We start from the raw sequence: 114,211 nt of genomic DNA on the forward strand, positions 1-114,211 counted from the left end.
CGGGCCGGGGTGAGACCTGGCGTCTGGTGGGGCAGTCACATGCCTTCCCCCTCCTGCAGGTCCCTCCTGAGGACCTTGGCCCAGTGGTCAGGTGCCTCCACCCCCTGCAGCCGCTTCTTTTCCTGGCTGTGTCCCCAAGCTGGCCTCCAATTCCAGCCTCAGGCCCTACTCCTGCCTCAGCCTCCCGAAGTGCGGGGATTCCAGGCATAAGCCACCACGCCAGAGCTGGAAGCCAGTATTTTAATCTGTGAATTAGTCTAGCACTCTGGGAGAGTCTCCTCATCCTGTCTCCCAGTGTCCTTAACGACCCAAGACTGAGTCCTGTCTATCCTTCCTCCAGTAGGAATTCCCAAAGGCTTCTCTCCATTTCCATGACCCCCAACCCACTGGGCCCTGAGGGGGTGCACTACAGGCAGAGGAGGGGCAGCCAGAGGCCAGCTCACACTTCTGTGACGTGATCCCAGAGAGTCACACAAGCTCCCCTCCTGCTGCCAAATTGCAGAAAACCCAGAAGCCTCCCCAGCTCATCCCTGGCTAGGGTCAGCCTGGTCCTCTCCTGTTGGGTGAGGACAAATGAGGTCATGGAGACATCAAGAGGCCACACATGGGATCAAGGCCACAGAAGGACCAAGTCAGTCTTCTGCCTAGGAATCAGGGGCTCCCTGGTGGAGTCTGTTGGTCTGGAGAGATAGTTTCTAGTCCAGTGGGAGGTGACGAAGGTCAGAGCTAACAGGGGTCACTCACTGCAGCTCGTTAGGCTCCTTTTATGCCAGCAGGTCCCTGTGACACCAGGAACAAGAAAGAGATGGTCACAGCAGGGAAAGGACAGGGCTCGGAGGAGTGCAGAGGCTGGGTCCTGAGGCCACAGCAGCCCTGGTTCCTAGAGGAGAGGGAGGCCTGAGGAAACCCCTGGACATTGGAGCCCTGGAAGTGTGGGGAGGAAGCACTAGAGGCGTGAGGACAAACGGGGACCCTGTGGACTCAGTGTGTTACACTGGAGGTCAAATGAGGGAACAGTGGAGTTCCGCATTTAGTGGAGGAACAGAGGCCCTGCTCACGGGGAGGCCAGAGGGCCTCAAGGACCAGTGGAGCTGGATGCTCCTGGGGTACCCTAGGGAAGGTCCCTAGAGAGAGACCTGGCTCAGCTGGGCCCTCCTCCCCCTCCACTCCAGACCATCTGCTTCCTCATCCATAGCTGAGTTTTAACCCCACCCCCACCACCATCTGAATGCCCACCCCTCCCCCTCCCCTCCAGGACCAGGCCCTCCACTTACCTCTCCCTTTCTGTCCAGGGGAGCCCTGAGGGCCAGGAAGGCCTGGATCCCCATTCTCTTCCTGCTCCCCCAGGGGGCCCAATCAGTCCAGTGAGACCTGTGTGGCCCCTAGAGTTGGGAGCAGGTGGTCAGGGGGACATCATCACATGGACAGCGGAGAAGGACCAAGACACAGAAAATGCCCCAGGCACAGGGTCTGCGGGTGTCCCTGAGCAGGGACCCTGAGGCCTGGGGCCTGGAGCGGAGCAGGACCCTCCAGGTCTCACAGGCCTCAGGGCTGAGGGGGATGGGAGGCACACCAGCCTGTGTGGCTGTCACTTTCCCCTTCTCTCCCTCAGCTCAGCATTGCCCCCAAGGCCAGGAAGCCATGGGGTCCCTCTGGGGAGACGGGAAGTCCCTCTCTTCAGGGAAAGGTGGAAACCGTTCTCCCATAGTCTCCCACTTCCGGCAGGGCATTGGCTCACCCCTCACCACCCCATCCCGGTCGCTCATCACAGGACCGGAAGGCCCAGCCCGGCCTGTGACTGCAGGTCGGCCTTACTGACTCTGCAGATTCCAGGGGACCTTAGGGCTGGGGAGGAGCACCCACACACTGCAATCCTCCCGGGCTGTTTACCCCCCTCCCCAGCCACAGCCCTCCCTGCAGTGACTCACACTGAGTCCCAGAGTCCCTCAGACCATCAGCACCAGGCCTTCCTGCTGGGCCTGTCTTCCCCAGGGCACCCACGGCACCCGGAGGCCCTGAAACACACACAGGGAATGTCTGGAGGGCAGCAGAGGGGGTGTGAACTGAGGCAGGGGTTCAAGGTGGAAGGGGTGAGCCAGGGAGGAGGGGCTGAACCCTGGAGCCCTGGGGTCACCAACAGCTATAGGAAACCCTGTGCCCAAAGGGGCTCAGCATGGGGCAGGTGGGTGGGGATGGGTGGACATCTGGAGACAGAGGTGCCTGAGGGGCAGGAAGGCAGAGGGGAGGCTCCAGCACCCAGGGGCGGCCTCTCCCTCACCTGGGCTTCACTCCTCATCACCTCTGGGATCCAAGCATGCCGGCGGGCCCCCACAGGTGGGATGGGAAGGGAGAGAGCATGAGGTCCTGGGGAGCCAGGCTCCACACTTCCCCTTCCTGTGGTACACACACACGCATACACACACAGGCACACACACTGCACAGATACACACACTGTAGACACATTACGCACACACACAGATGCAGAGGCCCCACTGTGAAATGGGCAGGCATCTCCCTACCCATCTCACCTGCCATTGCCTGTTCTTCACCACAGGGGCCGGGGACGGCCTCCCAAGGTCCCAGAGTCCACCTCACTCACCCACCTGCCAAGTGGTCCAGGGGGTCCATTTCTCCCCAGCAGGACCAGGGGATCCCTAGGGAAAGTGGAATTGCAGTGGGTGAGTGGCCTCTAGCCAAGGGACCCTTCAGGAGTGAGGCACAGAAGAGGAGTAAGGGGCTGAAGGCTGGGGCTCAGTGGGGATGGCGGGGTCACTGGTCATTCACAGGCTGCCCTGGTTCACTGTCCTGGCTATAATCACCCTTAGCACTGTCCTGGCACTGCAGGGGTGAAACAAGGCCAGAGGTGGCCCCAACCTGGCTGGCATCACCCCTAAAACTGCCAATCCTCCCATCACCCTGCTGGTCCTGTCATATCCCCAGCTTCCCAGCACCCCAGCCCTTTAGCCACACGGAGCCTCCTCACAGAAACCCCACCCTCCTTAACCCTTCCCCTTCCTTGGAGGTAAGAGAGGAAGAGGTAAGAGGGGAAGGTCTGGAACAGCAACTCCTGGCTGCAGAGGAGTTCCAGCTCAAGGAGGTCACAGGAAGAAAAGTGGGGTGCAGTGAGAGGGTGAAGGAGATTGGGAAGATGTAGAGCCCTGGAGCTGTCACTCACCTTGAAACCTGGCTCACCCTGGAGATCCTGACTCTCCTGGCTCCCCCATGCAGAGATTGAGGTCAAAAACCTCTTTCCCCCTCTCAAAAAATTTTGGTATTTCACACATCTTATTCTTTTCTTGTCTCCCCAACCAAAGTTGGCAGAAATCCAACTTTCATCCCTCACCCAAAATACTTGTCCATTCACCCCTTCCCAGTGACCATCTCTCCAGGGGGACCCAGGTTCTCAATGCCTCCCAGGGCACCTTGTGGCCCTGGAGGAGACACAGAAATAGAAGTCATTGCTTAGGGGCCATTCCTGGGACAGAGGCTGGGATGAGAACTCCAGGGTCACCGCTGTGAGACAGCGGAGGCCTTCCCAGGGAAAGGGCTTCTCTTGACCCCTGAGAAAAGACTAGAGTGTATGACCTGGGGAAAGGGAGGCAGAGGGCCATGCACATCAATCAGGAGGACCCTAGGGACAGAGGTGGGCTGAGTCAGGAGCCTGGGGCAGGGTCTGGGGTTCCCGCTGGGGTGAGGAGGGAGCTGGCTCACCCAGAATTCCTGAGAGCGCGGAGAGAGAGGACACTCACAACCACACCCCTATGGGGGAAACAGAGAGGAGGAGGAGCTTCTCCCCAGCTGTCCCCCAGGTCAGGGGCTTAAGGGAGAGCTGGGGCTCTGTGGGCAGGGGGCAGAAGGCCCACTCATCTTAGCTCCAGACTTCCCAGTGGCACCTTGGGGACCCCGCTGACCCTGTGGACCCTAGAGTGGGGAGTGGGGTTGTCAGAAAAACACAAACAAACCCCTTTGGATGTTGAGCCCCTGTTTCTCTCCCTTGCACTTACCATGAGGCCCCGTTCTTGCCAAGGCCCTGGTGGGAAGGGAGTAGACATCCCCTGGGGTATGACTGCCCACAGAGCCTTTCCAGCCTCTCCCACCCTTCCCCCCACACCCTCTCCCTGCCCCCCAGCTTCCCCAGGCTCCCTTCTCCCCGCTGACTCCAGGTAAGCTAGGAAATCCCAGGAGCCCCTGTGAGGATGGAGAAGTGGGGAAATTGAGAAGTTATGAGAAGTCTGACTCAGGTAGGGGCAGAGGACGCCAGCAGAGGCCACAGAGGCAGCGGCATGGAGGCCCAGGTGCTGCCCATAACGAGGCGGCCAGGGACAAACCCCTGCTGCTCTTGGGGCCTCTGTCTTTGTAGATTGGGGCTGGCTAAAGGCTCTTGAGGGCCTCCTGCTGCTCTGCTAGTCCTGGAATCTGAAGTCAGGGAAGTAAAAAGGAGGAGGGGCACACACCTGGTGTCACCCTGGGTCCTGGCATCTGTGGTAGCCAGGCAGACCAGGAGCACCCAGCTTGCCCTGTGGAGGGACAGGGAGCAATTAGGAGACAGAGGAGGCCCAGGTGCCACTCCACTGTGGAGACCCCAACCCTCACATGTGAGGGCCATGCCCCATTCCTCGATGCACCCCCCACACCCCAGCTCCTAGCCCCTATCTCCTGCCCCACAGCTGCCTTTTACAGTCTCTCCTTCCAGAGAGGAAATTTTCCCCTATTCTAGTACCAGGATCCCGCTTCCCTGTGCCTGCAGCTCCATCAAGTCCTTCAGGGTCACTGCAGCCCATCTGCTGACCTCAGCACAACCTGTCCCAGCACCCACTCCTGCTCCACCAAGACGGTTCCCATGCAGGCCCTGCCCTGTGTCCACGTGGCACATCACCCCAAGTCCCCACCTGTCTTCCTCCTCCTGATGCTGCAAGGCTTCTCCTGCCCAGGCAGCTGTGGGGCGCCCGGGGGTGGGAGCAGCGATTCTGCAGGCAGACTTCCCTGGCTCAGCCCCCTGCCTGCCTGTCACTGGCCATGTGATGACCAAACCTCCCTGGGCCTCTGAAAAGTCTCACGTGCAAAACAGGACCATCTACACCCACCTCACAGGATGGAAAAGGCATGTCAGCACAGCACCTGCACACGGCGACGACTGCAGGGAGCCAGCCCTGGAGCCCACAGGTCTCACTGCTGTTGGAGGCTCCCTTCTCGAAGCTGCTGCTGCTCTGAGTCTGGGCACATTCACTTTGCCTGCAGCCACCCTGTGCCTCATCTCCAGTCAACTCTCCACATCCGTGGCTTTTCCTTGACTACTTCTATACCCACCTCAACCCATCAGCATCCAGAAGGTGAGCTCTCTGTACCCTTCACCACTTACAGACCATTACTAACCCATCCTCTTATAGAAAGCAGTCTTCCTGTGAAGAACAAACCATTCAACCAAAGTTCTAGCACCCTTTGTTGTGCCATCTAACACATACCCTAATTACATTCTTCATTGACTAGGGACTTTGGCACTTAGCTCAGCATTCCTCTTCATTCCAAGACCTCCCTTGAAAGAATCAGTAATGGCTGGGTGCGGTAGCTCCCAGCAATCCCAGCACTTTGGGAGGCCTAGGTGGGTGGATCCCCTGAGTTCAGGAGTTTGAGACCAGCCTGGCTGACATGGAAAAACCCCATCTCTACTGAATATACAAAAATTAGCAGGGTGTGCTGGCACACAACTGTAATCCCAGCTACTCAGGAGGCTGAAGGAGAATCGCTTGGACCCAGCAGGTGGTTGCAGTGAGTCAAGATTGCGCCACCACACTCCAGCCTGCACGATGAGAGCAAGATTCCATCTCAAAAAAAAAAAAAGGATCAGTAACTTCAACATCCAGATGGAACACATAACCAACCTCTCCACTGACCTACAGACCCACATAACCATTTCTACCTTGAATTCCTTAACCAAGATGGCTCAAATTCAACATCTATAACACTAAACTCATGGAACTGGGTACAGTGTCACACACACACCTGCAGTCCCAGCTACTCAGGAGGCTGAGGTGGGAGGATGGTTTGAGTCTAGGAATTGAAGTCCAGCATGGAAAGCATAGCAAGACCTCTTTGTGGCAATTGTGAATGGCAGTTCATTCATAATTTGGCTCTCTTTAAGTCTTGAAGCCTACTTGATCATGGTGGATAAGCTTTTTGGTGTGCTGTTGTATTCGGTTTGCCAGTATTTTATTGAAGCTTTGAAAATATCTAGGAATACAACTAACAAAGAATATGAAGGACCTCTTCAAGGAGAACTACAAACCACTGCTCAAGGAAATAAGAGAGGACACAAACAGATGGAAAAACATTTCATGCTTATGGATAGCCAGAATCAATATTGTGAAAATGGCCATACTGCCCAAAATAATTTATAGATTCAACGCTATCCCCATCAAGCTACCATTGACCTTCTTCACAGAACTGGAAAAAACCACCTTAAACTTCATATGGGAACCACAAAAGAGTGCCCCATTGCCAAGACAATCCTAAGCAAAAAGAACAAAGCTGGAGGCATCATGCTACCTGACTTCAAACGATACTACAAGCCAACAGTAATCAAAACAGCATTGTACTGGTACCAAAACAGAGATACAGACCAATGGAACAGAACAGAGGCCTCGGAGGCAACACCAGACATCTACAACCATCTGATCTTTGACAAACCTGACAATAAGCAATGGAGAAAGGATTCCCTGTTTAATAAGTGGTGTTGGGAAAATTGACTAGCCATGGGCAGAAAGCAGAAACTAGACTTCTTCCTTTCACCTTACACAAAAATTAACTCCAGATGGATTAAATATTTAAACATAAGACCTAACACCATAAAAACCCTAGAAGAAAACCTAGGCAATACCATCCAAGTCATAGGCATGGGCAAGGACTTCATGGCTAAAACACCAAAAGCAATGGCAACAAAAGCCAAATAGACAAATGGGATCTAATTAAACTTCAGAGCTTCTGTACAGCAAAAGAAACTATCATTAGAGTGAACCAGCAACCAACAGGATGGGAAAAAATTTTTGCAAGCTACCCATCTGACAAAGGGCTAATATCCAGAATCTACAAAGAACTAATGTGGATTTACAAGAAAAATCAACCCCATCCAAAAGTGGGCAAAGGATATGAACAGACACTTTTCAAAAGAAGACATATGTGAGGCCAACAAACATATGAAAAAATGCTCATCATCACTGGCCATTAGAGAAATGCAAATCAAAACCACATTGAGATACCATCTCATGCCAGTTAGAATGGTGATCATTAAAAATCTGGCAACAGATGCTGGAGAGGATGCGGAGAAATAGGAACATTTTTACACTGTTGGTGGGAGTGTATATTAGTTCAACCATTGTGGAAGACTGTGGCGATTCCTCAAGGATCTAGAAATAGAAATTCCATTTGACCCAGCAATCCCATTACTGGGTATATACCCAAAGGATTATAAATTGTTCTATTATAAAGGTACAAGCACATGTATGTTCATTGCTGCACAGTTTACAATAGCAAAGACCTCGAACCAACACAAATGCCCATCAATGATAGACTAGACAAAGAAAATGTGGCACATATACACCATGGAATAGTATGCAGTCATAAAAAAGATTAGTTCATGTCCTTTGTAGGGACATGGATGAATCTGGAAACTGTCATTCTCAGAAAACCAAACACCACATGTTCTCACTCATAGGTGGGTGTTGAACAATGAGAACACATGGACACAAGGAAGGGAACATCACACACTGGGGTTTTTTGGGGAGTGGGGGGCTAGGGGAGGGACAGAGGTGGAAGGGGAGATTGGGGAGGGATAACATTGGAAGAAATGCCTGATATAGGTGACAGGGGATGGAGGCAGCAAACCACCATGGCATGTGTGCACCTATGCAACAATCCTGCAAGATCTGCACATGTATTCAAGAACTTAAAGTACAATAAAAAGAAAAGACCCTATCTCAAAAAAGAAAAGACCCTATCACTGCTCTGCAAGGCTAGTGTCCAGGGATTCCCATTTCTGAATCAACTGCATGACCTCCTTGGGGATCTCGGGCAGGGCAGGAAGAAAGTGTTCCCTCCCCCTTCATTTTTTATTAATCACTGTGCCATGGGTCTCCATGGGTGTGAGTCCTTGTGCTCCACAGGCTCCAGGGGACAAACTGTGACAGCCTCAAGGCAGACAACACCATAGCAGTCTACAAATGCAAGCAAGGACTCGCTGGGTGCCTCCCAGAAGAGGCTGTGGGTGCACCGACCCCATGAGCGACCAACCCCAGGACCGTCCTGGCAGTGCGGTCTCCTGCCATACCGTGGAATGGGCTGCAGAAAGTGACTGCGTTGCCAGCCACGTGTCCGAGTTGCCTTATTGGCCACTCAGAGGACTCCATGGCACCTGGAGGGGAGCCATACTCCCTCCTCACCCCTTGCCTGCTTCAATGAGTCTTTGACAACCAGAAGTAGCCAATTAATTTGAGCTGCCAGCATCACTTGATATCTTGGTTTAGGAGAAACTCTAGAGGACTCAAAGTTTCCCAATTTGTGGATAAGATTCACCAGACAACCTGTAGACAGCAAAAAGCAGCCGCCGCCCCAGGCGGCCCCTGGTGGGGCCAGTTGGTAAGCAAGGGTGGCCTAGTGGCTGTCATTGCAGCTGGCCAAACCACCCTGCTTGCTGGCCCACTGCTTCAATAGGATTTGTTATTATTTAGGTAACATTATTCGGATTAGGAAATGGATGATACTGAAAAGATAGGACATGAGTGACGTTGAAACATTTTACTCACAGATCTCGAGAGAGGCAACGTGTGATGGGTTAGGGAAGGATTGATTGGGTCAGGTGTGTAGAGTCCAGAGTGAGGCAGCCCAGTGGTTGCCATATGAACTTAATTGGCTGCTCAGGAAGGGAAACTGGCCCCTAGTCAGGTCCTCAAAACTGGCTCAAGGCAGCTTTTTTGAAATTTTAAGAATCCATGGTTTTGCAGTTTGTCCCTCCAAGCGCTCTGTCTTGGGTTGAACAGTGTCTTCCCATCAAAAAGAAAAAAAAAAATCATGTCTACCCACAACCTCAGAATATGATGTTATTTGGAAATAGAATCTTGCAGATGTAATTAAGTTGTGCTGATTTGTACTGGATTAGAGTAGGTTCTGTATCCAGTGACTGCTGTTCTTGCAGGAGGAGGAGAGGACACATGGATACATATGAAGAAGAAAGCCACATGAAGGATGGAAGGATGGGGCCAGAGATCAGAGCGATGTTACCTACCACTCAAGGAATGTGAAGGACTGTCAGAGCCACCAGAAGCTGGGATGAGCAGAGAAGCGTTCTTTCTTCCCTGGAGCCCTCACAGGAAACAGGTCTGCCAGCACCTAGATTCCAGACTTCTTTCAGAACTGTGAGAGGGTAAATTACTAAGTTTGTGTTAAATTACTGTGGCAGCCTAGGAAACTAATACAGTCATTGGTGCCAGGAAGTAGGATGTTTTTGTAACAAATACTTAAAATGTATTTTTACATTTTAAGAAGGAGCTTTGGAATATTTTTGGAATTTTTACATTCCAAAGAAGGAGCTTTGGAATCAGGAAGAGGCTGGAAGAAGTTTGAGGCACGTGATAGAAAAAGCCTAGAATCCATTGAGGAAACAATTGGTGGAAATGTGGACAGTAATTCTAATAAAAGCTCAGAAGGAAGTGAAAAGAGCTGTAGAGGCTTCTATCCTCTTAGCAGGGATTCCCAACCCCCAGGCCAAGGACTGGTACAGGTCCATGGCCTGTTAGGAACCAGGCCACACAGCAGGAGTGAGTGACCAGTGATCCAGCATTACTGCCTGAGCTCCACCTCCTGTCAGATCAGCAGGGGCATCAGATTCTCATAGGAGTACAAACCCTATTGTGAACTGCTCATACCAGGGATCTAGGCTGTGCACTCCTTATAAGAATTTAACTAATGCCTGATGATCTGAGGTGAACCAGTCATCCTGAAGCCATCCCACCATTCCTTCAATCCCCCTACCCCTGGTTCCTGGTGCCAAAAAGGTTGAGGACTGCTGCCCTTAGAGAATACCTATATTGTTATGAGCAGAATGTTAAGTAGAAACATAATGTTAATGGTACTTCTGGTGAGGGCTTAAAAACAAATGAGGAGCATGTTCTTTGACATTTGAGTGAAAGATCTTTATCATAAAGTGGTAAAGAACTGGACTAAATTGTGTTCTGTTGTCATATGGAAAGTAGACATGATAAGTAATGAGCTTGGATATTTAGTTGAGGAGATTTCTAAGTGAAGTGTTGAAGGTACAGCCTGCTTGCTGCTAATAGGAAATGTGAGAGTAAAGAGGTACATTGAGTGAAGAAGAGTCAAGCAGAAAGGAGCTGACACTTGATGATTTAGGGGCTCTTGGTATGTCCAGATTACAAAGGATACAAAAATTAGGAAACTCACTGTTAAAAGTGTACCCTGGAAAGAGGACCAAGGGTGTGGCCGGATAACATTTTTCTAAAGAAATTGACATGTGACTCGTGGAACCATTCCATCATCTCTGGCAGAAACCAGAAATAGAGATGGGGTTACCCAGGAAAGATCTGTGGAGGACCCCTTCATTTGTTGGCTGAAACCTCATCAACTATGCAGGAGACAAAGGTTTTGAGACTCTTACAGCAGTAGAAACATGGCAACCTGGACTCTAAGGGACAGAGATGGAATGGAATAAAGGAAGGCCATGGGGCTTCCAAAATTCCACAGGCAGAAAACTGGCTGACGGAGGCACTCTGCTGTAGAAATGTTTTATCTTTCATCTTGTAATTTTTTGTTGAAAGCCAAACATAATGCATAAGGTGAGAGGAACTGAGGCAAATAGACTCAGTTCTAAGGAGCAAGGCTGTGTTTCTTGTTTGATGTAGCTGTAAATGTCAGAGGCTAAAATTTCCTCTAGTGTTCTTATTTTTGCATCCCCTGTTGCCTTTGGGTTTCCCTAGAGGTTGCTTCTTAGATAAATTCTGGGCCTTGGAGTTCTTTCAGCTGTAATCCCCTGTTAATATATAGGAGCCCAAAGTGATTATGGCCGTAAGATGGGGGAACAACAGGTAGGGGTCTATAAACCCATGATCAGTCTTTTCATGAACCAGTGATACCTAGGCTGTGCCCCTCACAAGTGCTTCTCAACTTTTTTAAATGTGAGATTGGAAGATTAGAGTGGGCTGGAGAGGGATATTTTCCTTCCCTTGGGTTGAGTATGCTCTGGTAGGTGCTCTGACTGTAAGCCTTTGCTAAGGAGAACAGAACACTCTGTGTGCATTTCAAAGTGGTTACTCTTCCCTCCCCTTGCCAGAAGCTCCAGCAGATTCTTCTCTGCTTTTCACCCAAGAACCTGATAGAGTTCCTGGAGATAAAACCCATCAGAGTGTGGGGGCCCCCTAAGGCTAGGTCCCTAGCAGTTTTTCTCTCTTATGCTCACATGCTCAGGGTCCAGCAGTTAGTCAATTACCTTGTAAGTTTCCCTAGCTGTTGCTGGCTGCAGAAGCAGCAGCTTCTGTGCCAGGTAAGCTGTGACTCTGTATTTGCTTTTCCTTCTAATTTTTTTTTTTTTTTTTTTTTTTTGAGACGGAGTTTCGCTCTTGTTACCCAGGCTGGAGTGCAATGGCGCGATCTCGGCTCACCGCAACCTCTGGCCCCTGGGTTCAGGCAATTCTCCTGCCTCAGCCTCCTGAGTAGCTGGGATTACAGGCACGCGCCACCGTGCCCAGCTAATTTTTTGTAATTTTTAGTAGAGGAGGGGTTTCACCATGTTGACCAGGATGGTCTCGATCAGTTGACCTCGTGATCCACCCGCCTCGGCCTCCCAAAGTGCTGGGATTACAGGCTTGAGCCACCGCGCCCGGCCCTCCTTCTAATTTTTAGGGGAGTGGTTTGCCCCATGACCTCAGTTTTCTGAAGGATCTAAGAGTTGTTGATTTTCCAGTTCGTTTAGTTTTTTTCTTGTTTTAAGAAAGGAAGTAATGATTTTGAAGTTCTTTATGTGCCAGAACAAAAATTTTCATTGGTATGCTTAATAGCAATAATTATATAAATAATTTATTTAAACAGCAAAGATATGAATGAATGAATGAGTGTGGCAGTAATTCCTGAAGACAGGACCTCGGCCCTGCGTATAATGTCTCTGGATTAATCAAGCAAGTAAGCCAAAAAACAATGTCTTTTATAGATAAGAGTTCTGAGTCTGTGGCCCGGCTGGAGGGTACTGGCGCAGTCTCAGCTCACTGCAGCCTAAACCTCCCAGATTCAGGCAATCCTCCCACCTCAGCAGCCTCAACCTCCCAGGCTCAGGTGATCCTCTGGCCTCAACCTCCCGAGCAGTTGGGAACCTGTCTCACCCAGCTGGGTTCTCCTTTCCATGGTGTGTGTGTGTGTGTGTGTACTGGCACAGAGCCATCGTTGGAGTTTGGCTTTCTGCTGGGGGAGTGGAGGCATGCAGAAAACCTCCACTTTCCCAGTGAGAAAACAGGAACCCTGCAACTGGACCAAAGCAACAGCTAGAGAGAAAGGTAAAATCTTCCAGAGTGTTTGCTCTCTGTAGACTTCCTAGGACTTCCTATTTCCACCTCTCAGAGTTGGCTTTCGTACTCAAGGCAGCCCCTGCCAACTGGGCGGGTGCTCTGAGGCGACGAGGGCCAGTGGGGCCTGCTTTCTGCAGGGTTCCACAGCAATACATTTTGAATAATTTCAAAGTTATTGGGCATTTCACTATTTCTAATATTCACACTTGTGATGCATATGGCATCTAATATACTCAGTAAGCTGTTAAAGGTCAAAACAGCTAGCTAATGCCGTGATGAAAATGGTCACTGCCATCAAAACACAGTGCGTTGGGATCCTGATCTCTCTGGGGCTGTTTCTCCAAGTTCAGATGAAGAGGAAATATCCAGTCTGGCCTGGCGCGTTCTAGTGGTGAGAAGCCAAAATTCTGGCGAACACTTTCAAGTTGAAAGAAAACGTATACACCTGCAAAAAGTCTCACGTGTTCCCATACCGGGAGTCGAACCCGGGCCGCCTGGGTGAAAACCAGGAATCCTAACCGCTAGACCATATGGGAACTACAGAAAGGTGGCGCCACAATCTCTATATATGTAACATGCATCAGCTTCACACCAGCAGCAACAACACGGCACTGGCCTCCTGCTGTCCCTGTGGAAACTCGTGTGACTGCAGCCTCACCAGACCCGCTGCCTGGACCCCTCCCGACTTAGCCTTGGTGGGACAAGCCGCCTCCCCTTCGCAGGCAGAACCCACTTTCCTGACGGTCTCCCTGAGAGCTGGACTCAGAGCAGAAGGTCAGGGCAGGGAGTCAAGGATGCTTTGCTCAAGATTTGCTGTCTTCATCAACCCTATTTACAGAGCCAGTGGCCTCGCCCTGACAGGAGCACGGCCACCTGAGAACACACCCCCCAAGCCAGGGATGGGAGGTGCATGCCCACCCGCCACCAGCAGCGAAGGGTGTGCTCCACGGGGTCGCACCTCCTTGGAGAAGAATTTGTGGCCCCAGCAAAATTGGCTTATTTTTTTCCTTACTTCGGCTTCAGAATCTCACTTACTGACACCTCGTGGAGAGCATCTTATGAAAGGCAACCTTTGGTGAGGGTTGGAGGCAGATACGTTTTTCCTGCAGTCACGCGGGTTCCATTTGAGCTCCCCATTAGTCTTTTCCCTGGCAACTCAAGGTCAACAGGGCCAATAATCGACCCCTCAACCCAATGACAAATGTGTCCTATGGAGATTATCTTAAAGGTTCACGATAAGAAACAGTGCACTGGTGTATTGACAGTAAGGTCTACGAAACAGAATGAAAACCCCTAAATTACATTGGGTTTACACTGGGAGTAAGCAAAACTAAGATTAACCGACACACAGCATGTGGGTGGATGGTGGAAAAGCTGGACAGGACTCACGGGACATTTCAACTGAAACCAGAGGTTCTTGAAATGCTGGATGTGGGAAGTAGAAAAGTTCCTTTTTGAAGTTTCCTTTCTTGTTAAAAAATGTGTGCCAATAACTTTCCCACTCCAGCCAGCAAGATTTAAAAAAGGGTTAAGGTATGTCAGAAAATTGTAAGAGAATGTATGAAAGAGAGCGAGACAGGAAGTAAAACTAAAGAAATAATGTAAAGAGAAAAGAGAGAGAAACTTTTTTTTTCTTTTTCTTTTTTTTTTGAGACAGAGTCTCACTCTGTCGCCAGGCGCCAGGCTGGAGTGCAATGGCACAATCTCGGCTCACTGCAACCTCCGCCTCCTGGGTTCAAGCAATTCTCCTGCCTCAGCCTCCCCAATAGCTGGGATTACAGGCACACACCACCACACCCAGCTAATTTTTGTATTTAGTAGAGTTGGGGTTTCACCATGTTGGCCAGGATGGTCTCGATCTCTTGACCTGGTGATCTGCCCGCCTCGGCCTCCCAAAGTGCTGGGATTACAGGCTTGAGCCACTGCACCCGGCAAGAAACTTTTTCTAGAAACTTGTGCAGAATAACTAAGCCAAGACATGTTAAAAAAAAAAAAAGGATTTAAAAAGGAAAATTATAAAGTAAAAGAGGAGGGAATTGTGGGAAGTAGAAAAGTTCCTTTTTAAAATTTCCTGTTAAGCCCTATCCTATGTAGGTGTTTAACATGCCATGCTTACAGGCATGTAGTATATTCTATGTCTTTGTACTTTAACCAAGATATCTGTGCTGGACGTGCTCCCAGGCATGTCCCAGCTCCCCATTGCTTTTACCTGTTTAGAAAAGTTTTATGTTGTTCGCCAATTGGGTTTTAGTTTAGACTGTGAGGTCTGGCCTCAGCCAACAGAGATCAGACACAGCCGTAAGGACACCCCAAATGTATAAAAAATAAAGCTGTGTGTTCTCCTTTGTTCTTCTTATTCTCGTGGTACAATGGCTATCGGGAGTACCTTTCCCACAGTCCAGGAAGCAAAAATCGCGTTACTGAAAGATCCCTTGTCTCAGTGCTAATTTTTCTTTGCGGCACTGAGCATCTATTTCCAACACTGGAGAATTCCCTTTTTGCCTTATCAAACAACCCCAAATTCAGAAGTCATGTGACAGCTGGATACATTCAACTTTACATACATATACTGATCAAAACACACAAGAGTTGGGTAGTGGTTAGCATGCTTTTACCATAGTTACTCATTAAGCTATTCAACTGTTTTGTGCAGTTTGATGTAGCACATTTTATTTCACAATAAAAAGTCAAAACAGTATAAGCAAAAACATAAACTGGAAAAAAAAGATTTACATCTCATATATATGAACAAAAGACTAATTCCCCACCAAACATAAACAGCTCCTAGAAATTATTGCAAAGATCAACAACCCAGTAGAAAAATGAATGAAGTTCCCACAATAGAAAACACAAATGGCCCTTCAAAAAAATGAAGAGAGGCTCAGCCTCTTATGGTAAGACAAAAAGGCAGGATTTTAAAAACTTAGGTCTCTTCCTCTAGTTTCCTTAAAAATCTAGGCCAGGTCATTTTCACTTTCTGGCTTAGACCCTGCCAAGGGCTGCCCATCTACTCAGGCGTTTGTATCTTTGTTGATTCAAGTCATACTGCCCTCATCTCTCCGCCGAGTATGGTTTTCTCCTCCAGGAAAGTCAATTTGGAGGGTGTAGTAAACAGGAAGTGCTACATCCTGTCCTCCCCCACCTCTCTTCTCAGTGTCCTATCATCCAGCCATGAATGCACAGCTGAGTGATCCAACAGGCAGTTCCAATTGTTGACTAATGTGTACCTGCCCATGTGAGTGTGTCGTATGGGAACCCAGGCCTCAGAATGGTTTCAAAGTGTAGTGGCTTTCAAAATTAGTTTGCCTCTTCAAACTCCACACCTAAGGAAGATGGAAACATGCAAAGCAGGGGGACGGAGGGGGCATTAACTGGCATGGGGTAGGGGCAAGAGTTATTTGTGAAGGAAGAAGGCCAGAGATGAAGCAGTGACAGCTGAGAAGAGCTGTGCTCGCTGCCCTGCCTCTGTACACGCATGTCAGGCAGTACCAGGCTCAAGCTTCTTGAGTTTCTCTTGGAGTCCCCGGAGCTGGTTTCGACCCCAGTCGATGCGGTTCTGGAGGCTGGCTATGTCTGCAGCCAGCTGCAGGCCTGGAGGAAAGGAAGGAAGGTCACCATGGCATCTGTGGTGTAAGACACAACCCAGGAGGATCTGGACATCCCAGGAAACTAGAAAGCCTCCAGGCCTCTCTGACCCCCACACTTGTCCAAAACATTTCAGGTACAGCCCTGCACTGGCTGCTCCAGAACCTCCGCAGCCTTACACCCCCTCTTCAGGTCTTTGCTAAAATGTCACCTCAGACTTCCTGGACCCATTATATCACCCACCAGGAACGAAAAATTCAGCGAGTAATAGCATCTCATGCCCTCATTTCCTCCCTCCCCCCCATTATTACAGCCCCTCGCTGCCCTCACCTGCTCTCCCTCCACTTCTTTTCTTTGCCCCAAGAGTGATCCACACTCTGGGTCCACCTCTGGTTGGCTTATGCCTGATGTCTCTACTGGAACAGCTGCTGCCCCGGCCTCTGGGCAGCCCTCAGTCTTCAGCCTCCTGTTCAGCAGCAGGGCTGACCACTGCTCCAGGAAACACTTTCACTTCTTGGCCTCCAGGACACCTGTCCCCCGGGTGTTGCTCCTTAGTTTCCTTGACTGGCTTCTCCCCTCCTCTCCCTCACCTCCCATCCATACTCCCCAGGCCCTCTTCTGATCTCATCCTATCTCAGCTTTAAATCAGTGTTGTGTCAACATCTTTGAAATTTAAACAACAGTGCTATGCAGTGGACTCCCAATCTCTCTCCAGCCCAGGCCTCTCCAAGACTCCAGATTTACGTGTGCAAGTGCCCACTCAGACTCTCCAGCAGGGCGTTGGTGGACCCCACACAGACCACATTGACTCCTGCCTTCCACCACGTCTTCAGCTGCCCACAGCAGGTGAGGGTCGCTTCATTCTCCCAGGGGTTCTGGGGTGGAGACCGCTGGCTCTCCTTTCCTTCCCTTACTTCCATCTTAGCTGTCAGTAAATTCTGGGGCTTCTACTCTTAAAACCTGTGCAGGTTCCCTCCACTTACCCCCTCCTCCAGTGACTCTACCTGCTTCTCACACTGGCTGCTTCCTGACCCCTGCTTCCTCCCTCTGCTCTGTGTTCCCACTCAGCACCCAAGGATACCTGTGACCCTGTGCATCCAGCTGCACCATCCTCTGCTCAGGGCCTCCTGTGGCTCCCAAAGTCTTCATCAGGGCCTACATCACCTGACTCCACTCTAGCCCACTGGATGCAGCACATACCAGATCTATCTGGCTTCAAGGCTTTCATTCTGGTCCCTCCATCTAGAGCGCTGTTGCCCAAAATCACCCACAAAGCTTTCCCTTCACCTCCTCAGAGAGACCTCCCCTGTCCCACTCCATTCTGTGTTTTTTCGTAACAATTTTCACAGCCTGACTTACGTTAAGGGCCTACTTACTTATTTGCACATTGCCTTTCTCTGCTCCTAAACATTACATGGAGGGTGTTTGTCTCTTTTTGTTCCCTGCTGTGTAACCCCTTAAGCTAGCATGAACCTGAATGCGGCCAACAGCCAGTAAATGCTTTTTGGTAAAAAACAATAGATATACAACAGAAGTTTGCAATGGAAAAAAAAAAAAAAAACCTGCAAAGACTTTCAGAGACTAACCGCAGCCATGGCAGCAGTGCGCAAGTGCTTCCTGTGGATAGAGGGTCTGCATTTAGCCCAGGGCCACATAGCCAAATGGCAGGGTGCACTCACCATCCCGGAAACTTGCTTGAGCCTGGCGCAGACTGTGAGGAACCAGGATTCCAAACCAGTTCAGGGGGTCCTGAGGGGCCTCAGAAGACTGTGGCTCTGGGGTCTTAGCAGGGCCCTTGCGCCTGCGCAGAGCTGAGGAAAGAAAGGCTGGAAAAGGCTGGGATCTTACTCCCTGCCTTTATCATCTTGGTGACAATGCTGAGCTTGATCTGAGCTCACGGTTCTAGATTCCGGGAATCAGCTTACCACAAAGCACAGCCCTTCCCTTTGTGATTCAGATGAGACTGTCCACTCTTTCCTGTGAGACTCCTGTGAGACACACGGGTGACCCTGTTTGCCCGTGACAAGGCCACACACTGACCTTACCCACTGTACCTGAACATGCTGATAGGCCAGTCACAGACCCTCCAACTCCCCTCTTCTTTGTCTCACGAATGATTAACTGGGATTAGAAGTTTGTCCCTCTGAAACTAGCTAGGCACACAGATGAATATTTTCTGTTCAGCTGAGATTTCCGTGATTGTAAAACTATACCCAGTGTAAAGCAACTCAACTTCTCTAATCCTCCCTATAAAAGTCTAACGCAAAACCACCCTACAGAAACATTCTGTTCTTCATCTCTGAGGCGCTCTCTTCTTCGCAAAAACCTAACTAAAATCATCACCTCAATTATTTGCATTTTGCCTTTGACACTGGGAAGGGGTGCTGCTGAAGGAGGTTGGGGCTCACCTGCTTCGCCAGGCCCCACCTCCTCTGGGGTGTGGATGCCAGCTCTCACCACCTCAAACTTCTGGAGTCCCTCCTGGGTCTCACTGAAGGACGAGAAGGGAGGATGGAACTCTGGCATCCCAGGCCTGGAGCGAGCCCGCCTACCCGCCCAGCGTGTAAACTTCCTCACCTGGTGTGGAGGCAGACCTGGGGTTCCATGTGGGAAGCATACTGTAGGGGCCCCACCGACTTGGCGCCCATCGCGTAGCGAGCCTTGGCCAGCGAGAGCCAGCCCTGCAGGGAGAGGAGAGCAGTGAGACTCAGTTTACGGCCGTGTGCCCTCCCGTCCGCCCCAGCCACCTACCTCCTCCACCCGGGCGTTCAACACCGCTCGCTTCCCCTCCAGCTCCTCGAGGTCCCGAAGAAGCTGCAGGAGCAGTGAGTCTAGCTCCACTCGCAGGTCAGGCGCCTCCATGGCGACACATCGGATCTGGAGCCACCTTCTTCCTAGTCGCCCAATCACCGCCCCCAGTTTGTCAGGACAGCCAATTGGCACACGAGATCTTCTCTCAAGGGGCGTTCCCAGCCGGGGACCCGGACGCCTGCCGCACCGAGGCGTCTGGGTCTGCTCGTTTAAGGGCAAGCGGCCTTAGAGAAGCATTACGGGAGCAACCGATCAACGGGTTTCTCCAAGTAGCCCCCAAGTGGATCAGCCAGCTGGACTGTCGCGTAGGGTGAGAGGTGGTTCTGAGTCGCTTCCGGAAGCTGCGGAATCGCAGAAGTCGGGCTACTGCTGTGGTGGTGGAAGATAGGCGAAGCTGTACAGCAACCATTTTGGTTAAGGGAAGAGTAGTTTTAAAGTTAACGTGGGAAGGAGCCGGCAAGCAACCTCCAGATCAGTCGGTGTGCCGTTTTTACAGTTAATGAACTGTTTCGAGCTGCTAATTATGATTGTTTTAGCAGTTCAGCATCTCAGAACTGCATTCTGCACAGGGGTGGTAGTGAAGCTGCAGGCGGACATCTTTATTAGCTGCAGTCGTAAGCCACGTGACAACATTCTGTAGCCAGTCTATTGGTTGTCAAGGAGCACGCGCTGCCGGAATGGCCAATCACCTTGCGACGCCTCCCCCCACCCCGCCCTGCGCTGTCGCCATCTTAACATAGGGCATTCGCGACGGCTGCAGGCCCCAGTGAAGTGTCTAAGGGACTTTCTTGGTTGAGGGCGGAAGTGAGGACTCTTCGCACAGGTGGAACCCACAGATTTTCCTGGACCCACGTGGAAGCGGCGCTCAAGATGGTAAGAGGATGCTTGAGCTCCTGTTTCGGAGGTCCAAGGCGCGCGAAGTGCTGGTGGTGTGGCCCTGGGGACGCGGGGCTCGGGGCTTCCAGGGGATCCGGGGCTCGGGAGCGAGTGGTGACCTGGCCCGCTGTTCTCACAGCTGCGCCGCGAGGCCCGCCTGCGCCGCGAGTACCTGTACCGCAAGGCCCGCGAGGAGGCGCAGCGCTCGGCCCAGGAGAGGAAGGAGCGGCTGCGGCGCGCACTCGAAGGTAGGGCGGTCGCCCCGCGGGCGTCTGCGCGGTAAGACGCCTGCAAGCATTTGTGTTCGGATAGCCGAGCGTCTTTCCAAATGCTTGCCGGCCATTTTCCTTGCCCGTTGGGTTCTCTTGTTGGTTTTGAGAGTGTTTCTTCCGTGTGATGGTGTTAATTACTTGTCATTGACGCTGCAGTACCCGGGTTCTGCAGCTTGCCCTCTGCGTACGGTGTGTCAAGTTTTTCCCAAGTTTTAAAGACTTTACCTTGTGTTATAGAAATTCTAGAGACTATCTGGATAGCGCTGGTGCTGCAGACTGTGCTGCCCATCCTCCCTGCAGGAGTTCGTTCAGGCGCCTTAGGCAACAGTGCTGGCCCAGAGTGCACGCCTGGAGCGCCGTCCTTTGCGGTGGGCAGCCTGCGGCTCAGGGCCGGCTGAAGCCGTGCCCTCGAAGCAGTATGGGCATCGTGACCATACGTTTTGCTGTCTGAGAGCTTAAAGGCCTCTGGTCCACCTTCATACATACAGAACAGTCTATTTCTTTTAAAAAGTAATTTTTAAGGCTGGGCGCGGTGGCTCACGCCTGTAATCCCAACACTTAGGATCACTTGAGTCGAGGAGTTCGAGACCAGCCTGGCCAACATGGCAAAACCCTGTCTCTACAAAAATACAAAAATTAGCCGGTATAGTGGCACATGCCTGTAATCCCATCTACTTGGGAGGCTGAGGCAGGGTAATCGCTTGAACCTGGCAGGCGGAGGTTGCAGTGAACTTAGATTACGCCACTGCACTCCAGCCTGGGCTCTTCCTCAAAAAAAAAAAAAGAAAAGCAATTTTTAGATTTTAGTCTGGTAATTAAAACAATATAATATGTTAACAAAGTCATCAAGTCGTGAGACTCAAGAAGATGAAGTCCCAGTAACCACTGTTAATGGGTTGGCCAGTAGACAGAAAATTTTGTCACCTCTATCCCTGCTGTATCCGAGCCCAGAAAGGACTGAGGTATTTTTACTTGAAGTGTGTACAGGCTTGTAAGCCGCAGTGTATTGCATGAGCTGAGGGCTCCATGCTTATGACCCACTCAACCCTTCTGTCTTCCCCCTGCAGAAAACCGCCTGATTCCCACTGAGTTACGCCGGGAAGCTCTGGCCTTACAGGGGTCCCTGGAGTTTGATGATGCTGGCGGTGAAGGTAACTATACAGGGTAGCCCTCTCCAACACTGAGCAAGCTGGTCTCCACTCCTTCCTCAGACACTCTGGGCACTGTCCCATTGGAGGAAACTGCTCCTGGAACTGTCCCCCATGCCCTGTGACTGCACAGATGGCATCGCAGGGCTCTCCCTGAGTGTGCCCTGCCCCACTTACATGGCACACATGGGAGTGCCCCACTGACTCCCCGCCTTGTTTGTTAATTACCTCCCTCACTGGAATGTCTACAGGGCGAGACAGTGTCCCTCACACATCATTGGTGCCCATACGTTTAATTCACTGCATTATTCAGGAAATAAGAAAGGAGTCCCAAACATTATAGATACTTGTTATGAGGGAAAGGAGTTTGTCACCATTGGCCTTAGTGGTGTGTGAACTTCGATATCTCATACAGTAGCTGCTAGCCCCATGTGACTAACATAGCTTAAGTGAACTACAGTTAAACAAATGATTCCGTTCCTCAGCTGTACTTGTGCTTGGCAGCCAGAGTAGTTGGAGGCTGCCCTCTTGCCCATCGTGGGTGTGGAACATTCCTATTGTTGAAGGCTTCATCAGACAGCACCATCCAGGAGGTCTTGGCTGCCCCCAAGTTAGCATTTCACTCCCAAGCCTGTCATTCTTGCCCCTCCCCCGCGGTCCTGACAGGCGTGATCAGCCACATGGATGATGAATACCGATGGGCAGGAGTTGAGGATCCCAAGGTCATGATCACTACCTCCCGAGACCCCAGTTCCCGCCTCAAGATGTTTGCAAAGGTACTGTTGGGCAGGGAGTGAGGGGGACATGCCCAGGACACACAGTCCCAGTCCTGAGTGCCCACTGCCATCCACGTCCAGGAGCTGAAGTTGGTGTTCCCGGGAGCCCAGCGAATGAACCGAGGTCGACATGAAGTGGGGGCGCTGGTGCGAGCCTGCAAAGCCAATGGCGTGACCGACCTGCTGGTCGTCCATGAGCATCGAGGCACACCTGGTGAGGCCGGAGGGAAGGAGTGGGGATGGGAGAGGGAGTGGTCTGAGGGTAGATGGGGACTCTGACAGCCACCTTTCCCCGCCAGTGGGGCTCATTGTCAGCCACCTGCCCTTTGGCCCTACTGCCTACTTCACGCTGTGCAACGTGGTCATGCGGCATGACATCCCAGACCTGGGCACCATGTCGGAGGCCAAGCCCCACCTCATCACACACGGCTTCTCCTCCCGCCTGGGCAAGCGGGTAAGTCTGGGGGCCTTTGGGCCAGGGCTGCGGGCCAGGCCAGGCATTTGCCACTCCCTTTCTCTCTCTTTCCTTGTGGTCCAGGTCTCTGACATCCTCCGATACCTATTTCCTGTGCCCAAAGATGACAGCCACCGGGTCATCACCTTCGCAAACCAGGACGACTACATATCATTCCGGTGGGTCCATCGGCCATGCCCCAGGTGTTCCCACCCTGTGTACCCTGTGCTGCTTGCCATTGACCCACAGCTGTTCCCTCCCAGGCACCATGTGTACAAGAAGACAGACCACCGCAACGTGGAGCTCACTGAGGTCGGACCCCGCTTTGAGCTGAAGTGTGAGTTTGAGGCTGAATCCCATGTTTGGGGCTGGGAGGCAAGGCTGGTTTTGCTGGGGCTGATGGCCATCCCTGCCTGCAGTGTACATGATCCGCCTGGGCACACTGGAGCAGGAGGCCACCGCAGACGTGGAGTGGCGCTGGCACCCTTACACCAATACCGCACACAAGAGGGTCTTCCTGAGCACCGACTGAGCCCATTCACCACTTAGTCAGGACATGGACTTGGAACTCAGGACGGGGACTCTCGTAGACAGACCCGCCAGGAGGGTCTCACTGACAGGCCCACTGAGCTGGGATGTGGAACTGTGGCGGATGAGGAGGTGTGAATAAACCGTCTGTGTCATGTGGCCCCGCCTCCCTCTGAGTGGTTGTGCCAAGTCTGCAGGGTAAAGCCCATGGGGTCCCTTTGAGTGGGGACCTGATGGCTGTGGGACGTTCTCCGGCCTGGAGTCGATGTTGGGGTTAACCTAGTCAGAGATTTGATGCTAATGTCCCCTCAAAAGTCAGGGTCATATGAGCGCCTCAGCAGGCAGGTGCAGGTAGCAGGGCCAGCCTGCGTCACCAGCAGCACACCAAGTTAACTCACTGAGCGGGAGCCACCAGTTTGCCAGCACGGGGGGACAGGCCACACACGGTACTCAGCAGGATGGCTCCCCTGCCCCTGAAGGGGACATGGTGATGCTAAGGGACTGACTGCCCACTGCACCTCCAGCAACCCTGCGAGGGATGGATATTCAAAGTCACACAGGAGGGCTAGCACAACCCAGAGTCTCCCGCTGGCCTCACCACACTCACTCTTCCGTGGCCCCCGTTCCCTGCATGTACTTATGGGCCCTGGTCTTCTACAGAGTGGGTGTTGAGGCCCTGCAGGATTCACTGGGGTTTCCAGGGAGGGAGTGATGACAACCAGAAAGGGATCCGCCGCACCAAGCAGGGAGAGGCCTGTGAAGAAGAAAGGTGGTGCAGGGACAGGGCGGTGGCCTCTGCACACATGTCCTGGGCTGAGCGGAAGTGTGTGGCAGCAGAGGCCACCTGCATGACCCATGCAGAGGGCTCTAAGGTGGTCAGTGTTCATTAGGTCCATAACAGGAGCAGCCCAGTGGGAGAAGCAGGCAGGGAACCTCTAGGGCACAGTGTTCCATGAGGGCTGCAATTGGGACTTCAAAGAGCCTTCGTGTGACTTCTGTCCCCACTCCCATGAATCCACTTCCTTCTGCAGGGTCTCCCACCTTGTCATCTCACTCCACCTGTAACAAATGTGTCATTAGGTTTTCTGTGAATTTTGAACATTTCAAGATACATACGAAAGTAGAATCATATGCCGTGTGTGTGTTTCTTGTGGCTGCAGTCAGTTACCCCGGACTGTGTGGCTTAAACAACAGAAAATGATTCTCACAGTTCCAGAGGCCAAAGTCCGTGATCTAGTTGTGGGTTCGATCCCACATCTTGGACTTTTGCCTTCCTGTGCTGCCTCTTCTTTCATCCGCCAGATCACCTGTGTGTCTCCTAACAGACTTCTCACTGGATGTAGGGCCGTGGGATAATCCAGGATGAACTCTATTTCAAGATTCTGAACTTGGTTACCTCTGCAAAGACCCTTTTTTCAAATGTCACCTTCACAGGCTCCAAGAGTTAGTGTGGATGACATATCTCTTGAGCGGGCCATTTGCCTCACCACCTATCCGCATAACCACCTTCAGTGGCCATATGTGCTGTATACCTGTAAGTGACTCAGCCGCCAACTCAGTCATCACGTCGATAGATCACAAAAAGAGAAAGGGTGAGTACCATCATACAACAGGATACTTGGAGAAAGAGACCCTATTTACATTACTTATTACAGCATATTGTTAGAGTCGTTCTACTCCATTACTGTTAATCTCTTCCTGTGCCTCATTTATAATCCACAGTGTCAGGCATCCACAGAGGGTCTTGGAACTTATCCCCCATGAATGAGTAGGGACTATAAAAGATGTGAGGAAGGACTGTGAATATTGTTGTGTGGTATTATGGCTTTACTGTGGTTTACTTTAGAAAATCTTACTTTTTAGAGACATATGCTGAAGTATTTGGGTGTGAAATATCAGCTGGGTACTTGCTTGAAAATGCTTCAGCAGATGGGGGGAAAGTAGCCAAAGCAAAATACTGTCAGACTCAGGTAACTCATATAGGGAGTTTGTTCCTATCCCTATGTGTATTTTAGAGTTTTCATAATAGGGAATTAAAAGGAGATAATTAAATAATTTTTAATTTGATATTTAATATTTTTGTTTCAAACTATTTAAAATACTCAAGAAGTTCCCAGTGGAGCCCTGCCAACCATAATGGTGGTTGGAAGCCACCAAGTGGTGAGCCAAGGGAGGATGGAGTGTGTTCCACCTCTGAGTATTTCAGAGTTTTGGGAGTGAGAATATATTGTTACTTAAACCTGAAAAAAGTAAAAATGAAAGCACAGCATGAAGTGCGTTTTAGACATATCCGTGGACCACTGAATTGGCTCCAGTCAGCTGTCCAGTGTTCTTCCCTAGGGTACACTCCTAGAAGCAGAATTTCTGACCCAAAGAGATGCATACATCTAAGCCTTTTGAACTACCAGAGTTTTTAGCATGAGATTGTTCCCTCTCTCTAATTGGCAGGCATGAAAAAGTCTGAATAAGGTTGGTAAAGGTACGGAGATGGCCAGGCACGGTGGCTCACGCCTATAATCCCAGCACTTTGGGAGGCTGAGACGGGTGGATCACAAGGTCAAGAGATCGAGACCATCCTGGTCAACATGGTGAAACCCCGTCTCTACTAAAAATACAAAAATTAGCTGGGCATGGTGGCACGTGCCTGTAGTCCCAGCTACTTGGGAGGCTGAGGCAGGAGAATTGCTTGAACCCAGGAGACGGAGGTTGCGGTGAGCCGAGATCGTGCCACTGCACTCCAGCAACGGGTAAAAAGAGCAAAACTCCGTCTCAAAAAAAAAAAAAAAAAAACGGAGATGAGGTTGTAATAGGTCCAGAACTCCAGAGGGAATTTTCAAGTAGCCCTAAAAGTAATCCCGTACACTAGTCTTTGATTCAGGAGACAGACTTCTAGGAATGCCCAATGGGCACACTCTCTCAGGGGTACAGGGGTGACCTTTGTTTGTAGCAGCAAAAAAGAAACATCCTGTCGACAGGGCTGCAGCTGCAAAAATTTGGGTGCACCACAGAGCCAGGCACTGCAGCTGCTGACATAGCCTTTTCTGAAACATGGAAAAAGCTGTTCATATTGTACGCCACTTGACAAGTTTGGAATATAATACACTCCTGAAACTACCACAATCTGCCATAAACATCCATCACCTCCACAGTTTCCTCCCACCTATTACGATGATGAGGACGATCATTCTGTGTTATTTTGTGATAAGAACACCGCACATAAAATCTATCCTCAGCAAAGCTTAAGTACAGCTAACAATATTAGTTACTATAGTAGGCACTGTGTCGTACAGCAGGACGGACTTACTTCATATGACAAACTATGTGCCCTTTCACCAGTATCTCCCCATTTTCCTCTCCCTAGCCTCTGGCAACCACCATTCTCCTCAGCTTCTAGGAGTTTGACTATTTTCGATTCCTCATGTAAGTGGCATCATGTGGTATTTGTCCTGCATCTGGCTTATTTCTGCTAACATGATGTCTTCAGGTTCCTCCACGATATTACAAATTACAGGATTTCTTTCTTTGTGAAAAATGTATATACCACATTTTCTTACCTATCCATCCATCAACAGACACTGAGATCGTTTTCATAGTTTGGCCGTTGTGGAAAATGCTGTGACAAACATGGGAGTATAGCTATCTCTTCAGGATAATGAGTTCATCATTTTTTTTTTTTGAGACAGAGTCTCTATTGCCAGGTGCCAGGCTGCAGTGCAGTGGCACAGTCTCTGCTCACTGCCACCTCCCCCTCCTGGGTTCAAGCAATTCTTCTGCCTCAGCCTCCCACATAGCTGGGACTACAGGCACATACCACCATTCCCAGCTAATATTTTTTTGTATTTTTAGTAGAGATGGGGTTTCACCATGTTGGCCAGGATGGTCTCAATCTCTTGACCTCGTGATCCGCCCGCCTCGGCCTCCCAAAGTGCTGGGATTACAGGCTTGAGCCACCGCGCCCAGCCTCATCTCCTTTTTTTGTGTATTCCCAGAGTGGGATTGCTGCATCAAATGGTAGTTCTATTGTTAGTTTTCTGAGGAACCTCCATACTGTTTTCCATGAAGGCTGTACTAATTTCCATTCCCACCAACAGTTCGCTGGGCTTCCCTTTTCTCCATAGCCTTGCCAACATTTGTTACCTTTTGTTTTTTAGTAATAGCCTTCCTGCCAGGTAGGAGGTGATCTCTCAGTGCGGTTTTGATTTGCATTTCCCTAACAGCGATATTGAGCATGTTTGCATACAACCGGGTCATTTGTTCTTTGTTGTTGACTTGAGTCCCTTATATATTTTGGTTACTGCTGTGGCCTGAATGTTTGTGTTCCCCGAAAATTCATGTATTGAAATCTCATTCCTAAGGTCGACAGTTGAGGGAGATGATTGTCATGAGAACTCTGCCCTTGTGCATAGAATTAGTGCCCTTATAAAAGAGGCCCGGGGGAGCTCCTTTGCCCCTCCTGCCATGTGAGGATACAGCCAGAGGCTGCCATCTGTGAACCAGGAAGCCCCCCTCACCAGACACGGAATCTGCTGGGGCCGCCATTTTGGTCTTCCCAGCCTCCACAGCTGTGAGAAATAAATGGCTGTTGTTTAAGCTACCCAGTCTGGTATTTTGTTACAGCAGCCCAAACTGAGACAGATAGTAACCCTTTATCAGATATACGGTTTGCGAAGTTTTTCCCATTCTGTAGATGCAGCCATTGAGAAGCTCCTTAAGATAGACGTTAAATAAAAAGTAGCAGGCCGAGGCAGGCGGATCACGAGGTCAAGAGGTTGAGACTATCCTGGCCAACATGGTGAAACCCCATCTATACTAAAAATACAAAAAAAAAATAGCTGGGTGCGGTGGTGCGTGCCTGTAGTCCCAGCTACTCAGGAGGCTGAGGTTGAACCCAGGAGGGGGAGGTTGCAGTGAGCCGAGATTGCGCCACTGCACTCCAGCCTGGTGACAGAGCAAGACTCCATCTCAAAAAAAAAAAAAAAAGAAAAAAGTAGCGTGGTGTGAAACGCCATGTGTAATGCGCTGCCAGTGTGCAGAAGAGGCAGGGAGGGCCCTGCACTTGTGTGTATGTGCCTCATCGTTTCCGGAAGACTGGATACCTTGCTGGTGCACTGGGTATCCAGGGAGGAGGGAGGTGCTTTATCATAATATTAGTGGGTGACCATGACATTCTCGACCATGGAGAGCGGCCCTCTGAGATCTATGCCCATTTTTCTTTGGGGTGCAGGTGGACACTTGCAAGGCATTCTCATGTTTAAAAAGCATACAGAAGGCCTGGTGCAGTGGCTCACACCTGTAATAATCCCAGCACTTTGGGAGGTCAAGGCAGGAAGATCACTTGAGGCCAGGAATTTGAGACCAGCCTGGGCAATATAGGGAGATCTCATCTCTACAAAAAATAAAACACATGCATAAGTGCACGTGGTGAAAAGTAAACCGTCATCCTCCTTCCCAAACAATGCATCCCTGCTCTTACTCTACAGAGGTCATTAGCACTGACTTTATAAAGAAGCTGGCCTGATATGTTTTATTCGTGGTATCCATAAATTTGTTGACCGTTAGTTATATTTTAACCTGAAAGAGATCATGTCGTGTACACCACTCTGAACCTTGCATCTTACCTTTTTTTTTTTTTTTTGAGACAAAGTCTTGCTTTGTCACCAGGCACCAGGCTGGATTGCAGTGGCATGATCTCGGCTCACCGGGTTCAAGCAATTCTCCTGTCTCAGCCTCCCAAGTAGCTGGGACTACAGGCGCCTGCCACCACACCGAGCTAATTTTTGTATTTTTTTAGTAGAGACGGGGTTTCACCATGTTGGCCAAGATGGTCTCTGTCTCTTGACCTCGTGATCCGCCCGCCTCAGCCTACCAAACTGCTGGGATTACAGGCGTGAGCCACCACGCCCGGCTGCATCTTACCTTTTAATGACAACTGGATACCACAGGTCACCAAGGCTATATAGTACACATGGATATGCTTCCTTCCTTGTGGCTGCATTGTTGGGTGGCTTCCTGTTTTTACTCCCACAAATACTGCTTCGAGGGCATCATTGAACATACTTCGGTGCATATTGATGCAAGTGTATCTAATGGATAGATTCCTGCAAGTGGCATTCTGCCTTTAAAATGATCGTAGAGGCTGAGCACAGCAGCTCACGCCTGTAATCCCAGCATTTTGGGAGGCTGAGGCAGGCAGATCACCTGAGGCCAGGAGTTCAAGACCAGCCTGGCCAACATGGTGAAACCCCGTCTCTACTAAAAGTACAAACAAATTGGCTGGGCATGTTGGTAGGTGCCTTTAATCCCAGCTACTCCGGAGGCTGAGGCAGGAGAATCGCTTGAACCCCGGGAGGTGGTGGTTGCAGTGAGCTGCGATTGCACTACTGCACTCCAGCATGGGCAATAAGAGCAAGACTCCGTCTCAAAAAAAAAAAGAAAATGATAGTAGAGGTTGTATCTCTCCATAGGCACCATCACAAGATGTGAGCACCTGCCCCCAGGTCAGCCCTGGGCATCATCAGAGGTTTTAACCTCTGCCAAACGCTAGGTGCAAAATGTTTCCCCAGTTGCATTTGCATTTCTTTAGTTACTGTAGAGTTTGTGCCTCCTTTCAAATACTTACGGGCCATGTGTGTATGTATTTTCTATGACTGGTCTACTCTCTTTACAGATGCAATAGTTCACCTCTAGATTGATTGTTTTAAATCTTGTTAGTTGTGGAAAATTTGAAACACAAGAGCAGAGAAGATGGTATAGTGAGTCCCTGAGCTGGTTTTGATGTGGGCCAGTCTTCATAGCCCATCCACTCCCTGTGTCCACTCCACCAGTTTATTTTGAAGTAGACCTCAGATATCACAGCATTTCATCCATAAGTAATTCCATGTACATCTGTAAAAGATAAGGACTCAACAAAGAAATACCATTATTGCACTTAAAATTGTCAATCTTCAGATATCCAATTAATGTTCAGCTTGCCTTGATTAGAGTGTGTGTTTCAACTAAGATTGACATTAGGTCCATTCACTGCAAATGATTGACAGGTCTCTTAAGTCTTTTCTAAACAGCTTTATGAGATAGTCCCATATCAAAAAATTCACCAACTTAAAAAGTATAGGTTTCAATCATTTTTTTTCATTTGTTTTCTTTCCTGGCAACTTTCATTTAAGATTCAATGATTTTTAAAAAATCATAGTCACAGTGCTATGTAACCATCACCACAATCTAATTTTAGAACTTTTTTTGTCCCCCCCGGAAAGAAACCCCGTACCCATTAGCTGTCACTCCAGTCCCCTTCCTCCTCCCAGGCCCCCAGCCCCTGTCAACCACTAACCTACTTTAGTATTTTAGGTCTGATTCTGCTGAGACATTAAAACAGAATTAAAAAGAAAAAAGTTAATACTTTTGGTTTCTATAGATTTACTGTGTCTGAACATTTTGTGTAAGTGGAATAATATGTCTTTTCTAACTGGCTTCTTCCACTCAGCGTAATGTTTTCTAAGCTTATTCATGGTGTCGCTTATGTCAGTACTTCATTTATTTTTATTGCCAAATATTTCGTGTATGTCCCTATACATGTTCCTATACATGGGATATTATTATATACCACATTATATCCATTGGTTGATGAAATTTAGGTTGTTTGCCACATTCGGGCCTTTGGAAACAATGCTGCTATGTGCATTTGTGTATTAAGTCTTGAGTCTCTTTATAAGATTGCCTGTTTCTTTGCAGTTTACTCAGTTAGGAAACTGGTGTGTCTTAATAGACCTTTCACAGTCTGGATGTTGCTGAGAGCTGTAAGGCCTCTAGGACACCTTTGTTCCTGTCTCATTTAACTCTCCTCAGGTGTGCCAGGTTTCAGTGTTCTGAATCAAAGACTCAGAATCAAAGACACTGTGGTGTCATTTAACATTTTTGTGTGCTGTTGTGTTTCCTCTGAATTAATATTGAGATCTAGAACTGGCTGAGTGCAGTTCCCAGGACACCCAATCAGATATACGTTCAAAATTTTTTAGCAGGAATACTTGATGGCGGTGTTATATTCTTTCATTAGGAGTCTTGGTGCCTGTCTGGGAGTTGTTTTTATGATGTCAGTAGGCAGTATTATTGCTTAGCTCCATTCATTTATTAGGGGTGCAAACTAGGTGCCTGTTTTTCAAGAAATTAATATGGAAGTTTTTCACATTATAGTTTCAAATTCATTAAAATGGTGTGTGTAAGTACTTAGGTTTTTTTTTTTTTTTTTTTGAGATGGAGTCTCCCTCTGTCGCCCAGGCTAGAGTGCAGTAGCGCGATCTCAGCTCACTGCAACCTCTGCCTCCCAGGTTCAAGCCATTCTCCTGCCTCAGCCTCCCAAATAGCTGGGCGTGCACCACTATGGCCAGCTAATTTTTGTATTTTTAATAGAGACAGGGTTTCACTATGTTGTCCAGGATGGTCTTGATTTCTTGACCGCATGATCCTCCCACCTTAGCCTCCCAAAGTGCTGGGATTACTGCTGTGAGTCACCACAATCAGCCTACTTAGTGTATTTTAACTAGCTACCTTATTAAATTTTCTTGTAATTCCTTACAGGTTTTAATAAAAGTTTCTAGAACTTTGTGGCTGGTTATGGCATAAGCCAATCAGCATTTCTGATGGGCTCCTCCCTCCTCCTTTCTCCCTGCCACCTTGCATTGCCTAGGACTTGCAAACACCCTGGTCAGCAGCAGCAGTGAGGGTGCCCCTTGTTATAGGACTCCTTCCAGAGGTGTTTACGCACACTCATTTCTCTCTGGTGTTATAATTGAGGGGCAGAAGCTGATGCAGATGGATCCATGCATTCCTTTGGGTGTCCTGGGAATTGCACTCAGCCATGATCCATGGGCTGTGCGATCAGGGCCTGCAGACAGCTCTCATCCGTGCAGGGCCCCAGCCAGCATCTGTTGACAATAACATGGCCAGTTGGCCTTTTCTAAACAAAGCACCTCATACAGAGGAAGTGTGCTGAGTCTGGGCTGGCATCAGGTGTAGAAACTGCCAGCTGCGGAGGCAGCAGCCTGACGAGGCCTGTCAGTCACAGAAGTCCCTGAATGCTGTTGCTGTTGGAGCACTTGTCTGCCTGAGTTTATTTCCTCCAGGGGCACATCAGGGGCCTGCTCTGGGTAATGAATGTACCCAGGCTGTGCCCTGGAGAGGTGGGGGAAAAGTTGGTATGAGCATTTTAAAAATGGGGAAGAGGGCTTTCCCCTCTATTCCCAGTGGTTTTCCCCGCTTTCTGAAGCAGAACTGCAGGACAGTCCCGAGGGCAGCAGGTCAGCCTCCACAGAGAGCTGGAGATTGTGGGGTTTGGTGGGAGGGCTGAGAAGGGGAAGGGTGGCTTTCTCCTTGGCCTGTGTTTCCCCAGCTCTGAGCTGCTGACCCTTTCCCAGGGAGGGACCAGGAGGAGTCTTTGATTCAGAACACTGAAACCTGGCACACCTGAGGAGAGTTAAATGAGACAGGAACAAAGGTGTCCTAGAGGCCTTACAGCTCTCAGGGACGGGAGGGGGATGCTGCCACAAGCTTCCTCTTGCACTGCAGAGGGTGCCTTTTTCCTGTTTGCTAAATGCCAGACTTGTGGATAGGCCAACAGTACAGCTCGCCCAGCTTGAAGGTTTTTAACAGAATGAAGCAATGGGAAAATGTTTTCAAATTTCTGGCCCCCACCCCAACTTTTGTTTTAACATAGAGGAGGGAGTAGGGAGGTGGGCGTGGCAGTCTCACAAAAGGAAACTAGCAGTGTAATAATAATAATGGCACCAAGTGTTTACTGCAAGTCAAAGGCTGTTCTATCTACATGCTTTATGTACAATGATTTCCTTAAATTCTCACAAGAAAGCAACAAGAAGAGAAACTATTATTGTTCCCATCCTACAGAGAAGGGAATTGAGACACAGAGAAATTAAGTGACTTGCCCAAGGTCACACTGAGTCATGGTGCCAGAATTCTAACTTAAACATTTTGGTTCCAGTCTTCTGCCCTTTTTTAACTAAGCAAAAAAGGAAGCTGGAGAAGAACCGTACCCTGGCAATGCCAGCAGTCTCCACAGAGTTCCCCAGGATCCTCCAGGAGGAAGGGTTATCTGCCAGATGTCTCCACTGTAGTTTCTTTTCCCCTATGCAGCCTTGGTGCAGGCTGAACTCACAGCCTTGTTCATGTGTCCCTGTGCATCTTCTGGCACCCCATCCCATTGGCTCTGTGGAGTGGCCTGTGTGGCCACACTGACTGGTGGGCAGGTGACAGACTGGCATGTGGTGTGTGAGCTTTGTCATGCTTGGGGTCTCTGCAGCAGTGCCAGCTGCTCCGGCTGTGTGAGACTGCTGCTGGCAGGGTGAACAGGAGGGCCACCAGCAGCAGCGACTCTCGTTGCAAGAACACAGCTGGCAGTCCTCTGGGAAAGGAGAGCTGGTGTGGGCCAGGGCCTCTGGAGGTTGTGGGGTCCTCCCATCCCCCACACCCAGCCTGAGCTGAACAGAGGGCAATCTAAGAATCTGGATGTTTGGAGAGACATGAGGGACAGTCAGATGTCAGGAGGGCAGGGGGTTAAACAACAAGGAGGGGTGCCGGGCATGGTGGCTCATGCCCGTAATCCCAGCACTTTGGGAGGCTGAGGCTGGTGGATCACCTGAGGTCAGAAGTTCAAGACCAGCCTAGCCAACACGGTGAAACCCCGTCTCTACTAAAAATATAAAAATTAGCCGGTGTGGTGGCAGGCGCCTGTAATCCCAGCTACTTGGAAGGCTGAGGCAGGAGAATGGCTTGAACTTGGAAGGCGGAGGTTGCAGTGATCCAAGATGCCCATTTACCCCTCACTGCTGCCAAAGGCCAGGTACCATCCAGTCTTCAGTGGCCATTGACCTCCAGTGATATCCATGACCACCACCATTGCCCTCCAGCCTGGGGGACAAGAGCGAGACTTCATCTCAAAAGAAAACAAGGGGGGTGCTTGGAGTGAAGGTGAACACGAGAGTAGAAAGACACTTAAGGCAGCTGGAAGTAAAAATGACAGACCACATCCTCAGCCACTTAATGTTCACAGGTCACAGGGCAGCATCTGGCTAGTCACTCAGATCCTGTAATATACAAACCACCCCCCCCCCCACACACACACACACACCTGCCCAGACAGATTGCAGATGGACAGATGCCCAGGGAAACACTCCCACCTGAACAGACAAACACAGATTATTGACATATGGGAAGACCCCCAGTGAAACACACCTGTAGCCAGAGAGAAAACTGGCTCCCTGCCCGAGCCAGACAAAGGTCAGAATCCCTAAAGGACAGGCTCCTTCTCCCAAATGGATAAAGAGATATTACTCCAGAGGAGAGAACACCCTGCCCACCCAGTCAATCACAACTTCAGCTAGAGAGAGACTTCAGCCTATGAGAACAGGTCCTCAGCAGGATCCCTGCTGCTGGACAGAGATTCTGCCAGCCAGCTGATAGATAAACCCTCAAGCCAGCTGGACAGATAGACGCCCTCCTGCCCCAAGGTCAGATGGAAGGACTTTCCGCCCCCTAGTTGGACAGAAGACGCTCGGCTAGCCAGGCAGAGACCCTAGTCACTGGGTCAGCCTCCTTGTCCCTTACTTAGAACCATGGATGGTCCATTTACCCCTCACTGCTGCCAAAAGCCAGGTACCAACCAGTCTTCAGTGGCCATTGACCTCCAGTGACATCCATGACCACCACCATCCCAGAGATACCTTTCACGACCCCTTAGTGCTCTGGTATCCGCTAGCCCATAATGACCATCCTTAACAACCATGAGTGCTCAGGGGCTCAGCCTTCATAACTTACCCAGAAAAGTCCTTCCTTTCTGAAAGCTCACTGAGACTTCTGTATTCTACCTCCCTGGAACTCCCTGGCCACGCACGAAACCTCAGTGATTACACGGAGTCACGATCGTGAACTGAGCAGAAGCTCTCCATGACTTCCCTAACTCTTCTGACCCTTCAGTTACACGCAAATCCCAATGGCCCAATTACTGTCACTTCTCATTCCAAGTATTCACTGGGCCTCCCAATGACTGACAGCCCCCATGAACCTCCAAGAGACCCTGACTGACTTCTAATGAATTCCCTATCACTACCATCCTAAACGATCACTACTCACCTTCCTTTTAATGCTCAAAGATGAAACTGATAAATGATGAACATGGATTTCACAGTGACCCCTTCTGACCCCACAATAAATGAAACCGCCCTAGCTACTGATCTCCAACTTTGATTTCTCCATCACTTAAGCCAAGGTCAGCAAACAACAGCCTGTAGGGGACACACACACACTAGAATAAGTCATGACACATGAAAATTACATGAAATTCTCATTTCTTTGTACATAAAGTTTCATTAGGACACAGCCACACTGCTTTCATGCTGCCACAGCCAAGTTAAGCAGCTGGGGCAGAGATGGTAAAGCCAAAGTCACTTCCTACCTGGCCCTTTAAGATAGTATGCCCTTAACGCACGCGAGTAGTCCCAGCTACTCCGGAGGCTGAGGCAGGAGAATTGCTTGAACCCAGGAAGCGGAGGTTGCGGTGGGCCGAGATCGCGCCTTTGCACTCCAGCTTAGGTAACAAGAGCGAAACTCTATCTCAAAAAAAAAAAAAAAAAAAAAAAAAGTGTGCCCTTAAATAATACTCTGATGACCCCTAGTGAATTAAACTGACCACCTGACATTATTCCCCTGTTGACCCTTCAGTGATTCAGGCACACATCCAGGCCCCAGTCCTACCTTTCCACCCCTCAACGACCTCAAACCTACCTTTCCACCCCTCACTGACGCCCCTTCCAGTGACACCCGTCTTAATTCTTCCAACCTCGGTGAGAAGGGGGCTAATCCAGGCCTGTCCTTGAAGGACCCCAGGTGCCGGTCCATTCTCTCCAGCCTCCCCTCGGTGACCCCGGAAACTGGCTCAGCATTCTCCTCTGACCTCTGCACAAATGGGAGTGCCAGGGCAGGCAAAAAAGAGAAGCTATTCGTTCCCCCAAACCAACTCCCATTGCCTCAGTTCTGTTTCCCAGCAGGCTTATGCAGGTCGAGATGCTCACACAGGACTGACCCGGGTGCCCCGGCGCCGCCCAGCCCATACGGGAAAAGGAGCAACCACAGATTCTTCGGGAAGTACTCAGAGAAGACCCGGCTGCCACTTGGCCTTTCCCACGGCGCGGCCTTTCCCACGGCCTCAGCCCTGGCCTCCCTTGGGCGGGGCTGGAGCGCACAGCGCCAGACGCCCCCGACCCGGGGTCCCCTAGCAGGAAGAGTAGTCTGATTTCGGCGACCATCTCCACCCACGGCTGCCGCCCGCCCCAGCTCGGACCTCGCGCGGCCTGGCTCCCAGGAGACTGACGGGAGGACCCGGCGAGACCGCGCGCCCGTCCACCCAGAGCCCGCACCCGGACATCGGCCTCGGGCGCGGATCCCGGACTGGGGGCGGGTCCAAGCGGGAGGGAGTGTCCCCGGGACTGTGCGGCCCCACCTGTGGGCGCGGCAGACACACAAAAAAAAGGAAGCGCAGGCGCTGGGCTCTGCTCCGGCAGCCCGCGAGGACCGAGGGCTCCCGCCACAGCGGCCCGAGCGCCCGGGGCGGGGCTGCGCGGGCTCAGAACACCCTGGCCGGGTCGCCCTCCTTGCCGCTGCGCGCTTCCATTGGCTGCTGAGGCCGGGGCGGAGGCTCAGCCGCCGGCCTGCCCCTCCCGCGGCGTCCACACTCGCTGTGGGCGCGGAGCGCAGCGGCTGGGTAGGACTTTGCTGGCCCGCGGCGCCATGAACCGCAGCCTGGACTCGGCGCAGAGCTTCCTGGAGCGTCTGGAAGCGCGCGGCGACCGGGAGGCAGCGGTTCTCGCCGGCGAGTTCAGCGTGAGTGGCGCGCGGGGTCCGGGAGCGGCGCACCCCGGCCCTGGCCCCGCGGACGCCTGTCCTCCGCGCCCTGCGGGCTCTGACTCTCTGTCTCGGTGTCCCGGGTGTCTCCCCTCCTAGGGGAGTGTCTCCCTGTTTCTCCCCCCAACACTTCTCTGTCGCTCTCGCTGTCTCCGTCTTCACTCTCTGCCCACTGGCCCCGGAGCGCGACGTCCATAGTCGGGTCGGGAAGGACCGTGCACACCCCCGCTCCCAGTGTCCTGGTCGCACTCCCGGAACAACTCGGCTGCGGGCGGGACAGGCGGGGCGGGCTCCGCAGGGGAGGGCCGGCGGCCCCCGGTACTCTGGACATGCTGGGCAGCCCCGGCCCGGCCGCTCTCGGCTACCTGACTGTCCCCTGTGACCACAGAGGAAGGGGCCGCAGCAGGGCCAAGAGGAGGAATCCGGAGGCCCTGGCGCGGTGAGGGTGTGAACGCCGGGCTCGAATCCGCGTCCGGGGCCATTCGGCTGTGGTCCGGGCGGTTTACCTGGCCCCTCCGACCTCGGCTTCTCCCTTGGTGAAATGGGAACAGGAATGACCAAACTGGCTTAAGGATTAAATGGGGAGGATGAAAAGCGCTTAGCACATATTGTGTGCGCACTTCCTAGGGGCGTTTGTCACTGCCTATAAAGATTCTAAACGTGGGCCCGGCGTGGTGGCTCACGCCTGTAATCCCAGCACTTTGGGAGGCCGAGGCGGAAGAATCGCTTGAGCTCAGAAGTTCGAGACCAACCTGGACAACACAGCAAAACCCTGTCTCTACTAAAACTAGAAAAATTAGCTGGCTGTGGTAGCGGACGCCTGTAATCCCAGCTACTAGGGAGACAGAGGCAGAGGAATCACTTGAGCCAGGGAGACGGAGGTTGCAGTGAGCTGAGCTGGGTGGGCCATTGCACCCCAGCCTGGGTGACAGAGCAAAACCCCATCTCAAACAAAAAATCTAAATGTTACAATACGGACAGTGCGAGCCCAGCGTCAGGAAGGCTCACGCAAGCGTCCTAGGCACTGTACGCTACCATCAATGACATGCTTAAAGTGTAATAGCTTATGTACCAGACATAGAAACATACCATCCAAACTGTAAACTGATATATGGTGACGCATATCAAATTTAGAAATAATATGTTTTCTCATAGAACTAAAAAAGAAAAAAATATATAAAAATATTGCAAATGACCATGTATACAATAAACATTGTATAACTGCATAAAGCAATACAACAAATATAACAAATAAAGATTATAATTTATAAAATAACCAGTTATTTGATAATTCATAAGCAAATATAAAATATGTAATAGATAATTACAAACAAGTAATTTGCACACATGTAGAAATGTCATATCTAAGGAATGCATAATAAATGTAAAACATATAATTATACAATATAAAAATATAGACCGGGCACAGTGGCTCACGCCTGTAATCCCAACACTTTGGGAGGCCGAGGTGGGCAGATTACAAGGCCAGGAGTTTGAGACAAGCCTGGACAATATGGTAGAACCTGTCTCTACTAAAAATACAAAAAAATTAGCTGGGCATGGTGGCTCACGCCTCTAATCCCAGCTACTAGTGAGGCTGAGGCAGGAGAATTGCTTGAACCTGGGAGGTGGAGGTTGCAGTGAGCTGAGACCATGCCACTGCACTCTAGCTTGGGCAGGAGAGCAAGACTCTGTCTCAAAAAAAAAAAGTATGTGACAACCATAAACATAATACCCATTTGATATATGATATCATGTGACTGGTTGGGTTCTGAACTGTGCACAGCACCAAGGGCCTCACATGCAGAAGGCTGGGTGGTGAAGGTACCCCTGCTTCCCGAACCTGCCTCCCACATGTGCAGGAATCCCTGGGCTTTTCTAGGTGTACCCACTACACAAGGGCATCATGAGGGCTTAAATGACCCAATGGACATAAGTAAAGCACTTAGAATGGTGGCTGGCACACAGTGGTGGCATAGTAGGTGTTACTTATTATTGAGATTATGAATACCTGACGGTGATGGTAATACACTATTCACTGATTATTATTATAATCTCCCAGTAACACAGTACCTATAGTATCTAGTACTGTACAAGATACTAACACGAGATGTAACACAAGATGTAACACAGTACATACAGTACATGTTATCCATTATAATGCCAATGCATTGTACATTGTCTTATATGTTTAGTTATATAACACATTTTATCACAGGACAGTTGCTTACAGGACAATGTCACAGAGTGAGTGTGCAAGGGGTGGGTGCCGAGAGGTCTGAGTTCCACCCTCACCATGAGACTTCCTAGTTGGGACCTTCCACAAGTCACTCAACCACGTAGTGCAGAAACTTTCCCACCTGCACAATGGGGAAGTCCAGTACCCATGTCATAGGAACTTGTGATGATTACATGCCCTTAGCGCAGAGACTGGCACAGAGAAGGTGCTCTGGGTCGCCATTACTGTATCATTTTTATTAGGCAGGCCCGGTGCCTTTGGGGTCTGCACTCACCTCCCCAGGCCACTGGCCTTGTATCCTGCATGCGCCTAGGTGGGCCGGTACTCTGACCTGGCTCCTCTCCTGTCTTTTCCCCTCCCCGGCCCACTCATGATGCTCCACCAGGACATTCAGGCCCGCTCGGCCGCCTGGAAGGCTGACGGCGTGTGCTCCACCGAGGCCGGCAGTCAGCCGGGGAACGTGAGGAAGAACCGCTACAAAGATGTGCTGCCTTGTAAGTCCGGTCTTCCGTGGGGAGTGGGTGCAGAGGTGCAGACCCCGCCGCAGTCCAGGCGTCAGTGTGCACTGGAGTTACCCGCTGCACTTCCCTCTCAAACCTTCACCTTCTGCACTGCTCAGCAGCCCACGAGGGCACCTCGGTGGGGTCTCTGCAGGTGTGTGGTCCCTGCTGGCTTTCGGCCAGGGGGCTGTCGAGCCTTGGCCACCCTATCCTCCCCAAACTCCACGTTTCTTACCTTATCTGCCGACAGATGATCAGACGCGAGTGATCCTCTCCCTGCTCCAGGAAGAGGGACACAGTGACTACATTAATGGCAACTTCATCCGGGTGAGGGTTGGGGTCTTGGAAGGAGGTGGAGGAGGTAGATTAGGGGTGGCCAGCAGAATCTCAGTAGTGAATGCGGGCTTCACCAGGGTGCGGATGGAAGCCGGGCCTACATCGCCACACAAGGACCCTTGCCTCACACCCTGCTAGACTTCTGGCGACTGATCTGGGAGTTTGGGGTCAAGGTCAGCACTTGCGGGCGGGGCGGGACGGTGGAGTCAACATCTAAGTACCCCCTTGGTGGTTTCCCTGGCCCCCTAACCCAAATCACCTTCCTCTCCCCTAACCTCCTTGTCTAGGTCATCCTGATGGCCTGTCGAGAGATAGAGAACGGTCGGGTAGGTATCCTCTGCCCCAGGTTGCACGTCCTTGTGCAAGGAGGAGGGAGGAGGCATCTGGCTAGCTCCTCCTTGACCCCAGGACCCGAGGGTCCAGCTCTTAGAGTGACTTTACTGTGGGGATTTGGGAAGGCCCATTGTTCCTCTAAGTTTTTGTTGATCTTTTTCCATTTATTCATCCCCTCAGTGTTGGCAACCCCACTCCTGCTAGGCTTCCCACCCATTTCACACCTTAGACCATAAGGCCCTTTTCTGACTGCTTCCCCTTAGGTTATGATCTCTCCTTCCACTTCTCTCCCCTGTATTCTCTCCCCTAACAACTTTGGCCTCTGCTGTTCCCCAGATGTTCCAGGGATGGCTCTGCCTCAGGCACTGTGCCTTTCCGGTGGGTGGCTTGCTCTATCACCTCCTTCACATCTTGGCTCAAATGTTAATTCCTCAATAAGACCTTCCTGGGTGGGTCTTCAAACCATTTTAAACTCTCAGCACTTCCACTCTCCCTCCCTTGTCCTGCCTTTCCTTTTTTCTTCACGGTTCTTATGAACTACTAACATGCTGGATAACCTACAAATGTATTATGTACATTGTTTATTCTTAATCTCTCTGATTCAGAAGGTAAGCTCCACAAGGCCCGGGATCTTTGTTTTGCCTGTTCCCATAAATTAGTCACTAAATAAATAAATGCTTGACAGCACTGAAGGCTGAAGGCACAAACCTTCATGTGGTTTTATTTTACATTCCTGCTGCTCCATGGATGGGGTGGGGGTTCCCTGGGGTGACTAGCTGATCCCTGGGCTGTATGATCTGTAGTCATGTCCCTTTCTCATTCCTGATTTTGGTAATTTGTGTTCTCTCTCTTTCTGTCTCTGCCTCATCTCTCTATCGCTCTGTCTCCATCTCCATACTCCTGCTTGCTTTTTTTTTTCTTTTAAAGATGGGGTTTCACCATGATGGCCAGGCTGGTCTTGAACTCCTGACCTCAGGTGATCCACCCACCTCGGCCTCCCAAAGTGCTAGGATTACAGGCTTGAGCCACCGCACCCGGCCCCTGCTTGCTTTTTAAAAACAATGTATTAGAACACAGCCATACTCATTGATTTACATGTTGTCTTTGCCTGCTTTTATGCTACAGTGGCAGAGTTGAGTAGTTGCAAGTTGAATAAATTATGTGGCCTGTAAATTCTAAAATATTTATCTGACCCTTTATAGAAAATGTCAGCCAATCCTTGGACTAGAGTTTTATCATTCTATTATTATTTCAAAGAACCTGCTTTGGGTTGTATTCGTTTTCTCTATTGATTTTTTCATTTTCCACTCTTTTTTCTTTGAGACTGAGTCTTGCTCTGTTGCCAACACTGGAGTGCAGTGGTGCGATCTCGGCTCACTGCAACTTCTGCCTCCCAAGTTCAAGCGATTCTCCTGCCTCAGCCTCCTGAGTAGCTAGGAGTACAGGCACATGCCACCATGCCTGGCTAATATACTACTTTAATTTCAAGTGTACTTGAAAAGAATGTGTATACTGTTTGGTTGGCTGGAGTGTTCTGTAAATATCAGTTAGATCAAACTGATAGTCTTTTTTAAAAGACACTTTTATATCTTTACTGATCTATTTTCTCTAAATGTATGAATTGCTGAGAGAAGAGTGTGGAAATTGCCAACTGTTCAATAAATAACAATTAGGTCAAGTTTGTCAACAGTGTTACCCAAGTCTTATTTCTGTCAGTATTTTTTTTCTGCTTGCCCTATTATTTGCTGAAAGAGGAATGCTGAATCTGCACCTCTAATTGTAGCTTTAGCTATTCTTTCAGTTGTATTTTCATGTTTTAAAACTTTGTAATTGAGTACATATACATTTAGGGTTGTATCTTCCTAATGATTCAATTCCTTTTCTAATATGTAATGACTCTATTTCTCTTAATATTTTTTTCTGAAGTATACTTTGATATTAATATAGCCATTTAAATTTCTTTCTTTCTTTCTTTCTTTTTTTTTTTTTTGAGATGGATTTTCACTCTTATCACCCAGGCTGGAATAAAATGGCACGATATTGGCTCACTGCAACCTCCGCCTCCCGGGTTCAAGTGATTCTCCTGCCTCAGCCTCCCAAGTAGCTGGGATTACAGGTGCCCACCACCAGGCCCAGCTAATTTTTGCATTTTTGGTAGAGAAGGGGTTTCATCATGTTGGCCAGGCTGGTCTGGAACTCCTGACCTCAGGTGATCCACCCGCCTCAGCCTCCCAAAGTGCTGGGATTACAGGCATGAGCCACCATACTCAGCCTTAAATTTCTTGAGTTTGCGTATGTCTTTTCCCATTCTTTTACTTTATATCTATGTTGTTTTTTTTTTTTTTTTTTTAATTGAGACAGAGTCTCACTCTGTCACCAGGCTGTTGTACAGTGCTGCAATCTCAGCTCACTGCAACCTCTGCCTCCCAGTTTCAAACAATTCTCCTGCCTCAGCCTCCCAAGTAGCTGGGACTATAGGTGCCCACCACCATGGCCAGCTAATTTTTGTAGTTTTAATAGAGAAGGGGTTTTACCACATTGTCCAGGATGCTCTTGATTTCTTGACCTTATGATCCTCCCACCTCAGCCTCCCAAAGTGCTGGGATTACAGGTGTGAGCTACCGTGCCCAGCCCCATCTTTATTTTTTAGTGTGTTTCTTGTATGTAGTGCATTGTAGGGACTTACTTTTTTTTTTTTTTTTTTTTTTTTTAAGAGAGAGAGAGTGAAGCGTTGCAATCATAGCTCATTGTAACCTCAAACTCCTGGTCTCAAGTGATCATCCTAGCTCAGCCTCCCAAAGGAGTTGGGAATACAGGCATGTACCACACCTGATTGTTTTTATTTCTTATAGAGATGAGGTCTCACTGTATAATCCAGGCTGGTTTCAAACTCCTGGCCTCAAGCTATGCTTCTACCTCAGCCTCCCAAAGTGCCAAGATTATAGGCATGAGCCACTGCATCTAGCCAGGATTTACTTTTTAAATCTAATCTGACAGTCTCTGCCATTAATTGGAATAGTTAGTCTTTAATGTAATTGTCAATAATGTTGGTTTAAATATACCATCTTGCTGTTTGTTTTCTATTTTCTGTTTGTTCTTTTCTTTTTTTTTCTGTCTTCTTTCAGAGTGAGAATTTTTAATGAATCTATTGAATAGTAATTATTCCCTTATTAGCTATACCTCTTTATTTTAAATATTTAGTGGTGACTTTAGAGTTTACACTATATATATCTTTAACTTATAGTCTATAGTAAAATAATATTACACATTTCATGCAAAATGTCAGATCTTTCATAGTGTTTCCATTTCCCCTTTCCATGCTTTGTGCTATTGTTACTGCATATTTTAATTTCAAATATATAAAACATACTCCACAATACACTGCTATTATTTTTGCTTTAGAATGTCTTTTTTAAACAGCTTTATTGATGTACAATCAGTCATTTAAAGTGTACAATTCCATCACTTTTCATATAGTCCTGAGTTGTGCAACTATTACCACAATAAGTTTTTGAACATTTTCATCATTCCATAAAGAAGTCCTATATCCATTAGCAGTCATCCCCATTTCCCACCAACCTCTACAGCCTGAGACAATCTCTAACCTACCCTTTGTCTTTATAGAGTTGCTGACTCTGGATATTTCATATAAATGGAATCATATAATATGTAGCCTTTTTTTGCTAAGCATGTTTTTTTCTGAATAATATTCCATTGAATGGCTCTACCACATTTTACTTATCAGTTGATAGAATTTAAGTTATTTCTGCTTTCTGGTAATTATGAACAATGCTACTATCAACACTGATATACAAGGATCTACGTAGATGTATGTTTTCATATCTATTGAGTATTACTGGGAATTGCTGGGCCATATGGAAACTGTTTTTAACAGTTTGAGGAACTGCCAAACTGTTTCCACAGTGGCAGCACCTCTTTACATTACATTACAATGTATGAGGGTCCCCATTTCTTCTCACTGATGCTTGGTACTGTCTTTTTTTTTTTTTTTTTTTTTTTTTTTGAGACAGAATTTCGCTCTTGTTACCCAGGCTGGAGTGCAATGCCGCGATCTTGGCTCACTGCAACCTTCCCCTCCTGGGTTCAGGCAATTCTCCTGCCTCAGCCTCCTGAGTAGCTGGCATTACAGGCACACGCCACCATGCCAAGCTAATTTTTTGTATTTTTAGTAGAGACAGAGTTTCACCATGTTGACCAGGATGTTCTCAATCTCTTGACCTCATGATCCACCCGCCTCAGCCTCCCAAAGTGCTGGGATTACAGGCGTGATCCACTGTGCCCGGCCAGGTACTGTGTTTTTTTGCTTAGTAGTATAGCCGTCCTTGAGGCTATACCTTGTGTCTTTTTTAACTGGTGTGGCAAAATATACACAAACATACATGAATTGTGGGGTAAAATATTCATAACTGTTTGATCCCTGTTTTCAGTGCCTTGGGTATACCCCTCGAGTGGAATTGCTGGATCATATGGTAACTCTGTTTTCCACAGTGGCTGTACCATTTTACATTTTCCATCAGCAGAGAGACAGAGATAGAGGAAGGGATATGTGTAGTTTAATGACAGGTATATGGTCTGCTTTGTTAGACTATTTTGTCATGTGTAAACATCATAGAGTATACTTAAACAGATGGTATATACATTTTTATTAATATATATTTCTCATATGGAAAAGTAAATGTCTCAGTACCATTACCGAGTATAAATAATTTCCCTGACTTAATTACAATGTCAGTATCAAGTGCCATGTATCAGATTTCTTCTACATATGCTCCATTATAAACTGTGGCACTACCCTCGTATATGTGGTCTGTTGTTGATTAAAACATCATTATGTGGCATATGAGAAGCATATATATGCCATCCTAATGAATGGGAAGTGGTATCTCATTGTGGTTTTTGTTTTCTTTTTCTTTTTTTTTGAGATGGAGTCTTGCTCTGTTGCCAGGCCAGAGTGCAGTGGCATGATCTCAGCTCACTGCAATCTCTGTCTCCCAGGTTCAAGCGATTCCCCTGCCTCAGCCTCCCAAGTAGCTGGGATTACAGGCACGTGCCACCATGCCCAGCTAATTTTTTGTAATTAGTAGAGATGGGGTTTCACCGTGGCCAAGATGGCCTCCATCTCCTGACCTCGTGATCTGCCCGCCTCAGCCTCCCAAAGTGCTGGGATTACAGGCGTGATGGTTTTGCTTTTCATGTGCTTATTTGTCCATTTGTATATCTTCTCTGGACAAATGTCCATTCAGGTCATTTATTCATTTTAAAATTGGGTTATTTGAGGTTCTTTGTCTTTTTATTATTGAGTTGTAAGAGTTATGCTGCATATAAGTCCCTTATCAGTACATGATTACAGTAAATCATGATTATATTACAGTCATCTAATCAGAGGTCATAAAGACTTACTCCTGTTCTGTCTTCTAAGTGTTTGCAGTTTTCTTGCTTACATTTAGGTCTCTGATTTACTTTGAGTAAAATCTTGTGTGATATGAGATAGGGGTCCACAATCACTCTTTTGCATGTGGCTATCCAATTTTTCCAGCAGCATTTGTTGAAAAGACTATGCTTTGCCAATTGAACGGTCTTGGCCCCTTTGTTGAAAATTAATTGGCCATAAATATAAGAGTTTATTTCTGAACTCTCAGTGTTATTAAGGTGATTGATATGTTTATCTTTGTAACCAGTGTAACATAGTTTTGATCATTATACCCTTGTAGAAGTTCTGAAATCAGAAGTATGAGTCTTCCAAATTTGTTCTTTTTTCAAGATAGTTTTGACTAGTTTGGGTGGGTCCCTTGCTGTGCAGAAAACAGTTAAAAATAGCAAGTATATCTGTTTATGCTTAGAAAGGCCCTCCTGTAAGATTGATTCTTGGGTGGCCTCTAGAAGCCTAGGTTTCTGCGTAGGTGGCTTACTATGCCTAAACTGTTAATACAAACAACATGGTTTACGCAGAACACCTGCTCTTCTGCTGGGAATCTGGCATTTTGGTAGAGACTACGCAGAGTGTGCCTACATGCTGTGCAGAAGGTGCCCAATAAAAATCCTGGGCCCTGAGTTTTTAATGAACTTTATTGTGAGACTGTTGGTTTTGTCAAATTTTGTTCCTTGCATCTATTCAGATGATCATGTTTTATTTTGTATTCTACTAATATGGTGTATGACACTGACTTTCATATGCTGAACCGATCCTGCATTCCTGGGATTAATCCCACTTAGTCATGGTATATAATACTTTGCTAGTATTTTGTTCAGACTTTTTGTGTCTATGTTTGTGATCTTATTGGTTAGTAGTTTTCTTTTCTTGTGAGGTCTTTGGTTTCGGTGGCAGGGTAATACTTGCCTCATACAATATGTTGAGAAATGGTTCCTCTTCGGTGTTTTGTAAGAGTTTGTGAAGGGTTGGTATTAATTCCTCCTTGTTTGATAAAATTCACTAGACTATCTTTTAAAGATATTTAAAATGAAAGAAATATCTTTTACATTTAGTCTCTTTTCTCCTTATTCTATTATTTTGTGTAGACCTGTATTTCTATTTGTATCATGTTCATTTTGTATGCAGAGCTTACTTACTCTATTTATTTAAGAGATAGGGTCTCACTCTGTCACACAGGCTGGTGTGCAGAGGGCAGTCATCACTCACTGCAGCATCAAACTCCTGGGCTTAAGCAATCCTCCTACCTCAGCCTCCCAAATAGTTGGGAGTACAGTGTGCCACCACACTCAGCTCATTTATTATTTAGTTATTTGAAGACGGGTTTCACCGTGTTGGTCAGGCTGGTCTTGAACTCCCGACCTCAGGTGGTCCGTCTGCCTCGGCCTCCAAAGTGCTTGGATTGCAGGCGTGAGCCACCACACCCGGCCTGCACTCAGATAATTAAATATATATATATTTTTGGCTGGGCGCGGTGGCTCAAGCCTGTAATCCCAGCACTTTGGGAGGCCGAGGCGGGTGGATCACGAAGTCAAGAGATCAAGACCATCCTGGTCAACATGGTGAAACCCCATCTCTACTAAAAATACAAAAAAAAAATTAGCTGGGCGTTGTGGCGCGCGCCTGTAATCCCAGCTACTCGGGAGGCTGAGGCAGGAGAATTGCCTGAACCCAGGAGGCGGAGGTAGCGGTGAGCTGAGATTGCGCCATTGCACTCCAGCCTGGGTAATGAGAGCGAAACTCCGTCTCAAAAAAAAAAAAAATATATATATATATATATATATATATATATATATATATATACTTTAGATAAGGCTAGCTATATTGCCAACACACCTTGCTAATTTTAAAACTTTTTTTTTTTTTTTAGATACAGGCTAGCTATGTTCCTCAGGTTGGTGTTGAAGTGGCCTTAAGCAATCCTTCTGCTTTAGCCTCTCAAAGAGCTGGGATTACAGGCAGCTGCCACTGACTGTAAGCATCTGAAGAGCTTATTCTAATATTTCTTATAGTGCAGATTTGTTTGTGATGAATTCCCTCAGCTTTTATTTGTCTGAAAAGGTTTTCACATTTTTAGGATACCATTGACTGGCAGTTTCTGACAAAATTTTGCTATAATTCTTAACTTTGTTCCTCAGCATGTGATGTGTCTTTTTGTGTGAGATGCTTTTAAGGTTTTCTCTTCTGGGGCCAGGCACAGTGGCTCACGCCTGTAATTCCAGCACTTTGGGAGGCTGATCAGTTATGGTCAGGAGTTCAAGATCAGCCTGGCCAACCTGGTGAAACCCCAGCTCTACTAAAAATACAAAAATTAGCCAGGTGTTGTGGCGTGTGTCTGTAATCTCAGCTACTCAGGAAGCTGTCTCAAAAAAACTTTTTTTTCTATTTCTCTTTCTTTTTCAGTCATTTGATCGTGATCTGCCTTGGTGTGACTTTCTTTAGGTCTGTTCTCCCTGTGGTTCATAGACTTTCTTGGATTTACAGGTTCATAGTTTCATCAAAGCTGGGAATTTTTTCACCTATTATTTCTTCACATATACTCACTGTTATCCCCATTTCTCCTTTCCTTCTGGACTCCAGATGCACGTAAACTAGACCGTTTGGTATATTTCTACAGAGAACTGATTCTCTTCATTTTTTTCATTTCATTGTGAATTGTTTCTATTATTATGTTTTCATGTTTATTGATCTTCTAGTGTCTACTCTGCTATTAGTGGATTTTTCATTTCACAAGTTTTTCCTTTTTAGAAATCCAATTTTTTTTTTTTTTTTGAGACAGAGTTTTGCTCTTGTTACCCAGGCTAGAGTGCAATGGCGCGATCTCAGCTAACCGCAACCTCTGCCTCCTGGGTTCAAGCAATTCTCCTGCCTCAGCCTCCTGAGTAGCTGGGACTACAGGCGTGCACCACCATGCCCAGCTAATTTTTTGTATTTTTAGTAGAGACGGGGTTTCACCTTGTTGACCAGGATGGTCTCGATCTCTTGACCTCGTGATCCACCTGCCTCGGCCTCCCAAAGTGCTGGGATTATAGGCGTGAGCCACCGCGCCCAGCCCTAGAAATCCTATTTAGGTATTTTTTGTGTCTTTCATTCCACTCTTCATCATGTTCATGTTTCCTTTTCGAGTATATGTATAATAACTAGCTACTTTAAGGCGTTTCCTTCTTTTTTTCTGAACTGTTATTTCTGGGCCCTTTCCTAATGACTAATTTTTCTCCTGATTATGGGTCACAATTTCCTGCTTCTTTGTATGTCTAGTAAAATTTTATTGGATGCTTGATATTTTGAATTTTGCACAGGTAAGTGTTGGAATCTGTTTTCTTTAGTGTTTTGCCTTTTCAGGAACTTTTGGATGGTTGATCAAGTAGCCTTTGTTCTAGAATTAATCTGGCCATGCTTCTAATGTGTGGTCATACTAGGTTCCCTACTAAATGCCCCATATAGTTGATAAGGCCTCTACATTCTAGCTAGAGGGGATGTGAATTCTTTCTCATTGTGAGCTTAAGGAAATATTCATCCCACAGATCCCTACTATTTTTTCATGGGAAGTTATTCTTATCTGGCTTCATGAGGTTTCATGCTGTATATATTCAGATCACTGTTCAACCAAAAAATCGAGGAGGGGACTTCTATGCGGGGTTTTTGTTTTGTTTTTTGTTTATTTGCATAGCTCTGTTCCTTCCAGGACTCTGCCCTGCAAATTCTACCTGCCTTGGCCTCCTTAAGCCATGATCTCTGGCTCAGCTCAGTGGGATCATTAGACTCATGTCTTACCTGGTGACACTTCCACACAATAAGCTGGAGTGGTCTCTTTGGTGACCACAGTACTGCAATGCCTGCCATCCAGTCTCTGAAAATACCGGCTCATGGATTTTGTCGAGTTTCTGGTAGCTTACAGTGCAAGGGTATCCTGGACTGTCTTTCCTCTGCATGGTCCACAGCGCACCTCCACTGAGTCTGCATGTGTTTAATCTGTCGGCTCTGCTGGCTGGCCTCTATTATAGGCTGCCGGTGGGTGTCTTGTAGCAGGATTGAGCTAGCTCTGAAGCTCACTCCCTCTCCTCACTCCCTGCCTTTTCTCCCTTACCTTTTGCAGAAAAGGTGTGAGCGGTACTGGGCCCAAGAGCAGGAGCCACTGCAGACTGGGCTTTTCTGCATCACCCTGGTAAGCTGTGGGAGGTTTTTAAGGAAGATTCCCAGGATGGAAAGCCTTTGGATTGGGCCTGAAAGGATGAATAATTTCTCCCACAGTCCATTCACACTGTAGGAAACTCCTTGGTGTTAGCCTGCAAATAGTTCTATATATGCATAGCCTTTGCATTTTTCTTTTGGCTGCAATCAGTTATCTCTCTCACATAAATGTGCCTGATTGGGTTCTTGAAATACTTCTCTTACCATTTCCAAAGAGCTTGGGGAAATCTCTCAAGTCATACATATAGTTAGTACTTAATACAATAAAAGTTTCATTTTAGAACAAAAGAAATCTCTTTTCACTGCAAAAGGGCTTGTGTTTTTATCATAGTTCCTCTTTTTCTCTTGTGTCAAATGTTTCCTTAATGAAAGCTTTGGGAAAAGTCTGGGCTATATGAATTTTTTTAAATGTTTTCTGCATTTGATTTTTTAATCAGGAATGCTTTGCTTCGTATAAATGACTTTTGATATCTGTGATCTTTTTCTCCTCCCTTTTGTTACCTGCCCCACCCCCCCACTCCCCCTTACTTAGGTTAAGGAGAAGCCGCTGAATGAGGACATCGTGCTCAGGACCCTCAAGGTCACATTCCAGAAGGTACTGACAGGGGAGGAGGAGGTAAAGGGGCTCCTGCAAGGGGATAGGTTTTCTCCCCTGTAAAAATAGGCCCCATACTAGTACCCACCTCCTCAGTTATTATCTGGTAGATATAAATGGAAGATGCCTAGAGTGGGCCTGGTGTATAGTTAGTGCTCAATTAATGGTGTTTTATTTTTTTCCTAAGTCTTTTGCTAGTCTTTTTCTGTGTTTCAGGAGTCCCGTTCTGTGTACCAGCTACAGTATATGTCCTGGCCAGACCGCGGGGTCCCCAGCAGTCCTGACCACATGCTCGCCATGGTGGAGGAAGCCCGTCACCTCCAGGGATCTGGCTCTGAACCCCTCTGTGTCCACTGCAGGTTTTGGAATGAGCTTCATGAGGGTCTGGTGAGGGAGGGGACAGGGCAGGGAGGGGAGTGCAGGGCCTGGGGCTGGTCTTGCAGTCTCAGTGCCTATTCTGAGAAACCTTGCTCACTGGCATAGACTATAATTGTGAGCACTTGTTCAGCACAGACTCAGCTGGGGAGTAAGCACACAGCTGCTGCTCAACAAGATGTAAGTGATTAAAAAGGTTTCCCTTGTTCAAATATAATCTGGAGATTCTGGGAATCAAGAGGTTCAGCAGGGCTCTCACCCCTATCCCCAAATGTGGTCAGGCCGACTAGGCACGCTCTGATTCCCTTGTCAGCGCGGGCTGCGGGCGAACAGGCGTCCTGTGCACCGTGGATTACGTGAGGCAGCTGCTCCTGACCCAGGTACAACGTGGGCATCCTGTGTGTGCACTGTGCCACCCATGACCACGTGTCCTGCTCAAGTGCCTTGTGTGTCTGTCCCAGATGATCCCACCTGACTTCAGCCTCTTCGATGTGGTCCTTGAGATGCGGAAGCAGCGGCCTGCAGCCGTGCAGACAGAGGTGAGCCCTGGGTCTCCTAATCTTCAAGGACAGTGGCTCACTGCTGTCATTCCGCCCCTGCCTTCCCTTCCTGATGGCCTCTCATCCTAACAGGAGCAGTACAGGTTCCTGTACCACACGGTGGCTCAGATGTTCCGCTCCACGCTCCAGAATGCCAGCCCCCTCTACCAGAACCTCAAAGAGGTACAGAGGCCCCTTTCCCACTCTCCTGTCCACCATCAGCACCCTCAGAGACCAGGACCCCGAGCAAGGTCCAGCACCCAGGACTCCTGGGAGCAGTCACTGACTATGACATCCACCTGTGCCCTCCTCCAGGCACCCTTATCGGGCTGTCCTCTCTTAAGCTTTCTCCCTGAGTCCTGCGAGAGGCCTGGCCAGTTTCCTCCCTCAGGAGCCTCCCTCCTGTTTTCCCCCAGAATTGTGCCCCAGTGTACGACGATGCCCTCTTCCTCCGGACTCCCCCAGCACTTCTCGCCATACCCCACCCACCAGGAGGCATCCTCAGGTACCCGGCTCTATCCCTGCATTCTTCCCTGCCCAATTTCTCAAACTAACCCCTTCCTCATCCTTGGAACACCAGTCCGTTCCTTGTTCACTTCGCCAAGTGTTCGCTGGCCCTTTCTTCGAATTCAGCTCTGGGAACCCTCTCCAGGATGGTTCATTTATCCCAGTGGTCACCTTGCCTCTGCCTCTAAGGCTGACCCTGCCTTCTGAGGTTAGGCCTTTCCTGGATCCTCCAATCAAAACTTAATTCAGGTGGCTCATGCCTATAATCCCAGCACTTCGGGAGGCCAAGGAGGGCGGATCACTTGAGGCCAGTTGGAGACCAGCGTGGTTAACATGGTGAAACCCCATCTCTACTACAAATACAAAAAGTAGCCAAACGTGGTGGTGGTGGGAGCCTGTAGTCCCGGCTACTCTGGAGGCTGAGGCAGGAGAGTCGCTTGAGCCCGGGAGGTGGGAGGTTGCAATGAACGGAGATCGCGCCACTGCACTCCAGCCGGGGCGACAGAGCGAGACCCTGTCTCAAAAAACAACAAACAATTCAGCAAATATTTCTAGATGCTGCCCACTTGTCAGGCCCCACGTTGGGTGCTGCGGACAAGGGACTGAGCCGCCTTCGCAGTGGAGACGTCAGGCCTGCGTCTTGCGGCCATCCCTTCCGGCATCTGTGCCACTTCCGCATTCTTTTATTCAACAGACATAGACACAGAAATGCCCACCCCTCAAATCAACACCCTGCCCCATTTACCTGACAGGCTGACCCCGTTCCTCCTTCATCCGCCTAACTTGCGGGGCGCTAGGGACACAGGAGCGAGGCCCCCGCCCAGGGCACCCTCCCTCCATCAAGCGCGCCGCCTCTGCGGGAAGGAAGCCCGTGGTTTGCGCGCTAGCAGGCTCCCCACTCCCGCCCTGCCCAGCGCCGCCGTTTCACTTCCTCCCGGCCCTCCCTGCCTGCAGGAGCATCTCGGTGCCCGGGTCCCCGGGCCACGCCATGGCTGACACCTACGCTGTGGTGCAGAAGCGCGGGGCTCCAGCGGGTGCCGGGAGCGGGACCGGGACCGGGACCGGGACGCGCAGCGCGGAGGAAGCGCCGCTCTACAGCCAGGTGACGCCGCGCGCCCAGCGGTCCGGGACGCAGGCGGAGAACGCGCGGGGGACGCTGCCTGGCAACTGTGAGTTGACGCCAGCGCGGGGTGGGGGGCGCCGGCGCCCACTTGTTCCTTCTCGGGGCACCGTCCCGCTGTGGTTCACAGCGCCCTGGCCGGCGCAGGGGACCCCCGCCGCTAGCCCAGCCACGCCCCGATGCTGACGTCCTGGCTCCCTGGCCACGCCCCGGAACCCCCCCAGGCGGTCGTGGCCTGGGGCTGGGTTCCGGGAGATAAGAGCGGGCGGGTCACAGCCGCGCCCCAAAGGCTCGAGGCCACGCCTCGGGGGAAGCGGCCGCGCCCGGGGTGGGGTCTTGGGATTCCCTGGGGCTTCTGGAGCTGACCCGTGGGGGTCTCCTGCCCTCAGTTCCTGCAGACCAAAGCCCTGCCGGATCTGGCGCCTACGAGGACGTGGCTGGTGGAGCTCAGACCGGTGGGCTGGGTAAGTCACGTAGAGCCTGGGTTGCTAGGACTTTGCTGCTTTGAGTGAACCCCAGGAGTTTGGGGCTGACGGATGGGGGCCTGGAGCTCAGTCCTGTGGATGTGGCTGCAGTGAACCGCGAGGACCTGGAGGTGGGGGGTTGCCCTTCTTCACGTTTGCCTGCCTCCGCACACTTCAGCTTCTCCATGAGACCCACAGCACCCTTCCTCTCCCAGGCTTCAACCTGCGCATTGGGAAGCCGAAGGGGCCCCGGGACCCGCCTGCTGAGTGGACCCGGGTGTGAGTCTGCGCCAGCTCCCGCCTATTGCCTCGTGTGAGCTCGGACTACTGATACCTCAGCACTGCTGAGTGCCGTGTGCCGAAAGGAAACAGTGGGCCTGGATCAAAATAAAAGTTTCTCAGGGTGGGAAATGTGGGGGCTTTGCCTCAACGACTGTAGCATTCAAGGCTTGAGGCTGGAGGAGATAGGCAGGGTATAATGGCTGGTGAGAGCAGATTCAAGAAAGAACATCGGGAAGGGGCATGGCCCCTGCGTTGTGAGGGAGAGAATGGACAGATGGGCTTCCAGAGACTGCTGCCCTCACCACATAGCATTAGTCCATCATCAGCACCTGAGCCTCCCTCACTCGGACACTCAGGTGACCACACAGAGAAATGGATGAACCCATAGCCATCCAGGCATATCCAAGCCAGGTGTAACCACAGCCAAGCAGACTAATCCCAGGCAGACCAATAAAAAGACCTCCAGATAGCCTGGCACGGTGGCTCATGCCTGTAATCCTAGCACTTTGGGAGGCAGAAGTGGATGGATCACCTGAGGTCAGGAGTTCAAGACCAGCTTGGCCATCATGGTGAAACCCCATCTTAAAAAAAAAAAAAAAAAAAAAAAAAAAGACCTTCAGATAGGCAGACAGACAGATGGACCACCAATCTGGACAGATAGCCAAACCTTCAGAGATACAGTCCACAGGTGGACAGAGGGACCCCAGCCAGAGAGACAGACCAGCCAACAGCTTGACAGACCAGTCCAGCCAGAGAGACCACCAAATAGAGCCTCCAAAAGAGACATCTCTGCCAGCTGGACAGCCAGGTGGACCCCTAAGTTAGACAGATAAACAGATCCTCAGCTGAACAGACACACAGACTTCTCAGACCCCAACCCTACTCCCAGGTGGGCTGGCTAGTTGACAGACCTTCTGGCCAGACAAACTCCTGACTGGGCAGATGGACTGCCAGACAGACAGACATCAGTCACAGAATCCTGACATCCCAGCCAGCTGGCCAGACTCCCATCTTGATAGATGGACCCCAGTTGGTCAGATATGATTCTTCAGGTTGACAGACAAGTCCCCCAAATAAGTACACATCTCTAGCTATTCAGACAGATGGACCCCCAGCAAATCAGGCCCTATCTAGACAGACCCCAGCCAGAAAGGCCCCCAACCAGACTGACCCTTTACAGTTTACACAGCCTCCCAAGTAGCTGGAACTACAGATCTAATTTTTTTTTTTAAGAGATGGTTTTTTACCATGTTGCCCAGGCTGTTCTTGAACCCCTGAGCTCAAGCAATCCTCCTGCCTCAGCCACCCAAAGTGCTGAGATTACAGTCGTGAGCCACCAGGCCTAGCCCCCTAAGATTTGAAACACTTTAAATGGTCCATGGTAGGGTTCCTGCTAGGATGAAACATTATGCAGTTGTTTAAAAAAAAAAAAAGGAAGGAGGACACACCTCTGTGGACAAATCTCCAAGTCACTGCAAAATGGAAAAAGTTTAAGATGCTCTCTCCTGGAACCTGGAGGGACCAGTGCCTCACCTTCAGGTCTCTAGACCTCTGACTGACACTGTTTGTGCCTGCCCAGGTCCCTGTCTGCACCGCTGCAGTGCCCTGGGCCCCATGTCCACCCCTGTCCTGCCCTTCTCTCGGTGAGGACTGGCCGCCTCCTGCCTCCACCTGGATGCATCCTTGGTTGATCTCAAGTGCCTTGGCATGAACTCTACTCCTGAGCCTTCAATCAGGGAATGATGGGGGATGTGTACATGCCCCACCCCACCCCTCAGCAGGGTAATGCCGAGGAGGTGTGAGTTTTTAGCAGTTCCCTGACTTTCCCAGGAGGCTTGGGTTTGGATGCCCACAGTGGGAGCTGGTGTGATATCATACGTTCATGGGCTGCCTTTCCTTCCTGGTCTCACTAGAGCTGCCCCGTTTCTCTGTTTTCTTAAAAGAGCTGACCCTGTGCTGTCTCCTACTCTCCCAGGCCCCTGCCACTCCTGTGAACCGGTTGCTGGTGAGGTTGGCACTGACCTCAGTGTCTCTGACCTCAGGCCTCATACCATCAGCCGGCAGCATCTGACCTCCCTCTAGGATACAGGGTTTCTTTGGATGTTTGGACCCCGTACTCACCTCCCTCCTCACCTCCCAGCCACTCTTCTTGTCTCTTGCTGTTTGCTCTCCACTTTATGACCCAGTGCTTGGCCCTCAGCCCTCTCCTCTCGTCACTCCTTTAGCGACTGGTCCAGTCTCAAGGCTGTGGATTCCTTCTAAATACTGACAACTCCAAATTCTCTATCTGTACGCAAACACAGACCACTGAACTCCAAATCTCAGCATCTTTGCTTGAACATCTCAGACATAACATTTCCAAAACTGAAGTCGTGATGTTCCCTCCCAGACTGACTCCCCTGAGCTGGGAAAGAAGGCAATGGCAGGTCCCTCTTTCCAGCCGCTCCAACAGAAACCTTGTGGTCACCCACCTCCTCTGACTCTTTTTCTCTCCAGTAATCTGTTGGCAAATCCTATCAGTTCTGCCTTCAAAACAGTCCCAGGATCTGACTGCCTCCTCTGCCCCACCACTCTCATGCCCCACCAGGATTAGGCTTTCTCATGGCCTCCTCGCTCCCACCCTTGCTTCCCTGAAGTCTCTTCTAACTGCAGGCAAGTTCTGATGCTCTTCTGCTCAGAACCCTCCTCTGGTTCCCCTGCTCAGAATCGACTCTGCTGTGGTCCCGATGGCCCCCTGTCTAGCCTCACCTCCTGGGATGCTCTTGCCGCCTGATGTCCCACTGCCCACTTTTGAAAGATAACTCTTCCTAGACCTCTTGTGTTCCTGCATGACTGGGCCTTCTCAGCAAGGGACACAGACCAGTTTTGCAAGGACGATGGAACAGCAAAGAGAAGACAGAGTGCCCAGGACAGAAACCTTCATCCCAGGATGTTTTACCCCTGGGGATCTCTGGAGGAGATATCACAGCCCTGATAAAATCTTCAAGTCTCCCAGTTTCAGGTCAGGTCTCTCTGCTGGGATGCAAACCCACTGCCTGCCCAGGTGGCATGGTCCCCATCTCCTCTTCTTGGGAATAGAGGCATGGGAAACTGAAACTGACTAAAGATACTGTTCTGGCTGCAGTGTTTGCTGTGAGTAATAAACTGTCTATTTCTCCGATTCAGAGGTCTGTTTGTTTCCCCCTCCCCTCCAGGATGGAGTCTTGCTCTGTCGCCCAGACTGGAGTGCAGTGGCACCATGTCAGCTCACTGTAATCTCTACCTCCCAGGTTCAAGCGATTCTTTTGCCTCAGCCTCCCGAGTAGCTGGGACTACAGGTGCACGCCACCACGCCCAGCTGATTTTTCTGTTTTTTAGTAGAGACGGGGTTTCACCATGTTGGCCATGCTGGTCTCTAACTACTGACCTCATGATCCACCTGCTTCTGCCTCCCAAAGTGCTGGGATTACGGGGGTGAGCCACCACTCCAAGTCTCGGTCTGATGTTTTATACACATGCATGTGACATGCAGCTATGCAGGCCCCCTTCTCAGCGTGCATGGAGGGGCCAATCTCAGCCTTCTTGATTTTTGACTTCACACCTAGTATCCTCCCTGCTGGCCTAGCATGGCAAGCACAGTTTCCACTCAGCCATTTGCCCTGGTTATTCTCTCTGCCTTGGATACTTTTCTCCTAGATTCTGCCTGTAATGTATTTGAACATTTACCTCTTAATATTGTTTCCTGTCTCTCCTGACCAGAAGGTGAGCTGCATGAGGGCAGGAGATTTTGTTTGATTTATAGCTGCTGTCCTAGATCCTAGAACAGAGCTGGCACTTAGGAAGTATGCAGGCTGATTCACCTCACAGCATTTACTCCCGGCTTCCTCACTTCTAGTAAAATATGATACTTGTCTTAAATGTTCTCTTCTCTTTTCCAGACCCATGTCTTTGATCATGTAAATCATTGCTTTAGGCTGACATAAAAACCGTTTTCTTGTTAAGAAAGAGCTCAGCGTTGGGAGAGGCAGTCCTCCACCAGTCTCTTGTTCTCCTATAGGTCCTTCCTGGAGGGAGTGGGTTGAATGGTGGCCCCCAAAAAGATAGGTCCAAGTCTTAACTCCTAGAACCTGTGAAGCTGACCTTACTTGGAAAAAGGGTCTTTGCAAATGTAATTAAAATAACTGGGCCATGCGTGGTGGCTCACACCTGTAATCCCAGCACTTTGGGAGGCCAAGGTGGGTGGATCACCTGAGGTCAAGTTTGAGACCAGCCTGGCCAACATGGCAAGACACCGTCTGTACTAAAAAATACAAAAATTAGCTGGGTGCAGTGGCAGGTGCCTGTAATCCCAGCTACTCAGGAGGCTGAGGTAGAAGAACTGCTTGAACCTGGGAGGTGGAGGTTGCAGTGAGCCAAGATTGCACCACTGCACTGCAGCCTGGACAACAGAGCAAGACTATCTTAAAAAAAAAAAAAAAAAAAAAAAAAAAGAAGACCACCTGGAGATGAGAGCACCTGGGATTTAGGATGGGCCCTAAACCCAATGACTGATGTCTTTATTAGAGAAAGGAGAGGGAGACACAGAGATGGAGAGAAGAAGGTCACTGGAGATGGAGGCAGAGATGGGGTGAAGCATCTTCAAACCAAGGAATGCCAAAGGTTGCCAGCAAACCTCCAGGGGCCAGGAGCAAGGCATGGCCGATTCTTCCTCATAGCCACTGGAGGGAAACACCCTGCTGACACCTCAGTTTCAGGCTTTGGGACCTCAGAACTGTAAGAGAATAAACGTCTGCTGTTTTGAACCACACGGTTTATAGTAACTTCTTGTGGTGGCCACAGGAAACTCACACACTGGGTATCCGAGAATGCAAGGCCTGGCCGCTCCTGAACTGGGCATCCCAGAGCTGAGTTTGCAACAGGACACTGTTGCAGAGGGTGATGTTTCCCTCTGGATATGCCCGGAGCTCAGGGCTCCTCTCCCGCAGTGCAGCCCACTGGGTATGCGGCATCTATCTGGGCTCTCACAAATCCCATGGGACGTGGGGGGTCAGCCAGGCCATTGCAGGCACCATGCTCGTGGTGCTTTGTTTCTGACCCAGTAGGAGCAGTGAAGGCTCAGCTGTTAGTTTCCAAGGAGGATCGTATCTGATGACTCCCTTTTCGCAGGAGTTACTCCTTCCTTTCTGCTTTCAACACCCCCGGCTTGACCTCTCTCCTTTGCATGGCATTTGTTTGTCTCAGACCATGAAGCCCTGAGAGGAAACTAGGCTCTGTTTGTGTCTAGGTTTGTTTATGATCCCAGGGGCAGAGAGCTGCTTTACACAACTGATGAAACCTTCGCTTCTGTTTTCTAGCTATCAATTCACTGCTCTTTTCATGGACTCCCAAGCTTACATGTCCCTGTTACCTTCAGAAACAAAACACAGTATTAAAAGGTACTGCTAGATGTTGGGAAGCTAATACGTGACCTCATGCAGCAGAAGGGAAGGGAGAGGAATTTCCACTTAACATAGGGATTCCTTGAGTGTCTCTGATATTAACATAGTTGGGGGGCTTTATAAAAAACAATGCGCAGGCTCAAGAGCTCAGTGCTGCTGCTGAGAGTCTGTCTTCTCAGCCTCTGATAACCTCACCCTGCTGGCCCCCCCTCCCACCTTCTCTCCTGGCTCCCACCCACAGCCAGTGCTCCACCAAAGTTCACTGCCTTCCTGGAGTGCTCCTCCCTACCCTCTTCCTCGGCCCAGTCTCCTTCATCCCAGGAGACCCAGCTCACATCTCACCTGCCTGGGGATGTGGGACCTTCTCTCTCTCCAGAACTTCTGCTCCCCAGAGCACTAGGTGTCCACCTTGTCACACTCCTGCCACGGGCCTGCAGGATCCAGGGGCTACAGGCAGGTTCTGTGGGTCAGGGACGGGTCTTGCTCCTCTTTGCCACCTCGTGTTTGGAGCATTCCCTGAACAGAGCAGTGCTCCGCAAATGCCTGTGGATTTCAACTCAGTCAGTGTAATGGCTCTGTTTTGTGCCAGAGAAATGGTCTTGTTGGAAAGAACCTGCAGAATTCCAGCTGCAGCCTCGGTGAAGACCATAGAAGAAATCACTAAGCATCCGTGGCTTATCAGTCGGTTCAGTAATAGCTAAGTTTAACACAAACATAAGGTCAATATCTGAATAGTAAGTGGGAATTGTTTTACTTATTTTATGCACATTTCTTTTAGAGTATACAAAGTAGTTGAGGAGACATGAATCCTTAAGGAAATATGAGAAGAAGACAAGCGTTTGTGATGCTGTATCAGCATCTAATCAATGTCAGAAGCTTTAAGAGCTGAGAAGTGTCCAAACATAAAATGCACTTGGGAAGTGATTTCCATCAGATTCCATTGCTCTCAAGCAGACCCTGGCCCTGCAGCCTTCCTTTTAAGGATGACTTCTCTAAGAGGTCTGTCTGCCTATCTGTCTGTTTGGGACAGATGACTGATGAGGTCAGCAAGCTGAACAATGTGACTTGTCCAGCTCTAAGCCTTTTTCAGGTACCACAAATGGGAATTTTTACATTATCTCATTTAACTTGTCGTGGAGAGCAGGACCCCAGGTTTTTAAGTCTTTGGGTTCCCCCTAAGTTTCACACTGAGCTGTTGATCAATACGTATTTTTTTTAATTTAATAAGAAAAGAAAGAGCTCTAAAGTTGAACTTTCTCTACGTGACCTTCAAACTGGTCAACGAGCCCCACCAGTTTGGATCAGTAGCTCTGCCGCTACCAGGCAATGTTTCAAACTCACATTGCCATGTGTACAGGGGATGCTTTTAAGTAAAGCAGTCAGCAACCAGAATATCAACAATTACTTGGAATATTTTGGTGAGATAGCCGGCTTCTGAAATGCACCAAATGTAGACACACCATCCCCCGTGTTGGCGTTTGGAAAATGGGGGAATCTCATGCTCTCCCAGAGCCTGCAACAAAAGCGTTTGGTCCCCTTCTCACTGAGGCTGAACAAAGTCCATTCCAACCCTGCAAAACAGAAATGTGGCCCCAGGTGCTGAGTGAGTGGGGAGGAAGTACTCACTGCATAGGCTGCTGGCAATGATTCGTTCAGAGGCTTTTGTTCGTTCATTTTTGCAAAGACGAACCTGACCCCATAGGCACACTCATTTCATCAGCTCACCTGCCCCTCATGCCAAGCAACAGAATAATGTGCCTAAGAAGTGTTCTCCAAGTGATTGAACTTCCCTGCTTTTCAGTCAGTCTAGTGATGGGTCAAGAGACCCTAACAGGCACTTGAATTGGGTGGGGGTGGGGGTTGATTACACCTAGAATAATCAGACTTCAAGAAATTTACCATTAATACCAACTATGTGCACAGCTCTCACCATTAGTGTCTGTCTTCCCACACAAGTTTATTGTTAAATTACATTTGTCTTTTTTCTGGAAAGGCAAGTTAGATGTTGAGGGGATTTTATGTCTGATAGTTGGAGATGCATGGCCATCTCTTACCAATTTTTGGCTCCTTCCTTCTCCCCAACACCCCACCCCTACTCTTTCCGACATCAGCTATCTTTATGTTTTTTTCCCCAAGTCTGAAGCTTCTTGATAATGCACAGTTTTGCGAAGAGACCACAACACTGTTTTCTTCTAAACAGCTGAGTTCTGTGGTTCTAAGATGAATAGCTAGTTCTAGGTTCAATGTGGAATTGAGGACGTGGTGTTTTGGGTAGGTGAGAGAGACAGAAAATCATGACATGTTAGAACTAGAAAGCACTGTGTTTCCTAGATGAGGGAAAGGGGAGAGGATGCGGGTAGTGGTGGTGCGGAAATCAATCAGGAGACAGTTACCAGTGGAGGTGAAGACGGAGAAGGACAACAGAAGTGAGGTGCCTACAAAGGGGTAAGTTGACCACCTGCTCAGGGTCAGTGACCTGCAGGCAAGCAGGGCAAAGCAGGGAGTTCTTGGCAGGTGAAATTTATAACAAAATAGAGTGCTTGGTGCAGTATCTGTTCTTTTTTTTTTGAGACGGAGTTTCATTCTTGTTACCCAGGCTGGAGTGCAATGGCATGATCTCGGCTCACTGCAACCTCCACCTCCTGGGTTCAGGCAATTCTCCTGCCTCAGCCTCCTGAGTAGCTGGGATTACAGGCACATGCCACCATGCCCAGCTAATTTTTGTATTTTTAGTAGAGATGGGGTTTCACCATGTTGACCAAGATGGTCTCGATCTCTTGACCTCATGATCCACCTGCCTTGGCCTCCCAAAGTGCTGGGATTATAGGCTTGAGCCACTGCGCCCGGCCACTGTCTGTTCTTTTTTAGAGACAGGGTCTCATTCTGTCACCCAGTCTGGAGTGCAGTGGCTGGATCATGGCTGACTGCAGCCTCGGCCTCCTGGGCTCAAGCAGTCCTCGCCCCTCAGCCTCCTCAGTTGATGAGACTAAAGGCAGGTGCCACCATGCCCAGCCTACTGTCTGTTCTTTAGGTTAGCAAGAGCAGGGTGGGTCTAGGGCTCTGAGCAGGACGGCTGATTAAATGTCTTATTCACACTGGGGAAGCTGTTCTCCCGCATGAGAGCAAGAGATAAGCCCACATCCTGTATGGCCTCTGGATGTCCTTTGAAGCTGTATCTAGGTTCCAGCCCAGGGAGCTGGAGCCAGTGGGAGGGCAGAGCAGGCACTGGAGGGTCAGAATTGCTAGCCTTTCTTTGGTTCCACAGGTTTAAGGGACAGAATTTGCTTCAGTGGCTTTCTCCCCACTGGGTCTCATTCCCACATTCGTACCCACAGGGGTGACACTCAGAATGTGTGGAAAGAGGAGCCAGGGTGTTGGGACAGGGCAGGCTGGGGGCAAGGCCAGTTTTCAGCCCAATGGATCTGCAAGGGGGCAGCATGCATTCAGCCCCTGCCTGTGTCTCTGGTCTGGAAGGAACTGTTGGTATTAAAGGCTGTGCCAAGCACTGGGCACACTCAGGGAGCAGGGTGCAACTGGGAGGTGAGGAAGGAGGGGATACTGTGCAGGGTGCTGGGGGCATATGCAGCCACTCACCTGACCTGCTGGATAGGCCTCAGCTCAGGCACTAGCCTGCGACCAGCACAGGTGGACCAGATTGGTCTCCCAGTCAGCAATTAGGAAGGTGAGGGCCGGGAGTTACTTGATTGCCTAGAATACTCAGACTTTAAAAGCAAGCAGAGAAACTTGCTGTGCTTAGATGTGGACATGGTAAGGCCTTGCTGGAAAAACAGAGCAGAATGTAAAGCATATGTTGCAAGAAATGCGTAGACCCAGACTTGGGGTTGCACTGTGCATGAGATGCCCTGAGACACCCGACTGCGGAGGACACCGAGTAGCCATACCCAGATTCCTGACACAGGGAAGCTGTGAGATAAGAAGTATTGTTGTTCAAGCTTCTAAGTTTGGGGATAATTTGTTTTACACAATAGATATGAAATGTAAAACATGTTACTTGAAAGGAATTAGCCTATTTGGGGACTCCCCCAAAATCAATCCTTTAGATCAGGAGCCTGCCCAGGGTTTGCTGTCAGCCTCCGGGGCCTGGTGACTCTCCTCCAAGATGCTCCTTCTCACCTGGCTTTAATTCTAGGGCCAGACTGACCCCTGCCAAGGCCAAATCAGGTGTTGCTGCCACCAGAAAGCTCCTGAGCATGACTGAGCTGTCCTCACGCCGGAGGAGTCATTCCCAGTTAGCTGTCAACAGAGTGGATTTACAGCTGTGCCCACGCCCTCTTGGCAGTCACCAAAACATGAATTTGGTGTCATTGTTTGGTCCTCAGAAGCATCATCAGTTTGGAGTATATATGGAAAACGTCCTTTCTGGAGCTCAGCAGCTGGTAGTTATGCCTCATGAAACCAGATCCAGGAGCTTAGCCAGCCTCCCTCTAGGACATTCTGTGTCGTCTCCCTTTACCATCACCATGAGTCACAGAGAAAAGATAGACAAGGAGCGGGGTCTCTCCCCTAGGGAGTCAGTCCTCAGGAAGTACTTGTTGAATGAATAAAGATTTTCCCTTACACGACTGATAGTACGCTGTATTTATAGTCGTATATCACACTTCTCTATTTAACACTGTCCTTCCGTGTCTCTGGGCCAGTGAGCTGTAGGGCTGCATCGCACACCTGCTGATGGTGGCTGCTCATAGACATGCTGTCCTCAGCCTTGTCTGAGCTCTGCCCTGCCCAGCATGGCCTGTGGCACATATTTGCTTTGCAGAACTTCTTTACTGCACCTATATTTGGAGGGTATTTTCTCTGTTAATAATAATGGTGAGATGTACACACAGTCTTCATTTGCATGTGCATCTGTTTGCTTATGATTGAGCCCCTAAAGTGGACTGCTTGGACTAAAAGGCAGTGAGAAAGAACAGCAGCCCCTGACATGCAGGAGCTGGGCCTTGGTATTCTGCTGAATGTAAACCATGTCTTGGAACATAACATGTCAGGCAAGGCCACTATGATCATGAACGATCGAGACAGGAACAAGCCCCTCCAGACTCACATCCAAGCACAAACGCACCATCCCCGCCACAGAAGCCCCGATGCCCCGCACTGGCTACCTGAGCACCACAGATGCCTTGCTGTGCAGCTCTTGCCTGGCTTCCTTTATCCTGCTTGTAAAGAAAGACCCCCAACCCTAGAGCTGGCCCCACTTCCTGGCAACATCCATCCAAGCAGAGCCTGGCTTCCTCAAACCCCCTTGCAGGTCACCCAACCCAAGCCCTACTCCTATCATTGTTTCTTTCTAACACGGTTAGTGAGTGGGAGGCACGAGGCTCCTCAGGGTATGCATTCTTCCTTGCTGCAACGAGGAACAAGCCCAGTTTATTAGCCTGCAGTGTGTTCTGGTGGTCTCTGATTGACAGGTGGAGGAGAACATGGTTAAGACCCGTAATCCCAGCTACTAAGGAGGCTGAGGCAGGAGAATTGCCTGAAACCAGGAGGCGGAGGTTACGGTGAGCCGAGATCGCACCATTGCACTCCAGCCTGGGTAACAAGAGTGAAACTCCGTCTCAAAAAAAAAAAGAAAAGAAAAGAAAAAAAGGCCTGTGAAGCCAAACTCTATTTCTATAAGGTAGTACCAATCTACATTCCCACCTGCAGTTGGATCTGCATTGTCTTCCTCTCAGAACTGTTGAGAGGATCGAATTAAATGAAATGATGTAGTGTTGAACAAACAGGCCTTTCTCTGTGGGGCAGCTGCTCCTTCTCTATAGAGAGCACCTTCCCAGATCTTACACCTGCAGGGGAGTTAGCCCTAAAGACCAACATTGGTGTTCAAATGAGATGGCAAATTTCACATCTCAAACACCATCACTCCAAATTCACTCATTCATTCTACGGATATTAAGTGCCTATGATATGCGTTGGGGATAGATCAGTGAACAAATCAATGAAAGCCCTGCCCTTTTTAACTAAGTTTTCATCTATAGCAAGAGGAGATGGACAGTAAGTCTAAAATATACATAAATAATGTTGACATACTAATTTGGTGCTGACAAATGCCATAAATAGAAGTAGAGAGTGAGGGAGAGGAAGGCCCCTGGGATGGGTAGATGGATTGCTCTCGGCCAATGACCAGGGCGGCACGTCAGAGGGAGGCCATGTGGAAATGGGAGCTGTTTGGGGAGTGAGGGGGGAGGAGCCACTGAGTCACCTCCACCTTCCGACTATATTGTGTTCTTTGTCAACTTAGAAAATACTGTGTATTTAATCAAATTATGGAAATAATTTTAAAATGAAATTTGAAAAATGGATTCTAATATTCTTCTGTAAGATAAAGTGTCCAGGAACAGCTTTAAATTTTAAGAGCTATAGCCATTAAAATGGTAACAATGGAGCAATGCAATAAAATTTAGGTCTGAAAAAAGCCCATGTATATTGGGGATTCTGGGATGTTTTGAATGGGTGGGAAAAGGGAATAGGTTGGTGTTTAGAGAACTGATTACACAGGTGGGCAAAATAACCTGGCAGCTGTGTTTTTCACCAGTAAAAAATATAAATTTCACAAGGTTTTCTTTCTTTCTTTTTTTTTTTTTTTTTTTTTTTTGAGATGGAGTCTGACTCTGTTGCCCAGGCTGCAGTGCAGTGGCACAATCTTGGCTTACTGCAACTTCCACCTCCTGGGTTCAAGCGATTCTTCTGCCTCAGCCTCCCGAGTAGCTGGGACTACATGCACGCACCATCACACCCGGCTAATTTTTGTATTTTTAGTAGAAATGGAGTTTCAACATGTTGGCCAGGCTGGTCTTTATCTCTCGACCTCATGATCTGCCCGCTTGGGCCTCCCAAAGTGCTGGGATTACAGGTTTGAGCCACTGCATCCGGCCATATTTCACAAGGATTTTTTTTAAAGCTAAACATTTTAAAAATTATAAAGGTACATTTGAAAATATGGAATATCCCGTACCCTTGGAGTAGAAAATGCCTATCCATGTATCTAGCATCTGTCTCTCTTACGACTAGACTATATTTGGAAGTCATATATGTGATCAAAACAAATGAAAAGAATGAAAGAATTTTTTAAAGGTTAAAATATATATATATGTCAACTAAAATTGGCTTAAAATTCTAACTCTCTTTAATGATTATAAAACACTTAACTAGGGTCCCTAGATGAATCATCAGGCATTGTCAAGACTATTTGCCTTGAAAAGGGTTCAATTCATTGCGTCCTTTGGGAAACACTGGTGCTCACCACAGATGGTGCAGGAATCCAAGGGCGGAGTAGCCACTCTCTCTCCCACCCTGTCATTGGTATGACGAATGTCATCCCCACTTTTTACACTAGACCAGATGGTGAAGAAACTAAGCTATGCTCCTTTCCGTGCAAATCCATTGCTTCCAGATTTATAAAGGCATCATGTAGGAGGTAATGATTTGTTTTTACCAAACTATATGATAACATTTTCGCTTGCACATCTAGGAGCCAAGAACAGCCAGAGAGTGTCGGGTTAGCTGATCCAGCCATAAGGCACAGACTCCTGCTCTGGTTCTGACAAGTACTGATGGCCACACCTGGGACCCGAGGCAGCAAAAACCCTTCCCAGTGTCCACTCAGCCAGACTTCAGGCGGGCCTGGGTGCTGCTCACGGCCATTCAGATACAGCTGGAAGGCCTGGAGGCCACACTTCAAAACAGGCAATGGGTAATTCTCATGCCTCTCCTCTTTCTCTTCCCACTATTTCTCTGCTTTCAATTCCTCTTGTTTTGCATGCAAAGTTACCTGAGATATGCTTACCTCAGCTGGCTTAGCCACAGTCCCCCACAGGGCACTCAGCTGTGCCCTGTTCTCAAAGCAGCCCCATCACAGGCTGCTGGGCTTCCTAGAGCCAGTGTCCTTATGCAGGTGTCACTTATCTAAAACAGGCGCCACTAACCACGTGTGGCTATTTCAATTTGTTTTTTTAAAGCAAATAAAATTTTTAAAAATCCAGTCCCTCCATTGCACTAGTTACACTTCAAATGCTCAGTAAGCACACGTGGCTTCTGGCAGCCACACTGGATGCAGGTCCAGAACATTCCACAGTGGCAGGAAGTACAACTGGACTGTGCTGCTGTCCCCAGCATTGAGGACGGTTTCCAAGTTATCCTCCCCTACAGCTCTGTTGATTGACACGTTTGCAGAGCACAATGACAGGGACTGTTCCCCAGACTTTACCATCGGGGTTATTAACAAACTTTTCAGTCCCTGCTTACAAGATTTTTTCTTTTTTGCTTGAATTTGCAAGTTTTTAATTATCAGTGAGTTTGAGCATGTCTCATAAGCTTGTGGCCAAGTGTATTCTTTTTTTTCTGAGATAATATTCATATCATTCATCATTTTTTCCACTTTTTTTTTCATCTCATTCTTTGAAAAGTTTCTTTGATAAGGTGCTTTGCATATTGAGAACAAGGGTCACCATTGTTTCTGTGAGCTAAGCAACCTCAAGCTTAGTGGGGTGAGCAGTTAAAAAGTGTGAACATTTGGCCGGGCACGGTGGCTCAAGCCTGTAATCCCAGCACCTTCGGAGGCCGAGGCGGGTGGATCACCAGGTCAAGAGATCGATACCATCCTGGTCAACATGGTGAAACCCCGTCTCTACTAAAAATACAAAAAATTAGCTGGGCATAGTGGCGCATGCCTGTAATCCCAGTTACTCAGGAGGCTGAGGCAGGAGAATTGCCTGAACCCAGGAGGAGGAGGTTGCTGTGAGCCAAGATCGCGCCATTGCACTCCAGCCTGGGTAACAAGAGCGAAACGCTGTCTCAAAAAAAAAAAAAAGAAATATGAACATTCATGTGCTTTGACCCACTAGTGATAATTTATTCTCCAAAAATAACTAAAAGTTCAATAGAAGGCAAGAGCTGTGTGTCCAGTGGTAGTCATTAAAAAAAAGGACACAGGCCGGGTGGGGTGGCTCATACCTTTGCCAGGCTGAGGCATGAGGCTGGTTGAAACCCAGCAGTTTGCGACTAGGCTGGGAGGCACACTGAGACCTTATCTCTACCAAAAATTTAAAACCTTTTAAAAATCAGGAACCAACTGACCTCTACAGATGAAAATTATTTTCGGATGATATGCACCATGGAAAACGCTTCCGATAGAATACTGAGTGAAATAAGCCAAATGCAAACTTGCTACATGAGATTAACAGCCATAGAGAAATGTGCAAATTTCCTCATGCAAATAGCCTCTTCCTGGAAAAGAATATGGAAAAATAGAGACAAGGATGTGTTTCAGGAAACCCTTCTACCGATAAACGAAATTAATCAGGAGATACAGTGCCCAGAGGTGGAGGCAAGTAGGCAGAGGTGCACGTGTCCTCCGAGAGAAGGTGTTCTCTGGGCATCCTCCCACGTACTGCAAAGGAGCCCTCCAGCCCATCTGGGTGCCCCAGTGTCAGTCACAGTGTTTTGTCGTGACTGTCTCTGATCTTTTTCCATTTTTCTTTGGAATGACTTTACATCAGATCCTTCTTTTTACTTTTCACATTATGAATACCAGTACAATTAGTAAAATAAAACTTTCCATGAGAGTACTCTGCAATGATTACATCAACCCCAGGAGCACACAGGCCATGGTCTGGGGAACACGAGACTAAAGGAACTACACGTTGACTTGACACTTTTGTCCTGTTGATGAGCTCAGTTTAGATGGTGCTCAAGCCAACAGAGGAGCTTCCTGGACACAGCCTGTTTGTGGCTTTGCTCTGAGTCTCCTGCCAGGTCAGCAAGGCTGCAAATGCTTGGAGCAACACTGGAGCAGGTACTGCACCTCCAGCTTGGCAACGCTCTTGGCAATGGACTCTGGGTGGTGAGCCTGGTGCTAGAGGCCACTGACTACGGATGATCATTTAGCAAAGTACAAGAAGGAGTCTCTTACCCAAAATCACGTAGTGGGTAAGATAAATATTCTTAGGAACGAACCTTCTGGATCAAAGCACCAGCTCTGGGAGAACTCCTACAAGCAAGTGCCACAGATGCTGGGTAACGACTATGGCCCACAAGCCTGGTTGCAGCTCCCCAGCATTCAGAGTAAACCTACTTTCTAGCTGGAAAAAAACGTAAGAAATCGTTACTACCAGAAGTGGGGTACGAGTCTCCACCTTCCATTTCCATGTTCCTGTGTTATCTGCTTGGCTGCTCTCTGGAGGGTGAGTGGACATGGAGAAACAGGAGCACAGCATTCAAAAGGGATTGGCTCGAATCCAAGGTTATTCCATGGACTTGACTTACCTTTTCTTTGGTTAGTACACCCTGTTTCATTGCCAGAGATATTCAAAATAGGATATGGGGAAGAAGGCCCTGGTTTGCTAGTTTGCATGCCAGCAACAGTGAGTGCAAGCTCGTGACTCTCTGCCCACAGCGGTTGCAGTGGTTGGTTCCATGACAACTCGGATGATGGCTGTGTGCTCACACCGTGGGCACCTCGCACACAGATGTGAGCATCTCAGGGCAGGCAAGCACTGTCCTGTTGTTCCTATGTTCCCTGTTGGTCTCAGACCATATCTTCACGCCTGCTCTCACTCCCTTCCTGGCTCTAGGTCAAATGTCATTGCCTAGGCCCTGAATTCACTCCCAAATGTGCGGATGCAATAGTAGACATTTGACCTGGAGATCAGAAGTCCTGCATGCATCTCACTGGGCTAACTCAATGAATAAGCAGGGCTATGTTCCTTCTGGGGGCTGTAGAGGAGAATCTGTATCCTACATCTTCCAGCTTCCAGCATCTCCAGCAGTCCTTGGCCTGTGGCCTCTTCCTCCATCTTCAAAGCTAGCTGCATTGCATCTTTAAATCTCTCTCTGACCTTGCTTCTGTGATCACCTCTCCTCTGACTGACCTTCTTCCTACCTCTTCCACATTTGAAGACCCTTGTGATTCCACTGGGCCAACCCAAGTCATCCAGGATACCCTCCTTATCTGGGGTCAGCTGGCTGGCAGCCTTAATCTTACCTGCAACCTTGATTTCCCCTTTTCTATATATATACCACTGTAGTCACAGATTCCGGCGATTCTGACAGGACACTTTTAAAGGGCCATTATTTTGCCTACCACAGATGTTGATATTACATGAATAAAAGGAATGGAGTTTTCTGTTAAAGAGTTTTATTTTCAAAAGGACATGCAGCTGTTGATACATTAAGGTATACTATATCTTTCCAAAAGAGGAATCTCATATTTGGAGTTCTCCAAAGAGATGTCACCACAGAACCTCCTCCCACAGAGTTGCACCTAGGCCCAACTATTGGGAGGAACATACTTTGGGAAACACTGTGACAAAGCCAGAGTGCCCCAGGTTTTCAACAGGGCACTTACAAGGTCCCTCATGATACCTCTGTGTGTGACAAGGAGAAACGCGGTGGGTGACCTTATACGTGGACTTTCAACTATTCAAGAGGCAATAAAGAGAACAATGCAACCTGGGAGCAGGGTCCACAGTGGGGTGCCATGGGGCTCCCTCCTTGTCCAAGGGATGAATGAGGACTTTCTCTTTCACTCAGGTATTTTCAATTAGTGTAAACAGTAGGCCGTGAATGCTTTGGGTAACCAGGATATTGACAAGCTTGGAAGACCATGGCAGTGCTCCAGGCCAACAGCACCACTGACCATAGGGTAACTCACCCACCCCTAAAGCCTCTGCCCTTAGATGGTGTCCTGCCAAGTGGCTCTTGTGGGAAGAGTTTAACACGTGCTCAGCTCGTGCAGGGTGGTTAGCTGGGTGGATTGCTTCCACCTCTGGAAGATCAAGCACTGCTAAGGAGCCTAAATCTTTCATGCTTTTAAAGCTTTTTTCTTAGGAGGAAAAATTGCTAGAAGATGAGCTAAGCTGGTACTTTAGAATCACTTCAGTTGTCACTGGGATCTCCAAGAGCAAAATGTGAGCGTTCCCATTTCTAAGTCCCAGAAGCCCCAGTAGTGGACTGTGTACTTTCTGCCCAAATGACAAGCTCCCACAGACTGAGCATCATCACTGTTTAACCTGTGTTTAAAAGCAGATTATTTGCCAGGCATTCTATAGGGCACTGAAAGACTGTGACAAGCACTGCACACTTCCTACCTGGAGTCACAGTCTCTGGGGTCACTGGTGGCCCAAGCCCACACAGTGTCCTCCCTCCCACGCACCCCTACTTGCTGACATACCTCCCACCCACCCAGAAGGAACCCTGCCAGCCTCAGCCGGGAATCAAGGGTGTGCCTATCAGGGCTGCCCACTCTTCTTGTAGCTGAGAGGAGTCAAGTGACTTAGTTCTGGTCTCCCAGGGAAGTGGTTTCTGGCAAGGAAGGTCTTGCTTCCACACAAGACAGTCTTGCAAGACAGCAGGGCTCCTCTTCCTTCCTGGTAGGGTGCAGCCATCTGTGGCCATGAAACAGCCAGTCTCAGGACAGGATGGATTCCAGCTGCTTCCTGCCAGGCAGGAAGAGGGAAACACGGAAGATGCTGGTGGCCTTGGGGAGCTCAACACACCCGGGGATGTCTGCTTTCAGCTTCCTTGTTTAGGGAGGCTGAGTGGCTTGGGGCTCTATACACATGCCTGCTGGGGTTTCCTGTGGCTGCAGCCCGTGCGTGCTGTGGGGTCACCCTTCAGACCCACACCCACCCTGGCCACCTGCCTGAAACCCAGGAGGTTGGCAGGGGAGCCGGTGAGAAGCCACTCCAGGGTAGGGGGCAGGGGGTCACTTAAACTCTGTCCCCAGGGTCCCCGTGCAATCTCTGCCCCTCCAGCCTGTGGGGGGCGGGGGGAGTGTGCTGCAGCCTTCGGCGCTGACCTGCAGCCTGTCAGCTGCGCCAACACCCCTTAACGCCCTCCTCCTCGTCCCCATTTTCCGGGGCCCACCAGTCCCCTTGTGCTGACAGGCGACTCGGTGTGGCTCCTCAGAGCTGCTCTCTGGGAACTGCACCGGTGGAGGAGCCCATTCTTCCCCAACAGCCGCTGTGATCTACTGAATACTTAAGCATTGCCGTGTTTTCATAGGTATGGCCGGCTGTGTCACAGGACATATGTCCTGTGTCATAGGACAGCGGTTACAGCAGCAGGCGGCGTTGGAGCTGGACCGGGCCGGCGGGACGGGCGGCCCCGCGCTTGCCCCCCACCTGGCAACCCCGCCGGCCCCTGGTCGCCTCCCCGCAGCCCCGGAGCCTCGTGCGGCGCCGTCGAAGCCCTTCGCGGCCTCCCAGCTGGCTGGCAGCCCTGCATCGGTTTCCACGTGGCTCCTCTCCCAGCCCCTTACGTGGCTTATTTCGTGTCAATTCCAGGTGCTTTAACGTTTACGTTCGCCGCGAGTCTGGAGCGCGCATCGGCCCAGTGCGAGCCTTCGAAGCGCCGCCAGGTCCGCCCGCGCCTGCCTTCCACCCCTCCATCGCGCTGTGCGGGGCGCTTCTCTGCACGGAGAGCTCCTCGCCTGTTCTTCAGATTTGGGAACGGACTCTCAGGCACCTGGAGCGCCTGCTCAGGATCAGGCCGGCACTTGGAAATGAAAGACCAGACTGAAAGCCCGAGCCCTGGCGCCCTCGCTGCTCCTGGCGCTGCCGCACAGAAACGTCCCTGGACCGAGCGCGGGGAGGGGCAGGCTTCGAGCAGCGCGGTCCACTGGGAAGAGGGCACAACCCATATTTTTAGGCTTTCCAGTTTCCACGTTGAAAAGCAACAAGACATGAGATTGATGTGTGACCCAGTGTATCAAAAATACTATGATTTAACCGATTAATCAAGATGAACAATTGTTCATTAGGTATTTTGCTTGTTTTTAGCACTGCGTTTACAAAATCCGGTGAAAATTTTATACTCACAGCATATCTCAGCGCTGCAGCTCACGCAGCGGCGCCTCCCGCTTCAGGCTTTCTGGGCGCCCTCCTGGCTGCGTGCTACTGGGCACGTTACTTAACATGGCATAGTCTCCATTTTTCTCATCTAGAAAACGGAGATCAAAATACAGGTGCCAATTTCATAGGGCTGCACTGAAGATCCAATGAGAGAGCTCAGCCAAGGACGTAAGACCCATGCCTGGTCTGTGGAAGTTTGTGGTCTTTAAGTCAGTTTGCTGATTTTTGGATTCTGAAAGATTTTGGAGTCAAGATAGACTGAGATTCAAGCAGCACTCGGCCACTCACCACTTACTTGGGAATCCGGGTGGCCTTTTGTTTTAGTCTCTTGCCTTTACCCATAGAATAATAAAACTTCAATTACTGTCTCTGCTAGCAGATGGTTCCAGCTGCAACCATCAGGGTCTTAGGTTAAAGCCCACAGGTATAGGGAGTGTGTGATGCTACCTTCTCAGATGCTTGTATTTCAAAAAGGGATGCATCCCTGACACTTGCATAACATTTTTGGGTTGTAAAATTAGAATGGTCACCTCCTTTAGCTTGGTCCCACCGCACAGCTTTTGCCTCTGGGCAGTGAGCAGTGGGTCTCCTTCCCTCATCTGGCCCCTCCAGCCTCCTCCCTGGCCCAAGTGTACCCTCTGAGACTATTAGGGTCAGTCTGCACCAAAGAGCGCCCTGACTCAGAATCGAATCTGAGATTAGAAGGGAGTTTGGTCTGTACTGTCTCACAGAGGAGTGCTGTCTGATGGAAGCTGTCTGCAGGGAAGGCCCAGCAGACTTAGCTTAGCAACTGCGTATCTGCCCTGGCTGCAGATTAGAATCATCTAGAAGGTGGGCTGGGCACAGTGGCTCACACCTGTAATCCCAACACTTTGGGAGGCCGAGGCAAGTGGATCACCTGAAGTCAGGAGTTCAAGAGCAGCCTGACCAATATGATGAAAACCCGTCTCTACTAAAAATACAAAAATTATCCGAGCATGGTGGCATGTGCCTATAGTCCCAGCTACTTGGGAGGCTGAGGCAGGAGAATTGCTTGAACCCAGAAGGTGGAGACTGCAGTGAGCCGAGACCACACCACTGCCCTCCAGCTTGAGTAACAGAGCGAGACTTCATCTCAAAAAAAAAAAAAAAAAAAGAGAGAGAATCATGTAGAAGGTTTTTAAAACACAGGACCCACCAACTAATCAGAATCTCTGGAGTTGGGGCCAGTGCCATATGGATGACGTTAACATGATCCAGGGCTGAGAAGCAGGATATCAGCCATCTTCAGAAAGGCATGGGTTTATTTTTACTTAGAAATTGCTGGATGATGAGGAAGAAACACTGTTAACCAAAAACAAATAAGTTTTCCAAAAAGATGTATTTAATAGGCTTTTTTTTCTTTTGAGACAGAGTCTCACTCTGTTGCCCAGGCTGGAGTGTAGTGGCACCATCTCGCTGAAACCTCTGCCTGCTGGGCTCAAGCAATCCTTCCACCACAGCCTCCAAAGTAGCTGGGACTACAGGCACACACAACCATGCCCAGATAATTTTTAAATTTTTTTTGTAGAGACAGGGTTTCACTATATTTCCCAGGCTGGTCTTGAAATCCTGGGCTCAAGTGATTCACTGGCCTCGGCCTCCCAAAGTGCTGAGATTACAGGCATTAGCCACTGCGCCTGGCCATGCTTTGTGGCTTCTCGAAATCAGGTTGTGGCTGAAAACCAGTTTTAAAATTAAAGAGTTTGGAGTTTCCTTGGTTATCTCCAATCTCATCTCACTTCTAACTGATGGCAGGAAGAGGGGTCTGCTCTGACCCAGGATCCTCCCATTCAGGACCCTCTTGGATCCATCTCCTAAAGTCTTAGCCTAGCCTTCTCCTTAAGATTGTGATGACACAATCATTGGTTTCCCCACAGCAGTCAGATATGGCTTCCCTTTGACAGGACAGTCAGGTAGGGTGCCCACCTGGTATCCTGGCCTCTATGGGCAGGCAGCAGGGAGGGCTTCCAGGTGGCCCTGAGCTTATCACAGCTTCACTAGTCAGACCATCAATAAATGCCTGAGACAACGCATTTCATTGGCATTTATTCTCTCTTAAATCTTCCGTAGCACTTCACAATTTACAAAGCACCTCCTCTGCAGGCTTTCTACAACTTCAATATTTTGGATCAAGTCATAGGAACTTGAAGGACACCACAGATACTGCCAGCAAGAACATCTGGAAGGCCTGGGGTGCACAGTGGCTCAGGAAGGCAACTGCGTTCTAACACCCACTAGCCTGCTCACCTTGGCCTCCCTCGCCCAGGCTCCTCACCTGTGAACAAAGACAGTGAGAGCAGTGCCTTCACAGGACTCTAATGAGAGTTGTTGCGGAGATAAATCTCTGGCAAGGCAGAGTCCTCTCCACAAAACAGAAAAGGAAGAAGGCAGTTTTGTTAATGACTAAGCATATCTAACTACAGTGTGTTACAGGTCACCTGTGAAGAGAGCTCACACAGACAGAAATCCCAGCAACTTATATGACCAGCTGCCACCCTTCTACTAGTCCCCCCATTTCTGATGACAGCATTTATAAGCTGTCAAGATTCATAGCCCCTTGTCTTCCCATAAGAAGCTCAATGATGCCCTTTGCTGCATGTTGTTTCATAAAGTTCATCCTAAACTCACTTGGGAATCCACGTGGTCTTTTGTTTTAGTCTATTGCCTTTACCCATGGAATAATAAATCTTCATTTACCATGCCTGCTAGCAGATGGTTTCAGCTGCAACCATCAGGTTCTTAAGTTAAAGCCCACAGGTATAGGGAGTGTGCGGTGCTACCTTCTCAGATGCCTATATTTTAAAAAGGATGCATCCCTGACACTTTTGTAACATTTTTGGGTTGTAAAATTAGTAGGTGGCTTATCTTTACAAAGATTATATACATATGGAAAGACGACAGGAGCAAGGTTCAACGGGTACCTGTCACCGAGAGGACGCTCTCCAGGGTGCTGATCCAAACAGCACTGCGCTTTCTACCATAACCTGTTTCACAAAGTGGGAGCCCCTCTCTCCATTTCTTTTTGTAGCATCTTGTTCCTGCAACAGTGTGGCTGTTCCCCTTTATTGTGAATTTGGTAATTAGAAAAATAATTTTGTGTCTCCCTTAAGGGCGTCAAGTAGCAAAAGATGCAGGTGCATCAGTGCAGTCTGGGAATTTCATGTCAAGGCTTTTTCACAAATGGAGTACAGATCTGTGCTGGAGAAGGGTTTTGGAAGTTCAGCATTTCAAGGCAATACACTTGTTATTTATTTTATGTTTTTCCTTTAATTGTTTTCTTTTTTACTGTCTATGTTGCTTAAATCAGAAGGCAAATACAATTTTTATTGTTGTGACAATACAGTTTTATTTTCTGAAGCTGAATGTTAAAAATGTTAAAAGCCAGGTTCCTCAGGTTTTGTAGACATTAGAGATAACTTAGAAAATATCAACTGGAAGATGAATAGGAACGCATAATATGCAAACAATCTAAGAATAAGCTGGAGCCGCCAGGCTGTAGTTTACACCTGTAATCCCAGCACTTTGGGAGACTGAGGTGGGCAGATCACCTGAGGTCAGGAGTTCGAGATCAGCCTGACCAACATGATGACCTCATCTCTACTAAAAATACAAAAAATAGCAGGGCATAGTGGTGGACACTTGTAATCCCAGCACTTTGGGAGGCTGAGGCAGGAGAATCACTTGAACCCAGGAGGCAGAGGTTGCAGTGAGCCAAGATAGGGCCATTGCACTACTCCATCCTGGGCAACAAGAGCAAAATTCCAAAAAAAGAAGCTGGGCGCCATGGTTCAAGCCTGTAATCCCAGCACTTTGAAAGGTTGATGTGGATGGATCACGAGGTCAAGAAACTGAGACCAGCCTGGCCACCATGGTGAAATCTCGTCTCTACTAAAAATACAAAAATTAGCTGGAAGAGGTGGTACTTGCCTGTAGTCCCAGCTACTTGGGAGGCTGAGGCAGGAGAATTGTTTGAACCTGGGAGGCAGAGGTTGCAGTGAGTCGAGACTGTGCCTCTGTACTCTCTCCTGGCAACAGAGTGAGACCCTGTCTCAAAAAAAAAAAAAAAAAAAAAAAGAAGAAGAAAAAAGAAAAAAAAGAATAAGCTGGAGCTTCAAAGATATTAAGTTTAAGAACATGGTTCGACCAGGCATGGTGGCTCACACCTGTAATCCCAGCACCTGGGAGGCCAAGGCGAGTAGATCACTGAGGTCAGGAGTTCGATACCAGCTTGGCCAACATGATGAAACCCTATCTCTACCAAAAATACAAAACATTAGTTGGGCATGGTGACAGCCACCAGTAATCCCAGCTACTCAGGAGGCTGAGGCAGGAGAATCACTTGAACCTGGAAGCAGGAGGTTGCAGTAAGCCCAGATCATGCCATTGCACTTCAGCCTGGGTGACAAGAGTGAAACTCTGTCTCAAACAAACAAAAACATAATTTATGACTTAGAAGATATTTAAAGTATAAATGAAAAATGCAGATCATTTGACATTCCTAAATTGCCACTGGGACGAATGATCATGGCCTGAAGGAAAGCAGAACACTTTCATGAAACAAATGCAGAACACGTCCTTCAGTGACTGACACACAGAGCAGTTTATATTCAAGTGGGAACGTTTGGGTGATGGACTGATTCTCCAGGAAAAAAAATTAAAGGTCCATACCTGTCTTAGTTTGTCTTCTGCTACTGAAACAGAATACCACAGACTGGATAATTTAATACAAACACAAGTTTACTTGGCTCACAGTTCTGGGGCTGGGAAGTCCAAAAGCCTGGTGTCAGCATCTGGTGAGGATAATCCTATGGCAGAAGGCATCCCAAGGCAAGCAAGGGTGAGAGAGGATAAAAGGGGTCCACACTCCCACAATAATGAACCCACAATAATGCTACAATATAACAGCATTAGTCCATTTAACAAAGCAGAGCGCTCATGGTCCAATCACCCCTTAAATGTCCCACCTCTCAATACTGTTTCAATGGGGACTAAGTTTCCAACACACGAACTTCAAGGGACATGTTCAAGGTATGGCACTACTACATATATAATTGTTTTTGAGGCAGCATATCACTCTGTCACCCAGGCTGGAGTGTAGTGGCATAATCACAGTGCACTGCAGCCTCTACCTCCTGGGCAAAGCAATCGTTCCACCTTAGCCACCCAAGTAGCTGGGACCCCAAGTAGGTGCACACCATCATGCCTGGCTAATTTTTTTATAGAGATGGGGTCTCACTATGTTGCCCAGGTTGATCTTAAACTCTCGGCCTCAAGCAATCCTCCCACCTCAGCCTCCCAAAGTGCCGGGATTACAGGTGTCAGCCACCACACTCAGCCTCATTAAAAAGAAATTTGGCAGAGACAGGATCTTGTTATGTTGCCCAGGCTGTCTCAGACTCCTGGGTTCAAGGAATCCTCTGGCCTGTCTCCCAAAATTCTGGGATGACAGGCATAAGCCACCATGCCTAGCCTCCCATACATAATTGTCTGTGAGCTCATGGGCAGAACACTATAAATGGAGCAGCTCCAATTACAAGAGAGAATTACCAGGCAGTATGATGCAGTTTCCCATCTCAGGTGGTGAATCATACATTCCCTAGAAGAAGAAATTAGGGAAAAAGCTAATACGGTTGACCCTTGAACAACATGGGTTTGAACTGCGTGGGTCCCTTATACACAGATTTTCTTCCATCTCTACCACCCTCAGGACAGCAAGACCAATGCTTCCTCTTCTCCCTCGTCAGTCTGCTCAATATGAAGATGATGAGGATGAAGACCTTTATGATGATCTACTTCCAATTAATAAGTAAGAAATATATTTCCTTTATGATTTTCTTAATAACATTTTCTTTAGCTTACTTTATTGTAAGAATTTGGTAAATAATACACAGAATGTGCAAAATATGTATTAATCAACTATGGGATTGGTAAGGCTTCTTGTCAACAGCAAGCTATTGGTAGTTAAGTTTTTGGAGAAGCAAAAGTTATAAACAGATTTTTTACTGCATGGGGGGATTGGCACCTTTATCCCTGGCTTGTTCAAGGGTCAACTGTTTCACCTGCAGAACATTGAAAGTCATTGCTAAATGCAAAATATTTAACCCAAGAGAGGTGCTGGATTGAAAAAGTACTTGTTAACAAAGATTGGTCTTTCCTGTTTTCAATAAGGTTTAATCATTCCACATTCATTACAGATTTTAAAACCCATAAATTTAGCTATTTGCTGATAGTAAGTGACTCCTATAAATCCAGAAGAGCGGCTGTAGTGATGGAGGAACATGGAGAGAATCTGCCTAAGTGATAACTTGAGAATATTTCCACACCTGAGTCTTACTCAACAAAACCATATTATTTAATTCCTAGTGATGAGTAAATATTTGCTGTTGGTAGTGGTGATTTCTAGATCAGCCCAGTGATTTTTAGTGGGCATTAGAATAACCTGGTAAACCTGTTAAAGCTCGAAATGCCCCCCCTGCCCCCCTGGCCCCCCACCCCCCTCCACCCCCTCCCCACCAATCCAGAGCTTCTGATTAAGTGGGTCTGGGATAGGCTGTAGAATCTGCTTTCCTACACATCCTCAGCCAGTGCTGGGGCAGAGCCTTTAGGTCAGAGGTCCTAAGCCTGGAGCACCATTGGAGTCACCCAGGGAGTTTCATAGACTACTGAGTGTGAGTCCCACACCTGACCAATTCTAATGTGATTGATGTGGGGCGTTCCTGGGCTTCAGTGTTGTTCATTTCAACGCTTGCTTGGTGATCAGAATACACAGTCAAGGTGGAGGGCCTCTGCTTTAGGAGCATCTTGTCTTCACTGAGATCTCCTAACCTGGGTGAACACGTGTTTCTCTGGCTTATTCTCACTCATGGGATCTTCTACAAATCTTTCTAGAAGCGTCAGGAGGTGTCTCACAGATGTGCCCACATGGATCGACTCGGATCCCACAGAATGACAGCCACATTTCTCCTGTGGCTTCAGTGGTGTCACTGACATCATGTGAAGGAGCCCGCAGTGGCCCTGGCATCTCAGCCTTGCAGCAGCTCTCATTGCATCCCCTGCCTGAAAGCCCACCCACAAGTCTGCAGAAGTGACAGTGTGCCAAAGCCACCTATTATTGCATAAAAAGCTCCAGTAGATTCCCAGTATCCCAGATAAATTATTGATTCAAAGAAGTTCTCTGAGTCTATAAAAACAGTTTGGAATTTAAATATTCAGGATAAAACCTCATGCCCTCCTCAGCCTGCACTGGTGTTATTTATGGCTCCCAGCTGAACTCACACTTCCCAATGACAAAAACCACTGCAAAGCTGCAGTGGGCAAAAGTCTGGTACTGGTGTAGGATAGGCATATTGGACAATGGAATAGAATAGAGAGTCCAGAAATAAATATTTGAATATATGAGCAACTGATTTTCAACAAGAATGTCAAAACTATTCAATGGAGTATAGTGAGTTGGATTTTTGGGCTGACCAGACAAAAAGACATGGCCATATAGTGGCAGTAGCACACAAAATTGATGTGGGCAGTGCTTTGACTGGAATTGAGCAGAAAGGGAAGTCACAGCAGGGCCACTCCTGGAAGGGGAAGTGATCAAGGCAGACTCTGAGAGGGCTGACAGATCAAGGAGATGCCAGCTCAGCAGCCAGTGGGGAGTCTCTGGGTCAGAGACTCTGAAGGACAGCAGTGGCTTGGGTCCTCTATGGCCCCAGGGTTTGTCTTATCTGTGGCTAACAGATTTGGGTACAGTTTCACAAGGCATGCAAAGCAAGCGGGCCCTAAGTGACTGACAATGTGCTTATTAGGCCATGTTTAAAACAATTGTGTGTGTAAGAATGTGGTGGGGGAGGAGCTCCTGTGAGTGTCGGGAAGGATGTGGGAATTAGAATGTTCATACGTTGCTGGTGAGATTATAAAAAGATGCTCCCCACTTTGGAAAATGATTTGTCAGTTTCTTGAAAAGTTTAACACAGACTTACTAGAGGACCCAGAACGTCACTCCTCATCATATACCCGAGAGAAATGAAGACACACATCCACACAAAGGCTTGTGCCTGAGAGTTCATGGCAGCATTGCTCAGAATCGCCAGCAAGTAGAAACAACTCAAACGTCCAGCTAGTATTCACTAATAAAACGTGGCATGTCCACGTAGAAATATCATCAGGACTACAAAGCTGGGACTCACAGATCTGTGCTACAACTCAGGGGAACCTGAAAACATCATGTTCAATGCAAGAAGTCAGGCACAGAAGAACTACTATTGTGTGATTTTATTTATATGAAATATTCAAAAAGGACAAATGTAGAGAGACAGAAAGTAGATTTGTGGGAGAGGACTCAAGATGGCACTGTGAGAACAACCCAGGATTGAAGCTCACGGTCAATGCGCAGAAGGGGTGAGTCAGGGCCGCATTTCCAGACGGATCTTTGTTGTCCACAGAACGGGGAAATTCCTAGGTATAGAGGAGACGCGGGACGCCAGGCAGAGGTCTTGGCTGGCGCAGCCGGCGGCTGGTGCAGCAACTGCCTGCGCTGTGGCGGCGCTACACAGCGGTCCGCACAAAGCACGCTCGTCCGGGTGCCCTGTTGGGCTGGCAACCTGAGACTTGGGAGGGCTGAACTTGAGACTGAATGGGACTTGGACAGTGAGCCAGCCCAGGAGATTTCAGGGTGACAGCATTTGGGGTAGCGCAGTGGGACAAACAAAACGGCGATTCCAAACGCTCCCGTGGAGGAGTTCCCTGAGGCCGCAGCTCCGTGGGGGAGGGGCGTCCACCATTACCGAGGCAAACCGCCCCTACTGAGGTACACGCCCATTGCTGATGCAGCCTGCTGTTGCTGAGGCAACCCGCTACAACAGAGAGACTCCGCCACAGGGCGTAGCCCATGGTAGCAGGGCGGAGACCGCAGCAGATGGGCAGAGCCTACAGCAAGAGGGCGAACCTCACACCAACAGGGCGGAGCCTCGGCAGGCAAATAGTGACTAGACTGCCTCCTAGCTGGGCAGGGGAGCGCGGCAGACACTAACAAGGAAAGCCCCAACCCCCCCCCAGACAGAGCATCTGAGAAAAAAAGGGTTTTTTTTATGAGTTATGTTGCAGTAGAATTAAACATAACAGCCTAACAGCCCCGAATGAATAACAGAGCTCACAGCTCAGCACTTGAGCTCCTATAAAGTACAGACTGTCTCCTCAAGCAGCTCCCTGACCCCTCTATATCCAAATGACTGACATTTGGCAGGCATCATTCTGGGACAAAGATAACAGAAAAAGCAACTGGTAGCATCCCTCACTGTTCCGCTGCTGCTATAGGTGCACCCCAGAGAAGCAGGTCCTGGAGTGGACCTCAGCAGTCGTACAGCGAAGGGGCTAGACTGGTAGAAGGAAAACCAAGTAACAGAAATACTTCATCATCAACAATCTGGGCGTCCACTCAGAGACCCAATCGAAAAGTCAGCAACTACACAGATGACAGGTGGATAAATCCACAAAGATGGGAAGAAACCAGCGCAAAAAGGAGGAAAACACCTGAAACCAGAACACCTCGCCTCCTAGAAAAAAACAAAACTCCTCACCAGCAAGGGAACAAAGCTGGATGGAGAATGAGTGTGACAAAATGATGGAATTAGACTTCAGAAGGTGGATGATGAGAAACTTTGGGGAGCTAAAAGAACATGTTTTAAATCAATGCAAAGAAACTAAGAACCTTGAAAAAAGATATGAAAAAAGATTCGAGGAAAAGATAACAAAAATGGATAACTTAGAGAGGAATATGAATGAATTAAAGGAGCTGAAAAACACAATACGAGAACTTCACGAAGCATGCACAAGTTTCAATAGCTGAATTGACCAAGCAGAAGAAAGAATATCTGAAGTCGAAGATCAACTCAATGAAATACAACGAGAAACCAAGATCAGAGAAAAAAAGTGCAAAAAGGAATGAACAAAGTCTCCAAGAAATGTGGGACTATGTGAAGAGACCTAACCTACATTTGATAGGCGTACCACAATGTGACGAAGAGAATAAATTCAAGCTGGAAAATACTCTTCAGGACATTATCCAGGAAAATTTCCCCCACCTAGCACGACAGGCCAACACTCAAATGCAGGAAATACAGAGAACACCACACAGATATTCCGCAAGAAGAGCAACCCCAAGGCACATAATCGTCAGATTCAACAAGGTTGAAATAAAAGAGAAAATACTAAGGTCAGCTAGGGAGAAAGGTCGGGTTACCCACAAAGGGAAGCCCATCAGACTCACAGCAGATCTCTCAGCAGAAACTCTACAAGCCAGAAGAGAGTGGGGGCCAATATTCAACATCCTTAAAGAAAAGAGCTTTCAACCCAGAATTTCATATCCAGCAAAACTGAGTTTTAGAAGTGAAGGAAAAATAAAATCCTTTGCAAACAAGCAAGTACTCAGAGATTTTGTCACCACCAGGCCTGCTTTACAAGAGCTCCTAAAAGAGGCACTACACGTAGAAAGGAACAACCAGTACCAGCCATTCCAAAATCACACTAAATGCTAAAGAGCATCAACATAATGAAGAATCTACAACAACTAACGGGCAAAACAGCCACTTAGCATCAAAATGGCAGTATCAAATTCATACATAACAATATTAACCCTAAACGTAAATGGACTAAATGCACCAATCAAAAGACACAGACTGGCAAATTGGATAAAAAGCCAAAACCCATCAGTGTGCTGTATCCAGGAAACCCATCTCACATGCAAGTATACACAAAGGCTCAAAATAAAGGGATGGAGGAAGATTTACCAAGCAAATGGAGAGAAAAAAAAAAGCAGGAATTGCAATTCTCATCTCTGATAAAATAGACTTTAAAGCAACAAAGATCAAAAGAGACAAAGAAGGACATTACATAATGGTAAAAGGATCGATACAACAAGAAGAGCTAACGATCCTAAACATATATGGATCCAATACAGGAGCACCCAGATACATAAGGCAAGTTCTTAATGACTTACAAAGAGACTTAGACTCCCACACAATAATAGTGGGGGACTTTAACACTCCACTGTCAATATTAGACAGATCAACCAGACAGAAAATCAAAAAGGATAACCAGGGCTTGAACTCAGACCTGGAGCAAGCAAACCTGATAGACATTTACAGAACTCTCCACCCCAAATCCACAGAATATACATTCTTCTCAGCACCACATCACACCTACTCTAAAATTGACCACATAATTGGAAGTAGAGCACTGCTCAGCAAATGCAAAACAACTGAAATCATAACAAACAGTCTCTCAGGCCATAGTGCAATCAAGTTAGAACTCAGAATTCAGAAACCAACCCAGAACCGCACAGCTTCATGGAAACTAAACAACTGGCTCTTGAATGTTGACTGGATAAAAAATGAAATGAAGGCAGAAATAAAGAAGTTCTTCAAAACCAATGAGAACGAAGACACAACATGCCAGAATCTCTGGGACACATTTAAAGCAGTCTCTAGAGGAAAGTATATAGCAATAAGTGCCCATATGAGAAGAATGGAGAGATTCAACATTGACACCCTATCGTCAAAATTGAAAGAGCTAGAGAAGCAAGATCAAAAAAACTCAAAACCTAGCAGAAGACAAGAAATAACTAAGATCAGAGCTGAACTGAAGAAGATTGAGACACGAAAAACCCTTCAAAAAATCAATAAATCAAAGAGCTGGTTTTTTGAAAAGATCAACAAAATAGAGAGACCACTAGCCAGATTGATTAAAAAGAAAAGAGAGAACAAACAAACAGATGCAATAAAAAAATGATAAAGGGGAAATCACCACAGATTCCACAGAAATTCAAACCAACATCAGAGAATTTTACAAACTCTATGCACATCAACTAGTAAACCTGGAAAAAATGGATAAATTCCTGGACTCCTGTGTCCTCCCAAGCCTAAACCAGGAGGAAGCTGAAACTATGAATAGACCAATAACAAGGGCAGAAGTCGAGGCAGCAATTAAGAGCCTACCTCACAAAAAAAGCCCAGGTCCAGATGGGTTCACAGCCGAATTCTACCAGACACACAAAGAGGAGCTGGTACCATTCCTTCTGAAACGATTCCAAATAATCCAAAAAGAAGGAATCCTTCCCAAATCATTCTATGAGACCAATATCATCCTGATACCAAAACCCGGCAGAGACCCAACAAGAAAAGAAAACTTCAGGCCAATATCTATGATGAACATAGATGCAAAAATCTTCAATAAAATATTGGCAAGCCGATTGCAACAGCAAATCAAAAAACTTATTCATCATGATCAAGTAGGATTCATCCCGGGGATGCAAGGCCGGTTCAACATACGCAAGTCTATAAACATAATTCTCCACATAAACAAGACCAAAAACAAAAACCACATGATTATCACAATTGACGCAGAGAAGGCATTTGACAAACTTCAACAGCCCTTTATGCTAAAAACCCTCAATAAACTCGGTATCGATGGAACGTATCTCAAAGTGATAAAAGCTATTTATGACAAACCAACAGCCAATATCATACTTAATGGGCAAAAACTGGAAGCATTCCCTTTGAAATCCGGCACTAGACAAGGATGCCCTCCTTCACCACTCCTATTCAATATAGTACTGGAAGTTCTAGCCAGAGCAACCAGGCAAGAAAAAGAAATAAAGGGTATTCAAATAGGAATGGTGGAAGCCAAATTGTCTCTATTTGCAGATGACATGATAGTATACCTAGAAGACCCCATCGCCTCAGCCCAAAAACTCCTGAAACTGATAAGCAATTTCAGCAAAGTCTCAGGATATAAAATCAATGTGCAAAAATCACAAGCATTCCTCTACACCAATAACAGACTTAAAGAAAGCCAAATCAAGAGCGAACTGCCATTCGCAATTGCTACAAAAAGAATAAAATACCTTGGAATACAACTCACAAGGAACGTAAGAGACCTCTTCAAGGAGAACTACAAACCACTGCTCAACGAAATCAGAGAGGACACAAACAGATGGAGAAACATTCCATGTTCATGGTTAGGAAGAATTAATATCGTGAAAATGGCTATACTGCCCGAAGTAATTTACAGAATCAACGCTATCCCCATCAAGCTACCATTGACTTTCTTCACAGCACTGGAAAAAACCACCATGAACTTCATATGGAACCAAAAGAGAGCCCGCATAGCCAAGTCAATTCTAAGCAAAAAGAACACAGCGGGGGGCATCACACTACCGGATTTCAAACTATACTACAAGGCTACAGTAATCAAAACAGCATGGTACTGGTACCAAAACAGAGATATAGACCAATGGAATAGAATAGAGGCATCGGAGGCAACACAACATATCTACAACCATACAATCTTTGATAAATCCGACAAAAACAAGCAATGGGGAAAGGATTCCCTGTTCAACAAATGGTGCTGGGAAAATTGGCTAGCCATGTGCAGAAAGCAGAAACTGGACCCCTTCCTGACACCTTACACTAAAATTAACTCCAGATGGATTAAAGACTTAAACATAAGACCTGGCACCATAAAAACCCTAGAGGAAAATCTAGGCAAAACCATCCAGGACATAGGAGTAGGCAAGGACTTCATGAACAAAACACCAAAAGCATTGGCAACAAAGGCCAAAATAGACAAATGGGACCTAATTAAACTCCACAGCTTCTGTGGCAAAAGAAACAGTCACTAGAGTGAATCAGCAACCAACAGAATGGGAAAAAATTTTTGCAGTTTACCCATCTGACAAAGGGCTGATATCCAGAATTTACAAAGAACTCAAACAGATTTACAGGAAAAAAAAACAAACAAGCCCATTCAAAATTGGGCAAAGGATATGAACAGACACTTTATGAAAGAAGACATATATGAGGCCAACAATCATATGAAAAAATGCTCATCGTCACTGGTCATCAGAGAGATGCAAATCAAAACCACATTGAGATACCATCTCCTGCCAGTTAGAATGGCGATCATTAAAAAATCTGGAGACAACAGATGCTGGAGAGGATGTGGAGAAAAAGGAACACTTTTACACTGTTGGTGGGAGTGTAAATTAATTCAACCATTGTGGAAGACAGTGTGGCGATTCCTCAAGGCCTTAGAAATAGAAATTCCATTTGACCCAGCAATCCCATTAATGGGTATATATCCAAAGGACTATAAATCGTTCTACTATAAGGACACATGCACACGAATGTTCATTGCAGCACTGTTTACCATAGCAAAGACCCGGAATCAACCAAAATGCCCATCGATGATAGACTGGATTGGGAAAATGTGGCACATATACACTATGGAATATTATGCAGCAATCAGAAATGATGAGTTTGTGTCGTTTGTAGGGACATGGATGAATCTGGAGAACATCATTCTCAGCAAACTGACACAAGAACAGAAAAGGAAACACTGCCTATTCTCACTCATAGGCGGGTGATGAAAAATGAGAACACATGGACACAGGGAGGGGAGTACTAAACACTGGGGTCTATTGGGGGGAAAAGGGGAGGGCCAGTGGGAGGGGGAGGTGGGGAGGGATAGCCTGGGGAGAAATGCCAAATGTGGGTGAAGGGGTGAAAGGAAGCAAAACACACTGCCATGTGTGTACCTATGCAACTGTCTTGCATGTTCTGCACATGTACCCGCAAACCTAAAATGCAATAAAAAATTTTAAAAAAATAAAAAAGAAAGTAGATTTGTGGTTGCCCAAGGCAGAGGATGGGAAGGAGAGTGACTAACAGGGCAGGAGATTTTTTTCTTTTAGTGAGGCAGACATTTTAACTAGGCCGATGTCGTGGCAGTGCAAGGCACTGGGTCCTTTGTCAAGACACCAAAATTCATTTAACTGCACGCTGAAAACAGGAGAATTTTATGGTATGTAGATTAAATATTATTTGGGTTGTTAAAAAGAAGTAAACCCAGAAACACAAAAACCTACAGCCCATATCCTCAAGAACAGTGCCGCTTTCCAGAGGGCACATAGAATTTTGTAAGTTTAGCAGGGCTCACAGAGAAGCTGACAAACAACATGAGTGGAATGAACCAATGTTTCCATTTAGTCTCAAAATGCTGAGCACGCTTGGTCCTGACGGAGCTTTCTAATGATGCTGGTGTCAACTGCAAAGGCTGTTTCTCCATCCTCTCCTCTCCACCCCAGGCCAAAGCTCACAGCCCTCTTGCGAGGCTGATCCGGCAGCATCTAAACTTAAACTGACTCCTGGGCTCCCTTGCCTGTCACCTGTTTGTGTTTTTGTTTTTGAGACAGGGTCTTACACTGTGGCTCACTGCAGCCTCAGCCTCGAATTTCTAGGCTGAAGTGATCCTCTCACCTCAGCATCCCAAGTAGCTGGGACTACAGGTGTACGCCAGCATATCTGCTTTTTTCTTTCTTTTTTTTTGTAGAGATGAGGTTCTAACTATTTTGCCCAGCCTGGTCTTTAACTTCTGGGCTCAAATGATCCTCTCACCTCAGCCTCCCAAAGTGTTGGGATTACAGGTGTGAGCCACCATGCCCTGCCAAGGCTGAACTGATGTCACTTCTCTGATCAGACTCTTCTCAGGACCTGGAAGCCAGGATTTCGCCATTTTGCTAGTGTAGGAGCCATGCTCTCCCGAGGATGGGCTCTGGGTGGTGCCAGCAGTCACAGGACAGCGTTCTCCCCTCCTGTGGATGACTCCTTCACGCCTTCTTCTGTCTCTGCTAAAGCCTCCAACATTTCCTGTCCCATCCGTACCCTCTGCTTATAACCCTGCTTTTGCTTTGATTTTCTCATTAATCTGTAGGTTGTCCCCTCGCTGCAAAGTGTCTTCCCCTGCATTACTGCAGAAGGATGGGCTACACCCCTGCCCCGGTGGACTAGACCTCTTAAGGCTCCCTCTGCGGCTGCCTTCCACCTCACTCCTGAGTCATCCACGTCTTCCTCTCTACTCAGTCGCGCAAACATGCTTTTTCCTGGCTCACCCTTAAAATAGCCTCTTCATGCTTTGTCCTCCAGCTGCATTCCATTTTTCAGTTCCCTTGTAGAGGAAAATGGCTCCAAAGCCTGATCTCAACTTGTTTCCAACACCCCTCCTCCCTTGCACCATCTGAGCTGCTCCAGGCCAGCTCTCCACCTTTGCCCTTCCCTGAACCCGCTCCTGCCAGCAGCAATGGCCGATGAAGAAGTGCAGCGCCCAGCTCCGCCTCCTGTAAGACAAGGGGCCTATTTCCTGGCTGCTACTGAGCACCCCTGTGGCTTCCTGGGTCACTCTCCTCCAGCTCCAATGTCCCTCCTAGGTGCTCGTTTTGGAACTCCTGGCTGCCCAAGGCCGCTCTTTCGTTTTCTACCAGCACCTGCTCCCTGGGGTTGTACTTACTCCCACAGCTCCAAATGCCACCCACCTGTTGGTCTTGCCTGCCCAGGTCTCTCCCTCGCTGGGAGTGTCTCCTCCATTTCTCCACTTGATGCTCATAGACACCACCTCTTGCCCTTCCTTCACAAACAGCTCCACCCAAAACTGTCTCCATTTCAGCTCATGGCTCCTTAGGACAGAAAACCCAGCCCTCCCTGAGTGCTCTTTCTCTCACACTCAGAGCCAACCCACCACTAATCCCCGCAACTCTTACAGGCTTCCAGCCTCCGGTGCCCTGACACAGTCTCTGGGTCCCTGCAGCCGTCTCTACCTTGCGCCCTGAGGTTCATGCTCCACACAGGCTCAAAAGTCAAATGGTGCCTCCCTGGCTGCACCAGAGAGCAGTGCTGCCAGACCTGTAGTGGGCCCAGCACATCCTCGCAGGCATGTGGTTCCCTCAGCGGAGGAGGTCTTGCCAGAGTGTCACTCACTCCAAATGTCCTTTATGCCTTCATTTTGTTACTGCTGTAGCATTTTTCTTCCTCTAATATACTATTTATTTTAATGTACTTTTTCTTTCTTCGCCTACCCAAATGTGCTGGCCATAAACGTTTTTCCTCCTTTGTTCACCTTTGTATCACTGGTAGTACAGATGCGTTTAATATTTAATTGCTGAGAGAATGAATGAATACGCTCCCCCTGTTCACCTATCACTCCACTGCTCTGCAATGGGCCCTCAGCTTCCTGCTGACAAAGATTCTCTGCTTGGTCAAATGGTGGTCTGGCTCCTGAACCTCTCCCGATGTCCATCTGTGTGTGTTCTTATAAAATCCAGTTTCAGCAAGAACCCTGCTAAGTCAGGTTAGCAAGAAGCCCCTACCCTCAATATCTCATTGCCCTCCATATCTGACCAGGTTCCTTGTCCTCCACCGCCCCCCAAGTAAGGTCTGACCAGCCTGGCCTGTCTTCAGCAGGAACCCTGTTGGGTTGGCCAGAGTCCTTTTTACTCTGATGTAATTACCTTTTAGTCATTTTCCACCTACTGCCCCCACCCCGCTCCTTGGTTATCAGCTCCCCCTCGCCCATGCTGTATTTGGAGTCGAGCCTGACCTATCTCCATCTGCCTATACCTATCTCAACGGTCCAGAGTAAAGTCCACCTGCTGTGCTTGTAATGTTGAGTAGTTTTTTTTTTTAATCACTGCTCATGCTGACCTTACACCTCCTGACTCAGCCCCTCTCCCCACTACCGTGTCCTCTGCCCACCTTCGCTGACTCCTCCAGCAGAAAGTGTCCTCCCTGCTTTCTGTTTCCAGAGTCCATTCTCCACATCTGTTCTTGAGCACTAATGACTGATGTGTTCATCACCCCTCCCTTCCACACTAAGCTCAGCCCCACGGCCTCTTGTGTAAGACAAGCTGAAGTAGTGCTTGGAGAAACCAGCTCTGAGAGGTTAAATGGTCTGCCAAAGCCAGTGAGGTCCCCACCTCTGTGCATCCACACCTGCCACCTCTGGAAAGAAACCTGGCACTGCCCAGTCCCCCGCCAAGTCTGCCCAACTGCCCTGAGCCTTTGCCCAAAACCACAAACAGTGAATCTGCATCAGAGACACTGGACTGAGCCCCAGGCTTTGGCGATTTGCTAAGTTAGTTCTCTAACTTTCATGTCTAGCATTAAACCCAAGCAGCACTCGTTCTAGTCCCTCATATGTTGTTTATAGCAGAAAACCTGAAACTGAGCAATTTATAAAGAAAAGGAATTTTCATTTCTCTCCCAAGGTGGAGCAAGCACATCTGGTGAGGACTTCCTGCTGGTGAGGACTCTGCAGTGTCCCAAGGTAGTGAGGATAGTCAACGGCGAGGACGTGCAGCATGCTGATGCTAGCTCTTCTCCTTCCTTTAAAGCCACCAGTCCGATTGATGTCACAACCCACTAATCCATTAGCCAGTGAGTGGCTGAGTCCCTTCACGAGAATGAAGCCCTGAGGACCCAATCACCACTTAAAGGAGCCACCTTCTCAACACTGCCACACTGGGAATTAAGTTGCAGCAGGAATTTCATACGGGAGAAACACTGCCATCATAGCCACCCCCCTTGTCATGCCACCCAGGCTGGGACCCCAGCCTACCCTGCACCCTAACAACATAGCCGCAGAGCATAAGCCCCAAGGCCTCCTACTCCCTGCCACGCTCAGGTGTCCCACCCAGTCTTCCTGAAAAGCTCCCACTCTTCCTTCCTCTCTTCCAGCCAGAATGGCTCTACTTCATGCACCCTTCCTTCCTGTTCAAATCAAGTACCCCTCCTTCCACCTCCCAGTACGTGACCTCCCTTACACCTCACACTGGAGCTGACAGAGGGAAGCCTGTATGCTGAGCCCATGGCGCAGGTGCCTCCTTTTTACCTTATCGTGTCAGGGCCAGAGCAGGCTTTCAGGAGTGCTGGCAACTGAATTAGGAGGGTGGGAGTGTGCAGCGATGCCGTCAGAGGCGCACCTGCTGGAGAGATTTCAGGAAATCCCTAAGCAGCTATTGTTCATAGACAGTTGTGTGACAGTAGTTATTTGCAGCTAAAACACAGTCAATGATTAATCGACTAGTGACACGAGGGGATTGTTGTCTTTGTGAAAATAGGAAGCTTTCTTTTTCTTGTACACATTCATGGGGCACATGTGCAGTTTGTTACATGTGTAGATTGCATAGTGGTCAAGTCGGGGCTTTTAGGATATCCATCACCAGAATAGTGTACATTGCACCCATTAACCAATTTCTCCTCCTCCTTCCTGCCACCCCTTCACCTTTTGTCTCCATTGTCTCTCATCCTACTTACAATATACATATTTTTTAGCTTCTAATTATGAGTGAGAACATGCAATGTTTGTCTTTCTGTGCCTGGCTTGTTTCACTTAAGAGCTTAAGATAATGGCTTCCAGCTCCATCTGCATTGCTGCAAAGGACATGATTTCATTTTTTTATGGCTGAATAGTTTAAATATATGTCACATTTTCTTTATCCATTTATCCAATGATGGACACCTTAGTTGATTCCATATCTTTGTGATTGTGAAGCTTTGACTTGTTAATGAAGTGGCTTGAAATTCATCCAGGAAATTGCTGAGGCCTTATCAGAACGAAGTCCTTTGCTGGGTCTGCAGTCACTTGGATCAAGCATGACCCTGTTCCCAGCAGAGTGGGCATTCAGAACTCTGCAGTCCTCTGCTCCACACAGCCCCTCTAGGTCCTTTATTGCACCTGGGCCTGAAGAAAAAAAAATCTGTCTCTGTATTTTATGTAAAAGTATGGTTATTACTTTTATTTATTGATTGATTGATTTAGAGATGTAGTTTCAATCTTATTGCCCAGGCTGGAGTGCAATGGCGTGATCTCGGCTCACTGCAACCTCTGCCTCCCAGGTTCAAGTGATTCTTCTGCCTCAGACTCCTGAGTAGCTGGGATTACAGGCACACGCCACTATGCCCAGCTACTCTTGTATTTTTAGTAGAGATGGGGTTTGACCATGTTGACCAGGCTGGTCTTGAACTCCTGACCTTAGGTGATCCGCCTGCCTCTGGCTCCCAAAGTGCTGGTATTACAGGTGTGAGCCACCACACCTGGCCTAATTATCACTTTTTATCTTAAAATCTTTTTTTTAAAATTTTTTATTGCATTTTAGGTTTTGAGGTACATGTGCAGAACATGCAGGACAGTTGCATGGGTACACATTTGGCAGTGTGTTTTGCTTCCTTTCTCCCCTTCACCCACATTTGGCATTTCTCCCCAGGCTATCCCTCCCCAGCTTCCCGCCCCGCTGGCCCTCCCCTTTCCCCCCAATAGACCCCAGTGTTTGGTACTCCCTTCCCTGTGTCCATGTGTTCTCATTTTTCATCACCCGCCTATGAGTGAGAATACGCGGTATTTCATTTTCTGTTATTGTATCAGTTTGCTGAGAATGATGTTCTCCAGATTCATCCATGTCCCTACAAACGACACAAACTCATCATTTCTGATTGCTGCATAATATTCCATGATGTATATGTGCCACATTTTCCCAATCCAGTCTATCATCGATGGGCATTTGGGTTGATTCCGGGTCTTTGCTATTGTAAACAGTGCTGCAATGAACATTCGTGTGCATGTGTCCTTATAGTAGAACGATTTATAGTCCTTTGGATATATACCCAGTAATGGGATTGTTGGGTCAAATGGAATTTCTATTTCTAAGGCCTTGAGGAATCACCACAGTGTCTTCCACAATGGTTGAACTAATTTACACTCCCACCAACAGTGTAAAAGTGTTCCTTTTTCTCCACATCCTCTCCAGCATCTGTTGTCTCCAGATTTTTTAATGATCGCCATTCTAACTGGCGTGAGATGGTATCTCAGTGTGGTTTTGATTTGCATCTCTCTGATGACCAGTGACGATGAGCAATTTTTCATATGATTGTTGGCCTCATATATGTCTTCTTTCATAAAGTGTCTGTTCATATCCTTTGCCCATTTTTGAATGGGCTTGTTTGTTTTTTTCCTGTAAATCTGTTTGAGTTCTTTTGATATCCAGTAAATTCTGGATATCAGCCCTTTGTCAGATGGGTAGACTGCGAAAATTTTTTCCCATTCTGTTGGTTGCCGATCCACTCTAGTGACTGTTTCTTTTGCCGTGCAGAAGCTGTGGAGTTTCATTAGGTCCCATTTGTCTATTTTGGCTTTTGTTGCCAATGCTTTTGGTGTTTTGTTCATGAAGTCCTTGCCTACTCCTATGTCCTGGATAGTTTTGCCTAGATTTCCTTCTAGGGTTTTTATGGTGCCAGGTCTTAGGTTTAAGTCTTTAATCCATCTGGAGTTAATTTTAGTGTAAGGTGTCAGGAAGGGGTCCAGTTTCTGCTTTCTGCACATGGCTAGCCAGTTTTCCCAACACCATTTGTTAAACATGGAATCCTTTCCCCATTGCTTGTTTTTGTCAGGTTTATCAAAGATTGTATAGTTGTATGTATGTTGTGTTGCCTCTGATGCCTCTGTTTTGTTCCATTGGTCTATATCTCTGTTTTGGTACCAGTACCACGCTGTTTTGATTACTGTAGCCTTGTAGTATAGTTTGAAATCTGGTAGTGTGATGCCCCCCACTGTGTTCTTTTTGCTTAGAATTGACTTAGCTATGCGGGCTCTCTTTTGGTTCCGTATGAAGTTCAAGGTGGTTTTTTCCAGTTCTGTGAAGAAAGTCAATGGTAGCTTGATGGGGATAGCGTTGATTCTGTAAATTACTTTGGGCAGTATAGCCATTTAAATGATATTAATTCTTCCTAACCATGAACATGGAATGTTTCTCCATCTGTTTGTGTCCTCTCTGATTTGATTGAGCAGTGGTTTCTAGTTTTCCTTGAAGAGGTCCCTTACGTTCCTTGTGAGTTGTATTCCTAGGTATTTTATTCTTTTTGTAGCAATTGTGAATGGCAGTTCATTCTTGATTTAGCTTTCTTTAAGTCTGTTATTGGTGTAGAGGAATGCTTGTGATTTTTGCACATTGATTTTATATCCTGAGACTTTGCTGAAGTTGCTTATCACTTTCAGGAGTTTTTGGGCTGAGGCGATGGGGTCTTCTAGGTATACTATCATGTCGTCTGCAAATAGAGACAATTTGGCTTCCACCTTTCCTATTTGAGTACACTTTATTTCTTTTTCTTGCCTGATTGCTCTGGCTAGAACTTCTAGTACTATATTGAATAGGCGTGGTGAAAGAGGGCATCCTTGTCTAGTGCCAGATGTCAAAGGGAATGCTTCCAGTTTTTGCCCATTAAGTATGATATTGGCTGTTGGTTTGTTGTAAATAGCTTTTATTACTTTGAGATACATTCCATCGATACCGAGTTTATTGAGGGTTTTAAGCATAAAGGGCTGTTGAATTGTGTCGAATGCCTTCTCTGCGTCAATTGAGATAATCATGTGGTTTTTGTTTTTGGTTCTGTTTATGTGGTGAATTACGTTTACAGACTTGTGTATGTTGAACCAGCCTTGCATCCCCGGGATGAATCCTACTTGATCATGATGGATAAGTTTTTTGATTTGCTGTTGCAAGTGGCTTGCCAATATTTTATTGAAGATTTTTGCATCTATGTTCATCATAGATATTGGCCTGAAGTTCTCTTTTCTTGTTGGGTCTCTGCCGGGTTTTGGTATCAGGATGATGTTGGTCTCATAGAATGATTTGGGAAGGATTCCTTCTTTTTGGATTATTTGGAATCGTTTCAGAAGAAATGGTACCAGCTCCTCTTTGTGTGTCTGGTAGAATTCGGCTGTGAACCCGTCTGGACCTGGGCTTTTTTTGTGTGGTAGGCTCTTAATTGCTGCCTCGACTTCTGCCCTTGTTATTGGTCTATTCATAGTTTCAGCTTCCTCCTGGTTTAGGCTTGGGAGGACACAGGAATCCAGGAATTCATCCATTTCTTCCAGGTTTACTAGTTTATGTGCATAGAGTTGTTTGTAATATTCTCTGATGATGGTTTGAATTTCTGTGGAATCTGTGGTGATTTCCCCTTTATCATTTTTTATTGCATCTATTTGGTTGTTCTCTCTTTTATTTTTTATCAATCTGGCTAGTGGTCTCTCTATTTTGTTGATCTTTTCAAAAAACCAGCTCTTGGATTTATTGATTTTTTGAAGGGTTTTTTTCGTGTCTCTATCTCCTTCAGTTCTGCTCTGATCTTAGTTATTTCTTGTCTTCTGCTAGGTTTTGAGTTTTCTTGATCTTGCTCCTCTAGCTCTTTCAATTTTGACGATAGGGTGTCAATTTTGGATCTCTCCATTCTCCTCATATGGGCACTTATTGCTATATATTTTCCTTTAGAGACTGCTTTAAATGTGTCCCAGAGATTCTGGCATGTTGTGTCTTCGTTCTCATTGGTTTCGAAGAACTTCTTTATTTCTGCCTTCATTTCATTGTTTATCCAGTCAACATTCAAGAGCCAGTTGTTCAGTTTCCATGAAGCTGTGTGGTTCTGGGTTGGTTTCTGAATTCTGAGTTCTAACTTGATTGCACTATGGTCTGAGAGACTGTTTGTTATGATTTCAGTTGTTTTGCATTTGCTGAGCAGTGCTCTACTTCCAATTATGTGGTCAATTTTAGAGTAGGTTTGATGTGGTGCTGAGAAGAATGTATATTCTGTGGATTTGGGGTGGAGAGTTCTGTAAATGTCTATCAGGTTTGCTTGCTCCAGATCTGAGTTCAAGCCCTGGATATCGTTGTTGATTTTCTGTCTGGTTGATCTGTCTAATATTGACAGTGGAGTGTTAAAGTCTCCCACCATTATTGTGTAGGAGTCTAAGTCTCTTTGTAAGTCATTAAGAACTTGCCTTATGTATCTGCGTGCTCCTGTATTGGGTCTGTATATGTTTAGGATCGTTAGCTCTTCTTGTTGTATCGATCCTTTTACCATTATGTAATGTCCTTCTTTGTCTCTTTTGATCTTTGTTGCTTTAAAGTCTATTTTATCAGAGATGAGAATTGCAACTCCTGGTTTTTTTTTTCTCTCCATTTGCTTGGTAAATCTTCCTCCATCCCTTTATTTTGAGCCTTTGTGTATCCTTGCATGTAAGATGGGTTTCCTGGATACAGCACACTGATGGGTTTTGGTTATCTTAAAATCTTGAAGTTGTCCCTCAAGAAAGGATGTTCATTTTATTAACTCTTTAATTGGGCTCCGTTTGCTATGTGAACTCAGTTGTCAATCATTATAACTGGTAGGTTGGCGGTTTCGAGGCAAAATCTACTTCTTACCCCAAACTGGTTTCCTTTTCAAATTTAAGCAGAGAGGAAGCCCCAGCCCAACTGGATGGATCCCAGAGCTGCAGTTGACAACCCCCACGCACCCTCTGAGTTTCACTGTGAAAGCCACAGCATTGGTGTGCAATCTGGAGGGACTGGTGTCAGGCTCTTTTTCCACCAAGTGCTATCAATGAGCAAATGCGGTTGATTCACAGAGTTTAATCAGCAGGGCATCACCCTGCAATAAAACACTATAAAGTTAATTCTTGTAGATCCGCATAGAAATGCTTCATATAGAAAACAACTTTTTTCTTTTTGAGACAGAGTCTCACTTTGTCACCAGGCTAAAGTGCAGTTACATGATCTCAGCTCACTGCAACCTCCGGCTCCCTGGTTCAAGAGATTTTCCTGCCTCAGCCTCCCAAGTAGCTGGGACTATAGGCGTGCAATAGCACGCCCAACTAATATTTGTATTTTTTTAGTAGAGAAGGGGTTTCACTATGTTGGCCAGGATAGTCTCAATCTCTTGACCTCATGATTCACCTGTCCTGGCCTCCCAAAGTGCTGGGATTACAGGTGTGAGCCACTGCACCTGGCCAGAAGACAACGTTTTAAGGGGCCTACAAGACATATGGATATACTGAGAACAAAACACAGGTTAGCAAAACCCTGCAGAAATGTTTATAATTAAGTGGTTCTTATTACATTGAACCAAAATCCAGGCGGGTTCATCAAATCTTAGAATAAATCAGCTTTCAGAAATATTATTAAATTAGATATAATCTAATGACAAGTTTAGAAGTTAGAAATTGAGAACAAAATCCAATAAAAAGGAAGATTGAGATATGAACTGAGGGGTTCGTGGTGCTTACAGCTGGGGATTCTGAGACAAAAGGCATCTCATCCCCAAATGGAATTTAAGCTGGCTGGCCTGGGGTCCGGGACCACTGTTGTTAATTCCAATCCATCTCATACAGATTTGGTGATGCAGGAACCCAGCCTCACTTTCAGACAACCTAAATATGGAAATACTCAGGGGAAAGAAGATGTCATGATATATGTAATTTAATTTAAAATTCTTCACCAAAAACAAAATAGCAAATCTGGCAAAATGAGTTTAATCTATGGGTGTCGCCGAGTCTCTGACAGGGTCCCCAAGGAGAGCTTCCTGGTCTTCAGGCCGCCGTGCAACCCCTCCCCTGAGAGTGGGCCTGGACTCACCTCTAACAAAAGCAGCTCACAAAAGGTGGGGGCTCCACTCTTCCACCCTCTCCCTCCTGCCCTAGGGGTGGCCATAGGTCCCAGTGCAGGGGAGAGGCCAGTGGAGGGTGTGGGAGCTCCAGGGGAGCCTCAAGTGAACTGAGACTTACAATCACGAGCTCAGTGCCGTAAATCTGACATTAACCCTGAGTGATCCAAGAGCTCCAGTAAGGAGGGGAGGAGGAGGGGCAGAGAGAAGAGGGAGGGGAGGAAGGAGCTCGGGAAGGAGCAGGGGAAGGAAAGGGACAGGAAAGACCTCTCCAGTCCCCTCCTACCCCTTTCTTAACACTTCAACTTGGTGTCTCTCTCTGCACATACACACACACACACACAGACACACACACACACACACACACACACAGAATAAGACCCCAAATGCTTCTGGTCAAAGCACTCAAGCACTGCAGGGTCCTGGCTGTTCCCTGGCTGCAACCCAGTTGAAAAGGAAGCTCCTGAGGGAAGGTGCTTCTCTAGTCCCAGTCCCCAGGGCTCTGCAGTGGCACTGACACTGCTCTGAGCCCGGTGCTGAGGATTGGCAGATTCCCTCCAGAGCTGGCGCTCCCAGGAGGGCCCCTGCACTCCAGGCCTGTCCTTCAGCATGCAACTGCTGCCTCCTCGCCGGCCCTGAAAGATCCATTCTCGTGGCACGTATACACCATGGAATATTATGCAGCCATAAAAAACGATGAGTTCCTGTCCTTTGTACGGACATGGATGAACCTGGAAACCATCATTCTCAGCAAACTGACACAAGAACAGAAAATCAAACACTGCATGTTCTCACTCATAGGCAGGTGTTGAACGAGAACACATGGACTCAGGGAGAGGAGCATCACACACTGGGGTCTGACGGGGGGAAATAGGGGAGGGACAACAGGGTGTGGGGAGTTGGGGAGAGATAGCATGGGGAGAAATGCCAGATATAGGTGATGGGGAGGAAGGCAGCAAATCACACAGTCATGTGTGTACCTATGCAACAATCTTGTATGTTCATCACATGTACCCCAAAACCTAAAATGCAATAAAAATAAAAAATAAAATAAAATAATGAAAAGAAAGATCCAGTCTTTCTCTTAAGGTGCATTACTTTCAGCTTCCATTTTTTCTTCAGGGAACTGTTGCTTTCTGCACCATATTTTGTTCAAGTACCTCTTTTCTGGCGGGTTTTTTGTATGACTTAGAGACTAAAAGCATTGCTAATTATACTAAATGATAAATTGGTATAATTAATAAAGGTCCTTATCTGAGCATAGGATCAACTGGAGAAAGAAGTTTGGTCCTGGAGGCCGGCTGCTTGGGGAGGTAATGCTCTGTCCATCACGGTCACTGCCTGATCACCAGGATGAGCATCTCTGCACTTTCTGAAGGGGCACGCAGCAGTGTTCAGGTTCACTGATGCTCTGTCCATCACGGTCGCTGCCTGGTTGCCAGGATGAGCAACTCTGGGCTTTCTGAAGGGGCACGCAGCAGTGTTCAGGTTCACTGATGCTCTGTCCATCACGGTCGCTGCCTGGTTGCCAGGATGAGCAACTCTGGGCTTTCTGAAGGGGCACACAGCAGTGTTCGGGCTGATTTAAAGAAATATCAGCCAGTGAGGACTGTCTGGAGGGTCCTCCGTGAATGAAAATGTCCGTGTAAGACCCTGACTGAAAGATCGTGTCTGGACTTCTAGAAAGCCTCCAGTACAAATGCACTCTACATGCAGCAAAAATTTCACAATTATATAATACGTAACAATCATGAGAAAACAAAAACCTGGCATCTGTCAGCTCGGGCTGTCCTAACCAAATGCCGCAGGCTGGGAGGCCTAGCCCACAGAAATGTATCTTCTCGTGGCTCTGGAGGCTGGAAGTCTGAGATCAAGGAGTCACCATCTGGAGACCTCCGTCATCGGCATGTAGATAGCCATCTTCTCACTGTGCTCTTCCAATGGGCAGAAAAACCAAATTGCATCAACAGATGACAGACAAAACATGGTGGCTGGGTGTAGTGAAATATGTATTACTTAGTCACAAGACGAGTGAAGCTCTGATAGGCGCTGCAGCCCGGATGGACCTAAGACATTGCACTACGTGACATAGGCCAGACGCAAAAGGACAGTACTGCATGATTCTCCTCACTTGTAATATCTAGATGAGGAAAATGTGTGGAGACAGCAGCCCTGCAAAGAAGCCAGTAGGGTGGAGAAAGTGGTTTCTCACTCCCACAGATGCCACGGGGCAGCCCGCCTGGACAGCTACTGCTGTGAAGTCCTCCTCGGAGAATCCCTTCACACCTCACATCTAATTTGTTGCAGAATGTTTTACTCCGTGATGGATGTGCTGAGTACCCTGAGGGTTCCTCCAGTCCTGGCACAGGGTTCCAGTCCCACACACTCTATAAGCCAGAACATTCCGCTGGGGTTTTGATGGGTGGGCCGGCTCCAGCCTTATCTGTTTACAGCTGATAAGGAGGAAAGAGGCCCTTTTCCTGGCAGGGACCCACCTCCCCCTTCCAGTGCTCCCAGGCAACCCTTCCAGCTGGAGCTCTTGACAGCAAACAGGGTAGCTCCTCTGCAGTAAAATGCAAACCCTTTTATAGGAACTTTCAGTCAAGGAGGCAACCTGGGACCACAAAGCTTCGTGTGGAGAGCAAGTGACAGTCTGGCAAAAATAGATCATCAGAAGCTTTATCTCCCCGGACATCAGCCCTTCTCCTCTGGGTCCATTGTAGAGCTTAAGCAAACAGTATAGGCACAGCGTACTGCTGTTTCTTGTCTCTCAGTTCTGTCTTGCTGGCAAGACATTTTTTTTTTCTAGTTTCCACATATAAACTGCAGATTTTCTTTTCTTCTTCTTCTTCTTTTTTTTTTTTTTTTGAGACAGGGTCTTGCTCTGTCACCCAAGCTGGAGTGCAGGGGTGCAATCTCAGCTCACTGCAACCTCCGCCTCCCAGGTTTAAGCCATTCTCCCGCCTCAGCCTCCCGCATCACTGGGATTATAGGCATACGCCACCGTGCCTGGCTAATTTTTGTATTTTTAGTAGAGAGGGGGTTTCACTATGTTGGCCGGGCTGGTCTCGAACTCCTGACCTCAGATGATCCTCCTGCCTAGGCCTCCCAAAGTGCTGGGATTATAGGCATGAGCCACAGAGCCTGGCCAAACTACAGATTTTCAAAGACTTATTCTACATATGAAATGTCATGATTTGGCCAGGTGCAGTGACTCACACCTGTAATCCCAGCACTTTGGGAGGTGGAGGAAGGCGGATCCCACAGGACTCACTGCTGGGAGGCCTCAGGGCAGCCCGGTCCTCCAAATTCTTATTGCTTTATTTCACAGCCTCTTTAATAAATCTCACATCTAAAGGTGTAAGAAATTAAATCACCATCAAAGACTATTTCAGCAGGCTCCTTGGTGGCCCGTGAGTGCTGCAGTTTTGCCTGTGCCTCCGAGGGCTCCCGTAGTTGCCTTGGATAACTTCGGGTGTCTCCTCATCATATCCTCCAATTTCTTATTGCTTTATTTCACAGCCTCTTTAATAAATCTCACATCTAAAGGTATAAGAAATTAAATCACCATCAAAGACTATTTCAGCCTTGGAGGAATAATACTATTTTTAGAAATGAGCTTTTATATTAAAATCACAGACAATTTGCAACACTGAGTTGCAAGGTGTCTTATTTAGTGCTGATAACAGGGCCTCAGTCCCTATTTTGGTACTTCGAAGAACTGAGACTTAGAAGGTGCTAAGGTGCTAGAAGAGGCCCCAGATCACTCCGTCCTTGGGTTCAGTTGGATTCAGCAGGCTCCTTGGTGGCGCGTGAGCGCTGCAGTTTTGCCTGTGCCTCCTCCGAGGGCTCCTGTAGTTGCCTTGGATAACTTCGGGTGTCTCCTCATCATATCTGCCATCCATGTTTTTCAGAGATCTAACTGCCAAGGGACGTAAACTCTCTAGGCCTCCCTTTCTCTCTTTTCACGTGGTGGGGAATAACAGTGCCTACCCTAGAGGGTCCTATAATAAATGGGGCAGTGCCCTTCCCCCACTTGGTTGGGCACAGAGAAGAGTCTCCATTTGTGGAGGGAGGGAGCCTCTCTTAAAGCAGGGGTGACATGTTTTATCCTCGCGTTCCCCACTCAGGGCAGCTGGGACCCGGGGCTGTTGACTGTGCCCCACACAGCAGCTCCCTCCCCCATAGGGCCCCTCACCATCTCCCAATACAAGGCATATGCAATAGAAAATCTCCACCTTCCTATGAAAGCTTCTTCTCATGTTGGGATTATTTTTTTCTCTCTCTCTCAGTGAGAAAACAGCTCGTCACCTTGGATACCAATGTTTTACATCAGGGATTGGTCACTCCTGCTGCTGTCAGCACTGTAAACACTGCTGGGGGGGTAGTCAGCCCAAGTCCCCACCCCCAGCCAGGTGTCACAGAAGGGATCGTCCTTCAGGGTCAGAGGGGCCCCCCTGTCACCACAAGCCAGACCCTAGCTCAGGGGCTGCAGAACTCAAGATACCACCCCATTTCTCCTGACTGAGGAAGGGAACGAGGCGTCTTCGGTACTCCTCCATTCTGTGTCCCCGGGGTCTGGAGTCAAGACACTTTCAAATGCAGAGGCTCTTCAGACACAGCTTTTCTGGAAACTGATCTTCAGTGCACTAGGAGAAGGAGACTCTCAAACCAAAAATGACCTGGAGGCACCATGTCAGGTAAGGACACAGGTCATGAGATCTTAGAGCCAAGAGGAGGGTCTCAAGAGCCTCAGAATAAATCATAGTGCTTGCTTGACTGTTTGGTAGAAGAGGTGTACACTTTCTGTCTCAAAATCTTTCTAAGCCATAGCAACATTAATAAAAACACATGAATTACAAAATGATTGCATTATTCATAATTAAATATTTAACATAATTTAATATTTATATATAATGATTGCATTGTATTTTATGTATATGTGAATTTCTACTCATACTTTTAAAGATATTTTAAACTTGAATGATTTTCTTTAAATATTCTAGGCTTCTGTTTCTAATCAGTTTGGCATTACGGATCATCAGCTTGGGAAATAGTAAGAAACATTTTATTCATAGTCTCAGTTTTAATTGCATAAAATATTTGATTCTCAATCATTATCAGTCTCACGTTTTCAATGTTTTTAAAAGGCTATCAAATAGAGAAAAGTAACAGAGGTAGAGGGGAAGTCACCAAGGTTGCGGCCCTGAAGCAGCAGCAGACACCGCTCAACTGGACCTCGGGTCATGTCGGGGAGGTGACTGAGAGCGAGGAGGGCTGGAGGCCAGGGGAGCGGCTCCCCTACTCCCGAGCTTTCCGAGAGGGTAAGTTGCTGCGCTGCCCACAAAATCCGGGGCATCATCTCGGTCTGCGAACTCAGAGTTTACGATCTGAGAATACATAGGATAAATTCAGGATAAAACCCAAAAGAGCATTTTGTTATCTTCAAATAATGATGCACTTTCAAAGCGATACAGCTAGAGACAGCTCCTAGAGGTGTTCTCTCTTCTAAAAGTTTTACTCTTTCATTGGTAAAAGGTTGTATTTGCTATTCATTGGCTGTTTTCCTGCAGATCTAGAGAACTGTGATTTAAATGTGTGGAAAATAAATACCCCAAGCCCAGATAACAGCGGACTCTAGCATGGTTTATCTAAGACGCCGGCTGGGCCCGCGTCCCCAGGAGGCCCCTAGCCGGTGGGTTTGGCGTCACCACATCCGTGGGTGGTCCCGCCCGGGAGGCCTGTGCTTAATCACTGTCAGGTGAAGCCACAGCCAGTGGTTAACATGTGAAAGGAAGGGAGAGAGCAAGCCGGGCTCGCAGGCCGCACCCGTTAGTTTGTTTCACATCCCTAACAAGCAGGGTTTACCTGAGCAAACACACTTGGCGGGGAGCTGATTTTATTGCCTCCCCAGGGCGGCCGCGTTCGGCCTCTTCCCTGCGGGAGAACCGGGAAGGCCGAGGGCCGCGGGGCGTGGGGAGCACGGGGCTGACGCCGGGGTGATCCCGCAGGTGCGCCCGGGAGGCCACGTTGCTGCCGCAACGGCGGCACCTGCGTGCTGGGCAGCTTCTGCGTGTGCCCGGCCCACTTCACCGGCCGCTACTGCGAGCACGACCAGAGGCGCAGGTGGGCACAGGGGAGCGCGGGGCGGAGGGACAGGAGTGGGCGCTAGGGGAGGGATGTGCGGGTCCTGGGGGGCGTGGGAGTCGGCACAGGGGGAGGGATGCGCCAGTGGCGGAGGCGGGAGGGTTGGTGTGGGAGTGGGCGCCAGGCCATTGCACTGACTCAGGTCCCGGTGTCTGTCTCCTCAGTGAATGCGGCTCCCTGGGACACGGAGCCTGGACCCTCCGGGGCTGCCACCTCTGCAGGTGCGTTTTCGGGGCCCTGCACTGCCTCCCCCTCCAGACGCCTGGCCACTGTGGTAAGAAGCCCCGCAATTCGGCCCCCAGCTCACCCCTGCATGCCATTGCGCCTTCATTGGCTCACCCTCCATACCCATCCATAGAGCATCTTCCAGTGCCAGGCCTTCCCTCCTCTCCTCTCCTCTTCCGTGAGCACTGGCTAGGGCTAGCAATGGAAGGCACAGTAGTGAAGGCCCAGCCTCTCCACCCTAGCACCAGCTCTGCCCTCTCCCAGGCCTGGGTGGTTTGGTGGTGCAGTGTCTTGGGGCATACCTGATGAAGCCAAGGCTCCAGAGCCACTCTCCTGCCCCTCCCTCCACCTCAGTCAGCCCTGGGCACCTCCATCTGTCAAAGGGCACAGCCCTGCAACCCCACTTCCCACCTGTTGTCCTCAGGCCGTCCTGTTGTCCTGTTGGGCTGCATGGAGGGCAGCACCAGGGGGCCGAAGATCTTCAACCTGGCTTCCTCAGCCTCTCTCTTGCTCTTGGAGGCCTGCAGTGGGGGAGCACACTTAATGCATGCTTTGCTCTCCTTCCCTTCCTACCCTCTCTTCTCTCCCTGGTAGGACCAGCAGTCAAGGGACACTCTTAATAGAGACACAGCCCTCAGCCTCACTTCCCACCCAGCCATGGTGCCAGCAGAGGAGAGCACTTACATGCAGATCACATTTTCTCAAAGCACCCTCTCTTCTATGTGTGCTCTTTTTGCTCAGCCTCTGCCTATAAGTCACCAGCTGCTCCTCTATGCCCCAGAGACAGGAGGACACAGATTTCATGGGCAGGCATCAGAATTGCAGGCAGTGCTTGTGTGGTCCTCACAGATGACGTCACTTCCCACCTGCCATTAGGCCGCCCCAGTGGGAATGTGGGGAAGGGTCTAGCTGTGATGACTTCCAGGATATCCCTTAATGATTTTACATTCTTGGAAACATCCAGTGCTGTGATTGCTATTGGCCAAGAACAGTGACAGTGGCTCTGAAAATGTGGCATCTGTTCATGAAAGCTGGATAAAATAGTGCCGTCATCCTTCAGGGTCATCTGTCAGGTGCAGAGAGGGCAGTAACCCCTCTGTGTTCTTCCACCCATTGATCCTTCTTCAAGGAAAGTTACAATGATGCTGGTGATGGCTGTGCTGACAGTGGCGATGAGGATGGAACATCCTCTGTGGCAGGTGCCATTGCAGTAGGGTGAGCTCTTCTGGGTGTTACAGCAGGAGAGGAGCTCTCAGTGTATTTCAGGCACTTTATATACCCACTACCCCATTTAACTCTTATAAAAGCCAGTGAATTAGGTGCACCTTTTACATTTGAGGAAACTGAGACACAGAGAGAGTAACTCCTGCAGATACTAAACAGGGTCTGATTCTTAACTTCGTGCCATTCTTGTACTCTTCCTGTAAGAGTAATTATCAATATGACTGGGCACAGTGGCTCATGCCTATAATCCCAGCACTCTGGGAGGCTGAGGTAGGAGGATCACTTGAGGCCAGGAGTTTGAGAACAGCCTGGGCAATATAGCAAGATCTGTGTCTACAAAAAATTGTAAAAATTAGCCAGGTGTGGTGATGAGCACCTGTAGTCCCAACTACTTGGGAGGTTGAGAGGCAGAAGGATCACTTGTACCTAGGAGTTTGAGGTACAGTGAGCTATGATTGCACCACTGCCCTCCAACCTGGGAGACAGACGAAGATCCTGTCTCTTAAAAAGAAAAAAAAGAATAAATATGAAAAAAATGAAGATTTTAAGAAGTGTTATATAGAATATAGAAAATTTAGTCATATTCCAAAGCCAACAGCCAGTAACAGGTAAATAAATGTTTTAAATCCTTTATTGGGAGATGATGATGGTTTTGAAGGGTATGGGGAAGATAAAATGTTGCTACAAAAGCATGGCCCACTGGCTCCCGCAGGGATGCCTGGTCTGGGCATCTCCGAGAGCTCACCTTGCTCTGACGGATGCTCTGTGAGTCCAAGCGTGAGAAGCTTCAAGCTAGCAGGGACCTTTGCCGGTCCCAAGCTAGCCGGGACCTCCTTGTTAGTCTGAGGAGGTGGCTCTTTCTACTGTGGCCCTAAAGCATCAAGTATCAGTTTTTACCAGCATCAAGAGACAATTTAATACTCTAAAATTTAGAGTCTATGGAATGACACAGTGAGGCAGCCAACTCAGGTGTCTTCAGAGATGAGCAGGTAACATGGAAGTGAGACGGGGGCCAGGTCAACACTCACCTCACTGCTGCAAACTCAATTTTTAAAAATGCAATACTGACAAAAAAACAACCGATCAACAAGCAAACAGACATCGGTGGGCCAGACGCAGTCTCCAGGCCTCTGGGATGCCATTAGAATGGCTCTCGCAGGACCTGGGCCAGACCCAGTCTCCAGGCCTCTGGGATGCCATCAGAATGGCTCTCGCAGGTCCTGGTACCAGCTGGCTCTGGGCCTGTCAGCATGCACCCTGTGTCCAGCCCTCCTGTCCTCTTCCCTCTGGGGAAGGCCAGCATAGACCTGGTACTACTGACTCTTTTCTCACCTGAATAGCTTCCTATGCTGTGAGTGCTTGCCTCATCTGAGCCTGGATGTTAGCATTCCTATTTAGGGATTCTGGCACCCTGGAACAACCCTCTCTCCCAAGGTGGGGTGCTATGGGGAGGCGGCACCCAGGCCTGGAGTGGGCCTGACCTGGCTAAGGCCTGTACAGCCTGCCTGCGGACGGGTGGAGAGTGGTTCTTGCTGGGGGTGCTCGTCTGCATCAGTTCCTCATTAATTTCCAGTTTCATGCTCATGCCAGGTTCCCAAGTCCAGAGGGCATCTCCCGGAGGTGTAGTAGAAGGCAGGGCAGCCTTGGTGGGTGGGCGGAGAGGTGGCTGGCCTTTGCTGAGTGGCCCTGAAGACAGGGTCCCTGTAGTTGGGCATGCTCTCCCACCAGCCTGACCCCCCTCCAAACTGGGACTGGACTTGCTTGTGTGAATGCTCTAGTGGTGTTGGCTGCCATGTCTGCAAGGTAGTCTGTTTCACTTGGCAATCACCACCCAGGACATTAGCCAAGACCCTGCTCAGCCCCACCACTCCAGAGTTTCCCATTCCACTGTTCTGGACTGGGGTCCCAGCTACATAGAGACCAAGACTCAGGGACCCTCAGGGTTCAGCATGAGTGAGGCCTGCTGTGAGGGGTGGGGAAGGGGGACAGGGACAAGGCATTCAGGCACAGCCTCCTATGACCAGCGGTGTGAGCTAGGGAAAGGTCGGCAGGTGAGTCCCATGGGGTGAGGTGCCACTCACAGTGCTAGGCTTCCTCAGAATGGCAGCCTGGCTTTGGATGACTGCATCCTCCTGCTCCATCAACTGTCCCTTGTCAAAGAAATATTTCAAGCACTCATTTGGGGAAAAGTGAAACCTTTGTTGCAGCAGATGGCGGTGAGATGTTTTATACTATGGCACTGTTTTATGCCGGTCTCTTTGCCCCATATATACTGTGGGCGGTCTATTTGCCCCATCGCTCAGTGACCTGGAGCGGGACTACCTGAAAGGTCATGGGCCAAATGAGAAAGACGGAAGGGCTGTTCTTCGTTCCCCTTTAAAACGGTGCTATAATTCTCCAGCTCTCTAAGTTCTACAAACATTTAGAGGCTTCCTTCTGTGCAGATGTCAACGCGGGGCTGAGACCTGCTTCCCCACACCTTGCCCTGCAGCGAGGCCAAGGGGCGGAGCCTAGTGCGTGCCCCGAGGAAAAGGGCCTGTAGAAGGCGGAGAGCAGGCGTTTCTATTGCACGTCCTCAAACCGAGCCGCGGCACTGCATTTCGTACATGTCGGGTTTGTCTGTTTTTCCAGACCCGAAAGACTTCCTGGCCTCCCGCGCTCACGGGCAGAGCGCCGGGGGCGCGCCCAGCTTGCTGCTTCTGCTGCCCTGCGCGCTCCTGCACCGCCTCCTGCGCCGGGATGCGCCAGCGCGCCCTCCTCCGTCCCTCGTCCCCTCCGTCCCCCAGCAGGACCCGCGCCCCTGCAGAAGGCTGGGATTTGGGCATCGCCTTTCATTTTCTATGTTGTAAATAGAAACACTGGGTGAATATTTTTATTGGGTAATAAACATTTTCATGAAAGTTCCTTTAGCTGCAGGTCCTTGGAGGAGGGACACGTGTGTCCCCCGCACCGCTGTGACTGGTAGGTAGAGACAGCCGGGCAACAGCCGGAGAGCAGAACTGGAGCCAGAAAGCCTGGCGCCGCCTCCCTGGCCGGCCTTAGCGCCTTCCTTTCACATCTCTGTTAAGTGGGAAGCGAAGGCAAGGCGGCGGAGTTCAGCCTAAAGTGGCCCCAGGCCAACCTCCTCTGTCTCCTGAGCGCCCCTTCTCAGGCCGCTGCCCAGTCTGAGGCTGTCGGTCCACAGCCAGTCTAGGGGGATGGGCGCAGCGAGCTGAAGACGCCAGGCCCAGTGACAGCACACAGGCTTGACCATGTGGGATGTGACCCCAGGAGCGCACACCTCGGGTACAGGACCCTTGCATTGAGCTCTTCGGCTTTTAAAATCCACTGTAGTTCACGAGCCTGAGTGATACAATTACTTTTACATTTTATATTGTAAATTAGTTTATTGGCATTTTCAATCTTTTCAACTATTTGCTTTGAAAATATGAATTTAATGTAACATTCAAATGAGTATTAAATAAAAATAAAGTAAAACTTCATTAGAGGGCTGGCTTGGAGTTCATTGGTTCATGAGAAAAATTATTCAAGTTTTGAGACGTAAATATTGCTAGGCATTAATATTTTTTGATACTAAAGTTGTCTTCAGGTAGTTTCAAGTGTGTTCTGAGCAGTGCCTTATTTTTCTGTTTAATTATTGTAGGAACGAACAAGTGATGAGCTTTGCAAATTATCCTAAGAGCTTGATGATTAAGTACATGCCACTCCCAAAATTCGTGTTTGCAGAATACCTATGTTTTACAACACTGGCAGGCAAAAAAGACACTGCCTTATTTTCAGTAGGCACACTTAGGAAATGGAACTTGAAAGGTCGCAGTTGTGGTTAAAAGGAAAACTAAGAACTCTTCAATATTAGTGTGAATATCTAGGGTATAAACACATTTTAATTAGAAAATTAGAAATTAGGCTCTGTGGATTTCTGTAGTAGAATACTAGAATGGATCCTTCTAGTAGAATGATTCTTGATTATAAGAAAGAAAATCAAAGTCACCATTTATCTGTCTGCTAATTGGGAAGCCCTTACCTACCTAGCACTGAAAAGACAAGGAGAATTTGTGAATAAAAAGCACTTTCTTTTGGCAGCCCAAGCGTCCAGGGAGACATTTAAAAACGAGAAACTTTTCAGAAGAGAAGAGCAACGCTGGGCTCCTGGCTGTTAGTGTCACATAAATGTGTCCTAGATCTTATCTGTCCCCTGCAGTTGAGGAGGATAGATAGAGACATCCCCTGGGCCACTATCTGCCAGCACCCCTTGGTGGGAAGAGCCTGTTCACACTCCTGGGTTTGCTCACCCAGACAGAGGGAGGGCACCTCCCTTCCCAGAGCAGTCTCCAGCTGTGTCCATTCTGCAGGGTTTATAGAAGCTGCCCTTTCCTTGCCAGCTTAGCCCTGGCTCATTATCCCCCACACATCCTAGAAAAGCAAAATCTGTCCTTGCATGCCCTCTCTGAGGGAGCCACTTGCCAGGGACACTGGAAGGAGATGCAGGGATGCATAAGGACTTGTACCAGCACAGGGCTGGTGTGGTCAGCCCGTTCCTATGTCGGGGTTTAGCAAATGCCTGCAGCTGAGGGGGCCCTTGTTCCTTTCAGCCTGTCACTGTCTCCCTACTCTAGCCTAGATCCAAACTGACTTTTCTAGCTGTGAGCAAGCAGCCTCTGGATATAGTCTCAGTTTCCCTTGTCTGAAAAGCCACTCTGGCACATACAGTCATATATCACATGAGCAACAGTTTCTGGGAGTGACCTTTCTGTGGAATTCAGTTTTGGGTATTTAAAATTAGGTTTGATAAGCTTTACATGCACAGGCATTTCTCATCTCACTTGGACTGTCTGTTATGGGAAAAGGAGAACAAGGAGCTGTGTCTCTCACAGTCACAGCTGCTCGGCACACACTGATCTGGCCAGCACCTGGACCCCTCTGGGACCTCGGCACAGTATTATGGAAGCTTGTGGCCACAGAGCGGGCTGGATCCCCAGGAGCTGAATGCTGCCAAGTGAGTGGGGTGCTGGACTGGGAAATGTCTGCAGCACTGCCGCAGGGATGGGGGTGCCACTCAGTGTCTAAGAACCGGCTCTTTAGCAATAAAAGAGGTGTATAAGTATGCTGATAGCACTTTATTACAAGTTTTACTCATACATTATAGCACAAAATTTACAAGTGATAACAAAATATACAATCATCTTTATTCCATATAGCCTATGTGCTTTTGTTGATTTTTATCAGATCTCCTATCGGCACTCAGATCTAAGGTTGTGATGCAACCACGATTTGGCAAATGGAGTTGCATCCTAACTCACTGACTCTCCAACAAACTTATTGTCATTAAATCTGAAATGTGATCTGCTGCGGAGCTATTTCCAATCCTTCTACAAAGCATGTTAATTACCTGAACCATTTCAACTTTGGCACTCTCTATGTGAGAATGCTACTAGTTTGTTGACATGAGTGATTGCTTTGCCGAATCAGTGTGTTTTCAAATGAGACTCGTTTTAATCAGGTATGGTAAGACGGCAGACAGGGAAATGATGTCAAGGAGGAGAAAGTGTGTATATTCTATTAGAAACGGGAGGTATGCCATGCAGGGCCACACGAGGCAGCCCCAGGATGGCCCGGGAGGCAGAGGGAGTGGGCACTGTGGGCAGGAACCTGCACAGTGGCATGTGTGGGAAGGAGTGGGTGAGGCAGGGCAGGCGGTGTAGGGTTGGCTAATGAGTTATTTCTGTAGGTTCCAGGGCACGGGGCTGTCCCTAATTGCCTGGTACATTTTCCCCTCACTCTCTCTGCTTCCTGATTGACCCTGATACCTCTCCATGTGGCCCTGTGTGGCGTGGAATGGCCTGTCCTCTTGCCCTGTGAACATAACAGACTATCTTTTCATCATTTCCATGTCTGCATTCTTGCCGTACCTAAATAACAATAAAACCCACATTTAAAAACAAATAGGCAAGAGCTGTTCACGCCATTCGAACCACCATGTACTAAGCAGCCGCTGAGGCTCCTGGGTTGTCCCTGCTAAAGCTCCTGAGATGCTGGTGGGGTGCCTTTCTGTCTCGTTGGCGGGGCGCAGCCTGGAGCCGAGAAGAGGATGGTGAGTAACAAGCATCGGCTCAGACCCAGCACTGTGCGCAGCAGCCTGCTGCTGCCTCTGAGGTTTACTCTTTGCCAGGGACACCTCAGTAAATCTGGGGGAAATCTCATCACCACCCAGCAAAAGCTCACAGGGTTGTAAACGGACAGCGCCCTGCTTCAGAATCTGCCACTGAGCCAGTGACTTCCCTTAATGATACAGCTCGCCTCCCAGCAGGCCTTTGGATTTTTCCCTCATGACACGTGATAGACCATGATTAAAGAAAATGCACCTTCACGGTCTTTGTTTGACATGTGTGGAAACCCAGGCTTGAGGAGGTGGAAGAATTCAGCAGGTCCTGAAGCCAGCGAGTGGAAAACCAGGGGCTGCAGTTTAGCCCTGCGATTCCAAATCCCAGGCACGTTCTCTGCTGCCTAGGAGAGACCGTAAACCAACACTGTGAGATTGATGTAAATTAGGATTTCAGTCCTTGTTCCCGAGCCTCCCTATGTGGGCTGATTGCCAGGCCTGACTTCAGTCATCCCAGAGTCTTTGCTCCCTCAGACACTTTTTGCATCAGATGAAAACTTCCAGCCAGGTACAGTGGCTCATGCCTGTAATCCCCACACTTTAGGAGGCTGAGGCAGGAGGATCACCGAGCCCTGGAGATAGAGGCTGCAGTCATCTATAATACGATGGCACCACTGCACTCCAGCCTAGGTGACAGAGCAACACCCTGTCTTAAAAATGTTTTAATTTAAATTATATATATATATATATTTTTTTTTAATGAAATAACTTCCCCCACTGCGGCATCACTCTGGCCCCACCCTCATTCCCAGTGGTATTACAGGTGGCCTCAGTCAGCCCTCCCAGGATCTCAATAGCTTGGATGCAGAACAGGGCTCCTGTCTTCCATAGTCAGACCCCGGTGTAGCCACATCCACCCAGTGCTGCTGAGGAGAAAGGAGCCTCTAAGCAGAGATGGGGGAATCTTCCTCTGCATTTGGGGTCTAATATTTTGCTTTTTACAATGTTGCCAAGAATGGAAAATGCCGTGTGGAAAGTCTGTCTCTCACTCCTGCCAGCCGTAATTCCTGTGTGGTGAGCAAGAAACACTATAATACGAAAATTGACATGAGGGCTTCTTCAGGGAAGAGCATCAGGACAGCAGGTGGTCCTCCTCCTGCACTCACAGTGGTGGGGTGGGGAGGGTGCCAAGCCCCTCCCAAGTCCTCCTGATCTACTCGTTGAAGTTCTTGCTGTCCTCTGCACACCTTTGTAAGGAAACCTGTTGAGGTTGTCATTTTGAGTGAATATAAATATAAAATGAGGCCAGGCACAGGGGGTCCCCCCTATAATCTCAGCACTTTGAGAGGCCCAGGCGAGAGAATCACCTGAGCCCAGGAGTTCGAGACCAGCCCGGGCAACATAATGAGATTCCTTCCTTACAAAAAAGTTTTTAAAAATTAGCCAGGCATGGTGGTGCATGCCTGTGGTCCCAGCCACTCTAGAGGCTGAAGAGGGAGGATCACTCGAGCCCAGGAAGTAGAGGCTGCAGGAAGCTGTCATCATACCACTGCACTCCAGACTAGGTGACAGAGTGAGACTGAGTTATTATTTATAAGTAAATAAAAACTCAGACACATTATGGTTTGAGTTTCCTTCTGGCTCATGTATATGTGTGAAATACATTGTGTTTAAATAGAATTTATTTGCTTTGTAGGTATCAATATTTTTTCCCCACAAAACAAAAAGGCTTCCTGAATTGACAAATGTCACTTGTTCATCCCAGCACCACTTCTCATGACCATATGGTCCTAGAAGTCCTAAATGATAGCCCACTGCTTCCCCATGGGCTCAAGGAGACCCCTGCTGTGTGTGATTCAAAGTGAAAAGGAGTGGGCCCGCAAGGAGGCTTCTAGGATTCCGGAGCAGCGCCAGTGGGCTCCATGGGAGAGAGCAGTACCCAGAGCCCTCCCTGGTTGGAACCTTGAGAGAGAAAAGATTTGCAGGGACAGAGGAAGACTCAGGGGCACCCGGGCCAAGCAGGGGTTCCAGGGTTTCAAGATCAAAAGAGCATCATTGCCTGA

At 48.3% G+C, this 114,211-nt stretch overlaps 4 protein-coding genes, 1 long non-coding RNA gene and 1 other non-coding gene across 13 annotated transcripts; 3 read left to right on the forward strand and 3 right to left on the reverse strand.

Annotated features, from left to right (window-relative positions):
- Nucleotides 1–13,024: 13,024 nt before the first annotated feature.
- On the reverse strand, nt 13,025–13,096 carry TRNAE-UUC (transfer RNA glutamic acid (anticodon UUC)). The gene has a single exon. It is a non-coding gene; the product is annotated as a tRNA-Glu (tRNA).
- Nucleotides 13,097–15,203: 2,107 nt separating this feature from the next.
- Nucleotides 15,204–19,036, reverse strand: VMA22 (vacuolar ATPase assembly factor VMA22). 2 transcript variants are annotated; one of them, XM_008998533.5, is made up of 5 exons: nt 18,897–19,036; nt 18,723–18,826; nt 18,554–18,636; nt 17,825–17,956; nt 15,204–16,151 (listed from the first exon to the last, which is right to left on the reverse strand). In XM_008998533.5, the coding sequence occupies exons 1-5, from the start codon at nt 19,005–19,007 to the stop codon at nt 16,039–16,041; spliced, it is 543 nt and encodes a 180-aa protein (XP_008996781.1). In that variant the 5' UTR covers nt 19,008–19,036; the 3' UTR covers nt 15,204–16,038. The 2 variants fall into 2 exon arrangements, with proteins under 2 accessions (XP_008996781.1, XP_008996780.1); XM_008998532.4 differs by having other exon boundaries at nt 17,825–17,971.
- A 720-nt stretch (nt 19,037–19,756) lies between these two features.
- Nucleotides 19,757–36,891, forward strand: IMP4 (IMP U3 small nucleolar ribonucleoprotein 4). Of its 4 annotated transcripts, XR_013519300.1 has the most exons (10): nt 19,757–19,829; nt 19,972–20,080; nt 21,172–21,255; nt 21,919–22,028; nt 22,110–22,242; nt 22,328–22,482; nt 22,567–22,661; nt 22,746–22,819; nt 24,445–24,602; nt 36,057–36,891. XR_013519300.1 is itself a non-coding variant. In XM_035304080.3 (9 exons), the coding sequence occupies exons 1-9, from the start codon at nt 19,827–19,829 to the stop codon at nt 24,456–24,458; spliced, it is 777 nt and encodes a 258-aa protein (XP_035159971.1). In that variant the 5' UTR covers nt 19,757–19,826; the 3' UTR covers nt 24,459–25,266. The 4 variants fall into 4 exon arrangements, 3 of the variants coding, with proteins under 3 accessions (XP_035159971.1, XP_035159970.1, XP_035159969.1); XM_035304080.3 differs by lacking the exon at nt 36,057–36,891 and having other exon boundaries at nt 24,445–25,266; XM_035304079.3 differs by lacking the exons at nt 24,445–24,602; nt 36,057–36,891 and adding an exon at nt 22,902–24,139.
- Nucleotides 21,532–35,949, reverse strand: LOC144576785 (uncharacterized). The gene is made up of 2 exons (XR_013519301.1): nt 35,797–35,949; nt 21,532–24,069 (listed from the first exon to the last, which is right to left on the reverse strand). It is a non-coding gene; the product is annotated as an uncharacterized LOC144576785 (long non-coding RNA).
- Nucleotides 36,740–57,002, forward strand: PTPN18 (protein tyrosine phosphatase non-receptor type 18). 3 transcript variants are annotated; one of them, XM_003733151.7, is made up of 15 exons: nt 36,740–36,891; nt 39,537–39,645; nt 39,902–39,978; nt 40,065–40,160; nt 40,275–40,313; nt 49,866–49,934; nt 50,493–50,555; nt 50,772–50,914; nt 51,244–51,310; nt 51,392–51,469; nt 51,563–51,652; nt 51,886–51,974; nt 52,931–53,145; nt 53,486–53,560; nt 53,776–57,002. In XM_003733151.7, the coding sequence occupies exons 1-15, from the start codon at nt 36,799–36,801 to the stop codon at nt 53,841–53,843; spliced, it is 1,371 nt and encodes a 456-aa protein (XP_003733199.3). In that variant the 5' UTR covers nt 36,740–36,798; the 3' UTR covers nt 53,844–57,002. The 3 variants fall into 3 exon arrangements, with proteins under 3 accessions (XP_003733199.3, XP_035159968.3, XP_054113294.2); XM_035304077.3 differs by having other exon boundaries at nt 56,547–57,002; XM_054257319.2 differs by lacking the exon at nt 40,065–40,160.
- Nucleotides 57,003–102,838: 45,836 nt separating this feature from the next.
- LOC100394491 (cryptic protein) lies at nt 102,839–109,531 on the forward strand. Of its 2 annotated transcripts, XM_035304081.3 has the most exons (6): nt 102,839–103,152; nt 103,459–103,508; nt 103,603–103,776; nt 104,464–104,578; nt 104,764–104,873; nt 108,680–109,531. In XM_035304081.3, the coding sequence occupies exons 1-6, from the start codon at nt 103,130–103,132 to the stop codon at nt 108,895–108,897; spliced, it is 690 nt and encodes a 229-aa protein (XP_035159972.2). In that variant the 5' UTR covers nt 102,839–103,129; the 3' UTR covers nt 108,898–109,531. The 2 variants fall into 2 exon arrangements, with proteins under 2 accessions (XP_035159972.2, XP_017828828.2); XM_017973339.4 differs by lacking the exon at nt 104,464–104,578 and having other exon boundaries at nt 102,898–103,152.
- Nucleotides 109,532–114,211: the final 4,680 nt, after the last annotated feature.

Source organism: Callithrix jacchus, chromosome 6 (genome assembly GCF_049354715.1).
Source record: "Callithrix jacchus isolate 240 chromosome 6, calJac240_pri, whole genome shotgun sequence".
NCBI lineage: Eukaryota > Metazoa > Chordata > Mammalia > Primates > Cebidae > Callithrix > Callithrix jacchus.

Excerpts from the sequence above, each read along its gene's own strand:
- LOC100394491 (XM_035304081.3), top strand. The coding sequence starts at position 103,130 with ATGACCTGGAGGCACCATGTCAG. Across the intron at positions 103,153-103,458 it reads ACCTGGAGGCACCATGTCAG|GCTTCTGTTTCTAATCAGTT; the intron begins GTAAGGACACAG and ends TAAATATTCTAG. Across the intron at positions 104,579-104,763 it reads GAGCACGACCAGAGGCGCAG|TGAATGCGGCTCCCTGGGAC; the intron begins GTGGGCACAGGG and ends CTGTCTCCTCAG.
- IMP4 (XM_035304078.3), top strand. Across the intron at positions 20,081-21,171 it reads GCTGCGGCGCGCACTCGAAG|AAAACCGCCTGATTCCCACT; the intron begins GTAGGGCGGTCG and ends TTCCCCCTGCAG. Across the intron at positions 21,256-21,918 it reads TGATGATGCTGGCGGTGAAG|GCGTGATCAGCCACATGGAT; the intron begins GTAACTATACAG and ends CGGTCCTGACAG.
- VMA22 (XM_008998532.4), bottom strand. The coding sequence starts at position 19,007 with ATGGAGGCGCCTGACCTGCGAGTGGAGCTAGACTCACTGCTCCTGCAG. Across the intron at positions 17,972-18,553 it reads GGTGGGGCCTGGCGAAGCAG|CCTTTCTTTCCTCAGCTCTG; the intron begins GTGAGCCCCAAC and ends AGCCTTTTCCAG. Across the intron at positions 16,152-17,824 it reads TCAAGCAAGTTTCCGGGATG|GCCTGCAGCTGGCTGCAGAC; the intron begins GTGAGTGCACCC and ends CCTTTCCTCCAG.
- PTPN18 (XM_003733151.7), top strand. The coding sequence starts at position 36,799 with ATGAACCGCAGCCTGGACTCGGCGCAGAGCTTCCTGGAGCGTCTGGAA. Across the intron at positions 39,646-39,901 it reads CTACAAAGATGTGCTGCCTT|ATGATCAGACGCGAGTGATC; the intron begins GTAAGTCCGGTC and ends ATCTGCCGACAG. Across the intron at positions 53,146-53,485 it reads GGGGACGCTGCCTGGCAACT|TTCCTGCAGACCAAAGCCCT; the intron begins GTGAGTTGACGC and ends TCCTGCCCTCAG.